We start from the raw sequence: 144,179 nt of genomic DNA, 5'->3' as shown, positions 1-144,179 counted from the left end.
ACAATGTCGGCGCTAGTACAGTGTATATCCACCTTTCGCAGCAATGCAGGCTGCTATTCTCCCATGGAGACGATCGTAGAGATGCTGGATGTATTCCTGTGGAACGGCTTGCCATGCCATTTCCACCTGGCGCCTCACTTGGACCAGCGTTCGTGCTGGACGTGCAGACCGCGTGAGACGACACTTCATCCAGTCCCAAACATGCTCAATGGGGGACAGATCCGGAGATCTTGCTGGCCAGGGTAGTTGACGTACACCTTCTAGAGCACGTTGGGTGGCACGGGATACATGCGGACGTGCATTGTCCTGTTGGAACAGCAAGTTCCCTTGCCGGTCTAGGAATGGTAGAACGATGGGTTCGATGACGGTTTGGATGTACCGTGCACTATTCAGTGTCCCCTCGACGATCACCAGTGGTGTACGGCCAGTGTAGGAGATCGCTCCCCACACCATGATGCCGGGTGTTGGCCCTGTGTGCCTCGGTCGTATGCAGTCCTGATTGTGGCGCTCACCTGCACGGCGCCAAACACGCATACGACCATCATTGGCACCAAGGCAGAAGCGACTCTCATCGCTGAAGACGACACGTCTCCATTCGTCCCTCCATTCACGCCTGTCGCGACACCACTGGAGGCGGGCTGCACGATGTTGGGGCGTGAGCGGAAGACGGCCTAACGGTGTGCGGGACCGTAGCCCAGCTTCATGGAGACGGTTGCGAATGGTCCTCGCCGATACCCCAGGAGCAACAGTGTCCCTAATTTGCTGGGAAGTGGCGGTCCGGTCCCCTACGGCACTGCGTAGGATCCTACGGTCTTGGCGTGCATCCGTGCGTCGCTGCGGTCCGGTCCCAGGTCGACGGGCACGTGCACCTTCCGCCGACCACTGGCGACAACATCGATGTACTGTGGAGACCTCACGCCCCACGTGTTGAGCAATTCGGCGGTACGTCCACCCGGCCTCCCGCATGCCCACTATATGCCCTCGCTCAAAGTCCGTCAACTGCACACACGGTTCACGTCCACGCTGTCGCGGCATGCTACCAGTGTTAAAGACTGCGATGGAGCTCCGTATGCCACGGCAAACTGGCTGACACTGACGGCGGCGGTGCACAAATGCTGCGCAGCTAGCGCCATTCGACGGCCAACACCGCGGTTTCTGGTGTGTCCGCTGTGCCGTGCGTGTGATCATTGCTTGTACAGCCCTCTCGCAGTGTCCGGAGCAAGTATGGTGGATCTGACACACCGGTGTCAATGTGTTCTTTTTTCCATTTCCAGGAGTGTAGAAATAATATGACGAAGAGTTCAATGCTGACTGTGAATCGAACCCCACACATATCGTTGTTGACTGCACACAAAGAGACGTCAGCCACCGAATTTTTCTCCACCAGCAGCTCGGAATAACATCCTTGGACATACAGTGATCTCGCAAATAGTTCTGTGTCTCACTGGGACTCAAAAACGTCAGATATCGTTAGCGTTGACAACGAATGAAAATACATTAAAAATCAAAATTATTATCCACCGGCAGATAGGTGTTCTCACGCTAGAGCTTGATGGCCAGGCAGTAGATGCATCTCGAAACTTTTGTATTACGTATGGGCAGAGCGCATCCTGCCAAAATATGTCAGAAAGATATTTTCTACACTAACTGTCGTGTGGTAGTGGCATTTTATTCTTCATCAAATCTTGCTTGACAGCTTTAAATCAGAACAAGTTTTCTACATGCATGTAATCAATAAAAGCAACGGTCTTGCCGCAGTGGATACACCGGTTCCCATGAATGAAGAAAGTCAGCGCGTTTTTGTTGTCAAGTAATGTTTTTATCAATTACTTTAGTTTTAATGTAATCTACGAGTAATTTCTGATGTGTGATATTAACATGAAAAGGATTCCGTAGACAGGGAAAGAACCTTGGGCAATCAATTCTATAATGACAAAAAGGCATTAAATGATCTTGAAACACATGTGTTCCAACAACGGTATGAAGAAAATGATAGTAATAATGACGGTAATAATCGAATTGTCCGGTAACTTCACACTTCAGAGTATATTTTCTCGAACTAAGAAATTTGCTGAATTAGTGAAAGTTTCAAAATGGCTTCACATCGAGGCTATGATGACTAGAAGAGTCTTTAGATCCTGCTGACATGAGAATACCATAATCTCCGCGTCAGATGATTGCTTCTACTTAATCATTTAATAGACTCGCATTTTTTGCACAGTGACTAATTTTGTAAGCTAAGCACATCATCCGTCGCAGCACACTCCTGGGGCTGGGAAATGTGGCCACAATTTTCTGGTGGAACGAACTATCACAGGTGTAACGCGTGGGTTCAGGCATTTACTTTTAAGAGGCACAAACAGATTTCCTTTACCTCTGATAACCTCAAGAGAAAGACATTATAATCCAGAATCCGCATTAAACATCACGTTCCTTCATTACCAACTGGGCAGAGCCGGTTTACGTTGGGAAATAACATAGGCGGAAGTCATGGTAAACAGAAATACTGTCGCCAGTAATCTTACTTACAGTAGAAAATTTTATTTTATTTGATGAACCGATAACCATTTAAAGGAACAGGGCTCTTATTTTACTTGTACTTGATTGAACTAGAGACGTTGAAAAATTTGGTGCTAGACAGTGATTCGAATTCGTATCTCCTCTTTCGTGGATCTGAATCTCTCGGAAAAGTTTAGTTCAATCATTTCGTTCCTTTTTCCAAGACTGCAATCTTCTCTAGATCTCCTCCAAAGGTAAGTACGTGGCGCCGAATCCTGTTCCAATACAAAAATATTCATAATTTAATTTCAAGCCCTATCACGTGCACACTGGCCTGCTAGTGAAAATTAACGTGCATTTTTAATGTCTGTTCATGTGTTGCCAACAATCGCAATAGGTGTCGTCATTTCTGGTCAAAAACGCACACGTCTTACTGTTGGTGCGTAAGCAATTGATACTTAAGCTGTATTCGTGGATGATAAAGAAGGACAGTATGTGTGCGGTTCGATTGTCGCTCAAGCACAAAAATTTGTGTAGTGTCACCGCCAGACACCACACTTGCTAGGTGGTAGCCTTTAAATCAGCCGCGGTCCGTTAGTATACGTCGGACCCACGTGTCGCCACTGTCAGTGATTGCAGACCGAGCGCCGCCACACGGCAGGTCTAGAGAGACTTCCTAGCACTTACCCCAGTTGTACAACCGACTTTGCTAGCGATGGTTCACAGACAAAATACGCTCTCATTTGCCGAGACGATAGTTAGCATAGCCTTCAGCTACGTCAATTGCTGCGACCTAGCAAGGTGCAATTACCAGCTACTATTGATACTGAATCATGTACAGTCAAGAGCGACGTTCACCATTAATGGATTAAAGTTAAGTATTCCACCAGCTACGTCCGTTTTTTCTAAATTCTAATTCCCTTGTCCTGTTCGGACCTCACGCCAGCCTGTGTGAGCTAAAACGCGTGCCTTTCGGCTTCCTCTAGTAACACAGTGTTGGCTCTTCTGCCAACCACAACATTGGCGACGAGGCAACACTGCGTTCTTAACTATACTGCTCTGATTTACTTGTGTAATGGCTTCGCCACCATCTCCAGATGTACTGTCCGAATTTTATCGCTTACAGAATCAGCAGACGCAGTCCTTAGTGGATGCCCTTGGACAGCTCGTCCAGGGTCAACGTGTGATGCAAAACGATGCGGCAGCCGCCGCTCCACCGCTAACGCAGCCACAACATGCAGTTGCACCAACTTTTCGTCCTTTTGATGCTGCACTGGAAAGATGGACAGAGTGGTCACGCCAATTTGGATTCCATCTCGCCACCTACAGAATTCAAGGTAACGAGCGGCAGCCATTTTTGTTGTCTTCGGTCGGTGTACAAACGTACCGTGTGATAGTCAAATTATTTCCCCGACGTGATGTAGCAACTCTGTCCTACGACGAAATTTTGTCTGCATTAGATGCATATTTCAAAGAATCAGTCAATGTAGTTGCCAAACGGTATACCTTCTTTCGTACATCCGTACGGCAGGTCAGACTAATTGGGAGTGGGTTGCCACCTTGCAAGGCCTTACTAGGGATTGTGCTTTTGAGTGTCAATGTGGATTCCCTTATTCAAATACTATGGTACATGATGCAACTGCACAGAACGTTTCTGATGTTCGTATAAGGGAACAGATTTTGAAACTAGTCAATCACTCCCTTCAACAAGTGATGGACATATTTGATCAGCAGGACACACTTGACTTTGCTCAGGAATCATTTGAAACTTCGCCACCCGTGTGTCAGGTTAACCGGCCCGCCGGGCGAGTTGCACGGAGCAGTAAACAGTCCTCGTGCCCAGCCGTGCAGCTGCCACCAGGCTCTCAGCCACGTGTACCGCGCCGGCAAGCAAATGCAGTGCTAAAATCATGCCCGCAGTGTGCTACTAGACATTCACGTGAGAATTGCCGTCACGCCCAGCTATTTGCTTTTACTGTAATAAAAAAGGACCTGTTCAAAGTGTTTGCCAGAAAAAGCTCAGATCAGAAACTCAAAATCATTCCAGGCTCTTTGCTTCGCGCCGGAATCGGAATCGAACCAAGGATACTCAGGCTCGCGAAACTTCGCCCATGGAAATTCATATAGTTCGTTCCACTCTGCCCAGTGCCACTCTCTCTAACAGTGACTGTGTTCGTCCCACAAATAATGTGCGTCGACATCGCCGGAACTCCCGTCAAGTCGCAAGTGATTTTGTACCAGTGTCAGTTCACGTTGCACAAGACAGTCGCTCTTGTCGGCAGCAGGGCAACAAATTTTTTGTGGACTTGGACATTAACGGCAAAGTGATACCATTCCAGCTCGATACCGGGGCTGCAGTTTCACTGATCAATCGAGACACTTACAAACTGCTGGGCACACCTCCGTTGCATGCCGCAACTGTTACGTTAACTAGCTATTCAGGTCAAGAGATCCGTGTGTTAGGACAGTGCAGCTTTCTTGCAACATACAAGGGACAAACAAAACTTGTGTCATTTTACATCCTTCGTTCTTCTTCTGCAGTGAACTTGTTTGGTTTTGATTTGTTTCAGTTGTTTAACTTGTCTATAGTAAATCTGGTCCTATCAGTGAACCAGACTGTGCCTTCCGACAGTGTTTCTCGTCTATGTGAAGAATTTGCAGACATTTTTGCACCGGGCCTCGGTTGCGCTAATAACTATAAAGCACATTTGGAACTGAAAGTAAACGCGCAACCGAAATTTTTCAGCGCGCGCAATGTTCCCCATGCATTGCGTGATGAGGTCGCAAAAACATTACATGATTTGGAATCACAAGGTGTAATTGAACGTGTGCAGGCTTCTCTCTGCGCATCACCCTTAGAAATTTTCCCAAAACCTTCTGGAAAATTGAGACTTTGTGTGGACTTCACGGCAACAGTGAATCCACAACTAGTGATTGCAACTTTTCCTTTACCCCGCCCGGAAGATCTTTTTGACAAACTGTGCCCGGGTAAATATTTTTCGAAGTTGGACCTAGCAGATGCGTACTTGCAAATACCGGTGGACGAAAAATCCCAGCGCGTTTTCGTGGTTAACACGCATCTTGGTTTGTATTGATTCAAACGACTGCCATTCAGCTGTGCATCCGCCCCTGCATTGTTTCAACAATATCTACAAACTGTTTGTGCGTTGGTCCCTACTGCAGCAAACTATCTGGACGATATTGTGATATCCGGAAAGACGGAAGAAGACCATTTAGCCAATCTCAGAACATTATTTCAGGTCTTGTGACAAAATGGTTTTCGCTTGCGGAAGGACAAATGTGTGTTTTTTACTCGTGACTTGCCCTGCCTGGGACATGTACTCAATGCCCAAGGCATACATCCCAGTCCCAAGCACCTCCGTGCCATACAAGACTTGCCTTCGCCGCAGAATTGGAAGCAGCTACAGAGTGTGCTGGGAAAAATTAACTATTATCACAGATATGTGCCGTATGCCTCTTCCATTTCAGCTCCGCTTCATCGCTTACGCCTTAAGGGTGTTCCGTTCGTCTGGACGACGGAATGCGAACGCGCCTTTCGCCAGTTGAAATCTGCGTTGCTTTCCAATACTTGCCTTACGCCATTCGATCCCCAGGAGCCCCTTTTGTTGATGGTGGATGCATCGGATTTCGGGATAGGTACTGTGCTTGCGCACAAAGATGGTTCGCACGATCGCCCTATTGCCTTTGCGTCCAAATTGCTCTCATCTGCGCAAAGAAATTATTCCCAGATCGAGAAAGAAGCACTGGCTCTCGTATTTGGTGTTACAAAGTTTCATGATTTCTTGTATGGTCGTCACTTTACCATCATCACAGACCACAAACCTTTGACATCGCTTTTTCATCCGACCAAGCCTGTACCTCCACGTACAGTACAGAAATTCATTCGCTGGTCTATTTTCCTCTCGCAGTACCGCTACGAAATCTTGTATCGGTCCACTGCTAAGTACGGAAACGCCGATGCGTTGTTCCGTTTGCCTGTTGCTGAGGATAGAGCATTCAATTCCTTGCTTGCATGTTCATTGATTTGGAAACCGATGACGTGGTCGAATCGTTTCCGATTGATTTTCGTCATGTAGCTACAGCCACAGCTGCCGACCCAGTCCTTGCTACCGTTCTGCATTTTGTTGCTACGCAATGGCCCTTGTCAAAGTCACGGATTAGGGATCCATTGGTTCGCCGATTTTTTGCTCACCAGGAGAGACTTTCTGTACGACGTGGTGTTTTGCTGTTGCGTTCTGATCAGTCCAGGGTCGTGGTCCGACGTTCGTTACGGTCCTCTGTCTTACAGCTTCTCCACCAAGGACATTGGGGTATAGTGAGAATGAAACAACTTGCTCGTCAGCACTGTACTTGGTTCGGAATCGGTGCCGCGATTACGAATATGTGCTATTCTTGCATGGTGTGTGCCTAACAACAATCAGCACCACCGCGGAAATTCTTTGCATGGCCAAAAGCCACTTCCCCTTGGCAACGCTTACACATCGATTTTGCTGGTCCATTCTGGAATGCTCGATGGTTGGTTGTGGTAGATTCAATCAGTAATTTTCCTTTTGTTGTCCGGATGTCTCCCACGACGTCATCTGCCACCATCCAAGCGTTGTCTGCTATCTTTTGCCTTGAAGGTCTTCCACAGACTGTTGTTTCCCACAATGGCCCACAATTCATGTCCGCAGAATTTCAGTCATTCTGCGAGGCCAAACACACATCTGACGTCCGCGCCGTTTTCGCCACAGTCAAACGGTGCCGCTGAACGATTGGTCCGGACTTTCAAGTCACAGATGTTGAAGTTAAAAGAGTCGCATTCTCGGGAGGACGCGTTATTGCTCTTTTTGTCATCGTATCGCTCTCAGCCCCGAGATGGGCGCTCGCTGGCTGAGTTGCTCCACGGTCGTCCTCATCGAACCTTGATGTCTTTGCTACATCCGCCGCATCAGGTTCCTGTGCAGCGGCAGACACCTGCTTTTGCCCCAGGCGACGTTGTCCACTACCGCAACTATCGAGGTTCACGGCGTTGGCTCGAAGGGCGCATTCATCGCTGCCTCGGCCGCGCTATATATCTGGTTTTGGGGGCCTCTGGTGAGGTGCGTTGGCATCTCAATCAGCTGCGCCTCTGTCATCGCACGGGATCTGCCGCTCCCCGTCTGCTTTCAGCGACGGTGCCGTCTGATCAGCGCCCTGGGGACCCATCTGTGGTGTCACCGCCAGACACCACACTTGCTAGGTGGTAGTTTTAAATCGCCGCGGTCCATTAGTACATGTCGGACCCGCGTGTCGCCACTGTGTGATCGCAGACCGAGCGCCACCACAAGGCAGGTCTCGAGACACGGACGAGCACTCGCCCCAGTTGTACGGACGACGTAGCTAGCGATGCACGCTGACGAAGCCTCGCTCATTTGCAGAGCAGATAGTTAGAATAACCGTCAGCTAAGTCAATGGCTACGACCTAGCAAGGCGCCATTAGTAACATTGCATGTATCTATGGAGTCTCACTTATATCGTCAATAGCCGTGTACCAAGGATGGATTAAAGTTAAGTATTCCAGAAGCTACATACTTTTCTTTATAGCAGTCATTACGTATCCTGTTTCAGACCTCACGCCATCCTGTTTTAACTTAGTGCGTGCCTTTCGGCTTCCTCTCATTGTGTCTAGGCTGTCTTGTTGAGACACAACAATTTTTGGCGACGAGTCCAAAAAGGGTCTTGTTCTTTCTACTTGCTTCCATTTACTTGTCATGGCTTCGCCAGATGTACTGTCTGAATTTTATCGCTTGCAGAATCAGCAGACGCAGGCGTTATTGGATGCCCTTGGACAGCTCGTCCAGGGTCAACGTGCACTGCAAAACGATGCGACCGCCGCCGCTTCATCGCTACCGCAGCCACAACATGCAGTTGCACCACCATTCCGTAATTTTCAAGCAGACGTGGAATCATGGACGGAGTGGTCACGCCAGTTTGGATTTCATCTCGCCGCCTACAGAATTCAAGGTAACGAGCGGCAGCCTCATTAATTGGCGTGTGTAGGGGTGCAAACGTACCGTGTGATAGTGAAATTATTTCCCCGATGCGACGTAGGAACTCTGTCCTACGAAGAAATTTTGTCGGCATTGGACGCCTATTTCAAGGAAACAATTAATGTACACTCCTGGAAATTAAAATAAGAACACCGTGAATTCATTGTCCCAGGAAGGGGAAATTTTATTGACACATTCCTGGGGTCAGATACATCACATGATCACACTGACAGAACCACAGGCACATAGACACAGGCAACAGAGCATGCACAATGTCGGCACTAGTACAGCGTATATCCACCTTTCGCAGCAATGCAGGCTGCTATTCTCCCATGGAGACGATCGTAGAGATGCTGGATGTAGTCCTGTGGAACGGCTTGCCATGCCACTTCCACCTGGCGCCTCAGTTGGACCAGCGTTCGTGCTGGACGTGCAGACCGCGTGAGACGACGCTTCATCCAGTCCCAAACATGCTCAATGGGGGACAGATCCGGAGATCTTGCTGGCCAGGGTAGTTGACGTACACCTTCTAGAGCACGTTGGGTGGCACAGGCACAGGATACATGCGGACGTGCATTGTCCTGTTGGAACAGCAAGTTCCCTTGCCGGTCTAGGAATGGTAGAACGATGGGTTCGATGACGGTTTGGATGTACCGTGCACTATTCAGTGTCCCCTCGACGATCACCAGTGGTGTACGGCCAGTGTAGGAGATCGCTCCCCACACCATGATGCCGGGTGGTGGCCCTGTGTGCCTCGGTTGTATGCAGTCCTGATTGTGGAGCTCACCTGCACGGCGCCAAACACGCATACGACCATCATTGGCACCAAGGCAGAAGCGACTCTCATCGCTGAAGACGACACGTCTCCATTCGTCCCTCCATTCACGTCTGTCGCGACACCACTGGAGGCGGGCTGCACGATGTTGGGGCGTGAGCGGAAGACGGCCTAACAGTGTGTGGGACCGTAGCCCAGCTTCATGGAGACGGTTGCGAATGGTCCTCGCCGATACCCCAGGAGCAACAGTGTCCCTAATTTGCTGGGAAGTGGCGGTGTGGCCCCTACGGCACTGCGTAGGATCCTACGGTATTGGCGTGCATCCGTGCGTTGCTGCGGTCCGGTCCCAGGTCGACGGGCACGTGCACCTTCCGCCAACCACTGGCGACAACATCGATGTAGTGTGGAGACCTCACGCCCCACGTGTTGAGCAATTCGGCGGTACGTCCACCCAGCCTCCCGCATGCCCACTATACGCCCTCGCTCAAAGTCCGTCAACTGCACATACGGTTCACGTCCATGCTGTCGCGGCATGCTACCAGTGTTAAAGACTGCGATGGAGCACCGTATGCCATGGCAAACTGGCTGACACTGACGGCGGCGGTGCACAAATGCTGCGCAGCTAGCGCCATTCGACGGCCAACACCGTGGTTCCTGGTGTGTCTGCTGTGCCGTGCGTGTGATCATTGCTTGTACAGCCCTCTCGCAGTGTCCGGAGCAAGTATGGTGGGTCTGACACACCGGTGTCAATGTGTTCTTTTTTCCATTTCCAGGAGTGTAGTTGCAAAAAGGTATACTTTCTTTCATACAAAACGTACAGCCGGTCAAACTCATAGGGAGTGGGTTGCAACATTGCAAGGCCTTACAAGGGATTGTGCTTTTGAGTGTGAATGTGGACTCCCTTAGGTACGTGATGCAATAGCACAGAACGTTTCTGATGTTCGCATACGGGAACGGATTTTCAAACTAGTTAATCGCTCCCTTCAGCAAGTGATCGACATATTAGATAGACAAGACACACTTGACTTTGCTCAGGAAGCATTTGCAACTTCGCCAGCTGTGTGTCACATTAACCGGCCGCCGGGCGCACTGCGCGGACCAATAAACTGCCCTCGCGCACGTCCACGCAGCTGCCGCCACGCTCTAAACCAGGTTTTCTACACCAGCATACAACTGCAGTGAAATCATGTCCGCGGTGTGCTACAAGACATTCGCGTGAAAACTGACCATCACGCCAAGCTCTTTGCTTTTTCTGTAATAAGAAAGGACATGTTCAAAGTGTTTGCCAGAAAAAGCTCAGATCAGACAATCACAACCATTCCAGGCCTTTTGCTTCGCGCCAGAATCGAACCAAGAATACTCAGGCTCGTGAACCTTCGCCCATGGACATTCATGTAGTTAATTCCACTTCGTCCAGTGCCACTTTCTCTAACAGTGACTGTGTTCATCCCACAAATACTGTGCGTTGACATCGCCGGAAATACCGTCAAGTCGCAAGTGCTTCTGTACCAGTGTCCGTTCAAATTGCACGCGAAAGTCGCTCTTGTCGTCGGCACGACAATAAACTTTTTGTAGACTTGGACTTTGAAGGCAGAGTGATCCCATTCCAGCTCGATACCGGAGCTGCAGTTTCATTGCTCAATCACGACATGTACAAACAACTGGGCAAACCTCCGTTGCGTGCCGCAAATGTTCAGTTAAATAGTTATTCAGGTCAGAATATCCCTGTGTTAGGACAGTGCACTCTTCTTGCAACATATAAGGGACAAACAAAACTTTTATCATTTTACGTTCTTCGTTCTTCTACTGCAGTGAACTTGTTTGGTTTAGATTTATTTCAGTTGTTTAACATGTCTATAGTAAATCAGGTCCTATCAGTGAATCAGACTGTGCCTTCGGACAGTGTTTCTCGTCTGTGTGAAGAATTTGCAGACATTTTTGCGCCGGGCTTAGGTTGCGCTCAGAACTATGAAGCACATTTGGAACTGAAAGTCAACGCGCAACCGAAATTTTTCAGAGCGCGCAATATTCCCCACGCATTGCGTGATGAGGTAGCACAAACATTAAACGATTTGGAATCACAAGGTGTGAGTGAATGTGCGCAATGCCTCTTCCATTTTAGCTCCGCTTCATCGCTTATGCCGTACAGGTGTTCCGTTCGTCTGGACGACGGAATGCGCACGCGCCTTTCGCCAGTTGAAATCGGCGTTGCTTTCAAATACTTGCCTTACGCCATTCGATCCCCAGAAACCCCTTTTGTTGATGGTAGATGCATCGGATTTCGGGATCGGTGCTGTGCTTGCGCACAGAGATGGGTTGCATGATCGCCCTATTGCCTTTGCGTCCAAATTGCTCTCGTCTGCGCAAAGAAATTATTCACAGATAGAGAAAGAAGCTTTGGCTCTCGTGTTTGGTGTTACAAAGTTCCATGATTTCTTGTATGGTCGTCACTTTACCATCATCACAGACCACAAACCTTTGACGTCGCTTTTTCATCCGAACAAGCCTGTACCTCCGCGTACAGCGCAGAAATTCATTCGCTGGTCTATTTTCCTCTGGCAGTACCGCTACGATATCTTGTGTCGGTCCACTGCTAAGCACGGAAACGCCGATGCGTTGTCCCGTTTGCCTGTTGCTGCGGATAAAGCTCTTTCGAACTTGCTTGCATGTTCATTGATTCGGAAACCGATGACGTGGTCGAATCGTTTCCGATTGATTTTCGTCGTGTAGCTACAGCCACAGCTGCTGACCCGGTCCTTGCTACCATTTTGCGTTTTGTTGCTACGCAATGGCCTTTGTCAAAGTCTCGGATCGAGGATCCGTTGGTTCGCTGATTTTTTGCTCATAAGGAGAGACTTTTTGTACGACGTGGTGTTTTGTTGTTATGTTCTGATAATGATCAGTCCAGAGTCGTGGTCCCACGTTCGTTACAGTCCTCTGATTTACGGCTTCTTCACCAAGGACATTGGGGTATAGTGCGAACAAAACAACTTGCTCGCCGGCACTGTACTTGGTTCGGAATCGATGCTGCGATTACGAATATGTGTTCTTCTTGCATGGCGTGTGCCGAACAACAATCCGCACCGCCGCCGAAAGTCTTTGCATGGCCAAAAGCCACTTCCCCTTGGCAACGCTTGCACATCGATTTTGCTGGTCCATTCTGGAATGCTCGATGGCTGGTTCTGGTAGATGCCTTCAATAATTTTCCTTTTGTTGTCCGGATGTCTTCCACGACGTCAACTGCCACCATCCAAGCGTTGTCTGCTATCTTTTGCATTGAAGGTCTTCCGCAGACTATTGTTTCCGACAATGGCCCACAATTCATGTCCGCAGAATTTCAGTCATTCTGCCAGGCCAATGGTATTCAACACCTTACATCCGCGCCGTTTTCGCCTCAGTCAAACGGTGCCGCTGAACGATTGGTCCGGACTTTCAAGTCACAGATGTTGAAGTTGAAAGAGTCGCATTCTCGGGAGGACGCGTTGTTGCTCTTTTTGTCATCGTATCGCTCTCAGCCCCGAGATGGTCGCTCGCTGGCTAAGTTGCTCCACGGTCGTCCTCATCGAACCTTGATGTCTTTGCTGCACCCGCCGCATCAGGTTCCTGTGCAGCGGCAGTCTTCTGCTTTTGCTCCAGGCGCCGTTGTATTCTACCGCAACTATAAAGGTTCACGGCGTTGGCTTACAGGGCGCATTCTTCGATGCCTCGGCCGCGCGATGTATTTGGTTTTGGGGGCCTCTGGTGAGGTGAGTCGGCATCTTAATCAGCTGCGCCTCTGTCGTCGCATGGGTTCTGCCGCTCCCCGTCTGCTTTCAGCGACGGTGCCGTCCGGTCAGCGCCCTGGGGACCCATCTACTGGCTCGCCTCATCCCCAGGTGTTACCGACGATGCCTTCCATTTTGCCCCATGGCGACGCGCCGCCGCCGCCTCCGCCGCCGCCGCCCGTCCTCCAGCCGGCGCCGCCCACAGTGGACGCTTCGCTGCAGCCGCCAAGCGCCTCCCTGGGTCACGCGCCGCCGATCGCTTCCCGTGACCAGCTGTCCTCCGCCATGGAACTCTTGCCCGCTCCGGACCATATGGCGTCTTCGCGCGTCGGGTACCCCGACGCAATGGAGGTCGAACCTTCGGCCCTCCTGTCTCTTTACGGGCGCATACACCGCATGTTGACGTGCACCCTGGACTAGGTTTTCAGGGGTTTCCTAGCTCCCCTCGGACCGAATGGCCGGGTGCGGGTGGCACAGCCTCGCCTGTTGTTCGGCTCCCCACCTCATCGCATACGTCAACATGGGGTCCTCCCCACGGCGGGCGGCAGCCTTATAACACGACCGTTCGCCGATTTGCGGGGGAGGAATGTGGTGTCACCGCCAGACACCACACTTGCTAGGTGGTAGTTTTAAATCGGCCGCAGTCCATTAGTACATGTCGGACCCGCGTGTCGCCACTGTGTGATCGCAGACCGAGCACCACCACAAGGCAGGTCTCGAGATACGGACGAGCACTCGCCCCAGTTGTACGGACGACGTAGCTAGCGATGCACACTGACGAAGCCTTGCTCATTTGCAGAGCAAATAGTTAGAATAGCCTTCAGCTAAGTCAATGGCTACGACCTAGCAAGGCGCCATTAGTAACATTGCATGTATCTATGGAGTCTCTCTTATATCGTCAATAGCGATGTACCAAGGATGGATTAAAGTTAAGTATTCCAGAAGCTACGTACTTTTCTTTATAGCAGTCATTACTTATTCTGTTTCAGACCTCACGCCATCCTGCTTTAACTTAGCGCGTGCCTTTCGGCTTCCTCTCATTGTGTCTAGGCTGTCTTGTCTAGACACAACACCATCAACTGGCTCGCCTCGGCCCCAGGTGTTACCGACGCTGCCTTCCATTTTGTCCCATGGCGACTCGCCGCCGCCGCCTGTTCTTCCGCCGGCGACGCCCGCAGTGGACGCGTCGCTGCAGCCGCCAAGCGCCTCCCTGGGTCACGCGCCGCCGATCGCTTCCCGTGACCAGCTGTCCTCCGCCATGGAACTCTTGCCCGCTCCGGACCATATGGCGTCTTCGCGCGTCGGGTACCCCGACGCAATGGAGGTCGACCCTTCGGCCCCTCCTGTCTCTTTACGGGCGCATACACCGCATGTTGACGTGCACCCTGGACTAGGTTTTCAGGGGTTTCCTAGCTCCCCTCGGACCGAATGGCCGGGTGCGGGTGGCACAGCCTCGCCTGTTGTTCGGCTCCCCACCTCATCGCATACGTCAACATGGGGTCCTCCCCACGGCGGGCGGCAGCCTTATAACACGACCGTTCGCCGATTTGCGGGGGAGGAATGTGGTGTCACCGCCAGACACCACACTTGCTAGGTGGTAGTTTTAAATCGGCCGCAGTCCATTGGTACATGTCGGACCCGCGTGTCGCCACTGTGTGATCGCAGACCGAGCACCACCACAAGGCAGGTCTCGAGATACGGACGAGCACTCGCCCCAGTTGTACGGACGACGTAGCTAGCGATGCACACTGACGAAGCCTCGCTCATTTGCAGAGCAAATAGTTAGAATAGCCTTCAGCTAAGTCAATGGCTACGACCTAGCAAGGCGCCATTAGTAACATTGCATGTATCTATGGAGTCTCTCTTATATCGTCAATAGCGATGTACCAAGGATGGATTAAAGTTAAGTATTCCAGAAGCTACGTACTTTTCTTTATAGCAGTCATTGCGTATTCTGTTTCAGACCTCACGCCATCCTGCTTTAACTTAGCGCGTGCCTTTCGGCTTCCTCTCATTGTGTCTAGGCTGTCTTGTCTAGACACAACACCATCTACTGGCTCGCCTCGGCCCCAGGTGTTACCGACGCTGCCTTCCATTTTGTCCCATGGCGACTCGCCGCCGCCGCCTGTTCTTCCGCCGGCGATGCCCGCAGTGGACGCGTCGCTGCAACCGCCGGGCGCCTCCCTGGGTCACGCGCCGCCGATCGCTTCCCGTGACCAGTTGTCCTCCGACATGGAACTCTTGCCCGCTCTGGACCGTATGTTGTCTTCGCACGTCGGGTGCCCCGGCCCGATGGAGGTCGACCCTGTCTCTTTGCGGGCGCATACACCGCATGTTGGCGTGCACCCTGGAGCAGGTTTTCAGGCGTTTCCTAGCTCCCCGCGGTCCGAATGGCAGGGTGCGGGTGGCACAGCCTCACCTGTTGTTAGGCTCCCCACCTCGTCGCATACGTCAACATGGGGTCCTCCCCACAGTGGGCGGAAGCCTTATGCCACAACCGTGCGCCGATTTGCGGGGGAGGAATGTGGTGTCACCGCCAGACACCACACTTGCTAGGTGGTAGCCTTTAAATCGGCCGCGGTCCGTTAGTATACGTCGGACCCGTGTGTCGCCACTATCAGTAATTGCAGACCGAGCGCCGCCACACAGCAGGTCTAGAGAGACTTCCTAGCAATCGCCCCAGCTGTACAACTGACTTTGCTAGCGATGGTTGACTGACAAAATACGCTCTCATTTGCCGAGACGATAGTTAGCATAGCCTTCAGCTACGTCATTTGCTACGACCTAGCAAGGCGCCATTACCAGTTACTATTGATACTGAATCATGTACAGTCAAGAGCGACGTTCACCATTAATGGATTAAAGTTAAGTATTCCACCAGCTACGTCCGTTTTTTCTAAATTCTAATTTCCTTGTCCTGTTCCAGACCTCACACCAGCCTGCGTGAGCTAAAACGTGTGCCTTTCGGCCTCCTCTAGTAACATGGTGTTGGCTCTCCTGCCAACCACAACAATTTGTATCCTTATTTTAGATTCAAACACCTAGCAGCTGGTAAGACAAACCAATACGTAAAATTTGATTTTACTTAGTTGACAATTCGATTATGTGTTGGGTTCGTCTCTCCATCACAGAACTTCACATCATGCGCTTCATCTTTAAATGCATGCACACTTTGTTACTTCTGAATGGAGGTATATCAGACATCTTTCGAGGTCAGTGAACAGGGACGAAAGAGTCTTGATAGAAGACCCGGTTTATTACAAAAACTGTCGTCTTTTATTTTCAAGGTTAGATTTCGTTACTGATATTGACGAAAATTTCGGTAGTTCATGCCACTTCATGGCTAGTCAGCAATCTGATATGATTAGATTTGATTAGATTAGTACTTGTTCCAGAGATTATGAATACGACATTTCGTAATGATGTGGAACGTGTCATTTTAATGAAATATTTCTTTACAACAATTTTTTACTCTCTCTCTCTCTCTCTCTCATTCTTTTTTATTTTTATCTCTCTCTCTCTCTCTCTCTCTCTCACACACACACACACACACACACACACACACACACACACACACACACACATTCATTTATTTGTTTGTTGTGCTCGACTATCGGCGAGGCACTAAAACGTCTGTCAATTTGTTTATTAATTTTGAGTACACTTATGTAAGAAATATAAAAACAACTATGAGAGTTACTGATATATGATGTTTAGTTTTCAGTCAATTCTATTATTGGTAACTGCGCTCCAGTAACTAAATCTAGTTACAGAAATGTGAATCAGACGGATTACGATTTCCAGGCCGCAGCAGCGGCGTCTTTGAGACGCCAGCTATGGCCACTTCCCAGTCCGCTGTAGGATCACATCGGTTCATCTTCTTCCTGCTGCTAATGTAACTGAGATTTGGCAACAAGGCAAGGTATGTTTGGCAACTCTGTGATCGACGAGTTACTTTCTGGTGTGCACGGAATTAAGCCTCAAAGTTCACTTGATTTTTCCTGTCATTTCCAGTGAATAAACTGAGTTATTATCGCTTGAGGTGCAACAAAAGATTGTAAATTTACGGTTTTCAGCCCAGGAAAGTCGTTGCACGTGAAACTCGCAATTAATCTCATCCTTTAAACGCGGTTTACGAGTTCTAGCCACTATTGGCTTCGTGAAAGGAAATGTAGACACATCCATCTTCCCTAGCTCTGTGGTAATCTGCTGACCTGTGAAAAAGCGTCTGTTATTGTTTGCAGTTCCAGTCTTCCTGACTGTAACGTTTTTATCTCTTCTGTGAAAGAGCTAGAAGCAGTCAGATCAAACATCGATAAGGAAATCGCAAGAAAATACTTTCGGCTCATAGTGCAATGGTGAAAAACTTTTAATGCTGCACAACAGGTAACGCATCTTTCCGCTGCTGACAATCAAATTTTGGGTTTCTAAGAATACATAACTTTATATATGAAATACCACATTTGCATACCACTTGAGTATGACACAGCATACCAATCAAAGACCCAATCGAAATCTTAGTGAATAGTATTTTACTAATTTGTGCCGATAGAGGCACGATTGTGTACAGATACTCAGTTTTATTGAAACCGTTTCGTCGCAAGGTTATCGTGGGTAGTTTTATTTCATTTCTTATAATACACTGCACAATTTTCGTAAGGTTTCTCTTATTGTCGTTAAAACAATAGTAAACATGAGAGAGAAATTAATCATCAACGATATATGCAAATTCTCCGATGTTATTTACAACAGTCTGACAATGCACATGCAGTTTATTGATTACATAAAAAAGCACTCCGTCTTCAGGCCACGAGTGGCCTACTGGGACCATCCGACCGCCGTGTCATCCTCAGTGGAGGATGTGGATAGGAGTGCCGTGGGGTGAGCGCACTGCTCTCCCGGTCATTATGATGGTTTTCTGTGACCGGAGCCGCTACTATTCGGTCGAGTAGCTCCTCAGTTGGCATCACGAGGTTGAGTGCGCCCCGAAAAATGGCAACAGCGCATGGCAGCTTGGACGGCCACCCATCAAAGTGCCGATCACGCCCGACAGGGCTTAACTTCGGTGATCTCACAGGAACCGGTGTATCCACTGCGGCAAGGCCGTTGCTTTTATTGATTACATACATAATACATACTGATTACATACATAATACAAAAGTTTCGAGATGCATCTACTGCCTGGCCATCTATTAAACATGAAAAGAACAAAATGTCGCAGAAGTTAGCCCTTTTTCCACATGCGACTATTCTGGGTTGAGAAGTTAAGGGAATGATGTTCCATTAGACTGATAACTTCTGTGAGACAGACAGTTTTCTTTTGCACTGCACGACGTTTTCACCAAACTGATAGTTCAAGTGGAAAGGAACACTTCCTATCTAAATTTCTGCATCCTACACTGTTGGCAGTTCTGTGTAATTGGCAGTTATGTGATTTTATTTCGGTGATTACAAAATAGAGTGGAATATATGCACTGGGTAGCCGAGGCAGCTAGTTCATGGCGATTCGGTCAACCAATTAAATGAATGTACTGAACATGCTGCAAACCATTACAAGGAGCCTGTGTGTCAGAATTCTCATCCAGCGTGGCTCAACGTTGTTATGATAGAAAAATGAGTCACATAGAAGAGGATTTGGTACCCTATTGGATTGATGATAGGTTCATATACTTACGGTTTGCGTTCGACTCCAACTTCTGCTGATGATTATTGATAAGGAGAGACAGATTTTATTTTCTTCTGGCTACACCAAGTGAAGGAGGTATAATGGCATTGTGGTCTGAAATTCTCGTTAAACATGATGTTCCTTCTCTACCAAGTAGACGTTAGGTTGAACCACAATAAAGCCAGGAGGCGTTCCACGTAGAAACTCTATCAGCAGTAATCTTTCTTATACTAGTTATTTATTTCTAGAGACGAAACAAACGCTATGTAAGGTCACAGGACACTTATTCCATCTTTTATTTCAGCTTCTGTATGTCAATAAAATTGGTTCTGAACTGGGAATACAACTCAGACCGCCCTTACCGCGGAATTTGATCTCTTCGTGACAATACAGCTCGACTACAATTTGTTGTTTGTTCAAAACTGCAGATTCCTCGAAGCCCCGCCCGGCACTAAAATTTACATTATGTATTATCAAGCTATAGCATGAGAACACCTATCTGCCGGTGGATAATAATTTAGATTTTTAATGTATTTTCATTCGTTGTCAACACTCACGATATCTGACATTTTTGACGCCCAATGAGACACAGAACTATTTGCGAGATCACTGTAAGTCCAAGGATGTTATTCCGAGCTGCTGGTGGAGAAAAATTCGGTAGCTGACGTCTCTTTGTGTGCAGTCAACAACGATATGTGTGGGGTTCGATTCACAGTCAGCATTGAACTCTTCGTCATATTATTTCTAGTTCAAACATGCTCACATGTCACTGCTGGTGTAACAAACCCATATTTAACGTTCGTTTTCTCTAGAATATAGCAGCGATAGGTGCCAGGTTGGAGTCCTGGGAAGGAAAAAATTAATGTTTCGTCTCGTCATTTCAGTTAAAACATCTAGCTACTGCCGAGAAAATCCAATATGTCACAGTTGATTGTGCTTCGATAACAATCCGATTAGGTTTTGCGTTCGAATCCCTGTCCAACACAAAGCTTTACCTCATGGCATTTCAAGTACGTTACTTGTGAAGAAGCAATATTTAACATCTCTCTCGTAGTTCGTTAACAAGGACAATAGATGCTGGGTAGGAAATCGCGTCCGTTAAAAATGTTTACGTTATGTAATTTAAAGTTGATATTTGCTAACTGATACTGTCTAAAATCGAGCTATATCACTCTCTGTATGCCTAGTCAGGAATGACCGTTAGTTTCCGTCAGTGACGAAGTCTTTGCTTAGTATGCATGACCTTGATTTGAATCCATATGCAGAACGAGACGGTTCGTAGTGTCATTTGAAGTTCATAGATATTCTCAACTAGCTGCTCGTGAATAACTTAAATTTTTAATGTCATTTTGTGTTAAACAATAAGTACGGTATGTTACTTTGAAGAAGAAATCATGAATACAACGAACTTACTACGTGCATTAGCTATCTGACGTAATAATGAGAGTGGTAACATTTCAGGTATGTTATTTATTGTAATAAATGTGAGCTTAGAAGCCTTAAGGACAGTCTTATCTGTGATAAGGGGTTCCCTGATATTTGTAGTACTTTGGCATTACTTTACATCTTGAGTTATTGCGATACAGAGCAGTGCTTTCTAGTGGTGACTTGTTGGAACCATTTTCAATACTCAAACGTCTGTATCGAGGAGCGTTTAGAGGACCTGCTAGACAGCCGCTTTATGTGAGTTGCATGCGAATCAGGCGAAATGCAATTCAGGTGGTTCGGATACTTCTGAGCACGACTGTACATGTGACCAAAGCATTGGCTCTTATAATCTAATCCAACAAAAAGGTTTACAGTCGCCTCAGCAGGTCCAAATGGGCTCGTTTCCAACTAAACTTGTTGTTTCATTTGGGGAAAGGCTGTACCGCCCCAGCAGACAACCGCAGCAGCGTGAGTTGTTGTAAATGACTGCACGTGTCACAAGATTCAGTTATGGTTTTCAATGCTGTGGCTGTCGCGGTGCGGTTTCTGCTGCGTCGGTACATGAGATGTCTTATCTGCATTCTCCACACTCACAGCAAAAGCAAGTGTGCATACATCCTTCAACAGAAAGATAAGTCACGTGTTTTCTTAAATATCAGTTTATAAACTTAAATTTATCCATGTTGTGTCTGGATGAAATCTGTGGCTGTCTTACGAATTTTATAAACAACAATCTTCTATATCTGTGAAAGTACTTCATGTACTGCTTTGAAAATTTCACACAACATTGTATTCGAATACTCAAATGTTTTTATATACCCACTGGAACGTCATCTGATATATATATATATATATGCAATAAAAAAGGAAATTTTATAAAAAATTAAATGTTGGTTTGCTCAAAAACATTAACATACAGATCGATTGTTTTGAAATTTTCATACAACGTTGAATACTAATAAGAGCGCCTTCTTACAAACCAAATATTTAATATATTTCTATCACATTAATATATAAATCTACATATGTTATATATAAAGGGAAAATATTGTTACCAAAAATCTCAAAATGTACCTTTCTGATTTACTTCAAATTTTTACACATTACTGAAATAAACATTTAGACACATATAGACTAGATACTTTCTTAATCCAGCAACGTTGTTAGCAAGTTGTATGTATGGCTTATTGGTTTATGACTGGAATACTGGTGGTACGTGACCCCTTTAACACGACCTTGCACAATCCATACCACAACGATTATAAGGGAGGAAACAGGATGGCGAATCATGGCTGGTGGTTATACTTCGATTTACACATACTTCATTTATTAACTTAAGTTTCCTTCAGATAATTCCCCACAATCTTCAGTACAATGCAGCAGTTACTTAGTATAAGTTCTTACTGAAACAAGACAGTTATCAGAACCCAACAAGTACAACCATAAAATGCATATGAAATCAGTTAAGAAGGAACTAGCAAACATAGTATTGCCATGGCTTCGCCACACTTAACAAAAGCTTGCAACTGACAGTACAGTTCCTATCAGAGTGGGCCAGCCATTTAATTGCATTTGAATACTACGCGGCCCAACACAGCCTAAACAACACTTAAAACTCATGTGGTTAACCACAATTCACTAGAACATGGATATGTAACAAAAGCTAGAAAGATTGACATGAAACAAACCCAGATTACACTTTACGTGACTACACACTGTAACTTAAAGAGAGACGTGACATCGACTCAACAAGCACTGTGGACTGTCTATTGCTACAGAGACACATCACTGCAATTAGCCCAAAATTACATGACAATTGATGGAGAGAATTTAATTACTTTACACCTGCTCTATTTGATAACGTTTACTTAGTTGCAGGTCTATCTTTATGTAACCCAAAAACTCATTTGCTTAAACATCAGAAAATCACAGTCAAATTACAAAACGCGTTTTACCCGCCTTGGCGGAAAGGAAAGATATACTAAACTTTTGGTACAGGGTCTTCGCCCAAAGAAATCCAGCCGTGGCAAGGTTACATAAACACAGCAGGACCTAGGCTGCGGGCTACACCCCACTCCCCACCAAGGCGTTGGCACTTACAGCAGATTTTGACAAACACAGGACAATTGCAACTGTCTGAAACACACACAAAAATACAGGGCAGAATCCTTGCACCAGACATACATGCATCAGTCTATAAAATGTTCTGTCCACAGCAATCACTGACCATTAAATTGAAACCATTTAAGGACAGTTCACCAATAATAGTAATATCACTTAGGTGCACTTTTCAATCACTTAATACACTTAATAATCAATTAGAGAAAAACCAGTTCAGTTATAAGACTTCACTGCGAAGCCAACATTTAACCAGCTCACACGGAGCTCATCAACATACTTTTCGATTAACGGCTGTGTAAGTTCCACAATCATCTAGCGAGTGAAACGCCTCTTAGTGCGTAGCTCAGCCACATACACTAACGGCCAACTTACTTGATGTTGGCACACAGCAAAACTCTGCGGCTCATGCAGCTTAAACACTTTACTTCAGGGACCTTTCCCTTGATAGAAATAACGAAACTTCGATATCAGAGCTGCCCAAAACACAGACTTGCCGACCAATACAACTCCACGGCATATCACGCTGATAGGGGCGCACTCGGTCGCAGTCGACACTCCTTTCTCCGGAGACGTCCCAAGTCTCTCAATGTTTTTCTTTCGAAAGCTGACGGCCGACTCTTGACGCCTGTCAACCCGGAAGAAAGCCACACGATATCCAAAGATCACATATAACCTCCAAAATCGATCGCAACGATATAACGAGCCTACTCGGTGCTGGCGCCAGTCCGCCACGGCTCAACTGCTATAGAATCTGAATTTGCAATAACAATAAACAAGGCTCAGGATTAGGGAGAGGATGGAAGAGGAGAGAGGGGGAGGAGGAGGAGACGAAGAAAGAAAGAGGGATGGGGAGATGGACAGAGATGGGAGAGAAGGAGACTAGGATGTGTATCCAATTCCCATACTTATTAGAAGGGTGTGCTTTCTCGTTTCTTTCTTTTCCATTTAAATAGACTGAAACACTGAAAAGCATGGTCGGATACAGCTAGTTTTGAATAATACACTTTTTGGGTATTAGCTCCCATCATTTTTAAACTAAAGACAATTACTAAAATTGAAGTTTCGACCGACTATATAGCGCTTCTCTTCGGGGCGACCCAGTTTAAATTGTAACGTGACAGCTTCTCTACTGTACATAGATAGAGCACAGTTTATGATCACTCGCACTGGCGGTAACGCAAGGATTAGCGGAGCAAACGGGAGAGTCCTTGGGTTGACGATGGCAGGGTTCACTAGATGGAGAGCTAGACAAAACCAATGTACACAAACCGTTCAAGGAGCAGTCCGAATCAAAGACATAATACAGATGGTGCATATCTAAGGCTTCAGTGAGCTAGTGAGACTGTCTGGGAAGAGTAGGGCCGCGGTTTTTACAGGTAGTCTCCTATCAGTGGACGGCACCGTGTCACATGCATGTGGCTACGGTGGCGCCTCTCGCGGCAGCAAGCTGCGGTCAGAGTACACAGCCCTAGTATCTCTGACCGCCACAGCCGGTCCCATGCCCGACTGAGAAAGGAAGAAGGGTGAAGAAGGGGAGGAGTAACACCATACTCTAATACAGCCGGCACGGTAGCTCAACGTGTTTGGTCAGAGAGCTGGTTGGCACCTGTGAGAAAAAACTGAGTGAAAGATAAACAAACGAACGGATGTCACGTGACGTCCGCAACGACCAAACGCAACGATCGCCAACGAACAAAAATACAGTCGCGAGCCTCTCTGGTGCAAAAACTGTTACTGTTTGAGAGCTGGAGCGACACTAGCGCTCTAAGCGGTGAGAAAGCTGACAGTCACATGCGTCGTAGGTATAATGTTTCTTCTTAATTATTTTCTACTTAATCAATCTTGTTATATTTTTGTGTTCCATGTGTTAGTAAATTATGAAAAGATGCGAATTATCGCAAAATACATTTAAAATAGCCGAATCACACTAATTCAATGACATAAGCTACATCATTCATGAAGAAATGCTTTCGAATATGTGTATATTTGTGGCTTATTCCGATTAGCACAATAGAATATAAACACATTTTTCTTGCAGGAGAAACATATATTTCAGTTGTTGCCTGTTGTTATTATCATAGGAAGTTTCCTTGACACTTAAAAACTTGTCATGGAGTCTAATGATTCGTCCATTCTTGCCCTTCACTCGACTTTCTAATGCACGAATATTTATATATACGTAATTACTTTTGCTTCAAAAGCGATTGTGTTGTAGATTCTTGCCCTTTGTGGCCCAGGTTTAGCGACAAATCTGGAATTAGTTTCTTCTGTGTTGGGAAACTGTTTTATTGCTTTTGACGACTTACTATCATGTCTGGGTGGTTTTCCCTTAAGCTAAAGTTTTGATGGTTTATTTGGCACGTTACATAATGTAGGCATTACATATCATATAGGTTTCGTACGTTCTGCATTCACTGATTCGACGGAAGGTGTAGCGAATAAAACTCCGCTTTGTTGCGTAGATATATGACGTCTTTCTGAAAAATGTCAGGTCTTCTAGTATTTACTAGCAGTTTTTTGTTATTCAAGGAAAATGACGTTATTCGGTAAATGTCTGTACGTTACAAGAGAATCTCAGAAAACTGTCTTACAATGTACCTTTCGTACCTCCCACGGTCCTTAGGAAATACAAATGATAAAAAAATGTTCTGTCATTTTTTAATTATGGTCGATTTTTATGGCTCTGCATACATTCCCTCTCGTAAAAACCATGTTGCAGCAAATCAGTATAAACGTTAGTATTCGCACTCATCCGATATACGAGGTGCATTCAAGTTCTGAGGCCTCCGATTTTTTTTCTAATTAACTACTCACCCGAAATCGATGAAACTGGCGTTACTTCTCGACGTAATCGCCCTGCAGACCTACACATTTTTCACAACGCTGACGCCATGATTCCATGGCAGCGGCGAAGGCTTCTTTAGGAGTCTGTTTTGACCACTGGAAAATCGCTGAGGCAATAGCAGCACGGCTGGTGAATGTGCGGTCACAGAGAGTGTCTTTCATTGTTGGATAAAGCCAAAAGTCACTAGGAGCCAGGTCAGGTGAGTAGGGAGCATGAGGAATCACTTCAAAGTTGTTATCACGAAGAAAATGTTGCGTAACGTTAGCTCGATGTGCGGGTGCGTTGTCTTGATGAAACAGCACACGTGCAGCCCTTCCCAGACGTTTTTGTTGCAATGCAGGAAGGAATTTGTTCTTCAAAACATTTTCGTAGGAAGCACCTGTTACCGTAGTGCCCTTTGGAACGCAATGGGTAAGGATTACGCCCTCACTGTCCCAGAACAAGGACACCATCATTTTTTCAGCACTGGCGCTTACCCGAATTTTTTTGGTGGCGGTGAATCTGTGTGTTTCCATTGAGCTGACTGGCGCTTTGTTTCTGGATTGAAAAATGGCATCCACCTCTTATCCATTGTCACAACCGACAAAAAGAAAGTCCCATTCATGCTGTCGCTGCGCGTCGACATTGCTCGGCAACATGCCACACGGGCAGCCATGTGGTCGTCCGTCAGCATTCGTGGCACCCACCTGGATGACACTTCTCGCATTTTCAGGTCGTCATGCAGGATTGTGTACACAGAACCCACAGAAATGCCAACTCTGGAGGCGATCTGTTCAACAGTCATTCGGCGATCCCCCAAAACAATTCTCTCCACTTTCTCGATCATGTGGTCAGACCGGCTTGTGCGAGCCTGAGGTTGTTTCGGTTTGTTGTCACACAATGTTCTGCCTTCATTAAACTGTCACACCCACGAACGCACTTTTGACACATCCATAACTCCATCACCACATGTCTCCTTCAACTGTCGATGAATTTCAATTGGTTTCACACCACGCAAATTCAGAAAACGAATGATTGCACGCTGTTCAAGTAAGGAAAACATAGCCATTTTAAGTATTTAAAACAGTTCTCATTCTCTCCACTGGCGGTAAAATTCCATCTGCCATACGGTGCTGCCATCCCTGGGACGTATTGACAATGAACGCGGCCTCATTTTAAAACAATGCGCATGTTTCTATCTCTTTCCAGTCTGGAGAAAGAAAATCGGAGGCCTTAGAACTTGAATGCACCTCGTACTATGCAGCGTCGCTTGCTGGCCGCTGTGTGTAACGAAAACGAGACGGAGTGTCACGACATGTTAGACTCTGGTAAAGCTCGTTAAACAATTTGATTCACTTGGCTCGAGTGATAGTACCTCACGAGAGCCCCTTCCCAGCGTAATGGTGAAGACATCAATGGCAGATGAAAACGGATATGCAACTCATCATGGTGAACTAGTGGCGGAAGAGGCGATCAAAAATGGTTCAAATGGCTCTGGGCACTATGGGACTCAACTGCTGAGGTCACTAGTCCCCTAGAACTTAGAACTAGTTAAACCTAACTAACCTAAGGACATCAGAAACATCCATGCCCGAGGCAGGATTCGAACCTGCGACCGAAGCGGTCTTGCGGTTCCAGACTGCAGCGCCTTTAACCACACGGCCACTTCGGCCGGCGAAGAGGCGATCCTGCAACCCAAAGTCCAAGTCGCAGGGGCTGCGTAGCTGGTGAACTGGGTAGGCGCCTACATAGATGCACAGAGCAAATAATGCTTTAGATGGATCAAGATCGAAAACCAATCCTAGTCTGGTTCTTCAGCCATGATACTGCGATGTGGAAAGGAAATGGAAAGACTACAACATTATTTCACTTCCTGAACATCGGAAGACTGAGAATAGTGATGGCAATTCTTAGAGTAAAAAATTCTGGAGGTAAATTACTCTCCCTTTCGGATTTCCAGGAGAGGAGTTCTTCAGGCGGTGCTATCAAAAGTGATGACCATTTTAATATCAGTATAGTTATATGGAACGTAAGAACATTTCGAATAGCAGAACAACTGGAAAATCTGAAGAAATAAATGGACAAATGTGAAGTGAACATAATGGTTTCAGTGAAGTGAGATGGGCAGATAGTGGTGAACAAGTGTCAGGTAATTACGCAATGTTTTTTTCCAGTGCAAAAAGATCTGAACGTGGTAAATCAAATAACGCTAAAGTGTGTCTAAAGTGGCGTGCCACAGCGATCGTTTAATGTTTGTAAAAGTAAGCGCAGAACCTGTCGATATTCTTATAGTTCAAGCATACATGCCAACATCAGACCATGACGACAAAGAAGTTGAGAAAATTTACGATGAAATAGAATACATCATCCACTCTGACGGCAGAGTACATATTTATAATCATAGGCGAATGAAACAGTGTGGTTAGACAAGGTAGTGGAGAAAACATCGTGGGACAATAAGGATTAGGAAGAAGAAACGACAGAGGAGGGATGCTAGTGGAATGAAATTACCGAAACAACTTTATTGTCATCCACACGTGGTTCAAGAAAAAGAAGAGTAAATTGTACACATGGAAGAGCGCAGGAGACATTAACAGTTATGAGAGAGACGACGTACTCGTCAAAGAGAGGATTACGGGCAGCGTGAAAGACGCCAAGACTATACCGGCTGCCGATATCACTCAGATTACAACCTTTTGGTTGCAGACATCAGTATTAGGTTAAAGAGAATCCGACAGCATGGGAGGAGAAAGCAAAGACAGGACCTGGAAAAGCTAGGAGAGAACAATGAGGCAGTAAGAATATCCTTGGAGCAACAATTTAATAAAGTGATAGGTGAAAATTCAAGTGCAGAAGTGTAGTGGTGAAACGTTAACTTTGTTTTGTTGTACACCTTAAAGAGTGTAGTTGGGTGGGATGCAAAGAGATCAAGGAAACACTGGATCGCCAGTGAGATGCTGGAGAAGATGGAAGAAAAGATAAAGTTTAAAAATGTTAATGAAGAAGAATGCAGCGGACTTAACAACGCTCTTAGGGACAGAAACAGACAAAGCGAAGGAAAATTATGTAGATGAAATGTGCGACGAAGTAGAGGAACTACAAACAAGAGGAAGGTAAGATCTCATGTGCCAAAAAACGAAGGCGCTGGGAGGGATAGAAAACAAAGGAGTAAGGACCTTCGTAATAGGAGATTCTAGAGGACAAATGGATACTGAACAAGAGGACATGCTGTAAATATGGCAAGAATACGTAAAGGAACTCTATAATAAGGAATATCGTTCGCAAGACATCGAAATAGAGACAGAGGAGGCTACCGACGAAGACGAAAAAGAGCGCAGCATATTGACAAATGAAGTAGGGAAGCAGATTAATAACATGAAGATAGGAAAGCTACAGGAGACGATGACTTAACGGTTGATTTACTGAAAGATATCGGAAACGGAGGTTTAAAAGCACTGACGCAACTCATCAACAAAATGTGCGAACTGGAGAATGGCCTAAGCACTTTTTGGACGTCACAATAGTTGCTCTTGAGAAGAAACAAGCTAAGAAATATAGTGATTACAGAACAATTAGTCTGATCTCATATATTACAAGAATGCTCAACAGACAGGTTGAATACAAAATTGGAGGAGTAATGAGAGAACCAGTTTGGATTTAGGAAAGGAAGAGGAACCGGAGAAGCCATCGGCATGGTGAGGATTTTGTAGAAGAGAGCTTTGGCCGTTAAAGAAGAAGTTTGCGCTTGTGTTATACACCGGCAGAAGGCCCTTGACAGAGTCAACTGGACAACATCTTTAAGAAAATAGGAAGGCAAGACTGAAGACTAATTCTTACCTTGCACGTGGAACAAAGAGTGAAGGTGCGACTGAACCGCGGAGAAACAGACAGTATGGAAACAGGAAGAAGAGTCAGACAAGGATGTTACCGATCGTCTAGTCTCTTCAATCTGTATGGAGAATGACTGGCGAGATAAGCTTTGTAGGGATAGGAGGGCGGCTCATCGACACCATCAAGTATCAAGATGATCTAGTAGTGCTCGTCAAAAATGCAAAACAACTGCAACACATGATGAAACGGTTGGTGGAAAATAGAAAGAAATTGGCACGGAACTCAACATCGAGAAATCAAAAGTGACGCGGATGTCAAACTGGGAGAAACTTTTGGGATAATTGTCGACAATCGAGAACTGTAGAATGTGGTGCTGTTCAGGTATTTGGGAAGCTTGCTGACAAGAACGCCCAATGCACAAAGGAAATTCGAGCAAGAATCGCTATGGCCAAAGTCTCAGTTAACAAGCAGAGAACTCTGCTGACCAGCAAGTTGAGCTTGGAGTTAAGGAAGAAACGGGTGAAATGCTACATCTACAGCACTGCACTGCAAGGAGCAGAGACGTGGACAACGAGAGAAACGCAGAAAAAAATACCTCACAAGTTTTGAAATGTGGTGCTGGAGAAGAATAGTGCAGATCAAGTGAACAGATCGGATAACAAACGACGATTTGCTGAAAAGAGTAGGAGAGACGAAACTATTTTGAATACAGTTCTTCAGAGGAAGACCAACTGGATCGTACACATACTTGTTAGAAACGAGGGGCTCATACACGACGTCATGGAAGAGAAGATCAAAGGAATTACAGAACGATGAAAAAGAAGAATTCAAAGTGGAAGAAGATACAGCAGACTGAAGGAAGAAACAGAAGACAAGGAGCACTGGCGTCATAAATTCTCCATGTGAAGACACTGACCTGCCACTAGGCAGAATGCTACATAATAATACCTCTCACCGGTGCTAAGCTGGACTTGGTCAGATACAGGAAGAACATACGTCAGTATACTGGAATACCGCTGGCAATTCAGTGCAGATCTGTCTGTACGAAAGGCTGTTGCCTGTGCTACTCTAACAGATGCTGTAATAGAGTTCATGTGTCAAAGAAGAAGAGATCTGCCCCCGGTAGCTGAGTGGTCAGCGCGACAGACTGTCAATCCTAAGTGCCCGAATTCGATTCCCGGCTGGGTCGGAGATTTTCTCCGCTCAGGGACTGGGTGTTGTGTTGTCCTAATCATCATCATTTCATCCCCATCGACGCGCAAGTCGCCGAAGTGGCGTCAAATCGAAAAAATTGCACCAGGCGAACGGTCTACCCGACGGGAGGCCCTGGTCACACGACATTTATTTCGAAGAAGAGTGCGTGACGTGTATGTCTATATGTTTACGAAACGAAACTAGTGATCGGCTGGTGCCGTGCCCACACTTTCTAAAAATGGTCAGGACCTGTTGCTGACCAAAATACCAAAAGAAAACGTTAAAAGTTTTATTCAAAATAACGTGTGCCCGTTTACCCAGAAAGCCATACAAGCCATAAAACTTACTTCAGTAAAACAGTGGCTCATTTGACAAAGTTGCATTAATGTGAATGGATATCCTAGTATTCCTAAATTTTTGTGACAAGTAGTTGCCTTTTTTTTACTGATATTTCAATATTTGCCATATAGTCGTCTACTTCACATTACAAGAGTAACACACACACCATTTTCAGCTAAAATTACAAGAAGTCAATTTGTTAAAGTACCAATCTCATAAATTAAATAACATGACATTCTATTCATCAGGTTATTACATTCGATAACTAACAGTTTCATGCTCATTTCATTTCAATCTCAAGCCAATGCCTTTGATAAATGCATCGAGGGCTCAACAAAGACCTCTTCAATTGGAGGCCAATGGAACTGCAGTCACTAAAGATAAGTATTGAATGCTAATAGTCCTGATCTAATATAACTGCTTTTTTGAATATATATACAGTTTTAATGATAAAATGACAACATTTTAATAACAGAAAACGTATGATACTTTGACTACTATTGGTACCTGAGAAATGAGTGTTAATCACCCCAAAACCATTACTACGAGTAACTTGTTAAAAATATCCGAAGTCTGACCACAGCATACCTGTCAGCGTATACGTATAGAACCAGAAGGAGACACCACTGACCGTTACTGCCAGCAACCATCGTCGTTTGCCAGAGATCAAGAGCACACAATTCATAAAAACTGTGTCAATGTTATGCTGAAACAGACTTGACTCTCAGACGGCTGCTATCTTAAAAGTATCAAAGCCAGTATACCATATTACGCAATATCAAAAACTGTCACTGCTAAATTTTGAACGAATGAATGAATATTAAAGTCGTTGTTATTGCTAGAGGCTTCACATTCCTGCAGACGTGCGTAGCAGAGTCGATGTCGCAGCACGGTGGACCATGAGGAAGATGGCTACACTGTATTGGCAGTCTTCCATACGGAACATATTCAAAAACACAAACTTTTTCATATTTTCAAACAATGAAGGCAGCAGAGGCTCCAATAAGCAAAAAGATGTTCAATAGAAATTCCAAATTGCAAAGTAGATACTGAATTCAAATGACTAAAGGAGGAACGATAAAAATGCAGCAAATGAAGTAGGCAAAATGGAACATATAGATTTAAAAAATGAGATTGACGTAAGTGTAAAATGCCTAAGCAGAAGTGTCTACAGAACGGATACAAGGATGTAGAAGCAAGAATGGCTAGGAGAAATTTAGATGGTGTCTACAGGAAAACTCCCCCCATGAACCATGGACCTTGCCGTTGGTGGGGAGGCTTGCGTGACTCGGAGATACAGATGGCCGTACCGTAGGTGCAACCACAACGGAGGGGTATCTGTTGAGAGCCCGGGCAAACGTGTGGTTCCTAAAAAGAGGCAGCAGCGTTTTCAGTAGTTGCAGGGGCAACAGTCTGCATGATTGACTGAACTGGCCTTGTAACAATAACCAAAACGGCCTTGCTGTGCTGGTACTGCGAACGGCTGAAAGCAAGGGGAAACTACAACCGTAATTTTTCCCGAGGGCATGCAGCTTTACTGTATGGTTAAATGATGATGGCGTCCTCTTGGGTAAAATATTCTGGAGGTAAAATAGTCCCCCATTCGGATCTCCGGGCGGGGACTACTCAAGAGGATGTCATTATCAGGAGAAAGAAAACTGGCGTTCTACAGATCGGAGCGTGGACTGTCAGATCCCTTAATCGCGCAGGTAGGTTAAAAAATTTAAAAATGGAAATGGATAGGTTAAACTTAGATATAGTGCGAATTAGTGAAGTTCGGTGGCAGGAGGAACAAGACTTACGGTCAGGTGACAACAGGATTATAAACACAAAATCAAATAGGGGTATTGCAGGAGTAGGTTTAATAACGAATAAAAAAATAGGAATGCGAGTAAGCTACTACAAACAGCATAGTGAACGCATTATTGTGGCCAAGATAGACACGAACCCCACGTCTACCACAGAAGTACAAGGTTATATGCCAACTAGCTCGGCATATGACGAAGAAATTGAAGAAATGTGTGATGAAGTAAAAGAAATTATTCAGATAGTGAAGGGAGACCAAAATTTAATAGTCATGGGTGACTGGAATTCGGTAGTAGGAAAAGGGAGAGAAGGAAACCTAGTAGGTGAATATGGATTGGGGGTAAGGAATGACAGAGGAAGCCGCCTGGTAGAATTTTGCACAGAGCATAACTTAATCATAATTAACACTTCGTTTAAGAATCATAAAAGAAGGTTGTATACATGGAAGAAGCCTGGAGATACTAACAGGTTTCAGATAGATTATATAATGGTAAGACGGAGATTTATGGATCAGGTTTTAAATTGTAAGACATTTCCAGGGGTAGATATGGACTCTGGCCACAATCTATTGGTTATGAACTGTAGATTAAAACTGAAGAAACTGCAAAAAGGTGGGAATTTAAGGAGATGGGACCTGGATAAACTGAAAGAACCAGAGGTTGTACAGAGTTTCAGGGAGAGCATAAGGGAACAATTGACAGGAATGGGGGAAAGAAATACAGTAGAAGAAGAATGGGTAGCTTTGAGGGGTGAAGTAGTGAAGGCAGCAGAGGATCAAGTAGGTAACAAGGTGAGGGCTAGTAGAAATCCTTGGGTAACAGAAGAAATATTGAATTTAATTGATGAAAGGAGAAAATATAAAAATGCAGTAAATGAAGCAGGTAAAAAGGAATACCAACGTCTCAAAAATGAGATCGACAGGAAGTGCAAAATGGCTAAGCAGGGATGGCTAGAGGACAAATGTAAGGGTGTAGAGGCTTATCTCACTGGGGATAAGATAGATACTGCCTACAGGAAAATTAAAGAGACCTTTGGAGAAAAGAGAACCACTTGTATGAATATCAAGAGCTCAGATGGAAACCCAGTTCTAACCAAAGAAGGGAAAGCGAAAGGTAGAAGGAGTCTATAGAGCGTCTATACAAAGGCGATGTACTTGAGGACAATATTATGGAAATGGAAGAGAATATAGATGAAGATGAAATGGGAGATATGATACTGCGTGAAGAGTTTGACAGAGCACTGAAAGACCTGAGTCGAAACAAGGCCCCAGGAGTAGACAACATTCCATTAGAACTACTGACAGCCTTGGGAGATGCAGTCCTGACAAAATTCTACCATGTGGTGAGCAAGATGTATGAGACAGGCGAAATACCCTCAGACTTCAAGAAGAATATAATAATTCCAATCCCAATGAAAGCAGGTGTTGACAAATATGAAAATTACCGAACTATCAGTTTAATAAGTCACGACTGCAAAATACTAACGCGAATTCTTTACAGACGAATGGAGAAACTAGTAGAAGCTGACCTCGAGGAAGTTCAGTTTGGACTCCGTAGAAATATCGGAACACGTGAGGCAATACTGACCCTACGGCGTATCTTAGAAGAAAGATTAAGGAAAGGCAAACCTACGTTTCTAACATTTGTAGACTTATAGAAAGCTTTTGACAATGTTGACTGGAATACTCTCTTTCAAATTCTGAACTTGGCAGGGGTAAAATACAGGGAGCGAAAGGCTATTTACAATTTGTACAGAAACCAGATGGCAGTTATAAGAGTCGAGGGACATGAAAGGGAAGCAGTGGCTCTGAAGGGAGTGAGACAGGGTTGTAGCCTCTCCCCGATGTTATTCAATCTGTATATTGAGCAAGCAGTAAAGGAAAGAAAAGAAAAATTCGGAGCAGGAATTAAAATCCATGGAGAAGAAATAAAAACTTTGAGGTTCGCCGAGACATTGTAATTCTGTCAGAGACAGCAAAGGACTTGGAACAGCAGTTGAACGGAATGGACAGTGTCTTGAAAGGAGGATATAAGATGAACATCAACAAAATCAAAACGAGGATAATGGAATGTAGTCGAATTAAGTCGGATGATGCGGAGGGAATTAGATTAGAAAATGAGACACTTAAAGTAGTAAAGGAGTTTTGCTATTTGGGTAGCAAAATAACTGATGATGGTCGAAGTAGAGAGGATATAAAATGTAGACTGGCAATGGCAAGGAAAGCGTTTGTGAAGAAGAGAAATTTATTAACATCGAGTATAGATTTAAGTGTCAGGAAGTCGTTTCTGAAAGTATTTGTATGGAGTGTAGCCATGTATGGAAGTGAAACATGGACGATAAATAGTTTGAACAAGAAGAGAATAGAAGCTTTCAAAATGTGGTGTTACAGAAGAATGCTGAAGATTATATGGATAGATCACATAATTAATGAGGAAGTATTGAATAGGATTGTGGAGAAGAGAAGTTTGTGGCATAAATGGACTAGAAGAAGGGATCGGTTGGTAGGACATGTTCTGAGGCATCAAGGGATCACGTATTTAGTATTGGAGGGCAGCGTGGAGGGTAAAAATCGTAGAGGGAGACCAAGAGATGAATACACTAAGCAGATTCAGAAGGATATAGCCTGCAGTAGGTACTGGGAGATGAAGAAGCTTGTACAGGATAGAGTAGTATGGAGAGCTGCATCAAACCAGTCTCAGGACTGAAGACCACAACAACAACAACAACAACAACAACAACAACACAGGAAAATTAAAGACACGCTTGCAATAAGAGAAAAGAAGATTGCATATGAAGGTATCAGATAGCAAGCCAATATCAAACAAAGAAGGGAAAACGGAACAGGAAGTAAGTGAAGATTAGATGGCAGATGTAATACTGCGAACAGAATTTGGCAAAGCATTGACAGTTCCAAGTCGAAACAAATCCCCTGGAGTGGACCGTATTCTCTCAGAATTATTGACACCCTTGGAAAATACCATGCATGGAAAAATTATTCCGCCAAGTACGAATTATGCATGAGACCCTCAAGACTTCTAAAAGGAGGTAACAATTCCAAAGGAGGTAGGTTGTGATGGATGTGAATACTGCTGAAACAAGAATTTAATAACTCGTGGTTGAAAAATACTGACACTGGTAGTTTACAGAAGAACGCAAAAATTGACAGAAGACCAAGGTTTTTGTACGTGTTGCGGAGAAATATAGGAACATTCGGAGCAGTACTGACACAACTTATCTTTGAAGAGTGTTTAAAGAAAGGGAAATGTACGTTTCTAACATTTGTAGATTTAACGAATGCTTTGACAGTGTTGCCTGAACTATACTGTTTGAATTCTGCAGGTAGCAAGGGTAAAATACAGGGAGCGAAAGGTTATTCACAACTTCTATAGAGACCAGACTGCAGTTACAAGAGACGAAGAACGTGAAAGGGAAGGAGTAGTTGAGAAGGGAGTGAGACGGGCCTGCAGCATACCGCTGGTGTTAGTCAATGTGTACAGTGAACAGGCATTAAAAAGAAATCATAGAGGAATTTGGAAAGGGATTTTTTCAGGGAGAGGAAATAAATGCTTTGAGGTTTGCCGATGACACTACAATCCTGTCAGAGACAGAGAAGGGTTTGCGAGAGCAGTTGAGTGGCATGGACAGTGTCTTAAATGAAGAATATAAGATGAAAATGACCAAAAGCAAGACAGGGTAACGCGATGTAGTCGAATTAAATCATTTCATGCTGATGGGATTAGATCAGGAAACGAGTCACTGAAAAGGGTCGATGAGCGTTGTTATTTATGCTGCAAAATAACTCAAAAATGGTTCAAATGGCTCTGAGCACTATGAGACTTAACTTCTGTGGTCATCAGTCCCCTAGAACTTAGAACTACTTAAACCTAACCAACCTAAGGACATCACACACATCCATGCCCGAGGCAGGACTCGAACCTGCGACCATAGCGGTAGCGCGGTTCCAGACTGGAGCGCCTAGAACCGCTCATCCACTCCGGCCGGCTGCAAAGTAACTGTTGATGGGCGAAGAGAAGATATGATAAAATGCTGGATAGCAGTAGCACGAACAGCATTTATGAAAATGTTGATGGGCGAAGAGAAGATATGATAAAATGCAGGATGGCAGTAGCACGAACAGCATTTATGAAAAAGAGAAATTTGTTAACATAGAATATAAATGTTACTTGATAATTAGTCTATTCTTCAGGTTTGTTTCTTGACTGTAGTGATACGTAGATGACATGTAGTTGAGACAACAACAAAAACAGAAGCTTCTGAAATGTGGTGTTATAGAAGAAATAAGTTATATGCGCAAATGGAATAACTAATGATAAGGTACTGAATCGAATTAAGCAACAAATAAATTTGTGATGCAATTACTAAAGGAAGGGCTCGGTTGAGAGTACACATTCTGGGGCATGAACGAATTTTCAGTTTCGTAACGGATGGCGGATGGAAGTGTGTGTGTGTGTGTGTATGTGTGTGTGTGTGTGTGTGTGTGTGTGTGGATGGGGGGGGGAGGGGGGGGGGAATATCGTAGAGGGAGACAAAGGCTGAAATACAGTAAGCAGGTTCAAATGGATGAAGGCTGCAACCGTTACGCAAAGATGAAGCAGCTTGCCTAAGCCGTCGGCACACGGACCGTGAAATCGAAGTCAACGTTGAGCGCGCCGAGTTTCTGACGCCATAGTGTGGAAAAAGAACGATGGGGGGTCTTTCTGAAATTGTAGAGCAAAATCAAGCATGACAGGTATTCTGAACGTGCATGTGGACGTAGGCCAATAGATCAATAGATGGAACAACACCGCCTACGTCAAATGCACGCCATCTCTTTTCAGATGCAGACGCCATATTGGATTTGAGATGAAGACCATATTTGGTGAGTTTTATAACTTACGTCCTACGAATATATTCCATTTCAGAGTACCAGCAAACTGGTCTTTCGAAAACCCGTCGTTTATTAGTATGACTTGTTGTGGTAAAATGATGGGAAACATCATACAGGTGATTAAAGACTTTTCGAATTGTAACTTACACGTTATGAAAGAATGTCGTTTCAAGGTGAAGGCACACTGAAGAATCATCAAAAATACTTTTATCTTGGCACGATTTGTTATAACTAAACGTCAGGTAGTAACATATCTGTGATTAAAGCCTTCAGAAGATCGTAACATACGTGACAAGGTCCCATGTTGCGCAAGTACAGTGTAGTGTAATGGCCAGAGATGCAGAGTTGTAAATTGATGCGTTTTGTGTTGCAGGTTCGCGTCTCATTATATCCAAATTGTTATGAGTATTATTATTATTATTATTTTACTCACATCACGCATTCTAATAGGTTCTGAGAGTTCCTTATTAATTCAACACATGTATATTTTATAATATTCGATGATATGTACGTATGATTGTACTCTCTCTCAGTAATATATATTTGTTCCATTAGCTTTATCTGAAAGAGAGCTTGCACTATTTGCTGGAATATATTTTGCACTTTCTCGTTTTGTCTTGTGTTTGACATGTCGCAAAGATTCTGTTGCTGAATAGATGTAGCGATCAAATAATAATGACTTTAGGGTTTTACTAAAATGTGACACTGTTGAAAAAATTTTTCTCTATGTGGAAGACTACTGTTAATTTGTACTGGACTAATTTATATTCAATGGCACTTTTGTAAGCTGATGTCCTTACTAATTGTACGTGAAACTTTCCTTTTTGTCTTACAACTTGCTGTTGGGTATTCAAGTTTTTATTCGTGTGTTCTACAGACAGAAAACCATGACTAGCCAATGGACAAGCGAGGAAATGTGCATTTTAATAGGCTGATGTAGGAATTTTACTCCGGCCGCTGTGACCGAGCGGTTCTAGGCGCTTCAGTCCAGAACCGAGATGCCACTATGGTCGCAGGTTCGAATCCTGTCTCGGACATGGATGTGTGTGAGGTCCTTAGGTTAATTAGGTTTAAGTAGTTCTATGTCTAGGGGACTGATGACCTCAGATGTTAAGTCCCACAGTGCTTAGAGCTATTTGAACCATTTTTAGGAATCTTACGCCCGTCCATTTCGTAAACAAACTGTGTGATTTGTGAGAAAGGCAGAGCTGAGAACTGCCGCTGGAGCACACTGTAATCGCGTATGTCACATTAAGACAGATCGCTGCACATCATATCAGCTTTCAGCAGCTCGGTGTATCCGGCATGCTCAAGGGTGGCGTCCAAATGTGCGGTTCGTGTGACAACGGCTTCAGGATAGATTAGCGTGGCAAGTTGTACCAGATCACTGTCTGAAGACAACAACAACAATAACATATATCTGATTTGGCAATTAAAAGACGTTGATGGTCGCGGAATATTTCCAACACTGTGGTCACACGAATAATTTTCTGCAAAGACAGTGCAATCAACGCTTCCAAATGTTAAAACGGCGTTAAGAAAGGCAACTAACCGTTGAGGACTAACTTATAGAGAGAAAGGATGAATGTAAACTGTAGAGTAGGCATGACTAAATTGATGACTGGATGACGACAACATAGTAAATGGTGAGAACAGTATAATGCTTAGATTATATGATTCAGATTCCATATAGCTTTTATTTTCCTTAAAACCCATGTTGGTATAGTTGCTGCGGAAGCATTCTTGCACTTGGAAATACGTTTTTGTCTCCATATGAATTGCTTTTTGCAGATGCCGCTTTAATTTAGGGCGTACATCAGTAGTTGCTGACTAATTACAGGTAAATTTCGAAACAGGCGCGAAACCGAGGGCCAGCAGGTGGTAGTGTGGCAGTCGGCCGCACGCGGCGCCACGGGTGTAGGGTGTGCACCCTGCGTCTGCCAGCATCCGGATCGATACTTGCGTCAGCTCATACCTAACTTATACTGACAAAGGATAAATCTAAACTGTAGAGTAGGCATGACTAAATTGATGACTGTATGACGATAACATAATAAATTGACTTATAGTGACGAAGGATGAATGTAAACTGTAGAATAGGCATGACTCAATTGATGACTGGATGACGATAACATAATAAATGGTGAGAACAGTATAATGCTTAGAATACATTATTCCGATTCCATATAGCTTTTATTTTCCTTAAAACCTATGTTGGTATAGTTGCTGTAGAAGCATTATTGCAGTTGCAAATACGTTTTTGACTTCATATGGTTTTTTGCAGATACCGCTTATATTTAGGGCGTACATCAGCGGTTGCTGAGGAATTAATGGTACATTTGAAACAGGCGTCAAACCAGGGGCCTGCAGGTAGTAGTGTTGCAGTCGGCTGCATGTGGTGCCACTTTCTAGGGTGCGCACTCTCGTCTGCCAGCATCCGGATCGATACTTGCGTCACCTCCTATCTAACTAATACTGACAAAGGATAAATCTAAAGTGTAGAGTAGGCATGGTTAAATTGATGACTGGATGACGATAACATAATAAAAGGACTTATAGCGACGAGGGATGAATGTAAACTGTACCGTAGGTATGACTAAACGGACAACTGGATGACGATAACACAATAAATGGTGAGAAGAGAATAATGCTTAGAATATATGATTCCGATTCCATATAGCTTTCCTTAAAGCCCGTGTTGGTATAGTTGCTTTGGAAGCACTCTTGGAGTTGCAAATACGTTTTTGCCTCCATATGAATTGCTTTTTGCAGATGTCGCTTTAATTTAGGGCGTACATCAGCAGTTGCTGATTAATTACAGGTAAATTTCGAAACAGGCGCGAAACCGAGGGCCAGCAGGTAGCAGTGTGGCAGTCGGCCGCACGCGGCACCACGGGTGTAGGGTGTGCACCCTCCATCTGCCAGCATCCGAATCAATACTTGCGTCAGCTCATATCTAACTTATAGTGACAAAGGATGGATGTAAACTGTAGAAATTGTTCAAATGGCTCTGAGCACTATGCAACTTAACTTCTGAGGTCATCAGTCGCCTAGAACTTAGAACTAATTAAACCTAACTAACCTAAGGACATCACACACATCCATACCCAAGGCAGGATTCAAACCTGCGACCGTAGCGGTCGCTCGGTTCCAGACTGTAGCGCCTAGAACTGCACGGCCACTCCGGCCGGCTGAACTGTAGAGTAGGCATGACTAAATAGATGACTGGATGACGATAACATAATAAATTGACTTATAATGACAAAGGATGAATGTAAACTGTAGAGTAGGCATGAATAAATTGATGACTGGATGATGATAACATAGTAAATGGTGAAAACAGTACAATGCTTAGAATATATGATTCCAGTCCCATATAGCTTTTATTTTCCTTAAAACCTATGTTGGCATAGTTTCTTTGGAAGCATTATTGCAGTTGCAAATACGTTTTTGACTCCATATGAATTGCTTTTTGCAGGTGCCGCTTTTATTTAGGGTGCACATTAGCGGTTGCTGAGGAATTACACGTAAATTTCGAAACGCGTCAAAGTGTGGGCCTCCAGGTAGTAGTGTGCCAACCGCCTGCACGCGGCGCCACGGGTCTAGCGGCCGCACCCTCCGTCTGCCAGCATCCAGATCGATACTTGCGTCAGCTCATATCTAACTTATAGTGACAAAGGATGAATGTAAACTGTAGAAATGGTTCAAATGGATCTGAGCACTATGCGACTTAACCTCTGAGGTCATCATTCACCTAGAACGTAGAACTAATTCAACCGGACTAACCTAAGGACATCACACACATCCATGCCCAAGGCTGGATTCGAACCTGCGACCGTAGCGGTCGCACGGTTCCAGACTGTAGCGCCTAGAACCGCACGGCCACTCCGGCCGGCTAAACTGTAGAGTAGGCATGACTAAATAGATGACTGGATGACCATAACATTATAAATGGACTTATAATGACAAAGGTTGAATGTAAACTGCAGAGTAGGCATGACTAAATTGATGACTGGATGACGATAACATAGTAAATGGTGAGAACAGTACAATGCTTAGAATATATGATTACGATTCCATATAGCTTTTATTTTCCTTAAAACCAATGTTGCTATAGTTGCTGTGGAAGCATTCTTGCAGTTGCAAATACGTTTATCACTCCATAAGAATTGCTTTTTGCAGATGCCGCTTTTATTTAGGGTGTACATCAGTGGTTGCTGAGGAATTACATGTAAATCTCGAAACAGGTGCCAAACCGGGGGCCAGCAGGTAGTAGTGTGGCAGTTGACCGCACGCGGCGCCACGGGTGTAGGGTGTGCACCCTCCGTCTGCCAGCATCCGGATCGATACTTGCGTCACCTCCTATCTAACTTATACTGACAAAGGATGAATGTAAATTGTAGAGTAGGCATGACTAAATTGATGACTGGATGGCGATGACATAATAAATGGTGAGAACAGTATAATACTTAGTATATATATTCCGATTCCATATAGCTTTTATATTTCCATAGAGCCTGCAGGTAGTAGTGTGTCAGTCGGCCGCGCGGGGCGCCACGGGTCTAGCGGCCGCACCCTGCGTCTGCCAGCATCCGGATCGATACTTGCGTCAGCTCCTATCTAACTTATACTGACAAAGAATGAATATAAACTGTAGAGTAGGCATGACTAAATTGATAACTGGTTGACGATAACATAATAAATGGTGAGAACAGTATAATGCTTAAAATATATGATTCCGTTTCCATACAGCTTTTATATTTACGTATAGCCTGCAGGTAGTAGTTTGTCAGCCGGCCGCGCGCGGCGCCACGGATCCTGCTTGCGCACTCTCCGAGTGCCAGCATCCGGATCGATACTTGCGCCAGCTCATATCTAGTCCCTGGCTGCCGCTGCGGCCGGGCTGACACTCGAGTACCGGCGACAGCGGCGAAGACAGGGACAGGCTGCCTCTGCTGCTGCCGCACGCCCCGGCAGACTGACACTGCACGGCAGTCCACGCTGAGCCGCCGGTGAGTGTGACGTTACTACGCTTTTCTTATTTACTGTAAAAAAAAATGTCTCATTCAGTTCTAGTATACGCAGCTAAAGATCCAGTTCAATTCATACTTCATACTTAGTGGTTGCGCTTACGGTTTCTGAAGATCTAACATAAAATTTCTATTTCCATTCGTTAAGTATTACTGAAATAGATGCCTTGGAGATCATTTCGCAACGTGTAGCTGAGGATTTCCTCAGCCACTGAATTAAAAAAAAAAAAAAAAGGTATGTGACTTGGTAGGTTCCGTACTAATTAACGTGCACCATAAAGAATCAAATGAGTCCCGATCTCGTTATTTCCACATGTAAGAATTGGAATTATTATTTATGTAAGGCTTAGTCGTTAAATACAATGGTGTTCAAAAGATAACAACGGAAGTCACTTTCGCGTGGTGTTTCATTGCCGAGTAATACTATTCGATGAAATATGGATGATACATGGTACGAACTGCTACATCTACATCCATACTCCGCAAGCCACCTGACGGTGTGTGGCGGAGGGTACTTTGAGTACCTCTATCGGTTCTCCCTTCTGTTCCAGTCTCGTATTGTTCATGGAAAGAAAGATTGTCAGTATGCCTCTATGTGGGCTCTGATCTCTCTGATTTTATCCTATTTGTCTCTTCGCGAGATATACATGGGAGGGAGAAATATACTGCTTGACGCCTCAGTGAAGGTATGTTCTCGAAACTTCAACAAAAGCCCGTACCCAGATACTGAGCGTCTCTCTTGCAGAGTCTTCCACTGGAATTTATCTATCAAGTCCCTAACGCATTCGCGATTATTAAACGATCCTGTAACGAAGTGCGCTGCTCTCCGTTGGATCTTCTCTATCTCTTCTATCATCCCTATCTGGCACGGGTCCCACACCGGTGAGCAGTATTCAAGTGGGCGAACAAGTGTACTGTAACCTACTTCATTTGTTTTCGGATTGCATTTCCTTAGGATTCTTCCAATGAATCTCAGTCTGGCAGCTGCTTTACCGACGATTAATTTTATATTGTCATTCCATTTTAAATCACTCCTAATGCCAACTCCCAGATAATTTATGGAATGCGTAGATGTAGCTCTATTAAAGAATATAAAAACGTATTACGACTTGCAACGCAACATATTCTTATGACAGGACGAAAGTATAAATTGAGTTTGACTGTGGACATCCTGACATATGAATATTGTTAGAAATGTAGTACGAACTGTTTTAAATTTGTAAAATAAATAAGTAACGCATACGTGCCTCCAAACCTCCTTTGAGAAAACAGAGTTTATAAATAATTTCTTATCAGCGCCCAGAGAGGTAGTTGTACATGAGGGAAAAAAAATGAGGCGGGCACGGATGTTCACTCAGGAGCCTGTAAATGTAGGATAAACAAGATGGAAGTGACGTAATGCCAGACTAAAGGTTTCCGCGACAAGCAGTTCGTGTAGTCTAGCCCAAAGCTAAGACACTGTTGTCCAGTCATAAGACCAGAGGCACTGTACACAACAGAACGCCTCCCAGTTGATAGGAATGGTTTCAAAGAGACGTCAGAGGACACAGAAAGAAAAATCTGAAGGAGAGAGGTAGTTTTCGTCCCCCCCTCCCCCTTAAACCACAGAAGTTGTCTGTATCCTACAGATCCTTAGCCGCTATCGGTGCGGTAGGGGAGGTGTATCAACTACATTTTTCGTCATAAAGTTGACACTACTTGGAGGCAATATTATCGGACAGTTCCATCAAAGGGGCTTCCGTTGACGACTGTCAGACAGTCCTTCCTATCACAGTATTCTTTTTCGATACCAGTTTGCTAAAACCCTGCCTAGCACATTGAGTAGGTAAATAGGATCACTCGGTTCACCATTTTAAATATAAGACTTTTTGCTACTGAAATGTCGTGTGACTAGGGCCTCCCGTCGGGTAGACCGTTCGTCGGGTGCAAGTTTTTCGATTTGACGCCACTTCGGCGAATTGCGTGTCGATGGGGATGAAATGATGATGACGAGGACAACACAACACCCAGTCCCTGAGCGGAGAAAATCTCTGACCCAGCCGGAATCGAACCAGGGCCCTTAGGATTGACATTCTGTCGCGCTGATCACTCAGCTACCAGGGGCGAACGTTTTTGCTACTGTCAGTAATAGTAAACGTCCCGCAGATAGGAGCCGACTAAACTGCTCAATACTTAGCGGACGATTTTTCAGTTGTCTTCTCGCTACTGGCACTCGCACCGTGATCTAGGTGTAGAGTTTCTTATTATATACCAGCTTTCGGTCTCAGCCACTGCTAACATTTTAAATAAAAATTACCAGCAATATCACTAGGATTCCTGCCATAAGGAGTCGTCTGGGTTCTGACAACGGCCTTGTTAAGGAGGTTGGAGGATCAGAAAGAGGTTCAGGGCACACTCCTGCCCTTGGGATGGGAACTGTCCCTAAAACGAGGAAGAATCAGTAGTGATCAATGACATGAGGATAGTGGAAACCATTGTATTAACTATATATGAAGTGTGTCCTCAGGACACGTGACCCGAGGGTGAAAAAGTGTCATGATGCTGTCTCCATTGGAAAAAGATTCCAGATTATTCCCCATCAGATTATTCCCCAACAGATCATTCCCCCATCAGGGTATTCTCCCATTTGAATCTTCAGGAGGGGACAGCCAAAGAGGGGGAAAGGGGGGATTGCCGGCCATTGTGGCCGAGCGGTTCTAGGCGCTTCAGTCTGGAACCGCGCGACTGCAACGGTCGCGGGTTCGAATCATGACTTGGGCATGGATGTGTGTGATGTCCTTCGGTTAGTTGCCGGCCGGAGTGGCCGAGAGGTTCTAGGCGCTACAGTCTGGAACCGCGCGACCGCTAAGTCTGGAACCGCGCGACCGCTACGGTCGCATGTTCGAATCCTGCCTCGGGCATGGATGTGTGTGATGTCCTTAGGTTAGTTAGGTTAAAGTAGTTCTAAGTTCTATAGGAACTGATGACCTCAGAAGTTAAGTCCCATAGTGCTCAGAGCCATTTGTACCATTTTTTTTTTCACTACATCCAACAATTACTTGAGGATGTAGGGCGCAGGCGCTAGTCTGAGACGAAGGGGATGGGGAAAAGTGACGATTTCATGGTGATTCGCAGGCCAACAACGATTATTCGTGTATACATATCGACTACACTAGCAGAAGGTGAAGAGAGAGAGAGGGGGACAAAATATATAAGGGCACCGAGCGATTAACTCATTACCGTATGCAAAGGAATGTGATCATCAAATAATCATGGGAGACTGGAACGCTGTGACAGGGGAAGTAATTGAAGACGATGTCAGCGGGGAATATGGGTTCGGTAATACGAATGAGAAAACAGGAAGATTAATAGAATTGTGACACAAATTTCAGCTAATGATAGCAAAGGTACTGTTGAATAATCACAAGAGAAGGAGGTATACGTGAAAATCACGTGGAGACAAGATGGTCAGATAGAGATTCAGAAGTAAGATATTGGACTGCAAGGCTTACACATGAGCAGATATATACTCTGCCCACAATTAATTAAAGATGAAGAGTAGATTATAAAAAAATGGCTCTGAGCACTATGGGTCTTAACTTCTGAGGTCATCAGTCCCCTAGAACTTAGAACTACTTACACCTAACTAACCTAAGGACATCACAGACATCCATTCCCGAGGCAGGATTCGAACCTGCGACAGTAGCGGTCGCTCGCTTCCAGACTTCCAGACTGTAGCGCCTAGAACCGCTCGGTCACCCGGACCGGCAGAGTAGATTATACTTTAAGAGAATAGTGAGCAAGAATCAACGTGGAAAAAACTGAGTTTTCGAAATATTGGGGAATGATGATATGTATTTGAAGTTACCTGTGTCTGGAGATACTGCGGTAAAGAATACACCAATAGGCAGTTCATTTAACAAGGAATGAATAGTTCTAAAAAGGGCAATCACAAAAGCTGGACAGACAATTACAGGCAGAAGAAAGCCAACTGCGAAGAAACCTGAGGGTAACAGAAGAGATACTTCAGTTGATACACGAAGGGAGGATGTACAAACACACACCTGAAAAAAAAAGATTAAAACAATACATCTCAGTCAGAAATTAAATAAACGGGAAGAGCAGGGAAGCTAAGGGAAATGGCTGAGGAAAATATGAACAAATCAAAATGTTCACCAGAAAGATAGATTAAGCATATACAAAAGTGAAAGCAATCTTCGGTGAAATTAAAAGCAAAGGTATCATCATTGACAGGCAGGAGGAATTGCGCTCTTAAAAGCAGAAGATTGAGCGTACAGCCGGAAAAAATACATTGGAGGCTCCTACGAAGCGGAGGAGCTGTGTGCTGAATCGATAGAAGATGGAATGGAATTTGATTTAGAAGGCAGAGGGGGTCCGCTATCGCAGCCAGAGCTTGACAGACGTTTGGAAGATTTGTTATCTTACAAGGTGGAGGGCACAATTTCTTCGGAATTTCTAAAATCATTGAGGGAAGTGGCAATTAAACGTCGATTCAAGTTGGCGTGTAAAATCTAAGATTCAGATGGTTCAAATGGACTTAACATCCTAGGTCATCAGCCCCCTAGACTTAGAATTACTTAAACCTAATTAACCTAAGAACACCACACACATCCATGCCCGAGGCAGGATTCGAACCTGCGACCGTAGCAGCAGCGCGGTTCCGGACTGAAGCGCCTAGAACCGCTCGGTCATAGCGGCCGGCTAGAATCTAAGAGACTGAAGAAATGTCATCCGCGGAACCCTAAGTTAACAACGGCAGATATGTACGAGAGCTATCGCACATTCAGCTTATATCCGACGCACCGAAGTTGCTGGCAAGCGCGATTTGTTAGATGACGATTAGTTTCACTTTCAGAAAGGTGTAGGCACCAGAGGAGCAGGTCTGACGTTACGATTGATAATGGAAGTAACTCAACTCAACTCCTCCCGAACGAGCCATGAAGGCCCAAAGGTACCGACCGGCCGCCGTATCATCCTCAGCCCACAGGCGTCACTGGATGCGGATATGGAGGGGCATGTGGTCAGCACACCGCTCTCCCGGCCGTATGTCAGTTTCCGAGACCGGAGCCGCTACTTCTCAGTCAAGTGGCTCCTCAGTTTGCCTCACAAGGACTGAGTGCACCACGCTTGCCAACAGCGCTCGGCAGACCGAATGGTCACCCATCCAAGTGCTAGCCCAACCCGACATAGCTTAACTTCGGTGATCTGACGGGAACCGATGTTACCACTGCAAGGCCGTTGACGATAATGGAAATAAGACTGAAGAAAAATCAAAACACGTTTATAAGATCTGTCCACCTAGATAAAGCATTCGACAACACTAAATGGTGCAAGACTGAAATTCTGGGAATAATAGAACTTCATCAGGTTACCCTCCATTCAGAGGCTGTTGCACGCAGCGACTGTTATATTGACTTGTAAATAATAGATTTCAGCTATCAGTCGTCCTTTTGAGTTTTAGATTTCAGCTAGAAACTAGCCATCCTCAGTGCATTATCATTTTTGACCAATGCATGTAATGCCTGTCTGTTGGGCTGCATCCACAGTTCATTGAATGAGTATTCAATGAACTGTGGATGAAGCCCGACCAACAGGCATGACATGCATTGGTCAAAAATGATAATGCACTGAGGATGGCTAGTTTATAGCTGAAATCTAGAACTGCCAATAAAATTTCAAAAGGACGACTGATAGCTGAAATCTATTATTCAATGAACTGTGGATGAAGCCCAACCAACAGGCATTACACGCATTGGTCAAAAATGATAATGCATTGAGGATGGCTAGTTTATAGCTGAAATCTAGAACTGCCAATAAAATTTCAAAAGGACGACTGATAGCTGAAATCTATTATTTACAAGATAATAGAACTTATTAATACGGAAGGACCAAAGATCTACCGGAACCAAGAGGGAGCAATAGGAAAGGAAACAAAGAAAGAAGAGCTCGAATTAAAAAGGGTATAAGACATGGATGTGCCAACGGCCTTGCCGCAACGTTAACACCCTTCCTATCAGATCACCGAAGATAAAAGCTCTTGGGCTTGGCTAACACTTGGAAGAGTGACCGTCCGAGCTGCTGAGTGCTGTTGACAAGCAGTGTGCACTCAGACCTTGTGAGGGCAATTGAGAAGTCACTTGGCTGAAAAGTAGGAGCTCCGATCACAAAAACTTACAACGGCTGGGAGGGTGGTGTTCTGACCACATGCTCCTCCATATCCACATCCAGTGACGCCTATCAGATGAGGATGCCGTGGCGATCAGTCGGTACCGTTGGGTCTTCGGAGGCCTGTTCGGACGGAGAGACAGAGATGTAGCGTTTCGCCCCTATTCTTCTATCTATGCGAGAAAACAATGATGGTAATAATATAAAGGTTCAAGAGGGGGGGGGGGAGCTAGAAATCTGGATGATAGGATGTCAACGATGATATTCGCTAATGATATCGCTGTCTTCACTGAAAATGTAATAGAATTACAGGACCTGTTGACTGAAATGAACAAAGTAATGCGTACAGAATATAGATTGAGAGTAAATCTAAGAAAGAGATTATCGAAGAAGAAATGAGATTATCGATAAACAAAACATCAAAATTGGTAACCACGAAATAAAGGAAGTTAAGTATTTCTGCTACCTTTGAAGATGACGGACGAAGGTAACAGGAACAGCAGACTAGCACAAGTGAAGGAGGGCGTTCCTGGAGTACTACCGAACATAGTGCTTAATTCTAGAACAAAATGTCGGAAAATGTACCTTTGGAGCACGGGACTGAATGCTTGTGAATCATTCATTAAGGATAAACTAAAAAAAGAAGAGAACTGAAGCATTTGACACATGTCGCTGTAGAAGAATGTTGACTGATGTGGACTAATAAGATAAAGAATGAGAAGTTTCTCCGCAGAGTCGGCGAAGATAGGAATATACGGAAAACACAGGCAAGAAGAAGTGACTGGATAACAGCAAATATGTTAACACGTTAGGAAATAACTTCTGCGGTCATGGGAGGAGCTCTAGAGGGTAAAACGTGTAGGAGAAGACAGAGATTGCACTACATCCGCCGGCCGGGGTGGCCGAGCGGTTCTAGGCACTACAGTCTGGAACCGCGCGACCGCTACGATCGCAGGTTCGAATCCTGCCTCGGGCATGGATGTGTGTGATGTCCTTAGGTTAGTTAGGTTTAAGTAGTTCTAAGTTCTAGGGGGCTGATGACCTCATAAGTTAAGTCCCATAGTGCTCAGAGCCATTTGAACCTTTTTTTTGCACTACATCCAACAATTACTTGAGGATGTAGGGTGCAGGCGCTCCTCTGAGACGAAGGGGATAGGGACAAGTGACGATTTCATGTGATTCGCATCAGACCAGTCAGAAGACTGATGACCCAAAAAAATAAATAAAACAGTAGAAAAAAGACGAAACAGTCACAACAGTAGAAGAAATCTCTGTTGGTCCATCACGGACAGGGACATCGACTGGTTAAGTAATTGTCAATGTCAACGAAATTCACCAACAGCCGTGTAACCTTTTTTTTTTTTTTTTTAAGGCTACCAGTTTCAGCATTTCATTATTCCGTCTTCAGGCCCCATATGCATCTCTCCAAACAAACAAAAACGCCATATAGAGCCATAAATCTCTGGGTGTCGTGAACTGAATCGTTACACTTGATAGCAAATTCTGGCCCTACTACATTTTCCTCTCTTCCCTGATCAATTCGCGAATGGCGCGTGAGACCTCCGTTTTAAGCCTAATTTCTGAAATAGTCTAGTTGTGGTCATTTCATAGGACGTACATGGGAGAAAATAATTTGTTGCCGGACTCTTGTTGTAATATATGTTCTCGAAAGTTCAACGGTGGTCCTCTCTGTGATGCAAACGCACCTCTTCTACATCTACATACATATCCCGCGACCCATCCTGGACTTACATTTGAGCAAGATAACACAGGTCTGCACACATGAAGAGTTTCTGCTGCTTGTCTTCGTATTTGCCCCACCACTAGTGACCACAATCTCATTACTTTCAGTGTGGGAGACAGGGAGAGCTGCTGGACCATGGGGTGGGAGGTGCAATATAATTACAAAAGAGCCGACTGGGAGAAGCTAGCTAGGGAGTGCGACATTCCTGCACTACCAGAAGGTGACGGACACCTGGACTATGACATAGACAACAGAGCTGAGGAACTGATGACGACAATAACTCGAGCTGTGAAGGCTGCTGTACCTACTAGGAGGAAGGCCATAGCGGCCTCTCCGTCACCATGGTCAGCTGAACTAGAGGAGATGCGCCGGTCTGTCAGAAGGCTCAGGAGGCACTACCAGCGCAGTGTCGTCTGGCTAGAAAGACAAAGACGGCTGCAACTATACCGGGAAGCGAAAGAAAACTTCCACAGACACCTACGTGAGGTAAGATCTGAAAGTTGGGAACACTTTGTTCTAAACCAACTTGTTTTAGACCCTTGAGGAGTTCCCTACAAGCTTGTCCGGGAAAAAATCCGCTCTCCGATGGAGCTCTCAACCGTCAGGCGTGGGGATGGGATGACGGAGTCTTGGCAGGAAACTGCTGAGGTCCTTCTCCAGTCCCTGCTGCCTGATGACACAGCGGATGGAGAAACAGACGAACAACAGCAGCTGCAGGAGAACTATAACAGCAATGAATATGGAAACAACACGGCAGTCTACCCTTTCTCTGAAGAGGAGGTAGCTGCCCATACAAAATCCCTGAAGATAGGGAAAGCTCCCGGGCCAGATGGCATTGTGGCGGAGGTGGTGCAATTTCTGGCTCCCCAGATAGTCGCCCCTCTAACTCATCTTTATAACGAATGTCTTAGGCAACAAAAGTTCCCTCGAATTTGGAAGAGGGCAAATGTAGTGATTATTAAGAAAGGAGCTGACAAGGACCCAGCAGAAACAAAATCCTACCGCCCAATCTGCCTGCTTGATCTGCTTGGGAAGGTTCTGGAGAGACTGCTGGCTGACAGACTGCCTGCACACCGAGTGCTGTGCGGGATGAGCAGCAGACAATTCGGCTTCAGGCCTGGGCGATCAGCATCTGATGCAATCGCCCTGGTGGCTGAGGTCTGTGGCTCTACCCCGTACAAGTACGTTGTTGGCATCATGGTGGACATAAGTGGCGCCTTCGACAACCTGTGGTGGCCTTCGCTCTTCTCCTGTTTACGGGAGAAGGAGTGTCCAGGGCCGCTATATGGGTGTCTGAGGAGCTATTGTGAGGATCGGGAGGTCTGGCTATCACCCCCTAGCACAAGGGTAACAAAAATAATCACTAAGGGATGTCCCCAGGGCTCCGTACTAGGTCCCCTGTTTTGGGACATCCACATGGAACCTCTATTAGACAAACTACAGCAAAGTGATGATGTGCTAAAGGTGATAGCCTACGCCGATGACCTCCTCCTACTGGTTGGCGGCCGAAGCTGAGAAGACATAGAGCCTAAAATAGAACGTGCAATAGGAACACTACAACTTTGGTGCCGGAAAACTAAGATGACAATTTCACCAACTAAGTCAACATATCTCCTTCTAAAGGGACCACCAGTTCTCAGGCGACGTGAGACTCGATACCTGGGCATCATCATTGAGGAGAGGTGGTCATTTGGCAGACACATTGAAACCGTAACACAAAGAGCCTTACAAGTACTCAACAACCTCATCTCCATTGGACACAAACGTTTCCACCTCCCACCACATCTTATCAAACTATATCATAACAGCATACTCACCTCCATAGTGGGTTACGGTTCTGGAGTCTGGGCACACAGGCTCACAAGTGCGGTGCCCGCCATGACAGTGAGAAGAGTACAGAGAAACATGATTATGAGATCAATGGGGGCTTACAGGACCACACCGGGAGGAGCCCTATTAGTCATAATGGGACTCTGCCCCTTAGATATTAAAATTCGAGAGCAGCCGCTTGGTACTGGGCAAAAAAGAGGAACTTGGATAAAATAGAAGAAATTCTAGGGAGTAGGATTGAAAATAAAGTTGAGATCAGGTTAAGAGGGGATCAGCTGTGGCAACATTCATGGGAAAGCGAAGAAACAGGGCGCAGAACCTTTAACTTCTTACCAGATGTCAGGGAAAGAACGGGAATGACGTATTTCGAACCAACTAGGGGACTGATTCACCTTCTCACTGGCCATGGACCCTATCCGACATACTTATGTCGATTTGGGAAAAAGGCGACACCCGCGTATGACTGTGGTGTTCCGGAGGGTACTCCTGACCATGTAGTCTACGAGTGCCTCCTTTTCAATGATGTGACCTCTGTGTTACGGGACCAACTACCCCACAATGACACATTCAGACTGTTGAGACAATGCGACACTTTTCAGATTATCAACGAACTGGCTAACGCGGTATCACAGAAAGTCTTAAGGGACTACCTGCGAGAACCGGACTAGCACCTTACAAAGACACTTTAAATACCGATGAAGTCTAGTACCCTATTCCCAAACCGCCTGAGCGCGGAAAGGCCGACTTCTTCAGTCTAGAATCCGCCGCGCTTCGGGATTAGGGGGAGTGGGGTGCATTTATACACCGAATTAGACAACGCACCCAATCTTGACCTTAGGATAAGTTTAGTTGTAGGAGCTAGTTTATAGATTCTATTTATAGGAACCTGCAGCGACTAACACCATGGCCTGCCCAGTGTCAGGGGCACGCTCATTGGGGTTAGCTCAATGAGCAAGGCCTTATAGTAGGTTTATACTTCCAGCTGACACATTTGTAACGCTGCAGGCTTTAGTGACTAGTCCATAGTTAGTTAGGTTACCACTTAGTACTTAATAACATATTACTATGCCCATTGTAGTTCCCATATAGTGCTCTTACTAACTAGTTACTAAATCATACGTAGAATAGCTGCAATAAAATGAATAAATGTAGATGTATTACGGCCCACTAATCACATAAGGTAGTGGGCTACATTGTATGATTAATATGCATTTGGAAGTAAAGATTTAAAAAAAAAAAAAACCATCTTGACCAGCAAGGTCTCCCAACTGAGAACGTTCGGAGCATTATGGGCAGGCAATCCAATCAGCTTGGGATTTTAACGATCTAATGCACCAATTGGACAGAACTGGGCATGATATCCTTCAGGAAGACATACAGTGCCTCCATTACTCAAAGACAAGCCAGATAACTGCTTGCATAAGGACCAGAGGTGAACCAACGCGTTATTAACTTGCGCAATTTGTGAAGGTCTTTGTTTTGAATAAATTACCAAATTTGTCGGAAATTATATCATCAGTTTATCTGTACATGTACTTCACATCTACTTATTTCCGTCCCATTCGGATAATTACTTGGTGGCGAGCCGTTTTTTTTTCCTTTTTTTGTGGGGTCTTAAGAGTGTAAACCAAAACTGTCGGAAACCAAATTCCTTTACAAAGCCAAAGCCAGAAAAAAGGCTTTTGGTAACAAATCAGAAAATGCGCGCGACACGTTCCTTGCAACTGGAAAAGAAACTTCAAAATTAATAAGGCAAACAAAAAGGCAATGTGGGGACAGTCAAAAAAGACACCATTTAAAACGAATCTAAGTGCCAGCCCCAAAAGCTCTGCTTTAAAAAGGAAAATAGACAACTGACATTTAACAACCGAGAAATCTGCAGAGAATTTTGAAAATATTTGAAAAACTCCTAAACCGCCCAGAGTCTATAGAAATATTTCCACTCGAAATTCTCAAAAATCCAATCCAGATTCACAATCATGAAATAAAGTGAAAATTGCTGTACAAATTAAAAGATTACAAGATAACAAAGAATGTGGTGAAGATGGAATTGTTGCAGACATGCTGAAATCAGTTGGCCCGAAGTTATATTGATCATCCAGAGCATTTAGCAAACTGAGAAAATACCGGTGGAGTGTGTTGATATATGCACTACGTAAGAAGGAAAACAAAACTGATGTCAACAACCAGCTCAGCGACCACTGCTTCGCTCACGCTTGCTTAGTAATTACAACAGAAATAATTTTATAAACATATATAAGATTACTGAATGTTAATGTATTAAAGAATCGTTTCTTGTTATATGTAATTCTGACGAAATCGATTTATCGAGATGACTGTTAAAGAGCTGTTTTAGATTTAGTTCATAAATTGCAAAACCTTCTAAACTTTTCACGATAATTAAGGTCACAGAAGCATGGCCTTTCCAGAAATTACTCCTAATGAAAAAAGCCAGTATAGCAGATGGAGTCGGAGGTTATTGTTAATACTACCTTTTGTGTTCTTGTGGTGATATCTCCACAGGAACTTTCATCCTTTGGCCGAGAAGTCAAATGTCAGTTTTCATAGATTTAGCGTTAAAAATGTTTTGATGTAACAGTCTGCCCCCGCTAGCTGAGTGGTCAGCGCGACAGAATGTCAATCCCAAGGGCCCAATTTCTATTCCCGGCTGGGTCGGAGATTTTCTCCGCTCAAGTACTGGGTGTTGTGTTGTCCTAATCATCATCACTTCATCCCCACCAACACGCAAGTCGCCGAAGTGGCGTCAAATCGAAAGACTTGCACCCGGCGAACGGTCTACCCGACGGGAGGCCCTAGTCACACGACATTTACATTTATTTATTTTTTCGTAATAATTTTCAACCTCTGTTTCATACCGTAGTATGACAGTGTTGAATTTAATGAATAGTCTAATGAGCGCACACTGTGGATTGAGAGTAAATCGAAAAAAGACGGAGGTAATGAGGAGCAGCAAAAGTGTGGCCAGCTATATAAACTTAACGGCAGAACTGGTGACCGCGGAGGAGATGAAATGAAGGATTCTGATATCATGATGCACGAAACAAAGAGGATGTAGAAAGCAGATTTACACAAGCAAAGAGGGCATTCCTAGCCGAAAGAAGTATGGTAGTATCAAACATTGGTCATGTTTTGAGGAAGAAATTACTGAGAATGTACGTTTGGAACACAGAAGTCTATGAAAATATCGTGGACTGCGGGAAAAATAGAAAAGAAAAGAATCGGAGCATTAGAGGTGTGGCAGAAGGATTTTCAAAATTAGGTGGACTGGTGTGAAAGAAATGAAGAGAGGCGACGGGAGGGCCAAGTAGAAAAGACTGACAAGAAGAAGGAGCAGGATGATAGGACAGGCGTTCAGACATTAAAGAATATTCACGGCACGTGACGACACAAAAGGGAACTTCAGGGGAGCAGCATATCCAACAAATAATCGAGGAAGATGGGTTCAAGTGCTACGCTGAGATGAAGAAATTGGCAGAGGGGAGGAAGTATTCGGACCAGACAGAAGAGTGATGACAATAAAGCGGACAGATAACCACCACATACAGAGGGGTCAAACAAATGTATCTGCTGTTTAAAAGTCCATAACTTACAAACTAATTGACGGAGTTGTCTCATTTTTGGTGAAAGTGTTGCTTAAAGTCCAACTTAAAGATATCACTGTAGGTGTTCAAAATGGTCACCATTAACACCCACACACAGACGATGCCGCCGAACTGCAGCACGATGATACGACTGCAATGTGTGATATTTGCACATGAATGTACGATGGATTCTCGAAGTTCATCCAATGTGCGTGGCTTTTGTCGATAAACGACGTCCTTTAGTGTTCACCACAGGTAAAATTCCAGAGAAGTTAGGTCTGGAGAACGTGGTGGATACTCCACAACACCTCTACGGCCTATCCACCTTCCTGGTAGGTTTTCGTCGAGATACGCCCTAACACGATTTTAGTAGTGGGCTGGGGCACCATCTTGTTGAAAGTAAACTCTTCCATCTCCATACAAGTCTCGGACGGCAGGTAAAATGGATGTCTGAAGCTTCTGAAGGTACACCTCACCGGTAACTGTGCCGTCAAAGAAGAATGGCCCAATCAAGTTTCGGTAAGACAAACCACACCACGCATTTACTCCTGGCAAATCCACGGCTTTGTCTACATGGACGTTCGGATTTTCGGCGGCCCAGTAGATGCTATTGTGGCGATTTACTGTGCCATTGAGTTTGAACTGTGCCTCATCAGACCACACAATCATCTCAGCAAACTCTTCATCGTTGGGTACCATGTTAGTAAACCACTCGCAGTACTCCATTCTACGATCTGGGTCGTCCTCGTTCATTGCGTGTATCAATCGTGGGATGTAGCACTTCCACTTTGCTGTCTTCAAATTTCGCCGAACACTTGAGCGACTCACTCCAGTTTTACGGGCACACTGCCTCACAGACTTCTGTGGCGAGCGAGTGAATTGTAACACACGGCGGGAGTTAGCTGGACTTGTTACTGTTACAGGTCGTCCAGATCGTTGTTTGTATACATCTTTAACAAAGCCTTCGTCTTCAAATTTGTCTCGAATGCGACGAATCGTTAAACGTGTCGGTGAATCTGTTTGATACTCATTTCACCATTGCCGTTGAAACTCATTAATGTTTTCGTGCTTAAAATACCGCTTCAAAACTGACTTCCTTTCATCGAATGTAAGCCTTGCGCCAGCCATGTTTACTCGAGTAACTAGGTGCAACTATGAACAAAACACTGACTATCTGGCGACTGTCATCTGACAAAACAAAACAACGCGATACAGCGCTTGTGTGGCGATTGCCAGAACTACAAACTATTACACTACCAAAGACGACACAACTCCGTCAATTAGTTTGCAAGTTATGGACTTTTAAATAGTGGATACATTTTTGGACTTCTCTGTGTAAATATACAAAGCTTACGAACGTCCAACCACGTATTCAGCGTGCGGCAAGCCAAGGCGCGAAGCGGTCGCGTGTCGCGTGTAGCGGGTTGCGGGTAGCCGCCTCCGCTGGCAATCAATGGGCGGCGGGAGAGGCGTGCGTCACGGTGTGCGCTGGAGACGTAGTTGGGGGAGGGGGAGGGGGAGGGGGGGTGAGTGGTGCAGCTCAGCCGTGCTGTCACCTCTGTGATAGCTTCTATATCCGGGGCCCTGAAACACGTCCCTTGACAGCTCGCTTGTAGTTGCATATATTGCGACTGAGAGGCTGCAGTAGCTGCCACAGTACACGGGCACAACTGACGGCTCCGAAGTATATTTGTAAATGTAGGCAACAGTCAACGTGCATATTAGCCGTCGCATTATAATGTATATGTAAGTATAACAAAGAAAGTTTTCCTTATAATGGAGAGAACAACTTCGAAGAAAACGCACTTGATAGTACATGAAACTCGGAAAAAAGCAACAGCTGACAAAATGTCTATGAGAAGTCGTTCCGAATTGTTACGGTAATAGTGGCATATAAAACGTCGTATAGCAACGTGAACCTAACAGTACCACAGAACACGCTGTCCACAATCGTAGAGCGAAATAAAGAAAAGGATCTACGTCTACATCTACATTTATACTCCGCAAGCCACCCAACGGTGGTGGCGGAGGGCACTTTACGTGCCGCTGTCATTACCTCCCTTTCCTGTTCCACTCGCGTGTGGTTCGCAGGAAGAACGACTGCCGGAAAGCCTCCGTGCGCGCTCGTATCTCTCCAATTATACAGTCGTGATCTCCTCGGCAGGTATAAGTAGGGGGAAGCAGTATATTCGATACCTCATCCAGAAACGCACCCTCTCGAAACCTGGACAGCAAGCTACACCGCGATGCAGAGCGCCTCTCTTGCAGAGTCTGCCGCTTGAGTTTGCTGAACATCTCCGTAACGCTATCGCGCTTACCAAATAACCCTGTTGCGAAACGCGCCGCTCTTCTTTGGATCTTCTCTATCTCCTCCGTCAACCCGACCTGGTACGGATCCCACACGGATGAGCAATACTCAAGTATAGGTCGAACGAGTGTTTTGTAAGCCACCTCCTTTGTTGATGGACTGCATTTTCTAAGGACTCTCCCAGTGAATCTCAACCTGGCACCCGCCTTACCAACAATTAATTTTATATGATCATTCCACTTCAAATCGTTCCGCACGCATACTTCCAGATATTTTACACAAGTAACTGCTACCAGTGTTTGTTCGCTATCATATAGTCATACAATAAAGAATCCTTCTTTCTATGTATTTGCAATACATTACATTTGTCTATGTTCAGGGTCAGTTGCCACTCCCTGCACCAACTGCCTATCCGCTGCAGATCTTCTTGCATTTCGCTGCAATTTTCTAATGCTGCAACTTCTCTGTATACTACAGCATCATCCGCGAAATGCCGCATGGAACTTCCGACGCTATCTACTAATTTGACGGCCCCCATCAACATCGGATATCTCCTAGGGCTTAGAATCGACTGACTCGTGTGCAACGGCTGTTCGCACGGAACCCTTCTCCGCGTCAGCCCTCCAGGGCCTCGCTGGAGTATTTGCTACTACCACCAAGATCTGCACCGACGGCGGCTCCAGGCAGGCTCACGCCCAGACCCTTCTGCGACCACCGCCGAGACCCTCATACTTGTCAGGGCTTCGCGGCAGTTGGGCATTTTGACCACAATAGCCATACATCAACACAAAGTCGACCTTTTCCGTAATTGGTAAACGGTCCATTTTAACGCGGGTAATGTATCACGAAGCAAATACCGACCGCACTGGCGGAATGTTACGTGATACACGTACTTATTCGTTTGTGACTATTGCAGCGCCATCTCTCGCAAAGCGAAAAAAGTGGTCCAACTAAAACATTCATATTTCTTTACGTACTACACGAATATGTAATAAAGATGGGGGTTCCTATTTTTAAAAAAGCAGTTGACCTATGGCAGCGCCATCTAGGGGGCCAACCATCGCGCCATAGCCCCCCTCAGGCTAGACGAATTTCGTTCTTTGAAGTTTTTTCGTTTGATGCTTATTTCGTGAGATATTTGGCTTGGTCACTATCAATGGACCACCCTGTATATTATCACGCGAAAGTTTTGTTGTGTTGACTGAAGAGCCAACACCGTGTTACTAGAGGAGGCCGAAATGCACACGTTTTAGCTCATGCAGGCTGCCGTGAAGAGGGAAGAACTATACTTATGTGAGGTCTGGAACATGACAAGGAATGAGAATTCAGAGAGCGGACGAAATTAGTTTGATGCTTAACTTTAATCCATTAAAGATGAACGTCGCTCTTGACGGTACATGATTCACAATATTATCTGTTCAGATTATAGTAACTGAATATGGCGCCTTGCTAGGTCGTAGCAAATGACGTAGCTGAAGGCTATGCTAAACTGTCGTCTGCAATTGAGAGCGTCTGTAGACAGTGAACCATCGCTAGCAAAGCCGGCTGTACAACTGGGGCGAGTGCTAGGGACTTTCTCTAGACTAGACCTGCCGTGTGGCGGCGCTCGGTCTGCAATCCCTGATAGCGGCAACAAGCGGGTACGACGTATACTAACAGACCGCGGCCGATTTAAAGGCTACCACCTAGCAAGTGTGGTGTCTGGCGGTGACACCACAAGTTTTATCTGTGATTAGACTAAAAAAATGAAACCAAACATGATGGTGACTTCACAGAAACATGTATCGGTGTTAATGAAGAAAACTATGTTTCTTCAAGGCAGAACCATATATCCATAATTTTATACTTGACAGCATACACGGGCAAAAAGTGAGCTCTAACGACAAAAAGTCATGTATTTAGCTGTTAGCAAGTATTGTAATAGAATTCCAGTTCCTTACAAACGAGCTCCATAGCCTCTGATCCTCTGTCTCCTAATTTGTTCGGTGTTACTGCATAGGTACCATCTCACATTTTGAAACACGGACAAAAAGTGAGCTCTAACAACAAGGACTCCTGTATTTAGCTGTGTAGCAAGTATTGTAATAGAATTCCAGTTCCTCATAAACGAACTCCATAACCTCTGACCCTCTAACTTGCTCGGTGTTACTGCATAGGTACCATTGTTACTGCATAGGTACCATCTCACATTTTGAAACACGGACAAAAAGTGAGCTCTAACAACAAGGACTCATGTATTTAGCTGTGTAGCAACTATTGTAATAGAATTCCAGTTCCTTATAAACGAGGTCCATACCCTCTAACTTGCTCGGTGTTACTGCACATTTTGAAACCTGTCTCTTTTCACGGCGCAGTGCGGTGAGGCCTCGTTGGAGCGGCAGCGGAGGCGGCGCCGGCGACCATGAAGAGGCAGAACGTCCGCACCCTGTCGCTGGTGGTGTGCACGTTCACCTACCTGCTCGTCGGCGCCGCCGTCTTCGACGCCCTCGAGTCCGACACGGAGAGCAAGCGCTGGGAGGTGCTGTCAGGTAGGATGCACTTCAGCTGTCTCTATACTATATCGTAGCCCCTCTTACGTCAATGGACATTGTCCACTGGTTTTTCACTGATTGGATACCATCCCTAAATTGAATTTCTCGAAATCCTACAAAAAACATTTTCAACATCCAGAATGAGATTTTCACTCTGCAGCGGAGTGTGCGCTGATATGAAACTTCCTGGCAGATTAAAACTGTGTGCCGGGCCGAGACTCGAACTCGGTACCTTTGCCTTTCGCGGGCAAGTGCTCTACCAACTGAGCTACCCAAGCAAGACTCACGCCCCGCCCTCACAGCTTTACTTCAGCCAATACCTCGCCTCCTACCTTCCAAACTTTACAGAAGCTCTCCTGCGAACCTTGCAGAACCAGCACTCCTGAAAGAAAGGATATTGCGGAGACATGGCATGTCCGCTGCTTGGGTAGCTCAGTTGGTAGAGCGCTTGCCCGCGAAAGGCGAAGGTCCGGAATTCGAGCCTCGGTCCGGCACACAGTTTTACTCTGCCAGGAAGTTTCATTTTCACCATCAGTTATCTCTTCATTAGACTCAAAATGTTCTCCAGCCATATTTTATACTGAACTACCAAACACAATCAGGGTCTGAAGAGGACGCAATGTCGACCGCTGTCGTGTCGTTATCTGCCGTGTGGCGTCACTCAGATACGATACGGAGAGGCATGGGGTCAGCACACTGTTCTCCCGTGATAATAAGGCAGATAAAATTAACATCTGGCATGGAATATCGAGGGTGTAAGAAAGATGTGAATACTGTAAGTAAAATGGTGTAACTCGTTTTGTTCGATTAAGTGTCGAACATGATTTATCAGTTTTGTGGAAAAGGTAGTAGTTTTGTATATTAACAGTTGATGCAGACAGACAATGTGAAAATAACAGTCTACAAACTTCCTACTACCGGGATTTTTTTTTTTTTTTTTTTTTTTTTTTGTTTCACTGTGAACCACTTAGGCCATAATGACTCCAAGAAATTTACATGGGATATATTGGCAGTATTTTAATGAAATAACATAAAAACATACATTACAGCTGTTCAAAGTAATAGTCTTCATTTTGTTTTCTCAAACGTTACTTCAAGAAATAAAACAAAAGTAAAAGATTTAGATTGGGGTCATATGACTCTAGTGATACTCGCTGCGCCGGCCGCTGTGGCCGAGCGGTTCTCGGCGCTTCAGTCCGGAACCACGCAGCTGCTACGATCGCAGGTTCGAATCCTGCTTCGGGCATGGATGTGTGTGATGTCCTTAGGTTAGTTAGTTTTACGTATGTAAGTAGGCTGTTTAGGTTTTCATGTTGGTAACGCCACGTAGCGCTCTGTATGAAAATCACTGACTGTGCTGTGTGCAGTCTGTGGCTGGTTGGCATTGTTGCAATATCCGCTATTGTAGTGCTGGGCAGCTGGATGTGAACAGCGCGTAGCGTTGTTCAGTTGGAGGTGAGCCGCCAGCACTGGTGAATGTGGGGAGCATAGGGGCTATGTAAGTAGGCTGTTTAGGTTTTTATGTTGCTAACGCCACGTAGCGCTCTGTGTTAAAATCAATGACTGTGCTGTGTGCAGTCTGTGGCTGGTTGGCATTGTTGAAATATTTGCTATTGTAGTTGGGCAGTTGGATGTGAACAGGGCGTAGCGTTGCGCAGTAGGTGAGTCGCCAGCAGTGGTGGATGTGGGGAGAGAGATGGCAGAGTTTTGAGAGCGTACGATCTGGACTGTGTCTGTCAGAAAAACGAAATTTGTAAGACCGGATGTCATGAACTGATATATATATTATGACTTTTGAACACTATTAAGGTAAATACATTGTTTGTTCCCTATCAAAATGTTTCATTTGCTAACCATGCCTATCAGTAGTTAGTGCCTTCAGTAGTTAGAATCTTTTATTTAGCTGGCAGTATTGGCGCTCGCTGTATTGCAGTAGTTCAAGTAACGAAGATTTTTGTGAGGTAAGTGATTCATGAAAGGTATTGGTTATTGTTAGTCACGGCCATTCTTTTTTAGGGATTATTGAAAGTCAGATTGCGTTGCTCTAAAAATATTGTGTGTCAGTTTAGTAGTGATCAGAATAAGTAAAGAGAGAAATGTCTGAGTACGTTCAGTTTTGCTGAGCTCTTTGAAAATCAAATAACGTAAGAGGTTCACCAGCACAGTAATTCCTAAATTTTTGTTAGGGGGTGTTTCACGTAGTTCTAAGTCTAGGGGACTGATGACCTCAGATGTTAAGTCCCGTAGTGCTTAGAGCCATTTGATACTCGTTGCAAAAACTGTAAATAAATCCTAATGTTTTCTAAATATACAGCTGAACAAAACATCATTGGGTATAATTGACTCAGGATGGTGGTGGTGGTTAGTGTTTAACGTCTCGTCGACAACGAGGTCATTAGAGACGGAGCGCAAGCTCGGGTTAGGGAAGGATTGGGAAGGAAGTCGGCCGTGCCCTTTCAAAGGAACCATCCCGGCATTTGCCTGAAACGATTTAGGGAAATCACGGAAAACCTAAATCAGGATGGCTGGAGACGGGATTGAACCGTCGTCCTCCCGAATGCGAGTCCAGTGTGCTAACCACCGCGCCACCTCGCTCGGTGACTCAGGAGGAGAAGGTCATACACAGGGTGGAGAAAAAACGCCGTACTTGGAGGTCGGCATAGCAAAACCTAGTCCCGCCAACAGGTTTAATAGGAACGCGAATAAAAAACGAGGCTCCAGCAATACTGTAACTGCTTGCAGCGTGGCCAAGAACAGGTAGCATGTGTAAGGTGTCAGGCAAATCCAACACCTTCCATGAAAACCCTGACATGATAAGCAAATCCAGTAATATGTCACATGGCTCCGAATAAATCGTGACATTGAATTAACCAAAGTAATACGAGTAACGAGTCAGCAAATGGAATACCACAGACTAACACAAGAATGCCTAAATGTATGTCATACCTTCCCACCGTGAGACAGACGCAGTTCCGAGGGGAGAAACGAGGACAGAAGCCGAGAGCAGAACCATGTTAAGCTAGAAGGCCCTACGATAAGGGACGGACACCCATGTTGCCAGCTAACCGCTAGGACCACCCCCCAGCCCATGTTAAAAGGTAGAACCCTCCAGAAGAACAGTATAGATCTTACGATAACACTAAAAGGGCCACCCCAGCCGCAAGTTTTAGCGTGAGACTTTTTCGCGTCTCTGTTACGTCAGAACCACCCCCCAGCCCATGTTAAAAGATAGAGCCCTCCAGAAGAACAGTATAGATCTTACGATAACACTAAAAGGACCACACCAGCTGCAAGTTTTAGCGTGAGACTTTTTCGCGTCTCTGTTACGTTGCAAACTTTAAAAATATTGCCCCACCACGTAAAGTATAACGTTTCTCGTTGGATAGACAGAATTTTTGTAGGCGTAGCTTAAGATTAACACTGAGACCCTGATTGGTCAGATGAAAACACAGCCAGATAGTTTTTTTTAAACCAACTTCGGTAAATTGTAGTAAGGAGAAGTTAGGAGAGAGTTGCTTCCGAGACGGCGAGGTGAGCGGAGCTGTGCTGCCCGCCGCCCCCTGACGAACACCGACAGGGTAATGAACACACACGATGCCGCATAACAGCGCATAAAGCTTCACTCAGAACTGCAGAAGTCTCATCTGTTACACCCCCTTTTTGCGTAATACTACTGTCGATCGTCAATTAAAGCTCATGGTGTTCACATTTGCCACTTGAAGTAAAAATCTGAAACGCGATGATTTTTCTGTTATATAGTTATTGAGAAGCCACATCAGCCACTGTAATTTACGACAAGTTAGATAAGTAATTAAAGATAATTGAGGCTCACTGTAGACCATTTTGATAATTTTCTCTTTTGTGAAACTTAATTTAAACCTAGATTATAGATGTGATATGACATAGGTCATCCTTTGATCCATTGTAGAACTTGGAAACCCATTCAGGGAATATTCGTTCACATTTTTGTTGAACGCAGTCGGTTTTTACCATCCTGTATTAAAACATTTCCTTTTATCAATAGTGCAATTTATAAACAATGTTTTGTGAGTAGAATAAAATTTCCGATGGTAAACTTGACTGCTTTTTCGACGTTATTTTACCAGCTAACTAAAAATAGGAAAGCCTTGAACCCCTTCCACTAAATTTAGTTAGTATTAAGATTCTTTTACAGGGAGTGCAGTGGAGCTGACGCTGAAATCATTAAGTATTTGGTTATATCATCGTTAGTCTCACTGAACTCTTCTGAACTCTACATATCATGTGTGGTCTGACGTCTCCTTACCAGCAACAGGTCCCAGGTTCAAACTAGTCAATTCCCTAAAAAACACGCTCAGAGCGTCGTTGCGCGAAAGTAGTAGGGAGACACGATATAGAACAACAGACACCACGCAGAATGTTAGACACGAACTCTACACAGAGCTGGGGCTGTCCCGCTAGCTCAATGAGATGAGGCAATGCCGTGTGGAAAAAATACACCGACTTGCCAATGTTCGAGTCGCGTTCGTAGCAAAAGTTTGTTTTTCAGTTAAAGTATCAATTTGTATCCAATTTACACATCTTAAATTTGGTATCTTTTCTTTAAGTGTCCTTGTAGTATCCTGCCCACTCATCTATTGTAGGGTGCCTAGGAAGCTGTTTTCTCAGATCGCTAGACAACAATTCAAGCAACTCGTATTAATGGCGTAAGATAAATTGACAATACTCAACTTCCGTTCTTCATCGTCGCGCCGGCGTTTGTCGTTACGCCGGAACAGTCCCCACAAAGAAAAATCTAATGGACTGACGTCCCTGAAACGTGGAGACAAGAACAGTGGCCCTCCACAACCGATCCATTTCCCTGAAAACGCTTCATTTAAATAGTTAGGCACATTCATTCCAAAATGTGGCGGTGCACCATCATGTTGAAACTATAACTGTCACTGAATACCAAGTGGAACGTGGCAGGGAACATATTATAAAGAAACGTACGACACAGGGGAGCATTCAACTTGTCCGGCAATAAATAAGGGCCCAAAGGCACTTCTTCCACGTTTCTAGACCACAAGTTTATGCCGAAGTGAACCTGAAAGCCACGTTCATGAGTGACATGTGGGTTGTGTTCCGACCAACAACGGCTGTGGTGGAGGTTAAAAATACCTTCAAAAATGAAGCTAGCTTCAGCAGTCCATATCACGTTATTTATTAAATGTTCAAAATCATCCACTTGGTGCAAAACGCAGTCGAAAACTGAACTCGTGGAATGCAGCCTTCTTGAGTTAATGTGTAATGCTATGGGTGTAGTTGTTCATCGTGCAATACGAGGTGCATTCGAGTTCTAAGGCCTCCGATTTTTTTTTTCTAATTAACTACTCACCCGAAATCGATGAAACTGGCGTTACTTCTCGACTTAATCGCCCTACAGACGTACACATTTTTCACAACGCTGACGCCATGATTCAATGGCAGCGGCGAAGGCTTCTTTAGGAGTCTGTTTTGATCACTGGAAAATCGCTGAGGCGATAGCAGCACGGCTGGTGAATGTGCGGCCACGGAGAGTGTCTTTCATTGTTGGAAAAAGCCAAAAGTCACTAGGAGCCAGGTCAGGTGAGTAGGGAGCATGAGGAATCACTTCAAAGTTGTTATCACGAAGAAACTGTTGCGTAACGTTAGCTCGATGTGCGGGTGCGTTGTCTTGGTGAAACAGCACACGCGCAGCCCTTCCCGGACGTTTTTGTTGCAATGCAGGAAGGAATTTGTTCTTCAAAACATTTTCGTAGCATGCACCTGTTACCGTAGTGCCCTTTGGAACGCAATGGGTAAGGAATACGCCCTCGCTGTCCCAGAACATGGACACCATCATTTTTTCAGCACTGGCGGTTACCCGAAATTTTTTTGGTGGCGGTGAATCAGTGTGCTTCCATTGAGCTGACTGGCGCTTTGTTTCTGGATTGAAAAATGGCATCCACGCCTCATCCATTGTCACAACCGACGAAAAGAAAGTCCCATTCATGCTGTCGTTGCGCGTCAACATTGCTCGGCAACATGCCACACGGGCAGCCGTGTGGTCGTCCGTCAGGATTCGTGGCACCCACCTGGATGACACTTTTCGCATTTTCAGGTCGTCATGCAGGATTGTGAGCACATAACCCACAGAAATGCCAACTCTGGAGGCGCTCTGTTCAACAGTCATTCGGCGATCCCCCCAAAACAATTCTCTCCACTTTCTCGATCATGTCGTCAGACCGGCTTGTGCTAGCCCGAGGTTGTTTCGGTTTGTTGTTACACGATGTATTATTGAATAAATGGTCTCTAACATGGAAACCATGCTTTTCCGGACATGAGTTCATTCTTCTTCCGTACCTCTCATCTCATTTGTACATGGTCAAAAAATCACCCAGTGTACTTCTGAGGTACTTATAGTGTCATATTGATCCCAGCGGTACAAAGCAGCTGAGGCAAAGAAGCCCTAACGATGGGTACAAAAATAAATGGGAAATAATACTTTCATTGTTGCAGCTTTTTGTATAAATGCTGTTCAACGCAACAGTCCTCATCCTATTCTGGACAAGCAAAAAAAGTGATTTGGGCTAAATTGGCCCCAGTGTTTGGACACACGAGACTCAAAGTGAGGAAGTCACATATTATGAAAACAATAGTACTGAAAACAGGGGAGACATACATTTTCATGTGGCTATAGGGTCATATTGACGCCAGTGGTACTAGGAGGGTTAAAATGAGTGATCGTTGGCCTCTTCTTCCGTTTAATGATTTGTCCAAAGATAATAAACAAGGAAGGAGCAATACACACAACCATTGTTTAACCTCGTTTCCAATTGTCTGCGACGTCGTCGATTCGTTCGCTGCTACCGTCCAAGCCACAATGAGTTGGCTTTGCTTTCCTTAGGTACCTCCACCTGCACTTCACGGCGTAATCACATGATCAGTCCGTAGGGACTGGCGGCAGAAAAGCAACAAAACATGCGCCTTTCTCGCGGCTGTCCGACAGTCGTAATGCGCTTCTGGACGATTTCTTTTCTTTCACTGCAGTTTTATAATCAGCTACATCAAAATAGGTACTGCGTCCAGAAGCGAATTTAAATATTCATATACGTATAAATAATTTAAGTTAGCTGCACGTTAATGAAAATGTGGGGTGACAGCTAATCTCTCAGAAGATATGGTGACTAATTTTTTTCTAGTTCTGACGAGTGCTATCGCCTGTAATAATCACGCACTTTTTATGGAAATCCTGGATACAAGCTGAATAAGTGTTAAATGAATCAGTGTTAATAGCGATAACTGACGCGGCTGAAAGTACACAACAACAGAAGTAAGAAGTTTCAGTACAAGTCGATCCGCAAACCAGGCGTTTGTGGGATAATTGCAAATGTTTGGTTATAAGGCGCTACTGACTTCAGTATGAAATGCTATCCTAATGAGCGCAAATGTATTTGAAACTTATAATTTTCGATGAAGTTCCCATCTAAATCGGCCCAAAATTCACCAGTGGCCCATGGTTAGGGGATGAAATAGATGCATGATAAAACACTGTCACATTTTACTGCTGACGTGAGACGAATTCTAACGCGCTGAGATGGACAGATCAAGCAGGGCTTGCATCTTATCCTCCAATATCACCTGACTCATTCCTCTTGACTTTTCTGTCTGGGTCATCTCAAAAGTGTACAACATTCCTGTCGACACAGTTGAAGTACTGTGGGAGCGACCCGTACAGCTTCGTCAAGATTCGCGACATGAGGCGGGGACGTTTGAAAGAATTCCTAACTCACAGCAGAAGGACTGCAGTATTGCATCCAAACGAAGAACGGTATGTGGTACAACTCTTTGAATACACTCCTGGAAATTGAAATAAGAACACCGTGAATTCATTGTCCCAGGAAGGGGAAACTTTATTGAAACATTCCTGGGGTCAGATACATCACATGATCACACTGACAGAACCACAGCCACATAGACACAGGCAACAGAGCATGCACAATGTCGGCACTAGTACAGTGTATATCCACCTTTCGCAGCAATGCAGGCTGCTATTCTCCCATGGAGACGATCGTAGAGATGCTGGATGTAGTCCTGTGGAACGGCTTGCCATGCCATTTCCACCTGGCGCCTCAGTTGGACCAGCGTTCGTGCTGGACGTGCAGACCGCGTGAGACGACGCTTCATCCAGTCCCAAACATGCTCAATGGGGGACAGATCCGGAGATCTTGCTGGCCAGGGTAGTTGACTTACACCTTCTAGAGCACGTTGGGTGGCACGGGATACATGCGGACGTGCATTGTCCTGTTGGAACAGCAAGTTCCCTTGCCGGTCTAGGAATGGTAGAACGATGGGTTCGATGACGGTTTGGATGTACCGTGCACTATTCAGTGTCCCCTCGACGATCACCAGTGGTGTACGGCCAGTGTAGGAGATCGCTCCCCACACCATGATGCCGGGTGTTGGCCCTGTGTGCGGCCTAACGGTGTGCGGGACCGTAGCCCAGCTTCATGGAGACGGTTGCGAATGGTCCTCGCCGATACCCCAGGAGCAACAGTGTCCCTAATTTGCTGGGAAGTGGCGGTGCGGTGCCCTACGGCACTGCGTAGGATCCTACGGTCTTGGCGTGCATCCGTGCGTCGCTGCGGTCCGGTCCCAGGTCGACGGGCACGTGCACCTTCCGCCGACCACTGGCGACAACATCGATGTACTGTGGAGACCTCACGCCCCACGTGTTGAGCAATTCGGCGGTACGTCCACCCGGCCTCCCGCATGCCCACTATACGCCCTCGCTCAAAGTCCGTCAACTGCACATACGGTTCACGTCCACGCTGTCGCGGCATGCTACCAGTGTTGAAGACTGCGATGGAGCTCCGTATGCCACGGCAAACTGGATGACACTGACGGCGGCGGTGCACAAATTCTGCGCAGCTAGCGCCATTCGACGGCCACCACCGCGGTTCCTGGTGTGTCCGCTGTGCCGTGCGTGTGATCATTGCTTGTACAGCCCTCTCGCAGTGTCCGGAGCAAGTATGGTGGGTCTGACACACCGGTGTGAATGTGTTCTTTTTTCCATTTCCAGGAGTGTAGATGCGAGTGAACAGTTAACTGAAACATGTAACGTGCTGAAATACAACAACAAAAGCTATGCATCATCCCGAGATGTCATGCAAGTGTGTTGCAATTGTGACTGCTCGTGTACCGATGGGGAGGTCATCTCTGACCTTTTTTTTTTTCAGGTGACCCCATCTTGGATTGTTCAACAGCCTAGTGCAAGTCTTTTTATTTGACGCTAATTCTACGACAGTCACGTCGAAGATGGTGCAATTATAACAACACAACACCCAGTCCCCTATTGGATAAAATCTCCGATATGGCTGGGAGTTGAACCCTGGACCCCGCATGACAGTCAGTCATGGTAGAATGCCGCAAGCAAATGGATTGCAGCAACTCCACTGAAAGTAAAGCAGCAGTAGGGACTCACTAGAACGTCTGTGGAACAGTAGAGTGGACATCCATCATGCCACAAAGGACAATCGCTAACGATTATTGGGTCCACAACATCGAGTTACGTGCAGAAGGCTTTTCAACCAGAGAAGTTGCTCAATTTGTGCACTGGAGTCAAAATGATGTGGTTCGGGCATGGAATCGGTTCCAGTTGACAGGTAGTGTTGAGGACTTACATCGAACGGGTCGTCCACGTCCGGTAGGTGCAGGGGATGATAGAGTCAATGGAACCGTGGGCTGAGTGCTACATAAGGCATTCGCAGAGGCTACAGGACGCCATGTATCGCATCAAACTGTTAGGGCACTACTGTACCTCCACCCCTGATGACCATGGTGAGCACCACGTCGCACACCAGAACATCATGGACTCCATTACGGATGGGAAAGATATAATGTAGAATGGACGCTCCAGGATCGGCGTCGGGTATTGTTTATGGACGTAACTCTATATCCCTTTTTTCTGTGCTTGAGATGGTTCAAAATGGCTCTGAGCACTATGGGACTTAACATCTGTGGTCATCAGTCCCCTAGAACTTAGAACTAGTTAAACCTAACTAACCTAAGGACATCACACACATCCATGCCGAGGCAGGATTCGAACCTGCGACCGTAGCAGTCCCGCGGTTCCGGACTGAGCGCCTAGAACCGCTAGACCACCGCGGCCGGCTGTGCTTGAGATGACTGCTAAGGCGTCAAGATGGATAAGTCGAGTAGGGCTTCTACTTTAGCCTCCAAGATACGTGATATCGAACTGTCTCTCACATGAGCAGTAAGGTCGTGGTGAAGTCATGTTCTGGAGTGGTGTTACATGAGATCATCGTGTATCTCTCGTGGTAGTGGAAGGCAATCCCTCTGCTCTACCGTTGTTTTCCTCTTCTTTGTTTGAGTCATCAGGCCACTGACAGGTTTGATGCGACCCACCATGAATTCCTCTCCTGTGCCAACCTCTTCATCCCAGAGCAGCACTTGCAACGTACGTCCTCAGTTACTTGCTGTATGTATTCCAGTCCCTGCCTTTCTCTACAGTTTTTGCCTTCTACAACTCCCTCTAACGCGATGGAAGTCATTCCCTCACGTCTTAAGAGATGCCCTATCATCCTGTCCCTTCTCCTTGTTAGTGTTTTCCACGTATTCCCTTTCTCTCCGATTCTGCGCAGAACCTCCTCATTCCTCACCTTATCAGTCCACCTAATGTTCAACATTCGCGTATAGCATCGTATCTCAAATGCTTCAATTCTCTTCTGTTTCGGTTTTCCCACAGTCCCTCTTTCACTACCATACAGTGCTGTGCTCCAAACGTACATTCTCAGAAATTTCTTCTTCAAATTAAGGCCTATGTTTGATACTAGTAGACTTCTCATGGCCAGGAATGCCCTTTTTGCCAGTGCTAGTCTGCTTCTGATATCCTTCTTACTCCGTCCGTCACTGGTTGTTTTGCTGCCTAGGAAATAGTATTCCTTAACTTCATCTACTTCGTGACCATCAATCCTGATGTTAAATTTCTCGCTGTTCCCATTTCTGCTACTTCTCATTACCTACGTCTTTCTTCGATTTACTCTCAATCCATATTCTGTATCCCATTATTTATTACATTCAGCAGATTATGTAATTCTTCTTCACTTTCAGGACAGCAATGTCATCAGCGAATCGTATCAATGATATCCTTTCTGGTTGAATTTTAATTCCACTCCTGAACCTTTCTTTTATTTCCATCATTACTTCTTCGATGTACAGATTGAACAATAGGGACAAAAGACTACACCCTGTCTTACACCCTTTTTAATCCGGGCACATCGTTCTTGATCGTCCACTCTCATTATTCCCTCTTTACTCCTGTATATAGTGTATATTATCCGGCTCTCCCTGTACCTCAGCCCTATTTTTCTCAGAATTTCGAACATCTTGCACCATTTTACATTTTCGAAGGCTTATTCCAGGTCGACAAAACATATGAACGTATCTTGATTTTTCTTTGGTGTTGCTTCCATTATCGACCGCAACGTGAGAATTGCCTCTTTGGTGCCTTTACCTTTTCTAAAACCAAACTGATAGTCATGTAACGCACCCTCAATTTTCTTTCCCATTTTTCTATGTATTATTCTTGCAAGCAACTTGGATTCATGAGCTGTTAATCTGATTGTGCGATAATTCTCTCACTTGTCGGCTCTTACAGTCTGCGGAGTTGTGTGGATATTTTTCCGAAAGACTGATGGTATGCCACCAGACTCATACATTCTACACACCAACGTGGATAGTCGTTTTGTTGCCACTTCCTCCGATGATTTTAGAAATTCGGATGGAATGTTATCTATTTCTTCTGCCTTATTTGATCTTAAGCCACCCAAAGCTTTCTTAAATTTTGATTCTAATTCTTGGTCCCCTACCTCTTCTATATCGACTCCTGTTTCTTCTTCTATCACACCAGACAAATCTTTCCCCTCATAGAGGCCGTCAATGTACTCTTTCCACCTACCCTTTGTATTTAATAGTGGAATTCCCGTTGCACTCTGAATGTTATCACCCATGCTTTTAATTTCACCAAAGGTTGTTTTGATTTTCCTATATGCTGAGTCAGTCCTTCCAACAGTCATTTCTCCTTCGAGTTCTTCACATTTTTCATGCAGCCGTTTCGTACTAGCTTCGCTGCACTTCCTATTTATTTCATTCCTCAGCGACTTGTATTTCTGTTTTCCTACATTTCGTTGAACATTTTTGTACTTTCTTCTTTCATCGATCAACTGAAGTATTTCTTCTGTTAGCCATGGCGTCTTCTCAGTTATGTTCTTTATACGTATGTTTTTCTTTCCAACTTCTGTGATGGCCCTTTTTAGTGATATCCATTCCTCTTCAATTGCACTAACTACTGGACTATTCTTTATTGCTGTATCTACAGCCTTAGAGAACTTCAAGTGTTTCTCGTCATTCCCTAGTACTTCCGTATCTCATTTCTTTGCGTATTGATTCTTCCTGACTAATCTCTTAAATTTCAGCCTGCCCTTCATCACTACTACATTGTGATCTGAGTCTATATCTGTTCCTGAGTAAGCCTTACAATCGAGTATCTGATTTCAGAATCTCTGCCTGAGTATGACGTAATCTAACTGAAATCTTCCCGTATCGCCTGGCCTTTTCCAAGTATACCTCGTCCTCTTGTCATTCTTGAACAAAGTATTCGCTATTATTAGCTGAAATTAATTACAAAACTTAATTAGTCGTTCTCCTCTCTCATCCTTGTCCCAAGCCCATACTCTCCTGTAACCTTTTCTTCTACTCGTTCCCCTACAACTGCATTCCAATTTCCCTTTACGTATTGTATTACCCTTCCAGTATCCTCATACACTTTCTCTATCTCTTCATCTTCAGCTTGCGACGTCGGCATGTATACCTGAACAATCGTTATCGGTGTTGGTTTGCTGCCGATTCTGATAAGAACAACTGTGTCACTGAACTCTTCACAGTAACACACACTCTGCCCTATCCTATTCCCTTTATACCATTTTACGCTGCTGTTGATGTTACGCTATACTGATCTGACCAGAAATCCTTGTCCTCTTTCCATTTCACTTCACTGATCCCTACTATATCTAGACTGAGCCTCTGCATTTGCCCTTTTCAGATTTTCTAGCTTCAAATGGTTCAAATGGCTCTGAGCATTATGGGACTTAACTTCTGAGGTCATCAGTCCCCTAGAACTTAGAACTACTTAAACCTAACTAACCTAAGGACATCACACACATCCATGCCCGAGGCAGGATTCGAATCTGCGACCGTAGCGGTCGCACGGTTCCAGACTGTAGCGCCTAAAACCGCTCGGCCACCCCGGCTGGCTTTCTGGCTTCCCCACCACGATCAAGATTCTGACATTCCACGCTCTACGGTACAGGGGCGATATTCTGCAACCAATAGTGCAACCATATAGCCACCATTGTGGTGACAATTTCGTCACACAATCCTTCAGCATTCTAGGATCGCCAGAATGGAGTGTCCTGCCTGTTCCTCGGACATGAAACCAATCGAAAATGCGAGCGATCGATTGATTTTGGATGTCGACAAAGACAGCATACTGTGCGTACTCGTCCTTGAACAGTGGGACAATTTAGAAGAGGGTTGGTTTGATGATCTCATAGATCGTATGCGACGACGGATTCAAGCCTACATCCTAGCAAAGGAACGTTCCACCATGTACTGACGTCGCTCAGGAGTGCTATGAGAAATACTCGGGGAAAACGGTTGATTTTGTCGTTGCACAGATGTTTGCAGCCGCGGGGGATTAGCCGAGCGGTCTCAGGCGCTGCAGTCATGGACTGTGCGGCTGATCCCGGCGGAGGTTCGTCCTCCCACGGTCATGGGTGTATGTGTTTGTCCTTAGGATAATTTAGGTTGAGTAGTGTGTAAGCTTAGGGACTGATGACCTTAGCAGTTAAGTCCCATAAGATTTCACACACACACACACACACACACACACACACACACACAGATGTTTGCTTTCTTGATCTGGTCATCTGAATACATCGCAAATGAATATATACGCTTGCGTCAGTTTCAATTTTTGTTTTCTGTTCCACGATTTTAAAAATACAGGGATGATGCAAAAAATTTTGATTTGTGCCTTGGGAGAAATTTGAACCTAATTAGATGGGGACATAACCGAAAAGTTTATGTTTGAAATACATTTGTACTACTAGGAAAGTATTTATACACGAAAGGTATTCGCAGTCGCGAATACGGACAACGATCAGATGTACGAGGGCTATTCGGAAAGTAAGGAACGAAAGGTGGCGAAGTGGAAACCACAGTGAAAATCAAAACTGTTTTATTTGCAACAGTTAGCTACAACTTCCAGCTACTTATCTCCTTAGTTGCTGATCCGATTTAGACGTTTGTCGTAGCGGTGTACCAACTTTCCAATACCTTCAATATAGAAGGCTGCCACCAGTGCTTTCCACCAATTCTCTGCGCTGGCCTACAGCTCGTTGTTTGTGCCAAAATGTTGTCTTCATAGCCAGCGGTTCATGTGAGCAGAGATGAAACCCAGAGGGAGACAATTACGGGCTGTATTGTGGGTAATCAAACATTTCCAATTGAAAAGGATGCAGGAGCATCTTCATTGCCCCTGCAGAATTCGGATGAGAATTGTCTTGAAGAAGAAAACGCACGACAGTTATGTAATGTTGGCTGCATAGCTTCAGGCGAAATTTCTCACCCTGCCCTCGTACTTGGCGGGAGACGCTATTGTTCTAGGTATCTTTATGTGCCCCCTGTGTGCTTGGAACTACAAAGAACGACGTAATGCGATTGACTGGCATACTAGAGACACTGCCCAACACACCTGTGCAAAACTTCATCGGAGTTTCACTGTGGTTTCCATTTCGCGACCGATCGTTCATTACTTTTCGAATAACCCTCATAAAATAGAATGACGAAAATCTAGATTTGTGCCTCCGTGGCCGTTTTGGCTACCTGTGCATGACCCACCCGCAGATCCAAACTTCTGTATGTCGTTGTTCCTACGTCAAAACCTGTACTCGTACACACATTATGGAATTCCCATACAGGAGAGGACATTTTAACTGAAAGTCGCTGCCTGGTATCGAAGGTTTTTTGCTGTATTGCAGTACCTGTGTTGTTAAGAAGAAAAATGCAGTGCATGCATGTCTGAAGGAACATTGCACCGTTCTCCTTAGCAACACAGGCATTGGAATATCGTATATGATAGTATTTGATACTGAAGTAAGTGGCTGCTTATAACCACAAATTCGCAACTATCTCGCAAATTGCTCATTTACGGGCCCATGTTTATAGGAACGTTTTTGCTCCCAGCGTCGTATACTTTCTCACCAGTGTTAGTTTTCACTGTGAATCATGTTACACCACGTACAGAGCACGCGCTCTTGCCACGACATTGCCTCGCTGCGCTGTTAGAGCACAGGTCTCTAGGTACGTCGATTTCTCTCCGTCGAAACACGTAACTTGTCATCTTATACAGCGTGGTCCATTGATCGTGAGCGGGCCAAATATCTCACAATATAAGCTTCAAACGAAAAAACTACAAAGAACGAAACTTGTCTAGCTTGAAGAGGGAAACCAGATGGTGCTATGGTTGGCCCGCATGACAGCGCTGCCATAGGTCAAACGGATATCAACTGCGTTTTTTTTAAATAGGAACCCTCATTTTTTATTACATACTCGTGTAGTACGTAAAAAAATATGAATGTTTTAGTTGGACCACTTTTTTCGCTTTATGATAGATGGCGCTGTAATAGTTACAGACATATGGCTCACAATTTTAGACGAATAGTTGGTAACAGGTAGGTTCTTTAAATTAAAATACACAACGTAGGTACGTTTGAACATTTTATTTCGGTTGTTTCAATGTGATACATGTACCTTTGTGAACTTATCATTTCGAAGAACGCATGCTGTTACAGCGTGATTACCTTTAAATACCACATTAATGCAATAAATGCTCAAAATGATGTCCGTCAAACTCAGTGCATTTGGCAATACGTGTAACGACATTCCTCTCAACTGCGAGTAGTTCGCCTTCCGTAATGTTCACACATGCATTGAAAATGCGCTGACGCATGTTGTCAGGCGTTGTCGGTGGATCACGATAGCAAATATCCCTCAACTTTCCCCACAGAAAGAAATCCGGGGACGTCAGATCCGGTGAATGTGCGGGCCATGCTACGGTGCTTCGACGACCAATCCACCTGTCATGAAATATGCTATTCAATACCGCTTCAACCGCACGCGAGCTATGTGCCGGACGTCCATCATGTTGGAAATACATCGCCATTCTGTCCTGCAGTGAAACATCTTGTAGTAACATCGGTAGAGCATTACGTAGGAAATCAGCATATATTGCGCCATTCAGATTGCCATCGATAAAATGGGAGCCAATTATCTTTCCTCCCATAATGCCACACCACACATTAACCCGCCAAGGTCGCTGATGTTCCACTTGTAGCAGCCATCGTGGATTTTCCGTTGCCCAATAGTGCATATTATGCCGGTTTACGTTACCGCTGTTGGTGAATGACGCTTCGTCGCTAAATAGAACGCGTGCAAAAAATCTGTCTTCGTCCCGTAATTTTTCTTGTTCCCAGTGGCAGAAGTGTACACGACGTTCAAAGTCGTCGCCATGCAATTCCTGGTGCGTAGAAATATGGTACGGGTGCAAACGATGTTGATATAGCATTCTCAACACCGACGTTTTTGAGATTCCCGATTCTCGCGCAATTTGTCTGCTACTGATGTGCGGATTAGCCGCGACAGCAGCTAAAACACTTACTTGGGCATTGTCATTTGTTGCAGGTTGTGGTTGACGTTTCACATGTGGCTGAACACTGCCTGTTTCCTTTAATAACGTAACTATCCGGCGAACGGTCCGGACACTTGGATGATGTCGTCCAGGATACCATGCAGCATACATAGCATACGCCCGTTGGGCATTTTGATCACAATAGCTATACATCAACACGATATCGACCTTTTCCGCAGTTGGAAAACGGTCCATTTTAACACGGGTAATGTATCACGAAGCAAATACAGTCCGCACTGGCGAAATGTTACGTGACACCACGTACTTATACATTTGTGACTATTATAGCACCATCTGTCACAAAGTGAAAAAAGTGGTCCAACTAAAACATTTATATTTCTTTCCGTACTACACAAATATGTAATAAATAATAGGGGTTCCTATATAAAAAAAACGCAGTTGATATCCATTTGACCTATGGCAGCGCCATCTAGCGGGGCAACCATAGCGCCATCTGGTTTCCCCCTTCAAGCTAGACAAGTTTCGTTCTTTGTAGTTTTATCGTTTGAAGCTTATATCGTGAGATATTTGGCCTGGTCACTGTCAACGGACCACCCTGTATAAGTATTCTTCAAGGTGGAAACAGATCATCAACTCTCGAACGTGTTAGTTTAATGTGAAATAAGTTATGCTCCCATCGTGCACAACATGCGGAGTTCCTTTATGCCTGAAACGTGGTGAGAGTAAGAATAGCACTCCGCCTCGCCTTCCGTATTCGCCTCCCGTCCCCCATGCGGATCCTCTATGACCTCATTCCTTTCCCCCATCTGCTCTTATTCCTCGAACATATCCGCATCCTCTACACATCCCGCCGTCTTGAACCCCCTCACCCCCTGGTTGCTCCTCTCCTCTCCCATCCCCGCCCCCTGCCATGTCTTCACTGTTGTGTCCCCCCTACCCTCCATCTCTACACCCTTCATCTCCTTTCCCAAGGTGGCTTCCATCAACTCCCCCTCCCGGATGATGCCCTCTCTCCCTCCATTTATCCCTCCTATCAACTCTGATCCTCACTCCCCCTCCTTTCCTCTGTCCTTTTCCCGGGCTCCCTCTCCCCCCCCTTCCATCCTCTTTCTTCCACACCTCCCCTCTCTTTTCCCCCTTCTCTCCCCCGAGTCCTTTTACATTTCCCTCCTCTGCCTCCTCTCATTCCGTCTCGCGTCTGCCCTTCTCCCCCTTTATTAGTGTCTCCCTCCTTGGTTCCCCCCCCCTTTTCGATTTTTCCTCTCCTCCCTCCTTGTTTTTCCCCCTACCTCAGGTCCCCCCCCCCCATCTGCCTTGGATCGGGAGTGCCATCTTTGTGCCGCCTTTTTCGTGCAGTGATTTACAGTGAGTTTTTCCAGTGCGTGCTCCGTGTTGTGTCTCTTGGGAAGTGTAGCGAACAGCCATCATACTGTGTCGCTGGGTGTGCTTTTTATCACTTGCGAACAGAAACCAGACTGTCACCATGTTTTTTAATTGTGTGTCTACTATGTTACTTGTCTGATTCCTGTGTATTTTATCAACATTGCCGTCCCCTTTTGCTTTCTGTTTTAACTTTCCGCATTTTTACGCCATTTTCCACTTTAAATCACCATTTTATCGCCTGTTTTTTCTTGTTTCTTTCTTCTACCTTTTTTTAAAAAAAAAGTCTGTAGGCTGTAGCGCAGCGTAGTAAGCTGCTGCCAGCCCGCCCACTTTAGGGGGAATTGAAAATCAATAAAGAAAAAAAAATGAGAGTAAGAATAAAATAGAAAATACTCTTACCTTCGTAGCAAGAGCCCTCTCTATCTCACCCTATCTGCGTCAGCCGGTGCCACCATCAGTGGTAATGCATAAAGAAAAGTTAATGATTACCTGCCATGACAGTCAATAGCTATCACCACAAGGATAGTGTTGCTAAAAAGCGGCTGGAACTAAAACACTAAAGAAGTTCTTCATTTTCCATTCATCAAAGGACAGCAGGACACGTATTTAAAGAAAATCATACGTTCGCTAAGCAAAGACTTACGTGCGGCCAGAGAGTCAGGTACCTGGTTTTGCCTCAAAGCGGCAGGTCACTTGAAGAGCGCTGGCGTGTAAGGACTTTGTGGCCTTCTGAAAATAGACCGCCTGCTCGACCGGCCGGCGGTGTTCCTTCACGGCGGACGGCAGCCGTGCCCGTTCACAGCGCAAGTGTCCCAGCGGTTTATGAATTACACTGGAACTGCAGTTTGGCAACTTTGCTCTCAAGATACACAAGCGTAATGGCATGTTTAGCAAACAACATTGCAAAGTCCAGTGAATTTGAGCCGAGCCCTCCCACCTGCTAGTGTTAACGTGATTATAAATAAGAATACTTTGAATGACGGTTCTGAATTTGTCCCAGTTACATACACTACTGGCCATTAAAATTGCTGCACCAAGAAGAAATGCAGATGATAAACGGGTATTGATTGGACAAATATACTATACTAGAACTGACATCCGATTACATTTTCACGCAATTTGGGTGCATAGATCCTGAGAAATCAGTACCCAGAACAACCACCTCTGGCCGTAATAACGGCCTTGATACGCCTGGGTATTGAGTCAAACACATCTTGGATGGCGTGTACAGGAACAGCTGCCCATGCAGCTTCAACACGATATCGCAGTTCATCAAGAGTAGTGACTGGCGTATTGTGACGAGCCAGTTGCTCGGCCACCATTGACCAGACGTTTTCAATTGGTGACAGATCTGGAGAATGTGCTGGCCAGGGCAGCAGTCGAACATTTTCTTTATCCAGAAAGGCCTGTACAGGACCTGCAGCATACGGTCGTGCATTATCCTGTTGAAATGTAGGGTTTCGCAGGGATCGAATGAAGGGTAGAGCCACGGGTCGTAACACATCTGAAATGTAACGTCCACTGTTCAAAGTGCCGTCAGTGCGAAGAAGAGGTGACCGAGACGTGTAATCCATACCATCACGCCAGGTGATACGCCAGTATGGCGATGACGAATACACGCTTCCAATGTGCGTTCACCGCGATGTCGCCAAACACGGATGCGACCACCATGATGCTGTAAACAGAACCTGGAATCATTCGAAAAAATGACGCTTTGCCATTCGCGCACCCAGGTTCGTCGTTGAGTACACCATCGCAGGCGCTCCTGTCTGTGATGTAGCGTCAAGGGTAACCGCAGCCAGGGTCTCCGAGCTGATAGTCCATGCTGCTGCAAACGTTGTAATGTTGTTGCATTAATTTGTTCTGAGAGCGGTGCTGATATTCAAGACCATAAAAGTGGGTTAAAAGCTGTGAGCTATCTGAGGAAGTTAACCTTGCATTACTGCGCAACTGTTTCACCAGGTATCCAGTCTAGCTTACCAAATTCCCAACCAGACTAACATTAATTATAATCTTTTAGTACGCATCTTACGATAACCGGTGATATATATATACGATTTAAATGAAAAGAAATAAATCAGTTTATATTTGGACATTTATTTTAACATTGATCATTGTTCCGTTAAAATTTCAGCATATCAAACTTGATTCATAACTAAACTGGTGCCTTATTTAGGATTGTGTAAATGTGAGTTTGTAATCTTACAGAACACATCAAATAGGGAGCCAAGATTGGGAGACTACATACAACACTGCATTCATAAAATAACACACGAAGAACGTTGCAACATATCCAAGAGGAAATCAACCACAACCAATCGATTCAATTTTCACCCAAAGAAGTTACGTTCGTAGCGCAATCCTGTCCGTCATGAAATTACCACACACTGGTATACTAAATTCATACTAACTCTCTGTGAAATCTTCCCGAAAAGAATAGCTGAGGGCTACTTTGATGCTTACACCACATGCTTCACGTGGTCAACTTGGTTTACACATAGAGTGTAACTCCGCAATAATTTTGATAATTAAAATAAATTACATCGAAACGCAATTTACAAAAGAAAAACCTCGAACTGGTCACTATCGTCTTACTATTAACCTGACGGGTCAAACAATTGTATAAGCACGTGGTACTGGTCTCACAAAGTACACCCCACGTGGGTTGAACATAAAGAAAAGTTGCTATATTGAAAAATATTGTCAAGATGAGACGTTATAATCTCACGCACATTCGCATTTAAGATTGATGATCTTAGAGTTACTGATCAACACATGGTTCCACTTTACTCACAAAGTGGTGAGAAAGCAACTACCGGAAGATATTCTGAACTTCACACTCGAATTACACTGCGTTGCAATTTTAAATAACATTAGATATTTTAGAGCTAAACCTGAAATAAAGGTGATTAAATTTTCAGTTAGGCTGAACTTAAGAAATCCATTGTCCTACAGACTTAGCAGACACGCGCTTAGCCGGAGATCTTACCACTTCAGACACTCGCCGCGGACAGACTGACCTGGGCCCCTACGAGCGTGCTTAACAGATACAAACGGAAGTGACCAGAGAGGCAGTTTCCTATACCAACATGACAAGGGATGGACAGGACCATACTAACAATAGAAACCTCTCTGCTTTTAGAAAGCGTAGCTACCTGTTCCGACGTTGGTCCTACTGTTCTCTAGCAGACAGGCTTGTCTGCTACCATCAAGCATGCAACTAGAAATACATTTGCTCATTCATCCTCTCACATAGAAGGGAAGGGGGATGACAGTATCTTATCATATACAGTATATAAAAGAAAGCGGATGTAGGGTCTGTATGAGACTGTGTGACATGAATTACATACAAACTGTGTTTTACAGTGTAGTAGTGTGACAGATCGTTCTTGTTTATGTGTAAAACTAACACGTTCCACTGCTCAGTCTCCTCCCAGATAGTCAGAAACACCACAGTAAATTTAGAAGAGGAATTTATGCCGTAAATGACAACATATTTAAGAAATTAGCATGAAAGGAATCCAACAGAGACCTTTCAACGTCGTCGATTTGTTCGTGCAGATGGTTGTCTTGCAAACGTCCCCATCTGTTGACTCAGGGATCGAGACGTGGCTGCACGATCCGTTACAGCCATGCGGATAAGATGACTGTCATCTCGACTTCTAGTGATACGAGGCCGTTGGGATCCAGAACAGCGTTCGGTATTATCCTCCTGAATCCACCGATTCCATATTCTGCTAACAGTCGTTGGATCTCGACCAACGCGAGCAGCAATGTCACGATACGATAAAACGCAATCGTGATAGGCTACAATCGGACCTTTATCAAAGTCGTAAACGTGATGGTACGCATTTCTCCTCCTTACACGAGGCATCACAACAATGTTTCACCAGGCAACGCTGGTCAACTGCTGTTTGTGTATGAGAAATCGATTGGAAACTTTCCTCATGTCAGCACGTTGTAGGTGTCGCCACCGGCGCCAACCTTGTGTGAATGCTCTGAAAAGCTAATCATTTGCATATCACAACATCTTCTTCCTGTCGGTTAAATTTCGAGTCTGTAGTACGTCATCTTCGTGGTGTAGCAATTTTAATGGCCATTAGTGTATTTCCCATCTTTCAGCTGAGGGTGATACCACGTAGAATAATACGATACTCGCCACAAGAAGAAAATTACTCAAGCTTCCGACTATTCGGGTTAATGCGGACCTCAGACTACACTATAAACGCAGAACTCTGGAAATTCGAAAAACACATTTTATTACTCAAAACTGCAGATTACTGTATTTACAGGCTATGTTACATGTCACATTTGAGAGACCACTGCGTTACTTACACGTTAATCGCCTGAGACTGGCAAATTATTTAGAAAATAACACTTACACCACACTGTATTTCGTATCACCTGCTTTCAGTTCACTTTCTGGAAATAATTGTCCAATTTTTTTCTGCTTTCTTTTTTATTTACTTTTTCTTCACCACGGTTCTCATTCTTCAGAGAATAAAAACATCGATACAACCAAACGAATTTTGTGCTGCATTTCTGAGAGCGTATTTCAGTGCCTCGGTGTGTGTGAAAACGGCTCCGTCTTCGTTCTCTTCAACTACCTAACGCACTTCTTTCACTATATCCGCCCCACTTAGCTGCTCTAATCCAAGTTCATAGACATCTTATTTAACCACACGCATTTATTTTTGTCATCTATTCCCGTACAACAATAAATCTGTATTCTAAATGAAAGTATTCGTTCCAGTTACAACGACACTTCAGATTTCGTTTTTTATATTTTTCGGAAATCGACGAAGTAAGCACGGATAATCTGCGAGCCCCATAATCCGTACCTGGAAGATCAAAAGCTTGCGATATCCATGTCTGCTTATAAACGGTGTAAGTGCATAAACTGTGATCACTGGTGCATTAATATGCACCCACATCCGTGTGTTACTTGCTTTTTCTCTCCGTCTAACAGTCTTCCCGCAAAGATGTCACATAATTTACTACCTGGTGTTTTCTGCATGGTCTCAACTGCACCATTAAGTGGACTACGCTTCGAAGCAGATATTAACCTTTTGTGTCCACGAGTCCACACTTCAACGCCTGGCCTGCCACCCAGGAGAAAATAAACATGAATAGCTTGCTCTTGCCTCATGTACTTGGAGAAACTAACTAATCTAAAAACATACCACACCTAACAGCTACAATAATTAATCTGCAAACGAAGTAAATTCTAATGTATTGTTGTCCAGTACACTCTCCTCAGGCACCAATAAAAATATCTGCACTTATACCTCTCTATATTTTTACTGTACCGCATCGTCATCGGCATCGACCATTACCATCCACTGATAGATGAAGGCTCACAATAGAATTTTCCACGCAGTATGGTCGTCAGCTGCGTACATACATGCCACTGCTTTTCTAATGTTAGGTACCTTCCTCCCCCCCCCCCTCCCCCCATGAACCATGGACCTTGCCATTGGCGGGGAGGCTTGCGTGCTTCAGCGATACAGATAGCCGTACTGTAGGTGCAACCACAACGGAGGGGCATCTGTTGAGAGGCCAGACAAACGTGTGGCTCCTGAAGAGGGGCAGCAGCCTTTTCAGTAGTTGCAGGGGCAACAGTCTGGATGATTGACTGATCTGGCCTTGTAACACTAGCCAAAACGGCCTTGCTGTGCTGGTACTGCGAACAGCTGAAAGCGAGGGGAAACTACAGCCTTAATTTTTCCCGAGAACATGCAGCTTTATTGTATAGTTACATGATGATGGCGTCCTCTTGGGTCAAATATTCCGGGGGTAAAATAGTCTCCTATTCGGATCTCCGGTCGGGGAATACTCAAGAAGACGTCTTTATCAGGAGAAAGAAAACTGGTGTTCTACGGATCGGAGAGTGGAATGTCAGATCCCTTAATCGGACAGGTAGGTTAGAAAATTTAAAAAGGGAAATGAATAGGTTTAAGTTACATATAGTGGGAATTAGTGAAGTTCGGTGGCAGGAGGAATAAGACTTCTGGTCAGGTGAATACAAAATTATTAACACAAAATCAAATAGGGGTAATGCAGGAGTAGGTTTAATAATGAATAGGAAAATAGGAATGCGGGTAAGCTACTACAAACAGCATAGTGAACGCATTATTGTGGCCAAGATAGATACGAAACCCTAGCCTACCACAGTAGTACAAGTTTACATGTCAACAAGTTCTGCAGATGACGAAGAAATTGAAGAAATGTATGATGAAATAAAAGAAATTATTCAGGTAGTGAAGGGAAACGAACATTTAATAGTCATGGGTGACTGGAATTCGTCAGTAGGAAAAGGGAGGGACGGAAACGTAGTAGGTGAATATGGATTGGGGGGAAGAAATGAAAGAGGAAGCCGCCTGGTAGAATTTTGCACAGAGCGCAACTTAATCATAGCTAACACTTGGTTCAAGAATCATAAAAGAAGGCTGTATACATGGAAGAAGCCTGGAGATACTGACAGGCTTCAAATAGATTATATATATGGTAAGACAGAGATTTCGGAACCAGGTTTAAAATTGTAAGACATTTCCAGGGGCAGATGTGGACACTGACCACAATCTATTGGTTATGAACTGTAGATTAAAACTGAAGAAACTGCAAAAAGTTGGGAATTTAAGGAGATGGGACCTGGATAAACTCCGGCCGAAGTGGCCGTGCGGTTAAAGGCGCTGCAGTCTGGAACCGCAAGACCGCTACGGTCGCAGGTTCGAATCCGCCTCTGGCATGGATGTTTGTGATGTCCTTAGGTTAGTTAGGTTTAACTAGTTCTAAGTTCTAGGGGACTAATGACCTCAGCAGTTGAGTCCCATAGTGCTCAGAGCCATTTGAACCATTTGAACCTGGATAAACTGACTAAACCAGAGGTTGTATAGAGTTTGAGGGAGAGCATAAGGGAACAATTGACAGGAATGGGGGAAAGAAATACAACAGAAGAAGAATGGGTAGCTTTGAGGGATGAAGTAGTGAAGGCAGCAGAGGATCAAGTAGGTAAAAAGACGAGGGCTAGTAGAAATCCTTGGGTAACAGAAGAAATATTAAATTTAATTGATGAAAGGAGAAAATATAAAAATGCAGTAAATGAAGCAGGCAAAAAGGAATACAAACGTCTCAAAAATGAGATCGACAGCAAGTGCAAAATGGCTAAGCAGGGGTGGCTAGAGGACAAATGTAAGGATATAGAGGCTTATCCCACTAGGGGTAAGATAGATACTGCCTACAGGAAAATTAGAGAGACCTTTGGAGAAAAGAGAACCACTTGTATGAATGTCAAGAGCTCAGATGGAAACCCAGATCTAAGCAAAGAAGGGAAAGCAGAAAGGTGGAAAGAGTATATAGAGGGTCTATACAAGGGCGATATACTTGAGGACAGTATTATGGAAATGGAAGAGGATGTAGATGAAGACGAAATGGGAGATGTGATACTGCGAGAAGAGTTTAACAGAGCACTGAAAGACCTAAGTCGAAACAAGGCCCCGGGAGTAGACAACATTCCATTAAAACTACTGACAGCCTTGGGAGAGCCAGCTCTGACAAAGCTCTACCATCTGGTGAGCAAGATGTATGAGACAGGCGAAATGCCCTCAGACTTCAAGAAGAATATAATAATTCCAATCTCAAAGAAGCAGGTGCTGACGGATGTGAAAATTACCAAACTATCAGTGTAATAAATCACGGCTGCAATATACTAACGCGAATTCTTTATAGATGAATGGAAAAAATGGTAGAAGCGGACCTCAGGGAAGATCAGTTTGGATTCCGCAGAAATGTTGGAACACGTGAGGCAATACTGACCCTACGACTTATCTTAGAAGAAAGATTAAGGGAAGGCAAACCTCAGTTTCTAGCATTTTTAGATTTAGAGAAAGCTTTTGACAATGTTGACTGGAATACTCTCTTTCAAATTCTGAAGGTGGCAGGGGTAAAATACAGGGAGCGAAAGGCTATTTACAATTTGTACATAAACCAGATGGCAGTTATAAAAGTCGAGGGACATGAAAGGGTAGCAGTGGTTCGGAAGGGAGTGAGACAGGGTTGTAGCCTCTCCCCGATGTTATTCAGTCTGTATATTGAGCAAGCAGTAAAGGAAACAAAAGAAAAGTTCGGTGTAGGTATTAAAATCCATGGAGAAGAAATAAAAACTTTGAGGTTCGCCGATGACATTGTACTTCTGTCAGAGACAGCAAAATACTTGGAAGAGCAGTTGAACGGAATGGACAGTGTCTTGAAAGGAAGATATAAGATGAACATCAACAAAAGCAAAACGAGGATAATGGAATGTAGTCGGATTAAGTCGAGAGGTGGTGAGGGAATTAGATTAGGAAATGAGACACTTAAAGTCGTAAAGGAGTTTTGCTATTTGGGGAGCAAAATAACTGATGATGGTCGAAGTAGAGAGGATATAAAATGTAGGCTGGCAATGGCAAGGATAGCGTTTCTGAAGAAGAGAAATTTGTTAATATCGAGTATCGATTTAAGTGTCAGGAAGTCGATTCTGAAAGTATTTGTACGGAGTGTAGCCATGTATGGAAGTGAAACATGGACGATAAATAGTTTAGACAAGAAGAGAATAGAAGCTTTCGAAATGTGGTGCTACAGAAGAATTCTGAAGGTTAGATGGGTAGATCACATAACTAATGAGGAGGTATTGAATAGAATTTGAGAGAAGAAAACTTTGTGGCACAACTTGACCAGATTGGTTAGTAGGCCATGTTCTGAGGCACTAAGGGATCACCAATTTAGTATTGGAGGGCGGCGTGGAGGGAAAAAATCGTAGAGGGAGACCAAGAAATAAATACACTATGCAGATTCAGAAGGATGTAGGTTGCAGTAGGTACTGGGAGATGAAGAAGCTTGCACAAGGTAGAGTAGCATGGAGAGCTGCATCAAACCAGTCTCAGGACTGAAGACCACAACAACAGATACCATCCTCTTGGTGTTTTCTCATCTCTTGCAATCAACTAAAGAACTACCTTGGTCCTTTTACAATTCATTCAATTTCATTTTTGTTCTTCTGTTTATTTCTTTTGCTGTCCACTGTGGTGTTACATCCGGCTCCCCAAGATTTGGTACGACCGTGCTCGGAAGAATAACTGCCACCAGTGCGTAGACCACTTTAATTCTCAGGCGTTGGAATGTAGTGCATAAATTTGTTCTTGCTCCAGATTCATTTATCGCAGTAAGAGTAAAGTAGATTCACTTTTTTCGTTGTATGTTTTGTGCACATGACAGTTTATTGTTATAGAATGTATTTCGGTATATGTGCGGAGATAATACTTATGCTTCCTGAGCGCATCATTAAAAATTATTTCCTTTTCTGTTTATATTTAAGTATTTAATTTATGTGAATTTGCTTAGTGGGATATTAATATTCAACATATACAGGGTGGCCAGAAACAGTCTGAAAAACTTCTAAGGGTGTTGCAGTGCAGGTTGTGATGAAAACTAGTTGTTAAGAAAAAAATCGATACGTTGCGCCTTTTCCGAGCTAATAATCAGTGAAGTGATCCAATCAGCCCATTGCGCGCGCAAATTCAAGCGGCCCACCAGATAAAATTGTATCAGTTGCTCTCACGGTATAGCCTTCGGCTCGGGTTCGATCCTTACTGCAGTCCCATGTCTAATTTTTGTTTCGCTCCTGTGGTATCACCCAAAGATCGCGGCGCCGTAACAAAGTCGGCATCTCGCAATGATACCACGTGAGCTACCGATATCTCACTGCATTCCGCAATGACGAATGTGAGACGCTGGCGAAGCCACGCCCTCTCTCTCAGCGCTGCAGCCCCACCGCAAGGAGGTCGATATACAGCCGAGCACACGAAGGCTCACACCCAAACCTCCAGATGTCAGACACTCAGACCGGTACCAAACGTTCTATGTCGACAGAATACCGACCAGAACTCCGATTTAGTTGCTACTTTGTGCTGTCGTCCAGCAGGACGGACGTAAACGTTAATTGAAAGTAACACCAGAATTACAGATCAAAAAAAATAGCTGTGAGCACTATGGGACTCAACTTCTGGGGTCATTAGTCCCCTAGAACTTAGAACTAGTGAAACCTAAGGACATCACAAACATCCATGCCCGAGGCAGGATTCGAACCTGCGACCGTAGCGGTCCTGCGGTTCCAGACTGCAGCGCCTTTAACCGCACGGCCACTTCGGCCGGCGCGAACTACAGATCACATCAAAAGCATAACTATGAGTAACTTAAACATGTTACTTCTGTGGGGCTGTTGGTAGAGCTTTTAATCGTGAGCAATTCGTTTTCTTTACTGTATTATGCATGAAAGTGTTATATGGAACTAGAATTCATGATATGCAAAACGGCTGTTTGGATTTTACAGAAATTTTCTCCTGACAGTCTGCTTCCGCTTCATTTCTTTGAAAAAAGTAAACCTATAGAGTGCATTTGTAGTTTCACATTTTATGCAATCAGAATATAAAAATAAACGATTGTATCACACGTGCGGAAGTAACAGTAATAATAATAATAATAATTAATACTAAACAAAATAATATCAATAAGTACATAATGTTCAACTAACGAAGCGAAAGCAGACTGCCAATAGAACATTGCGACAGACTCCTAAAAGTCCTTTTGATGTCAGGAAAATTTTCTCTCATATAACAGTTTCACGCGTAAACACTTAAAAAAAATTGTCATCAGTGGGGTTTGAACGCTCTATCTTCTCATCCAACCGAGATCTCCAATTCAACCGCTCTGATACTTTTCCTTTGCTCCGTAGCTCTGGTGATACTTGTAATTACCGTTTACGCGTGTTCTGCAGCACACAGCACGAACTAAATCTGTGTTTTGGCTCTGAGCACTGTGAGACTTAACATCGGAGGTCATCAGTACCCTAGAACTTAGAACTACTTCAGCCTAACTAACCTAAGAACATCACACACATCCATGCCCGAGGCAGGATTCGAACCTGCGACCGTAGCGGTCGCGCGGTTCCAGACTGAAGCGCCTAGAACCGCTCGGCCACACCGGCCGGCTCTGTGTTTTGGTTGATAATCAATCGATATACAACGTTCGGTACCGAATGAATGTCTGACATCTGGAAGTTTGGGTGTCAGACCAGGTCGTGAGCTCCGATCAAGCAAACTGCATCGTCTAGACCTGACACATTGAACCGTCATTCTGGACTGTGTGAACTTCAAGAGATGAGATTAGTAAATCTGAGCGTCAAGTAACGCTTTAATATTCAAAGACAGTTGCAAATATTCAGCACATTCCTATGACAATTGATTGAACAAAGTTAATTAAATCTCTTTATCATTATTGTAAAAAAGTGAACTAATATTTCATACGTTGTTGCTCCACTCGCCATCGCACAGAGCAGTCAAAGAACCCATAGTTATATTAGACGATTGTAGTTTCGTTATGTCAAAACAACTCTCCTGTTCGTTTTAGGAAACCAAACGAAGAGCGCGTTCGGCAACACTATCTCTGGCGGACCGCCGGCCGGTGTGGCCGTGCGGTTCTAGGCGCTTCAGTCTGGAACCGCGTGACCACTACGGTCGCAGGTTCGAATCCTGCCTCGGGCACTGATGTGTGTGATGTCCTTAGGTTAGTTAGGTTTAAGTAGTTCTAAGTTCTAGGGGACTGATGGCCTCAGATGTTGAGTCCCATAGTGCTCAGAGCCATTTGAACCATCTCTGGGGGACCGCTTGAATTTGTGCGCACAGTGACCTTATGTGCTAACTTCAATGCTAATTACTTTATTGTAATTCCAGTATAGGGTCAAAATTTTTATTGTTTATTAATTTCGGTCTATAAAGATCATCTTCAGACCTGATTACAAACACCATTAGCTGTGATGCTGCAGTGAAAATCATTAGCAATTTCGGCTTCGTCAGACAAATTATATTATGATATGTAAAGAGCGTCACAGAAACCTAGGTACTGCGCATGAAGAGAACATACTGTCCACGCTAATTAATTCGTAAACGGAGCAACTTATCGAATTTTTTTTCTCGAGAATTATTTCTCTGCACAGTCTACCCTGCAACACCCTTACAAACTTCTGACCAGTCTGCATAAAGCACGTCGTTTTCATAGAGTAAATCATCATTGCATACAAAAAAACTCTCCCAGTGCAATATAATTTACTGTCGTCACAGATTCAGACGCATATACATGGTACCTTCACATTAATGTGACCATCTGTCGAAAGCTAGAATAACCACTTTTGTAGCGCAGACGTGCAGGAACAGAGTCACTCAGGTTCTGATACGTACCGAATGTGATGTGGAGCCATTCCAGTTCCAGTGTGTGGCCAGCTGCGCCAGGTATCTCCGTTGAGGATCCACGGCACGAACAGTCCAACCGAGGTAGTCGCACAGATTCTCGATTGGGTTTAAATCCGGGGACTTTGATGGCCAGGGGAGTACAGTAAACTTATCCTGGTGCTCTTCGAGCCACTCACGTACGGTGCGAGCTCTGTGGCATGTTGCATTGTCCAGCTGGTATATGCCATCTAGCAAAGGAGAAAACAAACTGCATGTGGGGGTGGACGTTGTCCACAAGGATAGGTGCGTACTTCTGTTGATCTACTGTGCCTTCCATAATGATGAGATCGTCCAGGGAATGCCATGAAAATATTCCTCAGACCATAATACTCCCTCCTCCAGCCTGGAGAGCATAAAATGAGATTCACCTGAAAATGACACCAATCACCGCTCAGTGACAGTCCATTTGCGGTACTGGCGTGCTAATTTCCGCCTTTGTCACCGATAAATAGCAGTCAGCATGGAAGCACGAACCAGGCGCCTGCTGCGTAGGTCCATGGACATCAATTTTCGCTGATTGATCGTTGAGAAGACCCAGTTGGTAGCCCCTTGGGTCATCTGGGCCATCAGTTGCTCAAGAGCTCCACGTCTATTTGCCCGCACATATCTCCTCATTTATCCTTCACCCTCTCATCTGTGGCCCGTGGTGCACCACAGTTGCACCATTGTCGGCTTCGGATAGCGCCATTCTGCCGAACATGGTATACTTCAACCTCGGCGACACCAAAGAGATTACAAACTTAGTCGTACCGGAATTGCTCAGCCTTGGCCAGAAAGCCAATGATCATGCCCTTCTGGAAGTCAAATAAATCTATAAGTTTCCGCATTACCATAACAACTGGGCCGTGTATATTCTGCAGTACGTAGTAACAGTGTGAACTAGATCAGAACTCAGTTAGAACTGAAGCATTACAACAATTGCATTGCGTAAGCATGATAGTCTCTCATTTTAGTTTTGCAATGGATTTTTCTAAGTAACAGTGGAGTCAGATGTCTGCAAGTTCTTTCGATCACTGACTATTGGGTAAGCTGTGGCGGCGTCTATCGTCGCTGGAATTAAGATTTTGCTGTCGGAATGTTGCGTCGCTCGCGCTCTCTGTATAAAACATTAAAACAAAGACGTTTGTGAAATATATGTATCCCACACTATTATACACCGTAGCGCTATAGAAACTGGTATAGGCATGCGTATTCAAATACAGAGATATGTAAACAGGCAGAATAGGGCAATACGGTAGGCAACTCCTGTATAAGACAAGTGTCTGGCGTAGTTGTTAGATCGGTTACTGGTGCTACAATGGCAGGTTATCAAGATTTAAGTGAGTTTGAAAGTCGTGTTATAGTCGGCGCACCAGCGACGGGATACAGCATCTCTTCTGAACAGCACGACCATTTCCCGACGACCATTTCACGAGTGTACCGTGAATATGAGGAATCCGGTAAAACATAAAATCTCCGAAATCGCTGCGGCTGGAAAAAGATCCTCAAAGAACGGGACCAATGACGATGAAGAGAATCGTTCAACATGACAGAAGTGCAACCCTTCCGCAAATCGCTGCAGATTTCAATGCTGAGCCATCAACAAGTGTCAGTGTGTGAACGACTCAACGAAACATCATCGATATGGGATCTCGGAGACGAAGGCCCACTCGTGTGCCCCTGATGACTGCACGACACGAAGCTTTACGCTTCACCTGGGCACGTCAACACCGATATTGAACAGTTGGTGACTGGAAACATGTTGCCTCGTCGGACGAGTCTCGTTTTACATTGTATCGAACGGATGAACGTGTACGGGTGTGGAGACAACATCATGACTCCATGGACCCTGCATGTCAGCAGCGGATTGTTAAAGATGGTGGAGGCTCTGTAATGGTGTCGGGCGTGTGGAGTTGGAGTGATATCGGACCCATGATATGTCTAGATACGACTCTAACAGGTGACACGTACGTAAGCATCGTGTCTGATCACCTACATCCATTCTTGTCCATTGTGCATTCTGACGGGCAGTTCCAGCAGGACAAAGCGAGACCCTACACGTCCAGAATTGCTACAAAGTGACTCCAGGAACACTCTTCTAAGTTTAAACACTTCCGCTGGCCACCAAGCTTCCCAGACGTGAACATTATTGAGCATATCTTAGATGCCTCTCAACATGCTGTTCAGAAGAGATCTCCACCCTCTCGTACTCTTACGGATTTATGCACAGCCCTACAGGATTCATGGTGTCAATTCCCTCGAGCACTACTTCAGAGCCGTGCGGAGTGGCCGCGTGGTTTGAGGCGCCATGTCACGGACTGCACGGCCCCTACCACCGGAGGTTCGAGTCCTCGCTTGGGCATGGGTGTGTGTGTTGTTCTTAGCATAAGTTAGTTTAAATAGCGTGTAAGCCTAGGGACTTATGACCTCAGCAGTTTGGTCCCTTAGGAATTCACACACATTTGAACACACACGCACTACTTCAGACATTAGTTTAGTCCAAACCATGTTGTGCTGCGGGACTTCTGCATGCTCGCGGGGCCCCTACACGATATTAGGCAGGTGTACCAGTTTCTTTGGCTCTTCAGTGTAATAAACACGTAAAATCATTTAACATGTTAACCACGCCGTCAGTTCCGCGGGTGACCTCATTGCATAGGAGCGGCAGTAAAAAGTTTAACAAACAAATGAATTTTAACGAAGTTTGTTAAAACATTCAGTACAAAAACGAGGTTTAGATTTGCACGCATTACAAAAGGTAACTACCTGTTTAGTTAATTTTCTAGCTGCATTGCGCCAGAGTGTTTTCGTGTTTGTCTTCTAACATTTAGAATAATACCTACACACTTCATGCACCTTTCCTACCTTTGTTTGCGTCTTCTTGTATTAACACTGACTGGAGTTCCTTCGTGTGAAGGCCGTAAAGAGCGCATCTACCAACTGTTTTCGAAATTTTGTGATTGATGTTTTCCGTCCCGTCACATCTTGGAATACATATGAAGCGTTCACAGCTGCGGTGTTCAAGAAAAGATAGAAACGCTGACATTCGATACCATTTACTGCTTTATGTATGCATTTGATCGGAAAGGCCAATAGCAGTTTTTCACTTATTACCTTTAGTAACAATTTTCGGTTTTCAGTAAATCCATCTTTTGGTTGTCATGTTTTCCGTTTCACTCGAATGTTTAGTGGAAAAAACCAAAACGTATTTCTTGTCTTTCAATTGCAAAACAGTAATTCCTTTTCTCGTTTGCCCCTATTTCCCCGCGTTTTAGTTTGGTCGTTATAATTTCTTTGGGAATTCCTTTGCGATTTAATCGAAGGGTACAAATCAAATGCGTATTCTACGTGATGAGTCTGCTTGCCAAATTTGCCAAATCTACATCGTTTCGGTAGTTAATGTATGGCTTTTATTGAATAAATCTTAACAAAAATTTATCATATGATTTGTTGGCGTGGTATTTTCCTTATCAAGTACTTCGGTAGCGTAAATTCGAGAATTCTAGCGGTATTCATTATCGCAGTGCAGTTGAATCATTTTGATGTCATACCTGTGTCTCTTATGTTTTAAATATTACCTGTATGTAATTGGTTATCTGAATGGTATTAGAGACCCGTCGATACATAGTATTTCGACAGGATCAAAATATTCTTCATCGATGGCGTAGCATTTAGTGCGTCTGCCTTATAAGCAAGATACCTGGGTACGAATCCTGTCCTTCTAGCAAATTTTCATTTCTCGCTACCATCTGCGTGTATACATCATAGATGTTTGAGACTTGAAAATGTCTATGGAACCTTACAATTACATTTGGCGCTCATTTACACGCCAACTCAACAACGCCAAATGGTCCACTTAACATTTTGTTTACGTACGCTGCTCGGCGGCAGTTGCCAAGCCAATTTTTTCCACGGTAACGCCTTTGTTGTATGTGGCATTGTATGTGGCACGTACGGCGCGGTTGACGAATGGGTTGCGTGCCTGCAGGCGCAGCATTAGGCGGCCGTCAAATACTTGCCGGCACGCGGGACTGCAGCCTCAACGGAAAAACCAGTGAAATTGGTTCCGCGCTCAACGCGTTAAATTCGCATAAAATCTCTTTAACATATACTGCACATAATTGTCACCTGCAATCGCTTAGGCAGGGAGCCCCGCAGTGTGTAAGTTCCAACATCTTGCCGCACTACAGTATACACCATCCGCTAGTTATCACCAACGGTACTAAACACACAAATTGACTGGTTCTATGTCTTCACTGCTAATTGCTCATATTTTCTTTTCGATTCGTTCATACTACATTAATTACGACGTATTATGATTGAGCCAGCCGTGTTGACGAGCGGTTCTAGGCGCTTCAGTCTGGAACCGCGCAACCGCTACAGTCGCAGGTTCGAATCCTGCCTCGGGCATGGATGTGTGTGATGTCCTAGGTTAGTTAGGTTTAAGTAGTTCTAAGTTCTAGGGGACTGATGACCTCAGATGTTAAGTCCCATACTGCTCAGAGCCATTTGAACCATTTATTATGATTGATATTCAGCCTGAGTTTCAAAATTACTGTGTTATATTCTTCCATTAATCGCTCCGGTTTATCCTCACTAGGGACAAACAGTTCAATACGGTCATCAAAACGTTCGTGATCCAATAAAAGGTATAGGGATATGCAAATTAGCCTCTAGGGCTGGAGAAAAGAGTTGTAGTGCTAAGATAGCTCATGGCCTAACTCCTCTTCCAGTTAGTATTTCTAGTATCTTCATTAAATTTCGTGGATACTGTGGCACGGGTGTATTCTTTCTATGCTATACTTACATAGATGGAATCAAAGCTTTTTTCCCCCACAACTGTTAGTACATGCTTTGTTGGAAAATGAATGAAGTTTCATCAAAATGTATGAGTCCTGTTATAATGCGAGTCGGCAACCGCTTTGTTCTAAGGAGCCAAACGTTGTGCCCTGGTTGCTAGTGATAAACTAGTGGAAGGTGACCAAAGGGATCTGTCGCCGTAGTTATCTGTAGCGGCAACCGGAAGATTGGTTGACGCAAGTAAACTTTAAATAAACAGGTCGCACTCAACCTGTGTGTGAAGAAATACTACATTGTTGACAACTTGTGGCAGACGCGGCTAGCAGATTGAATGTTTGTCGGTGGAGCTAACTATCGAAAACTCTGTGTAATGTTCAGCACGAACTAGAGACATACGAGCAATCTTGTACTAGAAGACTGGTCCCCAGGTGCCCGTCCTTGTGACACCGTCCAGGCGATCTCGATTTGTCGGCGGCCTGGTGGTTCTTCATTGGTGACGATGGTCAAAGCACCATTCGCGACGCCCACAGGCATCTTCGAGGCTCCAGCTCCGGCAGTATCGATAGGCTACGATACTACAAATCCCAAGATCGTTGATAATTTTGCTCTCGTCTGTAAGTTCTTTCACAAACTGCAAGTTGCCCATTGTGGTATATTTACATCTACAGCTGCACTGTTCCTTTGACTTAATAAAATCCAAAGCGTGGAAAACTCTAGAGGAGACCTTTTCGAGCAATAAAAATCTGATGGCTGATGGCGATTTTATATATGCAGGGTAAACCACTTAATTTTGACAGCACTTCGTAAACTATTCTAGGTGCAGGACTGCAGTTTCCGGTAAGCGATGGTACACAGAGGGTGAAGACACCAAAATCATAATTAATATCGCGAGGAAAGTCGGATTCGAATGCCACTATCATACAAATTTTCGTTTATCACTACATATTTATTAAACTGTAGGTTGAGCATATCTGAACGGTTTACACTGATATCATTTCATGTTTTGCATCTCCATTGATTTCACTCTCGTCAATCCATTCATTTCATTTCAGTGCATCTAATTCTTTTGAAATCATATTCCTTGTGGTAGTGTGTCACAGTCCTCCACCTTCACCCTGTGTTGTGCAAACTTTAATGAGAGTGAAAGTGCGAGTGAGCCCTGGAGCCGTGCTCGGATTTCGAGTGTTAATGGATTCGTGTCCCAGTCTGGCACAAATTTTCAGTGGTCACTACGTATTCGATGATCTCAAAGATTTCGAAATATTGCCACCTCGGGAGTGCAATCCCAACAGATAAACATAATGAGGATCAGCGCAGTATTTTCAAAGTGTAGAAATAATGGACATAACTGAAAAGGACGAAGATTGCTACAGTTACAAAATCTTTACCAACCCAGACTTGAAACGAGGAAGTACCAGCGATCAAGTGTGAAAAGTTTTTCTGGATTCTTCTACGGATACGATTGGCTTCTTGGAATTGTTAGCATGTTTCACGTAGCACAATTAGTCAATTTTCATTTCCATCAACTTTTTTCTTATAACTTTTATACAGATCAAGTAAACGATTTCATTAACTTCAAATTTTTACATAGCACAAGTGGTCTATTTACGCCATTATCTATGCTTTCCGCTGCAGCGATAGCAACACTGCAGTGAAGTCGTAGGGTATCCCCATCCCCAACCATCTGGGAATGTGTATGATAAGTTTTTGTTTGGGAGAACGTTGAAAGTTATTTTGGAAGGAGAGTCATCGACAAATGTAGCTGTTACGTCTAGCGTGCTCCAGGGAAGTGTTTCGGGACCCTAACTGTTCATGTTGCATATTAAAGACCTGCTAGACATAATTATTAGTAACCTGTCTATCTGGAAAAAGCTGCAAAGCTTCTCACACAATGTTTTCCTCCTCCTTTCTCATCTTTTGATTTTCTTCTCTCCTCATAATTATTCTCTTACCTCCATCCTAGTTACTTCTGTCCCAAATTTCCTGTTTGTGGCAAGCCAATCTCCCACACAATACATCTCCACATACCATTCCACTAACTAAATTTCCATACAACTTCTTACAGCTCCACGTGCAACTTATATCCTCCCAATACAGATGCTACAGTTTGTGCAATGCTAAGAAGTGCTGCATTGTCGTAATAAGCATTTGATTTTATAGATGCAAATATTTTTTTTTTTCATTTTGATACTTTAGACCTATCTGTGAATTTTTCCATAAATGCTGTCTATTGGGTATACCAAATATACCTCTTCCTGTCCACAGTCATAATGAAGCAGAAAGAAAAAGATGAAAAAACTCCATTTTATAAAGTTTAAATGGTGGATTGCAAGGGAACGTGAGGGCAGACACAAATTGTCAAGGTTCTGGTGGACCACGTCTGACCACCACAAAGGAGGGTCGCCATATGGTGCACCGAGCACACTGTAACCCCTTCACATCTACACGTTTATCATCCGAGAGCAAGTAATGGGCTCCCTGCAATATTCTGTACCATCACGCAGCATTGGTCGGGGACTAACAGCAGCTGGAATAGCGAATTATCGTCCCGTGCTTAGGCTGCCGTTAACACCACAAGACAAAGGACTGCGTTTGGACTGATGCCGTGACTAGGAAGCACGGACTGCTGATGAATGGCGTCGAATTGTGTTCAGCGATGAATCGTGATACTGCAAATTACGGGAAGGCCGACACTGAATATGGCAGCAACCTGCGGAGAAGTCCCATTTTTCCATTGTTTTGGAGAGGCACAATCGTGTTGTGTTACTCGTGGCGTCATGGTGTGGGGAGGCATCGGGTATGACTTCAGGTCACGGTGCTAATAATTGAGAGAACGCTGATGGCGAAACTGTACGTCTAGGATATTCTATGTATTCACACGTTCTCTCTCATGCGACATTATCGAACTGCCATTTGTTAATAAGACAATGCCCGCCCACGCTAGGCACGCGTTTCTATGAACTGTCCGTTTGGTGTGCAGTTACTGCGGTTGGCAGCGCCGGCTGGGGTGGCCGATCGGTTCTAGGCTCTTAAGTCTCGAACCGCGCGACCGCTGCGGTCGCAGGTTCGAATCCTGCCTCGGGCATGGATGTGTGTGACGTCCTCAGGTTAGTTAGGTTTAAGTAGTTCTAAGTTCTAGGGGACTGGTGACCTCAGATGTTAAGTCTCATAGTGCTCAGAACCATTTGAATCATTTCGTTTGCAGCGAGACCCCGAGGTTTGTCCTCTATAGACGAGGATTGTGTGGAACCTCTCGCATGGCCGAGCGGGATAGTTTAAGTTAGATTAAGTAGCGCATAAGCTTAGGGACCGATGACCTCAGCAGTCTGGGCCCATAAGACCTCACCATAGATTTCCAATTTTCCACTCGCATATCAACTCTATCCCAGTGCCAGGATCCGAGGTATTACACCGAGGCGACTAAAGTCATACGATACCACCTAGTAACAGGTCGGACTTCCTTTTGCCCGCCGTAGTGCAGCAACTCGACGTGACATGCACTCAACCGGTTGATGGAAGTCCCCTGTAGAAATATTGAGCCATGCTGTCTCTATAGCCGTTAATAATTGTAAAAGTATTGGCGATTCATGATTTTGTGCACGAACTGAGCTCCCGATTATCTACCATAAATGTTCGACGTTATTCATGTCGGGCGATCTGGGTGCCCAAATCATTCGCCCGAACGGATGTTTGGTAACACGAAGTACATGAATGGCTGAAAACGGTCTCCAAGTAGCCGAACATAAGCATTTGTAATCAGTGACCCGGTCCATTCCATGTAAACACAATCCACACTACTATGGAGCCACCAACACTTTACACAGTGTGTTGATTCAAATGGTTCAAATGGCTCTGAGCACTCTGAGACTTAACATCCGAGGTCATCAGTCCCCTAGAACTTAGAGTTACTTAAGCCTAACTAACCTAAGTACATCACACACATCCATGCCAGAGGCAGGATTCGAACCTGCGACCGTAGCGGTTGCGCGGTTCCTGATTGAAGCTCCTAGAACCGCTCGGCCACAGCGGGCGACCACAGTCTGTTGTTGGCAACTTGGGTCCGTGACTTCGTAGGATCTGCGCCACACTCGGACCCTACCATCAGCTCTTACCAACTGAAGTCGGGACTCATCTGTCCAGGCTGCGGTTTTCCAGTCGCTATGCTCATGAGCCCAAGAAAAGCGCTGCAGCCGATGTCGTGCTATTAGCAAAGACACTCCCTTCCGTTGTCTGCTGCTCTAGTCCACTGACGCAAAATTTCGCCGTACTCTCTTAAAGGATAAGTTCGTCGTCCGATCTACATTGTTTCTGCTGTTATTTCACGCAGTGTTGTTTCTCTGTTAGAACTGACGACTCTATAGAAACGCTGTTATACTCGGTCGTTAAGGGAAGGCCATCGGCCACTGGATGGTGAGAGGTAATGCCAGAAATTTGGTATTCTGGCAAACTGTTGACACTGTCGATCTCTAACAATTTTCAAAATGGAATGTCCAATGCGTCTAGCGCTAATTACAATTCCGCGTTCTGTTTATTCCCGTCGTGCGGCCATAATGCCATCGTAAATTTTTTTCACATTACGTACCTGAGTACAACTGACAGCTCTACGAATGCACTGCCCTTTTACTCCCTGTGTACGTGATAATACCGCCACCTGTATACGTGCATATCGCTGTTCCACGACTTCTGTCACTTCTGTGTAAGGACCAATTACAGTAATTGTGGGTCAGCTTGACTCGGGAGAGGATACAATGGCTTTATGACACCGTTCCAAACCGAACCAGTGCATGCATGCATGCAGGTCAGAGGAGGTGAAATGTCATATAAGTTGGTGCATTTGTCAAGTTCTCGTTAGATTTGACTCGATATTGCAAGCACAGAAAGAGCATCACATACCGTCTCAGTCCGTGGAGTTTCACTTCGTTTGCTCTTCTCGTCCTGTGTGCTTTCCTTTTTTTTTTACGAGGCGGTCTGTACGGATGTACGGATGGTGCTACATAAGAGGTCACGTTGCTTACACGTGTATGTGTGTACGTTGTGCAGATCTGAAGGAGCAGCTGGTGAAGAAGTACAACATCACGGCGGAGGACTACCGCGTCATCGAGGTGGTCATCATCGAGAACAAGCCGCACAAGGCGGGACCGCAGTGGAAGTTTGCGGGCGCCTTCTACTTCGCGACCGTCGTGCTCGCCATGATAGGTGAGTGCGCCACGCTGACGCCGCCTGCTCCTGCACTCTGTCCACCATCACTTGCTGTCAGCTGCACAGCTCTGCGTCATTTGCCATGTACTGTACTGACTGTTACATGCTTCTAGTACTTGTAGAAAGAAGTGAGTACATAGTATTATGAATAGGAGCCCATGTCCGGAAAGGCTACAGAGCGTCAAATTTATAGCCGCCGGCGAATGTAAATGTATGTACACTGACGCGCCAAAGAAACTGGTATACGACCCGCAATCAAATACAGAGATATGTAAACAGGCAGAATACGGCACTGCGGTCGGCAACGCCTGCATAAAATAAGTGTCTGACGTAGTTGTTAGATCGTTTATTGCTGTTACAATGACAGGTTATCAAGATTTAAGCGAGTATGAAAGTGGTGTTACAGTCGACGCACGAGCGATACGACACAGCATCTCCGAGGTAGCGATGAAGTGGAAATTGTTGGAAACTTGTGGTAAGGTCTTATGGGACCAAACTGCTGAGGTCATCGGTCCCTAACCTTACACACTACTTAATCTAACTTCAACTAACTTACGCTAAAGTCAACACATGCGCCCATGCCCGAGGGAGGACTCGAACGTATGACTGAGGGAGCTGCCCGGACCGCGACCAGGATGCCTCATACCGCGTACTACCCCGCGCGGCACTGAAGTGGAGATTTTCCCGTTCGATTATTTCACGAGTGTACTGTGAATTTCAGGAGTTCGGTAAAACATCAGATCTCCGACGTCGCTGCGGCCGGAAAAAGATCATCAAAGAACGAGACCAACTGAAGAGAATCGTTCAACGTGATAGAAGTGCAACCCTTCCGCAAATTGAAACTTCCTGGCAGATTAAAACTGTGTGCCGGACCGAGACTCGAACTCGGGACCTTTGCCTTTCGCGGGCAAGTGTTCTACCTACTGAGCTACCCAAGCACGACTCACGCCCCGTCCTCACAGTTTTGCTTCTCCCAGAATCGAGTCTCGGTTCGGCGCACAGTTTTAATCTGCCAGGAAGTTTCATATCATCTCACACTCCGCTGCACAGTGAAAATCTCGATCTGGAAACTTCCGCAAATTGCTGCAGATTTCAGTGCTGGGCCATCAACAAGTGTCAGCGTGAAAACCATTCAACAAAAGAGCATCGATATGCGCTTTCGGAGCCGAAGGCCCACTCGTGTACCCCTGATGACTGCACGACACAAAGCTTTGCCCTTCGCCTGGGCCCGTCAACACCGATATTGGACTATTGATGACTGGAAATATGTTGCCCCGTCGGACGAGTCTCATTTTAAATTTTATCGAACGGATGGACGTGTACGGGTATGAAGATAACCTCATGAATCCATGGACCCTGCATGTCAGCAGCGGACTGCTCAAGCTGGTAGAGGCTCTGTTATGGTGTGGGGCGTGTGCAGTTGCAATGATATCGGACCCCTGACATGTCTAGATACGACTCTGACAGGTGACACGTACATAAGCATCCTGTCTGGTCACCTGCATCCATTCTTGTCCGTTGAGCAATTTGGGCAATTCCAGCAAGTCAATTCGACACCCCCAAACGCCCAAATTGCTACAGAGTGGCTACAGGAAAACTCTTCTGAGTTTAAACATTTCGGCGGCCACCAAACTCCAAAGACATGAACATTATTGAGCATATCTGAGATGTCTTGCAACGTGCTGTTCAGAAGATATCTTCACCCCCTCGTACTCTTACAGATTTATGTACAGCCCTGTGGGATTCATGGTGTCAGATCCCTCCAGCACTACTTCAGACGTTAGTCGAGTCCATGCCACGTCGTGTTGTGGCACTTCAACGTGCTCGTAAGGTCCCTACAGTGTCCCTACTATGTGATCAAAAGTATCCGGACACTTGGCTGAAAATGGCTTACGAGTTCGTAGCGTCCTCCATCGGTAATGCTAGAATTCACTATGGTGTTGGCCCACCCTTAGCCTTGATGACAGCTTCCACTCTCGCAGGCATACGTTCAATCAGGTGCTGGAAGGTTTCTTCACAGAGTGCTGCACTGAGGAGAGGTATCGATGTCGGTCGGTGAGGCCCGGCACTAAGTCGGCGTTCCAAAACATCCCAGAGGTGTTCTACAGGATTCGGGTCAGGACTCTGTACAGGCCGGTCCATTACAGAGATGTTATTGTCGTGTAACCACTCCGCCACAGGCCGTTCATTGCGAACAGGTGCTCGATCGTGTTGAAAGATGCAGTCGCCATCCCAGAATTGCTCTTTAACAGTGGGAAGCAAGAAGGTGCTTAAAACATCAATGTAGGCCTGTGCTGTGATAGTCCCTTGCAAAACAACAAGGGATGCAAGCCCCCTCCGTGAAATACGCGACCACACCACAGCACCACCGCCTCCGAATTTTACTGTTGGCCCTACACACGCTGGCAGATGACGTTCACCGGGCATTTGCAAACCCACACCATGCCATCGGATCGCCACATTGTGTACCGTGATTCGTCACTAGACACAACGTTTTTCTACTGTTCAATCGTCCAATGTTTTCACTCCTTACATCAAGCGAGGCGTCGTTTGGCACTTACCGGCGTGATGTGTGGCTTATGAGCAGCCGCTCAACCATAAAATCCAAGTTTTCTCACCTCCCGCCTAACTTGCGTAGTACTTTCAGTGGATCCTGATGCAGTTTCGAATTCCTGTGTGAAGCCTCTTACACATTACGAAGCTCTTCAACTGTCGGCTGTCTCTCTCAGTCAACAGACGAGGTCGGCCTGAACGCTTTTATGCTGTGCGTGTCCCTTCACGTTTCCACTTCACTACCACATCGGGAACAGCGTACCTAGGGATATTAAGGAGTGTGGAAATCTCGCGTACAGACGTATAACGCAAGTGACATCCAATCACCTGACCACGTTCGAAGTCCGTAAGTTCCGCGGAGCTCGCCATTCCGCTGTCTCACGATATAACTACTGAGGTCGCTGATATGGAGTACCTGACAGTAGGTGGCAGCACAATATAACTAATATGAAAAACGTATGTTTTTGGGGGTATCCCGATACTTTTGATCACATACTGTATTAGGCAGGTATTCCAGTTTCTTTGGTTCTTTAGTGTCGATCCGTGATGATGTTACAAACTTTCAAGGATGATGGACAAGGATAAATGTGTCAACCTGAGGTAAGGGTCCCTAGTTTGCAAACGAATGAGTCGAGAGTTGCAAGCGAAAATGATTCTGATGCGTCTGAAAGCGGAATACATGTACCTGTACTGCTGTTGCTAATAATGTAGGGTATGCAACTTTCAGACATGGTTGTATGGACCAAATAAGAAAAACAAATGATTATAGCTTTTAAGGTATGCATTTTAAAACCCATGTCTATCAGACTTTTTTTTGTCAGAGGTATCAGAATGATTTTCGCTTATAACTTTCGACTCGTTCGTTTCCCGGACAGGGAACCTAAGCTCGAATTGATAAATTTATCGTTCTGCATCATCCTTGAAAGTTTGTAACATCATCACGAAATCACCCTCTATGTACATTCATTTACAGGCGTTGGCGCCTATAACTTTAACGGTCTGTAGCTTCGCTGGATGACGTTTACTGGCATGCTTTCCTATTGAAAATATTATGTACTCGCTCCCTCTACAAGCCCTAGAAGGTTGTAGTGGGAATTTCTTAACACCCTGTATACTATTCAAAAACTACTCGGGAGCTCATTTCCCCTTGTGGCGGCATAGCTGTTGTGACTACATGCATCTGCAGTACTTCAGCGGATGGTTTCACTTACCTATATGAACTGCATTCATTCCGCTCCCTCGCCATGGATAACACACACTCAGCCAATTAAATCAGTGAAAGCTATGACAGCATTGCTTGTATACGCAGACTGTAACATTTTTTTAAGTAGCTGAAACTTCGTTATACTTTTCGGAATTAGATTATCGAATATTTGGCAAGTGCTTTAAGAATCGATTAAGTATTTCTCAGAACAGTCAACTCATAAAACCGCTTCCAAGTCTGTACCCTAATGGCAAGTCTCTGGTGCGTTGTTCAAGAAATTCTATTTACAGCTCACCTGTAATTTCACGTATAACATTCCTACTGTTACATCGAATTCATTACATTCTGTCTGATTCCCGATAGGGTCAGCTTATAAACAATCTTCATTTCAGTAGAGGTTAAATTTGTTGTTATGCTCGCCAAAATTACCACACAGTCCGTTACTTCCTCAACGACTATTGCATAATATGCCACGAGGAGCTACGAAATTTAGTAAAAAGGGCCAGTTTCACTTTTTCAAAACACCTTTTATAACTGCCATCAAAATCGGGTATCATAAACATCGTAAACATGTTCGCAGTCTCTTCATTCTCGTCAAAATGTTTCTAATAACCTCGTTGTCGATGGGACGTTAAATCGACATCAAAATGCAGTTTAATAACATTTTAACAACACCTTAGGAGCTCACTCGCTGGTGATTCGATATTCGAATACGACCCCTGACTGCAGGTCGCGCATTACGTTTCCTTACCCCAGAGCGTGGGAGAAGAGGTGGAAGAAAAAGTACGTGATAGTGCTCAAAAACTTCTATGAAGCTCATCAACCAAGGACAGATTCAGGAAGACGCCAGATGGGAATGTCGTAATTTTGCACGAGGATATTCGCTCACGTCACATGTAGAAGAAGGTGCGGATGGAAGATCTTCATGACGGAAGAGATGGAAAGATACGAACTGTATCCTTTAGAAGTTTACCTTGGTAGGGAGAATGTTGCGGGCTGATATTTGTAATTATAGACACTGACAATATTCATTTTCCATGGCTTGATCTGTTGCTTATTTCATGGTGTACGTTCCTTTGTGAGAAATAATTCAATGATGTAATGGAATCATGTTGCTGTGTGTAATACGCTGGCAGCAGCCATATAGCTGCTCTTCAGCCTACAGTTTGTGAACCATAACAGCTTTGTGCAGCAGTGTAAGTGATGTGATCTGCTAATCAATTTCATACAGCTTATTCTCGTACCTGTCATCGAATGTTAACAGTCACTGTTTATTTCCACAACGCGTTTCAGAGATGTAAACCTCCATCATCAGGTTGATGATGTACACATTTTCACTCGTCGCTAATGATTTCACAAATTTCCCAATGTGGCTGACATCTGTAATCCCTCCCCTTTCCTTTCCTTTCCTTTCTACACCCCACCCCCTCCACCCTCAACGTATCACAGCTGCGGATTCCACGTGGTGTCTGTTCTTTCAGGTATGTCCAAAAAAGAGACGCCATGCATTCATATCATAAATGGGAACTTAACATACATCGACTAAACCAGAATAACTCCAGTGGTCACAGGCTCCTTTCACTTTCGTAATACATCACATTTAAACTGTCATACTTTGCAAACAAAGTTGGCGTCTGGAAACTTATTGCTGCAAAAAGCATATAGCAAAATAGAGGCACTTTTGAAAGCACAAAGAACAGACAGCAAAATAAAACTAAATTTCAGAGCAATTTTTAAAGCATTTTGGAGATCTTTGGTGGAGGAAAATGGCTCTGAGCACTATGGGACTTAACATCTGTGGTCATCAGTCCCCTAGAACTTAGAACTACTTAAACCTAACTAACCTAAGGACATCACACACATCCATGCCCGAGGCAGGATTCGAACCTGCGACCGTAGTAGTCGCGCGGTTCCGGACTGAGCGCCTGAACCGCTAGCTTTGGTGGAGGAGATTAATAAGAGTGTGAGAGTAAATATTCCAAGTGGTACACAAATCTTTTCCTGTCAAAGTTATCAGGTGAGCTGTTGAAAATATTAAGTGTAATAATTGTGTTGCCAACAGTGACAACAATATACATAAATAATTTAGGCTGGAATTCGGATATAGGAGTCACAGAAGCATAGCAAAGATTTGGTTATGCCAGAGCTGTGGGTCTGATGGGCTTTCATCTGTTACATATTATAAATAAATAAATGTCGAATTAATACATTGATCATGCTTCGATAATTTGCAGGTAGACATATGCTTTAAAATAATATACAGATATATGTTCTATTTATAGTATAAATTGATATACACTCCTGGAAATTGAAATAAGAACACCGTGAATTCATTGTCCCAGGAAGGGGAAACTTTATTGACACATTCCTGGGGTCAGATACATCACATGATCACACTGACAGAACCACAGGCACATAGACACAGGCAACAGAGCATGCACAATGTCGGCACTAGTACAGTGTATATCCACCTTTCGCAGCAATGCAGGCTGCTATTCTCCCATGGAGACGATCGTAGAGATGCTGGATGTAGTCCTGTGCAACGGCTTGCCATGCCATTTCCACCTGGCGCCTCAGTTGGACCAGCGTTCGTGCTGGACGTGCAGACCGCGTGAGACGACGCTTCATCCAGTCCCAAACATGCTCAATGGGGGACAGATCCGGAGATCTTGCTGGCCAGGGTAGTTGACTTACACCTTCTAGAGCACGTTGGGTGGCACGGGATACATGCGGACGTGCATTGTCCTGTTGGAACAGCAAGTTCCCTTGCCGGTCTAGGAATGGTAGAACGATGGGTTCGATGACGGTTTGGATATACCGTGCACTATTCAGTGTCCCCTCGACGATCACCAGTGGTGTACGGCCAGTGTAGGAGATCGCTCCCCACACCATGATGCCGGGTGTTGGCCCTGTGTGCCTCGGTCGTATGCAGTCCTGATTGTGGCGCTCACCTGCACGGCGCCAAACACGCATACGACCATCATTGGCACCAAGGCAGAAGCGACTCTCATCGCTGAAGACGACACGTCTCCATTCGTCCCTCCATTCACGCCTGTCGCGACACCACTGGAGGCGGGCTGCACGATGTTGGGGCGTGAGCGGAAGACGGCCTAACGGTGTGCGGGACCGTAGCCCAGCTTCATGGAGACGGTTGCGAATGGTCCTCGCCGATACCCCAGGAGCAACAGTGTCCCTAATTTGCTGGGAAGTGGCGGTGCGGTCCCCTACGGCACTGCGTAGGGTCCTACGGTCTTGGCGTGCATCCGTGCGTCGCTGCGGTCCGGTTCCAGGTCGACGGGCACGTGCACCTTCCGCCGACCACTGGCGACAACATCGATGTACTATGGAGACCTCACGCCCCACGTGTTGAGCAATTCGGCGGTACGTCCACCCGGCCTCCCGCATGCCCACTACACGCCCTCGCTCAAAGTCCGTCAACTGCACATACGGTTCACGTCCACGCTGTCGCGGCATGCTACCAGTGTTAAAGACTGCGATGGAGCTCCGTATGCCACGGCAAACTGGCTGACACTGACGGCGGCGGTGCACAAATGCTGCGCAGCTACCGCCATTCGACGGCCAACACCGCGGTTCCTGGTGTGTCCGCTGTGCCGTGCGTGTGATCATTGCTTGTACAGCCCTCTCGCAGTGTCCGGAGCAAGTATGGTTGGTCTGACACACCGGTGTCAATGTGTTCTTTTTTCCATTTCCAGGAGTGTATATACTCTCAATCTGTCAGGGGTAAAAACTAACTAATTATTTATGGTAAACATGAAGGGAAGGATTGTGTGTGTGTGTGTGTGTGTGTGTGTGTGTGTGTGTGTGTGTGTGTGTGTGTGTGTGTGCACGCATTTCAAATTTAATCATGTAGGCTGCTGTTAAAAACAAAGATAATGCTGATGTAACTGCTGTCATTTTCGTCATTTAGGATAGACTGAAGTTGTTTGCTTTATTGTTTGTATATTCGGAGTGTTTCAAGAATGTCTAGTTCTTTAGCTTTAGACTGGATACGCAGGATTCTGATATGTACTTCTATCGTCAACTTGGTGTTTGCTTGCATGCTGGATGGAGGCTATTGCTCATGTGTGGTATGTTTTGGTTCTTAGTGCTGCTGTGCGTTCCTTGAATCTAATCTCAAATGGTGTACTGGTATGTCCAATGTGAAACCGACCACAGTCCAGATATTCAAGATTGTATAGACCTGTGTGCTCGTACCTGTTGTTGGCGAAAGAAAGTACATGTGCTGATTTCTACATAATCGTGACCGCTTTCCTCTTTCGCGTCTTCTCGAAGACCCATCTACCACAGGCCTCGATAAGTATGGATCCTACTGATTTCATCGAAAACGCAAAGTAGAACCTTGCAAACACGAGGCCAAAGATTACCATTCCCACTACTGCCTCATCTTCGAAGAGCATTTAACTCCTGACTGCAAAACCCTACCCCCTCATACCATCACTACATGGCCAACTACCTGTACCAACACAGTCTTAACCTCCAGTCCCAATCGCTCTGAAACATGTACAACCCTTCCCATTCCACCTACTCCTACAAGTGTAAAGCTAAACCCCTCCAAACCAAATCTGAACTGAATGTCCCAATCTGCCCTGACGAAATGCCGCTTCACTCCAACAATTCCATATATTCTCCTCCCACTGGTGAAAACATAATACTCTTCTTTATCAATGTACTTCAAAATATCTACCCATTTGAGGGTACACATATCCTCCATCAACTCACTCTGAACCGAGCAAGGTGGTGCAGTGGCTAGTACACTTGACTCGTATTTGGGAGGACGACAGTTCAATCCCGCGTCCGGCCATCCTGATTTAGGTTCTCCGTGATTTCCCTAAATCGCTCTAGGCAAATGCCAGGATGGTTCCTTTGAAAGGGCACGGCCGGCTTCCTTCCCCGTCCTTCCCTAATCCGACGAGACCGAAGACCTCGCTGTCTGGTCTCCTCCCCCAGACAACCTAGCCCCAGCTCACTCTGGGTGGTTCCTCCATATTCCATTCAAAACACCTCTGAACGGCTCGTGATGCAACGTCACATTCGTCGCATCATCACCACCTTGTTTTTAATAATATTTCAGGTGACGACTATTGGGAGGCGTGGCAGATGGGTGGTGTGTCAGGAGACACTCTCCCAGTTCGCCACTTGCCGGTTCCTCAGGGAAGAGGAGGTGGCTGTAACCTGTGTACGCCGGTGGGTGCAGTAAAAGAAGAGTGACTTTTAACCTTTTATTTCTGCAAGTACATCTCTCCTTTAGCTATGCTACAGCGGTCCTCTGCCGCTGCTTATCCGGGTGTGCTGCGAGCTCCCGGCAGCTACTCACAAGGGAACCTCCCCATCGCACCCCCCTCAGATTTAGTTATAAGTTGGCACAGTGGATAGGCCTTGAAAAACTGAACACAGATCAATCGAGAAAACAGGAAGAAGTTGTGTGGAAATATAAAAAAAAAAAGCAAAATAGACAAACTGAGTAGCCCACGCGCAAGATAGGTCACATCAAGGACAGTGTGAGCTCACGAGCGCCGTGGTCCAGTGGTTAGCGTGAGCAGCTGCGGAACGAGAGGTCCTTGGTTCAAGTCTTCCCTCGAGTGAAAAGTTTACTTTCTTTATTTTCGCAAAGTTATGATCTGTCCGTTCATTCATTGACGTCTCTGTTCACTGTAATAAGTTTAGTGTCTGTGTTTTGCGACCGCACCGCAAAACCGTGCGATTAGTAAACTAAAGGACGTGCCTCTCCAATGGGAACCGAAAACATTTGATCGCAAGGTCATAGGTTAACCGATTCCTCCACAGGAAAACACGTCTGATATATTCTATATGACACTGGTGACGGCATGTGCGTCACATGACAGGAATATGTTGTCGACCCACCTAACTTTTACACTTGGCGAATGGGTATAAAGATTCTTCCGCCTTACCCGATTTAGGTTTTCTTGTGGATGTGATAATCACTCCCAAAAAAGTGATGAAAACATAAAAGTTTGTCACATAAACTGCAACAAATGAATGCAACAGTTTCACAGTTTTCCCTGTGCTCTGTCGCTGTAGTCGACTGACGTCGTGTGTTTCGATGTTTGTTTAGGTGTAGCGTCCCCATACTGCGGCGTAGTTACCTCGCATCGGACGGACGGACGTACAGATAATAACTGTCTGAAAATAAAAAATTTAATTTCTCACTCGAGGGAAGACTCGAACCAAAGACCTGTCGTTCCGCAGCTGCTCACGCTAACCACGGGACCACGGTGCGCCTAAGCTCACACACTGCTTGATGTTGCCTGTCCTGCGCATGGGCTACTCAGTTTGTATATTTTGCTTATTTTTTTCATAGTTCCACACAACTTCTTCCTGTTTTCTCGACTGATCTGTGTTCAGTTTTTCATGGCCTATCCACTGTGCCAACTTATTACTAAATCTGAGGGGGGTGCGATGGGGAGGTTCCCTTGTCAGGAAGTGGATGCTGCGTCTCCACCCTCCGCACGCGAAGAAGGTGGCGCGTGCGTATGTGGCTTATACACGTCGGCCTAGGAGGTCCTCCCGTAACTCTGGCTCATCTCTGCTCTCCGAACCGTGTTGATGGTTGCCGTGTGGTCGAGAAGTGCGCCAACCCTGGCCTGCCGTGCAGTGTCAGGAACGCTGGTGCCCTGGCCCGAATCGACTCAGAAGACCCCCAGGCTTTCCCATCTGCATTGGAAGCTGTCAGCAGCGCCGAACTGGAGGCTGGTGCTTACAGAGAGGAAGACATCTCTCCGGCCGCTGTTGGCGGTGTTGAGTACGAGCAGGAAATCTACAACAGACTTGTAACCAGCGTTAATACTGTGTCAGAGAATCGAGTACGAGCCTTCTGTTCGCCATCGATCCTTCTGACAAACTCTCTTCTGAACTCAAATGCTGGCCTATTTATAGCGTGACACATCAGCTGGTGTTGACCCAACATACCTTGTAATGACTGCATAGGGTTTCCTAATACGAATGTATCGGCGATTCATTCGCGTCCTATTTGCTTAACACACTTGTTATGCCAACAGATTGGTGCGTAATAATATTCAATATGCCTTCTCCCGTTAGCGATGTGGCTTCTTACTTCACGTTACATGGTGACATGATACTTCTCAGTAGTATTGCTTTACTAGGCTTCTGCTGACGCTAACTACCCAGTTCGTGCAAAGCGCTGATGTCCTGCTTTCCACCTTACCTGCTAACGTGATGAATCGCTGCCGTTTCGTTTCGCGCTTGTTGACATTCCCGCAAGGAACACAAAATGAAGGAGGTGTCGCAATTATGAAATACTGCGGCCAGCTGCCTGATACAGAGTGGTACATAACCATATCATCATATTCTGGCGTTTCAATATTTTAAGCGGGGTAGGACGTCAAGCTGGACGACTTGGAGCAGGAGAGACACCACAGGAATTTTTAACTTCCACTGTCTATACTTTTAAAAATAAATTCATAAAACTTTGTCAGAATGACCAGAAAGGATTCAGGATTTACACTTATAGTGGTGGAAGTCCAAAAATATAAGAAAATAATTTATTTTTTTACATTTGTATTTCACCTTTTTTTCACTTACCATTGGCTGCATTTGTTGCTATAGGTACACTTTTCTTCATAAGTAAGGGAGATTCTTTGATTAATTTTGCACAGCATACAAACCATACTTACAGGTGTATCAAACCCTCGAATTTTCCAAATATATTAAAAACTGTGGTAAAAATTGAGATAATTAACTTCAATATTTGAGTTTTTTCTAAGCATAAAGTTTATAATGTAACAGAACATTCATTTTTTTTCATAAATTAAATAATTTCTAGAGTTTCATACACCTGTAAGTATGATTTGTATGCTGTGCAAAATTCATGGAAGAATCTCTCTTACTTCTGAAGAAACGTGTACCTATAGCAACAAACGCAGGCAATAGAAGTGAAAAAATGATGAACTTTCACATGTAAAAAAAATTATTTTGTTATTTTTTTAGTAACTTCCACTGCTATGATTTTTAATCCTGAATCCTTCCTGGTCATGTTGACAAAGTTTTATAAATTTATTCGTAAAAGTATAGACAGTGGAAATTAAAATGTACTGTGGTGTCTGTCCTGCTCCAAGACGGCCCGTTTGACGTCTTACCCCCCTTAATACCACTGTATGAAATTGATTAGCAAATCATGCCACTTGCATTACTGCACAAAGCTCTTATGGTTCTGTGCAAACTGTTAGCATTACTCGTTTAGAAGATGCGCCAGAGTCGCACAAGGATTTTCCTTGCATTCGGTGACATCGCTGTACCGAGATATCCCCTTTGCTTCTGCTCGGCAGGGTACGGCCACTCGACGCCGGTGACGATCGGTGGGAAGGCGTTCTGCATGGCGTACGCCATGGTGGGCATCCCGCTGGGGCTGGTGATGTTCCAGAGCATCGGCGAGCGCCTCAACAAGTTCGCCTCGGTGGTGATCCGACGCGCCAAGACGTACATGCGGTGCTCGCGCGTCGAGGCGACCGAGATGAACCTGATGCTCGCCACGGGACTGCTCAGTTCGGCCATCATCACCACCGGCGCCGCCGTCTTCTCGCGCTACGAGGGCTGGAGCTACTTCGACTCCTTCTACTACTGCTTCGTCACGCTCACCACCATCGGCTTCGGCGACTACGTCGCCCTGCAGGTGCGTCCTCTTCATCTTCGGCTGCCTCGCGAGGTTGTGTGACAATGTCGATTTCCGCAACCAACTTTGCCACAATTACTTAATTGTAAAAAAAGAAAAAATCCTTGCGGCAAGTGTGAGCAATTGCTGTCGGTTATCTGGATGCTCATCTACTCGTTGTTCTCCAGTTCTGCCAACAGCAGCAACTTCTCTAGATTCAAATCTACCCAAAAACAATTTCAGATGTCAAGTAAATCACGTAACTAGAAGACACCAATATTGCACATCTAAGAATCTGTAATTTGGCACTTCTTCGAAATAGTTACTCTGATTCTGGAAACAGTCAATGGGTTTTAATCTACTGGGTGATCAAAAAGTCAGTATAAATTTGAAAACTGAATAAATCACGGAATAATGTACATAGAGAGGTACAAATTGACACACATGCTTGGTTTTTTTTTTAGTTCTAATAAAACATGGGGTTTTATTAGAACCACAAAAAGGCCAAAGTTCATAACATGTCCGACAGATGGCGCTTCATCTGATCAGAATACCAATTATTAGCATAACAAAGTAAGACAAAGCAAAGATGATGTTCTTTACAGGAAATGCTCAATATGTCCACCACCATCCCTCAATAACAGCTGTAGTCGAGGAACAATGTTGTGAACAGCACTGTAAAGCATGTCTGGAGTTATGGTGAGGCATTGGCGTCGGATGTTGTCTTTCAGCATCCCTAGAGATGTCGGTCGATCACGATACACTTGCGACTTCAGGTAACCCCAAAGCCAATAATCGCACGGACTGAGGTCTGGTGACTTGGGAGGCCAAGCATGACGAAAGTGGCGGCTGAGCACACGATAATCACCAAACGACGCGCGCAAGAGATCTTTCACGCGTCTAGCAATATGGGGTGGAGCGCCATCCCGCATAAACATCGTACGTTCCAGCAGGTGTTCATCAGCCAGGCTGGGGATGATGCGATTCTGTAACATATCAGCGCACCTCTCACCCGTCACGATAGTAGTTACAAAACCAGAATCACGCATTTCCTCGAAGAAAAAAGGCCCGATAACGGTAGATGTGGTAATTCCAACCCATACCGTGACTTTCTCGTCGAGCAGTGGAGTTTCCACGACAGTTCTAGGGTTTTCGGTAGCCCAAATTCTGCAGTTGTGGGCGTTGACAGACCCCTCGGAGCGTGAAATGAGCTTCGTCGGTCCACAACACGTTACTCAACCAATCGTCATCTTCCGCCACCTTTTGAAACGCCCACATCGCAAATGCCCTCCGCTTCACTAAATCGCCAGGTAACAGTTCATGATGCCGATGGATTTTGTACGGATAGCATCGGAGGGTACGCCTAAGTGCCAACCAAACAGTAGTGTATGGAATGCCCGTGCGACGTGCGACCGCACGAGCGCTGACGTCCCCGTGCATAGACGAACCCGCTACAGTCTCCATTTCTTCCTGAACTTTCTCAGCAGCATTACGCCTTGCGCTCGGTCGACCACTACGGGGTCTATCGTCCAAACAACCTGTGGCTTCGAACTTCGAAACCATTCTCGCCACATCTGCATTAGTCAACGAACCTTTACCCGTTCGAATCCCCTTCCTATGGCGATAGGATCGTAACGCTGGACTAGCACAGTCCCCATTCTGATAATACAGCTTCACTAAAAGCGCCTTTTCAGGTAACATTAACATGCTGCGACTGCTGGCGCATCTGATTCTCTCTCTCATTATAGCTCATTTTATACAAGATTGTCATGCGCAGTCACTGACGTTTTGCTGCCCAGCGCCATCTGTCGGACATTTTCTGAACTTTGTGTTTTTTTTTGTTCCAATAAAACCCCATATCATTCCAAGCATGTGTGTCAATTTTTACCTCTCTATCTACATTCTTCCGTGGTTTATTAAGTTTTCAAATTTATACTGACTTTTTGATCACCCGGTATTTTTAGCCTCTACAGCTGTCTCAACAGATGTCATATCATCCTGTCCCTTCTTCGTGTTTGTGTTTTCTACATATTCCTTTCCTCGCCGATTCCTTCTCATTCCTTACCTTATCAGTCCACCTAACTTTTAACATTCTTCCGTAGCACGACATCTCAAATCGATTCTCTTCTGTTCCAGTTTTCCCACAGTTCGTCTTTCACTACCATAGAATGCTGTGCTTCAAAAGCACATTCTCAGAAATTTCTTCCTCAGAGTAAGGCCTATGTTTGATACTAGCGGACCTGTCTTAGCCCGGAATACCCCCTTTGCCAGTGTTAGTTTTTTATCTGCTCCTTGTTCCGTCCACCATAGGTTATTTTTCTGCCTATATAGCATAATTCCTTCGTCTGCCTCATGATCCCAAAGTCTGGTGTTGAGTTTATCGCTATTCCCGTTTCTGCTACTTCTCATTACTTTCGTCTTTCTTCAATTCACTCTCAGTCCATATTCTGTACTCACTAGACAATTCCATTCAACATAGCATGTCATTCTTCTTCATGTCACTTAGGATAGCAATGTCATCAGCGTATCTTATCACTGATATCCTTTCATCCTGAATTTTAATCACACTCTTGAACTTTCCTTTTATTTACATTATTGCTTCTTTCATTTATAGATTGAACAGTAGGGGTGAAAGACTGCACCCCTGTTTTACACTCTTTCTTATCCGAGTCTTTCCATCTAGACCTTCCAGTCTTAGTGTTCCCTCCTGCTTCTTGTACTTATTTTATATTATCCGTCGTTCCCCGTAGCTTACCCCTATTTTTTTCAGAATTTCGAACATCTTGGCCTCAATTGGACCATCGGGACCATCCGACCGCCGTGTCATCCTCAGAGGAGGATGCAGATAGGAGGGGCGTGTGGTCAGCACACCGCTCTCCCGGTCGTTATGATGGTTTTCTTTGACCGGAGCCGCTACTATTCGGGCGAGTAGCTCCGCAGTTGGCATCACGAGGCTGAGTGCACACCGAAAAATGGCAACAGCGCATGGCGGCCAGGAGGGTTACCCATCCAAGTGTCGGCCACGCCCGACAGCACTTAACTTCTGTGATCTGACGGGAACCGGTGTATCCACTGCGGCAAGGCCGTTGCTCCAAAAGTCCTGGGGTACCTTCTAATATTGTGTCAGATCTCCTTTAGTCCTGGTTAGTGCAACAACTCGACGAGGCATGGACTCAACAAATCGCTGGACGTCCCCTGCAGAAATTTTGAAACCGTGCTGCCTCAGCAGCCGTCCATAATTGCGAAAGTGTTGCCGGTGCAAGATTTTGTGCACGAACTGGCCTCTCGGTTGTGTCTCATACACGGTCGATGAGATTCATGTCGGGCAATCTGGGCGACCAAACCGTTTGCTCTAATTGTCCAGAATGTTCTTCAAATCTGTCGCGAACAACTGTGACGCGATAACATGGCGCATTGTCATCCATAAAAATCCCGTCATTGTTTGGGAACACGACGTCCCTGAACGGCTGCAAATTGTCTGCAAATAGCCGAACATCTAGAGGACCCAGTCCATACCATGTAAACACAGCCTACTTCATTATGGAGCCACCACCAGCTTGCACAGTGCCTTGTTGACAACTTGGGTTCATTTACGAACTTGCAGCATGCTGGAGTAGCTTGGGTCAGCAACTTCTGTTAATCAGTACAACGAAACACCAGTCTCAGCTGCAATTTTTTTTTATTCGTTCAGTGACATTTCGGACCGAGACCGATTTTCAAGTCATCATAACAGTCGAAAATGGCATCTTCGGAAATGCCATTTTCGACTATTTTATGATGATCTAAAAATGGGTCTTCTCGGTCCGAAACTATCCATCGACTGAATAAAAAGTTAAAATTTGCAACTTGAACTGGTTTTTCGTTCTACTGAACTTGTTTCCATGGCTTCGTGGGATCTGCGCCACACTCGAACCCCACCACCAGCTCTTACCGACTGAAATCGTAACTCATCTGGCCAGACCACGGTTTTCCAGTCGTCTGGGGTGCAACCGATATGGTCACGAGCCCAGGACAGATGCTGCAGCCGACGTCGAGCCGTTGGGAAAGACAATCGCTTCGGTCGTCTGCTGCCATAGCCGTTAACGCCAGATACTGCAGCACCGCCCTAACGGATATCTTACATTCGTACGTTCCACATTGATTTCTGCAGTTATTTCACGCAGTATTGCTTGTCCGCTACCAGTGACAACTCTACACAAACTTCGATGTTCACGGTCGTTAAGTGAAGACCATCGGCCACTGCGTTGTCAGTAGTGAGGGGTAATGCCTGAAATGTAGCTTTCTCGGCACACTCTTGACACTGTGGATTCGGAGTTTTGAATTCCCAATGATTTCCGAAATGGAATTTCACGTGCGTCTAGCTCAAACGTCTGTTAATTTTCATCGTGCAGCCACAATCACGTCGGAATCCTTTTCACACGGATCACCTGAATACTAATGATGGCTCCACCAATGAACTGCCCTTTTATACCTTCTGAATTTGATACTACCACTATCCGTATATGTGCATATCGCAATCCCATGATATCCGTGAGCTCAGTGTAGAACGCAATAAATAGTGCCTTTTTCCTTTACCCTTTGCACCTTGATTTCTTGCAAAGTGCCAAATAACATCGGAAATTATTTAGTTCACCAAATAATTCTGACTCTTTCAGTGCTGAAACAATTTTCATGAAAGATATTTATCTATACTGCTGGCCACTAAAATTGCTACACCACGAAGATGACGCGCCACAGACGCGAGATTTAACCGACAGGAAGAAGATGTTGTGATATGCAAATGATTAGCTTTTCAGAGCATTCACACAAGGTTGGCGCCGGTGGCGACACCTACAACGTGCTGACATGAGGAAAGTTTCCAACCGATTTCTCATACACAAACAGCATTTGACCGGCGTTGCCTGGTGTAAGGAGGAGAAATGCGTACCATCACGTTACCGATTTTGATAAAGGTCGGATTGTAGCCTATCGCGATTGCGGTTTGCCGTATCGTGACATTGCTGCTCGCGTTGGTCGAGATTCAATGACTGTTAGCAGGATATGGAATCGGTGGGTTCAGGAGGGTAATATGGAACGCCGTGCTGGATCCTAACGGCCTCGTATCACTAGCAGTCGATATGACAGGCATCTTATCCTCATGGCTGTAATAACGGATCGTGCAGCCACGTCTCGATCCCTGAGTAAACAGATGGGGACGTTTGCAAGACAACAACCATCTGCACGAACAGTTCGACGACGTTTGCAGCAGCACTATCAGCTCGGAGACCACGGCTGCGGTTACCCTTGACGCTGCATCACAGACAGGAGGGTCTACGATGGTGTACTCAACGTCGAACCTGGGTGCACGAATGGCAAACGTCATTTTTGCGGATGAATCCAAGTTCTGTTTACAGCATCAAGATGGTCGCATCCGTGTTTGGCGACTTAGCGGTGAACGCACATTGGAAGCGTGTATTCGTCATCGCCATACTGGCGTATCACCCGGCGTGATGGTATGGGGTGCCATTGGTTACACGTCTCGGTCACCTCTTGTTCGCAATGACGGCACTTTGAACAGTGGACGTTACATTTCAGATGTGTTACGACCCGTGGCTCTGCCCTTCATTCTATCCCTGCGAAACCCTACATTTTAGCAGGATAATGCACGACCGCATGTTGCAGGTCCTGTACGGGCCTTTCTGGATACAGAAAATGTTCGACTGCTGCCCTGGCCAGCACATTCTCCAGATCTCTCACCAATTGAAAACGTCTGGTCAATGGTGGCCGAGCAACTGGCTCGTCACAATACGCCATTCACTACTATTTATGAACTGTGCCATTGTGTTGAAGCTGCATGGGTGGCTGTACCTGTACACGCCATCCAAGCTCTGTTTGACTCAATGCCCAGGCGTACCAAGGCCGTTATTACGGCCAGAGGTGGTTGTTCTGGGTACTGATTTCTCAGGATCTATGCACCCAAGTTGCGTGTAAATTTAATCACATGTCAGTTCTAGTATAATATATTTGTCCAATCAATACCCGTTTATCATCTGCATTTCTTCTTGGTGTAGCAATTTTAACGGCCAGTAGTGTATTTACATTCTTATATATGCACAGTGTAAGTTTTCTCTGCGTGAAACGTAAATATCTTTCTGCTTTCAGATATTTCGTCTCTACTGTAGCAGGCCGCTAATAGGAAAAATACCAAGACCTCGTGCAATCTTGTCAGTGTGACACGAAAAGAAAGCAAACAACACAATGGAGACTGATAAGGCACGAAAGCACTAAATCAATTTCTATAACTCCAGTGAACTCGCCCATAGTAGGTTAAGTTCCAATTGTGCAGCCGCCACCACAGTCCGTTGTTTCTGCGCGTGCACAGTGTGTGGCGCACTCGAAAATTTAGAACTCCACACTCGGCTCAATCTGTACGTCGTCGACGTCATAGATGCTCTCGCGACGTTGTTGGCTGCTGCGTCACAGGCAGGCACGGGAGCCGCACGCACTTGGAGCAGTCAATTTCGACCTTAAGCAACACCGAGTCAAAGAAAGGCATCAGCGCTTGATCGTGACGTCACGTCAGCTAGGCACGGCGAACGCCAGGTCTGTTACAGGCATACTCATAATGCTGGTGTCTCCCTCTCTGACACAGGAAAATGTGAACTATTGGCGGTAGTTGACCAACACACATTGTTCTGAGAGATTTCTGCAATCAATTAATTGTGCAATTCATTACACTTCTTAACAAATAGTGTGCTCCTGAACTTAAATTTCCACCTGTTTTAAGGATTGACATACAAAAACAACTTCATGGTCCAGCAGCAACAGAATTCGTGCTTCTTTACCTTATTTGTAAATCTGAGGAAGTTACGTTTGTACTGGGTTGCTTTTACAAGAAATTGTGAACATATTGGTGCTCTTCTTTATGTATCTTGGTTGACTATGGGGTGAGGAGCACTGAATGTTAATGAAATATCTTGCGATTGTACACGTTGGGGGAGGGGGTGGGGGACAGAAGAAGAGGCAAAAGAGATACTTGTTTTATCACATAATTTTTTTTTTATCTTATAAAGTTTCTCCTTTCAGTTGCAAGAGGGGAATATTTATCTTTTCTAATGGGCATGTCTAAAAAAGTTTAAGCTCAGCAGTATGTTCGATGTATGAAACTATTTTGTTTCCTGTTTAGAATTCCTTTCGTTGAAAACGACTGTGATCTAATGACTGGCAACAGTTGGACATTTACACATGTAAATTAGTTCACATTTCCAGTGACGATGTCAAACGAAAATAAATAAATAAATAAAAGAAACGAGTTAATTGTAAGGGGGCTGGGGTAAGTATCGATAACAAAATGGATCAAGTAAATATAGTTACTTGAATGTAAAATTTCCGAAGCTTACAATGGGGCAAAGCATCTTCTCATGTTGATCTACGTTTGTTTCGACAGGATTCAGTAATACAGAACTATGATCTTCATTTGTAGCTTTACGATAGTAAGAAAATCTTTCATCTAAATAAAACTGCAGAGTCCAAAACAATACCTAACATTTTGTCCAAAAATAAGAGATTTATAGCGATAAGCACGCCCATGCGTTGCTGCCTGCAACAGACCTGGCGTTCGCAGTGCCTAGCTGACGTGACGTCACGAACAAGCGCCGAGGCCTTCCTTTGAGTCGGTGTTGCCCTAAGCCGCTCTTGTGACACGGGCCTTACGTCAGCTGTGCCTGCGTTCGTGTGTCTCGTGTTGCAGAACGACCAGGCGCTGAGCGAGAAGCCGGGCTACGTGGCGCTGAGCCTGGTCTTCATCCTGTTCGGGCTGGCAGTCGTCGCGGCCAGCATCAACCTGCTGGTGCTGCGCTTCATGACCATGTGAGTCGCCCACCTGTGTGTGACCGCCGTTACCTCCTCAGGAGATGACTGCTCGTTCGGTAACGGAATACAACTGTACCAGCCGGCCGCTGTGGCCGTGCGGTTCTAGGCGCTTCTGTCCGGAACCGCGCTGCTGCAACGGTCGCGGGTTCGAATCCTGCCTCAGGCGTGGATGTGTGTGATGTCCTTAGGTCAGTTAGGTTTAAGTAGTTCTAAGTCTAGGGAACAAATGACCTCTGATGTTAAGTCCCATAGTGCTTAGAGCCATTTGAACCATTTTTGAACAACTGTAGCCGAGAGAGGCTTATGAGGCCATAACTGTTTACAATATAAAACGTCAAATCAATAACGACCGAGGTGTAGGAAGAATCCATGTGCAATCGAAATAGGGGCCAGCATCAGTAATTGCTATTCGAAGACTACTTTTTTAACAACGCAACCCTTCGTTAATCAATGATGAGGGTAATCCCAAAAGTAAGGTCTCCTATTTTTTTATTTTTTTTTTTAAGTACAGAACTCTGTGTGGCACGCGCTGTGTGTAAACATGCGCACGCCGCGCTGAGGCGCTCAGTCTTGGCTTGGCAGCCGTTGAGAACGGAGCTCCCGTTGTATGTTACCGCCAAGTGCGAACTGCGAACAGTTATTCGGTTTTTGAATGCAAAGGGCACTGCGCCGATTGAAATCCATCGCCAATTGACGGAAGTGTGTGGTGAGTCGTGCTTGGATGTCAAAAATGTTCGTAAGTAGTGTAGAGAGTTTGCAGCGGGTCGGACCGAAATTCACGACGAACAAAGGAGCGGGAGACGGTCAGTTTCTTAGGAGACAGTGTTGAAAGTTGAGCAAAGCATGCGTAAAGATCGGCAGATCACCCTGGATGATCTCTGCACGTTGGTTCCTCAGGTTTCCCGAAGCACCGCTCACACAATTTTAACGGAAACATTGAACTACCGGAAGGTGTGCGCAAGATGGGTGCCACGCATGCTTACTGAGGACCACATGCGGCAGCGAATTGATGCTTCCAGCGCATTTCTTCACCGCTTTGCAGCCGAACAGGACAACTTTCTGGACTCAATTGTCATGGGTGACGAAACCTGGCCATACCACTTTACACCTGAGACCAAGCAACAATCACGCCAGTGGCGGCATCCTTCTTCGCCAAAGCCGCGGAAATTCAGACGGACACAGTCTGCCGGTAAAGTCAAGACAACCGTTTTTTGAGATCGGAAAGGTGTATTGCTGGTCGACTTTATACCCACTGTGATCACAATTAACGCTGACAGGTACTGTAAGACTCTGAAAAAACTCAAACGGGCAATTCAGAACCGGAGAAGAGGAATGATGAGCAAGGGCGTACACATTCTCCATGACAACGCTCGCCCACACATCGCTCGGCAAACCGTTGCTCTCCTGCAACAGTTTCACTAGAACATAATCACCCACCCACCCTATAGTCCTGACTTGGCGCCCAGTGACTATCACCTGTTCCCTAGGTTAAAAGAACATTTGGCCGGAAAGCGATTCAGCTCCGACGACGAAGTGAAAGAAGAGGTTCATAACTTTCTGAACAGCATGGCGGCGAGCTGGTATGACATGGGCATACAAAAACTGCCACAGCGTCTACAAAAATGCATCGACAGAAAAGGTGATTATGTCGAAACACAGCTAAATGTTCTAGCTGTAAACTGATGCAAACGATTGCAGAAATAAACAGGTCTATGTACTTATAAAAAAATAGGAGACATTACTTTTCTGATTACCCTCGTACAATTGGTCTGCGACTGGTGAACGAAGGGATCGCGTTGTTAAAAATGTAGTCCACGGATATCAGTTACTGAATGCTGGCCCCTACTTCTATTGCATACGAGGCTGGATTCTGCCCACTTGTCGGTAAGGGGGGCCTAAAGATGGCGTGGAGAAACGCCGAAACTGTTCGCATAAGTAAAATAAAATTTGAAATGTAGACAGCTGCAGGTATTTTTTCATTTGACGTTTTATACTGAAAATCCGACGTCCCTCAACCGTCCTGTATAACGATGGCTTTACAGAGACTTGTTTACAATATATCGCACCCGACAATAACAATGACACAAATCAAAAACGCAGGACTCGAGAAAATCGTCCAAAAGAATTCTATAAAACTCTTACTGAAATTATATAAGCGTCCTTTAAATTTCAAATAGTTAATTTTACTGCCGGCCGGAGTGGCCGAGCGGTTCTAGGCGCTTCAGTCTGGAACCGCGCGACCGCTACGGTCGCAGGTTCGAATCCTGCCTCGGGCATGGATGTGCGTGATGTCCTTAGGTTAGTTAGGTTGAAGTAGTTCTAAGTTCTAGGGGACTGATGACCTCAGATGTTAAGTCCCATAGTGCTCAGACCCATTTGAGCCATTTTGAGTTAATTTTACCAGTAAATTACGTAATAGTGTATATGATAGTAAAATGAACATGTAGTTTTGTTCTCATCGAATGTGAGGTGCTAACTAACTTACGTTACGACCCCTCAAAGAATATACGTTCCTTCTTGATTCTCCCTGTATATGAGTGGCTAGTCGCTTAATAACAAACAGTGGCCGAAACATTCATTCAGGGCTCATTAACTTCCTCTTCCCAGCACTTTAGGTAGGAAGCCCGACACATCCGAAGTTCTGAAATGCCTGTTACACTGATTAAATTATCAGCTGGGATGGTAGACAGATCTGTAGTCAAGCTGAGGATTGCCCTTACGTCAGCATATGAAATACACGTAGTTAGAATATGTTATACCGAAAATGACATTCCACAAGTTTCACATATTGATGAATCATCCTGCTGGATCAGGAAACTGTGTGTCAATGGATAGTGTCCTATTCGCAACCTGGTGAGCACCACATCCTTCCATCGATGGGGCCTTGCATGGGTGATCGATTTCATTGACCCACATGCACATCTATAATCCGCAATCCGTCTTATGATGTGTGTTGGGAGGGGGCGATTTGTTTGTATACCATTGTTACTTCCCCCCTTACAGACGCGAATGGTGTACAGGAAGACAGGTTGTTGGTAGGCATCTGTGTGGGATTAGATACCTGTAATTTTACCTTCGGGTCTTTTCGTGAAACGTATGTAGGAGAAAACAATATTTGTTGACTCTTCCAGGTTTTAACAGTAAGCCACACCACGATGCACAGTGCCTCTCTCGTACCATCTGCCACAGCATATGGGTGAGCATCTCCGTGACGGATCGCACTGCTCTTCTTTGAATCTTCATTGTTTCCTCTTTCAGCCCTGTCTCATAACGTCGCAGTCTGACGAACACAATCCAAGTATCGGTCAAAAAGGTACCGCCTGCGCGGTTGGACTACAGTTCCTGAGAATTCTTCCAATGAATCTGTTTGGTATCTGCATTTCCTACGGTTAGTCTTATGTAGTCGTTCCACTTTAAACCACATCGTACGCACACTCCCGAACATGTTGTGGATGTGAGTGCTTCCAGTGATTGTTCGGCAATCGTGTAATCACTCAGTAATGGAAATTACCGTTTATCTATGCGCAATATGTTACACTCGTTCACGTTGACAGCTTATTGCCACTTCCTGCACCAGGCGTCGATCTTATCAGATTTTCCGGGATTGCACAACAACTTTCTAGCATTGCAACTTCTCTATATACAACAGCATCATCCGCAAACACTCTGCGGAAGCTTTTTACGTTATCATGCTGTTACATTGGGCGGCAAAGATGTAGCGCGAGGCCGATCAAGCGCGCCTATCACGAGAGGCCGAAGACAAGACTCGCAAGCTCGACAGCAAGTATTTAGATCGCCACCGCTCACCGGAGGGCCTCAGTCACTAGCTCAGTCACTAACCCAGTCATTCTCACTGACTCATTCTAGTTCCGCTTCTGTCATTCATTCGCAGAGCGCGCATAGGCTACGACAGTATACAGCGTCAGGTTATAGCGAGACCACCGATATCGTCTGCAAGAGGACTATTACGGAAAAGCTTGTACCACAACACATGGACTCTATTACAAGTTAAGTAGCCGTTATCTGTTCGTGTAATTGAAGAACCATGTTAATCTACGTGTGCAATTATGTTTTGGAAAGAGGTTACTGGCCACCCACAACCACATCCTCTCCCTTGCTTCCATGGTACAAGACTCTACAGTGGCAACGAGGATACTACAGAAGGTGTACTGAACTTTGAAAAAAGAAACAAAACAGAAAGAGTGAACGTTCTGAGCTTAAGATATGGAACATGTACCAAAGCACAAGAACCACGTCATCGTGGTTGTGTGGTCACGGCGTTGCACCACAAAGCAGGAGATCCATGATCAAATCTCCCTCATAAACATTCTTTTTTTTTCGCAAAATTATGAAGTTTTCGTCTGGTCATTGCTGTGTCTCTTGTCCTTCTGTAGTTTTGTCAATTGTCATACTATACATTCAGACATGTGGTGCAAATATGTTACTGACGCAAGTAAATATAATGAATAGTGAAAGCAGGCGAGATCCCGCATAGACATCCCACAGAAACGAAAACAAGTAAACGGATGTGAACTATGTTACAACAAAGAAATTCAAGAGTCAAAACTTCCAAAACGGAACACAATAGCCATAACATGTGGCACTTGTGTGCAACAAATAGGAGGTACGTACGTTTGGAGGCCCCTTCCGTACACCTCGCTGTTGCATACGGACTTTGCACCGCGACGCAGATACAAATTTGAATACGGCGAACAGACCGGATGGACAGTTCATAAGTTTGGAGAAAAAAAATACAGCACCACACAACCATGACGCCGCGGCTACTGAAATTCTCTGGATGTTACACATCTTGAGTTTGGACAGTTCACTTCTTTTTCCACAGTTCAGTACACCTTACAAGTTGAAAAAGAGTGCGAGTACGTGTGTGTGCGTGTGTGTGTGTGTGTGTGTGTGTGTGTGTGTGTGAGAGAGAGAGAGAGAGAGAGAGAGAGAGAGAGAGAGAGAGAGGGAGGGAGGGAGCTGGCTATATGCGCGTGTGTTAAACCCCATACCTCAAAAATATTTCTCTCCTTCATACCTCCTCTGTGTTACCACAGATGATGTGTCACTGATCTCATTTGTACTAAGGCTGTGGTACTTGCGAGGTGCCTATTTGCTTCCACCGCCCAGATTGGAATGCAGAATTTCTAATAAATGTTCACCAACCTGCAGTCTTCTATAGTTGTTGTCCCCTGCCCAGAAAACGGCACGTAGGTCGCGAATCCGTTACCTTGAGGCTGTAAGAAACTCTTAACGGGGAACTGTTCTTTTAGAAATAATTAAATTCCCAATCAGTTTGTTTACACGGGCTGCAACTTAGTTTTTATTAGCAGGACAACCAGAAACTGGACATTACATTCTACTTTAGAGTCACAACGAATTTCCATTCTTCAACAAAACAATGAACTGCATATTTTTGTAATTGCTGTCACATTGATCTCAAGTATATGTCCAAATAACCATACATTGCTAATAATGTCCTGCCACTGACAACGATAGACAACATGTCTGTCCTCTGAGACTACCGAACCTTTACAAACTAGATCTTGAAAATAAAGTCTTAAGTGACACCGACCGCGGCAGACAAAATGTCTATCCTCCGAAACTGCCGAACTATATCTGATAATTAAAAAACATAAATTACTAATAAAGTCTTAACTGACACCGACCGTGGCAGCCAGCGTGTCTGTCGTTCAATGCTGCCGAACCAGCTATGATGTTACAGCCGAACCACTTCGACTGCCATCCAAGTTAGGTGCGATCCAAAGATCTCCGAAGTGGTTCTGCCTTCTTGTTTAGCAGTCGTTTACCATTCTGTAGGTTACTAATTCCTGTGAAATAATGTAATGATAGCACGCTATTCAGAGAGGCTATAATTTGAAATGCAAGTAAATACGCTGTTTAGTTTGTCTAATGTTAATAATAGAAGATTATCATTTTGCCACGGAACTTCCGAACGCAGCAGCCAATCGCAGAGTAGGCCCACAATTTAGGCGGTCTTTCTCACGATACCCGTACCGAACAAACCGTCTGTCATTGTTATACCACGCCACATTACGTTATCTTGCCACTTCTGCCTTCTCGACTGCTCTAACAAGGGACCCTCCCCATCACACCCCCCTCAGATTTAGTTATAAGTTGGCACAGTGGATAGGCCTGGAAAAACTAAACACAGATCAATCGAGAAAACACGTAGAAGTTGTGTGGAACTGTGAGAAAAATAAGCAAAATGTACAAACTGAGTAGTCCATGTGCAAGATATGCAACATCAAGGGTTAAATGAAATCAGGAGCACCGTGGTCCCGTGGTTAGCGTGAGCAGCTGCGGAACGAGAGATCCTTGGTTCATTCCTCCCCTCGAGTGAAAAGTTTAGTTTTTTTTTTATTTTCAGACAATTGTCACATCTACAAGAAAACCTAAATCGGGCAAGGTAGAAGAATCTTTTTACCCATTCGCCAAGAGTACAAGTTAGGTGGGTCGACAACATATTCCTGTCATGTGACGCACATGCCGTCACCAGTGTCGTATAGAATATATCAGACGTGTTTTCCTGTCGAGGAATCGCTTGACCTATGAACTTGTGATCAAATGTTTTCGGTGCCCATTGGAGAGACGCCGGCACGGTTTCTCAGCGTGTTCTGTCAGAGGGTTAGTTGCCCTCTGTAATAAAAAAAACTGAGATAATGGATCAACTACGAACTGAAACGGGTGTCTTGCGACGTCCGCACCGAGCAGATACAAGGAACGAAAACGAACAAAAAGCAAAAAAAAAGGCACGTCATTTCGTCTACTAATCGCACGGTTTTGCGGTGCGGTCGCAAAACACAGACACTAAACTTATTACAGTGAACAGAGGCGTCAATGAACGAACGGACAGATCATAGCTTTGCGAAAATTAACTTTTCACCTGAGGGATAGTTCCACACAACTTCTTCCTGTTTTCTCGATTGATCTGTGTTCAGTTTTTCAAGGCCTATCCACTATTTCAACTTATAACTAAATCTGAGGGGGGTGCGATGGGGAGGTTCCCTTGTAAGAAGATCTTGTAGCCGAATATGATGGCTGCAAAGCTCGTGCTCGATCTGTGTTCAGCTTTTGGCGGGCTATCCACTGTGCCGTCTTATCACTAAATCTGAAGGGGTGCGGTGGGGAGTTTCCCTTGTCAGAAATAATCATTCTAGTTTCGCTCAGCGCCGCTGTGTGCCGCCTGCTTCACTCCGCCCTGTTAGCAGCGCCACTGTAAACACGCGCACTCCGCGGCACTCGTTTGTTTCGCCGTCGCTGTTTCGCTCGCCGCACCGCCCTGCTCCAATCGTGCCACGACGCTCCACTATCACTGCATCCTTAAAACAGTTTAAACGTCCCTGATTGACATTTACTCTGGTGACATCCCACGTTCGAAGCCAATGAGCCCTTCGCGTGGGCCCATTCTTCTGTTGCAGCTTCTCTGCCGGCAACACGACACTCCCTGCCTCCTTTTATATTGGCAAGTCCGTCTCTCGTGACAACTTCCGATCAATGCCACATTGCACAGGGGTGTACAGAAACCTCTGCTCAGATAGTGTATTTGCTGGGAACTACTCCAATCCTTCCTCTTTCTTCTGAAGTGTGATCTTTCTTTGAAATGACATGATACCGAACCATGGAGGTAGAATAAGGGGAGATGGCGCCACAGACTTACGCTGTAAGTTGTTTTGATGCCAGTGGGCGGGGCCTGACGCCATCTTGGATCCCCCAAAACATTAGCAGACGAGTGTTTACAATTGCTTCTTGTTCGTTATTTCTGTCTTGTGCACGTGATATTTATTTTATATAGTAAATGTTACACTGTTTTAGTGAACAACACAGCATAAGGAACGCAACTTCAAACGTTTTTCTGGTCTTAAATGCGTACTCGATACAGTAATACGACACGAAAATATGACGCTTCTGCCCTCAGTACTGAAATTCCTTTTTGCTTATACACAACGAATAACCGGGATGATAAGTATGTGCTATGAAAAGCGTGCTTTCGTAATCCATTTCTATTCACTTTCATTGTGTTTGTGTCGATAATTGATAAAGCAGAACTCCAAAAGCAATGATTAGTAGTTTAGAGGCACCGATTTGTATTCGTTACATTTTCAAGTCAAATGCAAAATTTAAATGTTCAAGTTTGTAAGAAACTTACCTTATTTCCATTGGGGTCCCATAGATGTATGCATGGATGATACAAAGAAACCAGTTCTCATGTCAACAAAGTGAACGATTCGTTAAATTACGAAGGCATAGAATTGAATTTAAGATTGTCAGGCCCATTGTAGTTTACAAATCTGCTTTGTTTTTAAATTGTACCTCCCAAGTGACATTCAGTGCGGCAAATAACAGCAATTTGCAGGGTAACGCAACACAGCGATTAATGTAATGACCTAAATAGCCTGGACTTAGCTAGGGACCTTCGCTTTAACAAATATGTAACCCTTTAAGTACTTATAATTTAACCACTGTAACAGGTGTTCCACACATTTTACTGAAGATTTAATTAACTGCATGTAGTTACATTAGTCTTGTATTAAGTCATTGCATTTTAAAACATTAGTCCCCATTTGCAGGATATTTCTTGCCAGAACTTTTCAGTTACTTGGGAATAACCAAACACTGAAAACCAAGTGTATTGCTCCCCTCCAGAGGGCTCTTCGTGTTGGATTGACAGGGAATCTGAAGTCAAATCACAGAGATAAAACCATACTGTAAAACTTTACAGTGTATCAGAATTTCAAGTATATATAAGGAAATAGCGCTTAAATAACTCCACTTACGAATGAAATGTGATTTGTTTAAACTTTAGACTACAATCAGAACGATTAGTACACCCGTAAGCAACGCAAGCCGGCATTTTTTTTATCAAAACACTTCACAACTACACGGAATCAAACCACCAGATGGGAAGGTTTTGGGGTAGCTAACATGGCGGATCTTCACTTGGGTTGGCTTCAAGCTTGTGACGTCATGACAACTCCTCTTATTTTTACCTCCATGTACCGAACAGGAGGGTACAGCATGGAGTAAATGTCTCTGGAGTGAGCATTGCGTTCTGCGCATGTTGTCTACATTAAACCAGGATTGTCAGGTGTTTTCGGGAGTTCGCTGTGCGTGTGTGCTTACTGCAGAGTTTGAAGTTTATAATATCAAGAGTTTTTGTTGTGTTTTCACCGTTTGTTGATAGTGTAATAGCGATGGTGAATTACTGTTGTTGCTACGGATGCAAAGCAAAATATGTGAAAGGAGGGATAGTAACTTTTCATGGGTACTATGTTTAAAAATTTCGAGACGCATTATAATTACGGCTTGATTCTGTAGACCTATTTTTCTACGATTTTATGACTATATAAGGTACGGCTCGTACAAAAGCTTACAAACAATCGTTTCCTCTCGTAAATTTGCTAGTGGAACAGGAAAGGGAATGGTTAGCTGTTTCAGCAAATACTATCCTCCATGCATTTATGAGTGACTTGTGGATTATGTATATAGATTTGAAAGACGGGAGACAGATAAATTCAATAGAGTTGGAGTCTGTAATTGTCTTCGTATAATGTGTGTCTCCAAACCTTTTTGTTTACTATAAAGTTACAGTAGGAGACCATGTTAAGTGTGTCTACATCTACATCTACATCTATACTCCGCGAGCCACCTTACGGTGTGTGGCGGAGGGTACTTATTGTACCACTATCTGATCCCCCCTTCCCTGTTCCATTCACGAATTGTGCGTGGGAAGAACGACTGCTTGTAAGTCTCCGTATTTGCTCTAATTTCTCGGATCTTTTCGTTGTGATCATTACGCGAGATATATGTGGGCGGTAGTAATATGTTGCCCATCTCTTCCCGGAATGTGCTCTCTCGTAATTTCGATAATAAACCTCTCCGTATTGCGTAACGCTTTTCTTGAAGTGTCCGCCACTGGAGCTTGTTCAGCATCTCCGTAACGCTCTCGCGCTGACTAAATGTCCCCATGACGAATCGCGCTGCTTTTCGCTGGATCATGTCTATCTCTTCTATTAATCCAACCTGGTAAGGGTCCCATACTGATGAGCAATACTCAAGAATCGGACGAACAAGCGTTTTGTAAGCTACTTCTTTCGTCGATGAGTCACATTTTCTTAGAATTCTTCCTATGAATCTCAACCTGGCGCCTGCTTTTCCCACTATTTGTTTTATGTGATCATTCCACTTCAGATCGCTCCGGATAGTAACTCCTAAGTATTTTACGGTCGTTACCGCTTCCAATGATTTACATGGAGAATGATTATGTGTGATTTATATTTTAGTTTCACGAAGGATGAACAACGAGTAAAGATGTGGCTGCAGAAAATAAGGAGGAGTGATTTTGTACCCACAAAATATTGCAAAGTAAGTTCAAAACACTTTGAAGAGGAACGTTTAGACAGAGAAAAATTTGGACGTGTGTGGAGGGAGGTAGATGCTATACCAACTATTTTTAATTTTCCACAGCACCTACTACCAATTTCTGCATTCAGCTTAAATACATTTTCTGCAGTGTAGCTAATCAAAGTACACATTCATCTTCTTTGGTGGGTTTTGCCTTCAATTTATTTTCTTCGCCATTTGATATTAATAAACATGTCCCCAAACTCTTTCATTAGTGTCACTTTCCACTTCCCTTAATGGTGTTATATGGGTTGACTGTTACATGACCAACTGCATTTGCTTTACAGTACATTTATTCTCCGATCGCCTTTCCCCCCCCCCCCCCCCTTCTTACTCAGTCTACTATTTATTTAATAAACTGGGAGCAAGTACGTAAAATGCGTTAAATAAACTCTTCAAAGTGTCACCAGTAAGAAAAATTGTGCTTTAGGTCGCAAAAACGAGAAGATAAATACGCGAAAATAGCAGAAAAAAAGGACGAATTAGCAGGGATATAATCGCTAATATGTGGCAAATTCGGTGTTTTTCGGACAATTGCAAAAGTACTAACGTAATGTCAAGTCGTTTTGCAAGACTATCACTGCAAAAATGTACGTCAGGCTCTGTAATACTATAAAATGCAGTATCATACCGGAAACTATCAAAAATCGTGTGCATCTGAATTGTGACACCTATCGTAAAGAAGCAGAATGCAATATCACTTGCCCTTAAAAGTTACATAGCTGGTTTATTCCCTGTCTCAAACGGATACTGTTAAAATGTCTGCATAACATATATAAATAATCCACGACAAGTACGAAAAGAATCCGTCACAATATATATAAATGACCTAGTAGATAGTGTCGGAAGTTCCATGCGGCTTTTCGCGGATGACGCTGTAGTATACAGAGAAGTTGCAGCATTAGAGAATTGTAGCGACATGCAGGAAGATCTGCAGCGGACAGGCACTTGGTGCAGGGAGTGGCAACTGACTCTTAACATAGACAAATGTAACGTATTGCGAATACATAGAAAGAAGGATCCTTTATTGTATGATTATATGATAGCGGAACAAACACTGGTAGCAGTTACTTCCGTAAAATATCTGGGAGTATGCGTGCGGAACAATTTGAAGTAGAATAATCATATAAAATTAATTATTGGTAAGGCGGGTGCCGGGTTGAGATTCATTGGGAGAGTCCTTAGAAAATGTAGTCCATCAACAAAGGAGGTGGCTTACAAAACACTCGTTCGACCTATACTTGAGTATTGCAAATCAGTGTGGGATCCGTACCAGATAGGGTTGACAGAGGAGATACAGAAGATCCAAAGAAGAGCGGCGCGTTTCGTCACAGGGTTATTTGGTAACCGTGATAGTGTTACGGAGATGTTTAGCAAACTCAAGTGGCAGACTCTGCGAGAGAGGCGCTCTGCATCGCGGTGTACCTTGCTGTCCAGGTTTCGAGAGGGTGCGTTTCTGGATGAGGTATCGAATATATTGCTTCCCCCTACTTATACCTCCCTAGGAGACCACCAATGTAAAATTAGAGAGATCTGAGCGCGCACGGAGGCTTTCCGGCAGTCGTTCTTCCCGCGAACCATACGCGACTGGAACAGGAAAGGGAGGTAATGACAGTGGCACGTAAAGTGACATCCGCCACACACCGTTGGGTGGCTTGTGGAGTATAAATGTAGATGTACTAGGGATGTAGTGACATTCGAAATATACAGGGCGCTATACAGACAAACACACGACGTTCCGAGAACACGTGACCAGGTCTGCAGTGTATGTTGACAACACAAAATCTGTTCTGCGCATGTGAATGCTCACTCCAGAGATGAGAGACTCTCGAACGATTGTGGGAAGTGTGCACGCTGTCGGCTGAGGAGTGTGGTCGCGTTTTCGCAGGAACGCGGAGGACGTGCGCCGCGAGGACACGGAGCTGCAGCCGGCGTCGCAGCACGTGCTGACGCTGGACGGCGAGGTGCTGGCCATGAACGGCAAGCTGCTGGCGGGCCACGCGCACGCCGGCGCCGGCGACGCGCCCGACGCCGACCAGGTGTCTGTGTGCTCGTGCACCTGCCTCGGGCCCTCGTCCTGCGCAGCCGCCTCCGCCTCCGGCGCCGCCCCCGCGGGCTGCTACCAGCCCTGCCGGCCCGACCAGCCGCTGCAGCCGCCCCCGCACGCCTCCGCCACCAAGCGCGCCTCCGTCTAGCCACGGCTTGCCGGCGCACCGCCTCCCTGCTCCTCCGCTTACTACGTCGTGTGCAGATGTGGGGACTTCGCACAGTTCCGCTTGCAGACTCAAAAGAGACGTCTTTAATTTCAGCAACTAACTTCTCACCGACTGAAAACTGCTTTCCATTCAAACGGAGTGCGTCGCACGACACTTTAGACTGCGAAACCGCAAGGTGTAGGTTCTGACGCTTAATAGCGCAGTGTCTGCTTCCTTGGCGCACGACAGTCCTTCTCCCCGCGAACTGTGAGAGTTTTGTCTTCAGTGTACGTGTAGTGGCTGTATTTACAGTGTGGCATCACGTATTTGCTCTCTATTCATAAAAGAATTGACACCTTCAACACAGTATCAATACATAACCCATTCCTTTCGAAGAGCACCGATGGGAACGTGATGCTTAATGTCACATTTCCTTATTTCCCGAGACAGTACATAGAGGTGGCACTAAGAATGGCGTTCAGGAAATTTACTTGCCGGATATATACTGGATTCGAAAATCCTTCCCACATCAGGATTCAAACAAGCTATCTCCTCCGACTCGAGCGTTCCCACAAAGACGTGTACTAGCGAACTCTGTGATAGACGTGGGTACCGTCCAAAAGATTTCCCGTGAGTGGAACGACCGTGTGAGATCTGGAGATTAAAGGACTGAGGGGAATATGTACAAGCAATTTGAATAACTGGAGTACAAAATGCATTCGTAGCGGTGTATATTAACCACCATTGGGTGTAAATTGGAGTGACGATAACGAAAATTTCTGCCATACTGGGACTCGATCCCTTATTTTCCATTTTACAGGAGTGGTCACCTTGACTGCTTCAGGATTCAAACAAGCTATCTCCTCCGACTCGAGCGTTCCCACAAAGACGTGTACTAGCGAACTCTGTGATAGACGTGGGTACCGTCCAAAAGATTTCCCGTGAGTGGAACGACCGTGTGGGATCTGGAGATTAAAGGACTGAGGGGAATATGTACAAGCAATTTGAATAACTGGAGTACAAAATGCATTCGTAGTGGTGTATATTAACCACCATTGGGTGTAGATTGGAGTGACGATAACGAAAATTTCTGCCATACTGGGACTCGATCCCTTATTTTCCATTTTACAGGAGTGGTCACCTTGACTGCTTCAGGATTCAAACAAGCTATCTCCTCCTACTCGAGCGTTACCACAAAGACGTGTACTAGCGAACTCTGTGATAGACGTGGGTACCGTCCAAAAGATTTCCCGTGAGTGGAACGACCGTGTGGGATCTGGAGATTAAAGGACTGAGGGGAATATGTACAAGCAATTTGAATAACTGGAGTACAAAATGCATTCGTAGCGGTGTATATTAACCACCATTGGGTGTAAATTGGAGTGACGACAACGAAAATTTCTGCCATACTGGGACTCGATCCCTTATTTTCCATTTTACTGGAGTGGTCACCTTGACTGCTTCAGGATTCAAACAAGCTATCTCCTCCTACTCGAGCGTTACCACAAAGACGTGTACTAGCGAACTCTGTGATAGACGTGGGTACCGTCCAAAAGATTTCCCATGAGTGGAACGACCGTGTGGGATCTGGAGATTAAAGGACTGAGGGGAATATGTACAAGCAATTTGAATAACTGGAGTACAAAATGCATTCGTAGCGGTGTATATTAACCACCATTGGGTGTAGATTGGAGTGACGATAACGAAAATTTCTGCCATACTGGGACTCGATCCCTTATTTTCCATTTTACAGGAGTGGTCACCTTGACTGCTTCAGGATTCAAACAAGCTATCTCCTCCGACTCGAGCGTTACCACAAAGACGTGTACTAGCGAACTCTGTGATAGACGTGGGTACCGTCCAAAAGATTTCCCGTGAGTGGAACGACCGTGTGGGATCTGGAGATTAAAGGACTGAGGGGAATATGTACAAGCAATTTGAATAACTGTAACAAGAAATGTATTCATAGTTGTCAATATGAACCACCATTGGCTGTAAATCGGAATGACGCTAACGAAAATTTGTGCCATACTGGGACTCGATCCTTGATTTCCCATTTTATAGGAGTGGTCACCTTAACTGCTTCAGCTACCTGAGCACAAATCACAGCCAGACCCAAAGTTCGACATGTCGTGTTACATGTGTCACAACCTGCACTCGTACGTTACGTGCATCCCTGTTTGGGATGACATATTTAGTGAGAGTCGAGGGCCTGATATTGGTGAAATAGCAGTGGCTGTGTAATATCCCTTCGTTCGTGTCCAGAGGAACATTACATCGTTCTTCTTAATAACAAAAGCACTGCTATTTCCTAATTTAACAGCTTTTGCTAAGTCTACCATCGCCACATTATAACAATTGTAAAAGGCTCCAACCATGATGTTGACCATTTAGCCTTGGCTTCGGGCCTGTTATAACAGGGACAGGACCGATGGCCATACTTCCTTCTACTTTGTCTTCGTTTGCTTACCATTCTGTAGGGTCCCCCACTTTATCCTGCATAGCCAACGTCTAAGGAGTTCCGATGAGTGTATGCGACGAACGCTGCCGAGTGAGTAACACATTATCGCTTTTGCAAAGTTGTGAACAGTTTCTGTAAAAAGCCATCAGTGGTTGAAATCATGTATTTTTTTTTTTTTTTTTGACGTTTCAGGTTAGTCGGCGACCTCAGAGATGTCAATCCGAAATGCGTATTATGACCTTACGATTTATAGTCTGCAGTGCCACAGGGACATCTTTCATACCATGGCAAAAAATACTGCATTTGTGTTTGTGGTGCTGGAGATCCATCGTTCGCTCTGGATTGCACACCTTACTTCTTACTACGGCACGACAACTAAAAGAAGAAACTGTTAGAAATTCACGCCTCCATTTTATGGTGTTTTTATGGGAATATGTACACTGAGGGCTCATGAAAACACAATGGCTCCGCAATATTCTGCACAGCAGGCAACTGCTGATACACCAACTGTCTTGACTAGCAATATGTAAAGGGTGACAATTATTGAAGTATATGAAAAAAAATTATGGCGTCCACACACTTTATTCAATACATTAACGTCACTACACATATTCTAATTTAGGCTATGACATGTACGATATGCCTGCCATCACTGGTTATGATGCGGAACAGACGAATAGCAAAATTCTGCGAGACCCACGGAGTGTCGGAACATCGATGCTGTTGATGACCTCCTGAATGGCTGTTTTCATCTCAGCAATGGTTTTGGGATACTTCTGCACACCTTGTCTTTAATGTAGCGCCACAAAAAGGAGTTGTATGTGTTCAGATCTGGAGAATATGGGGGCCAATCGAGGCCCATGCCAGTGGCCTCTGGGTACCCCAGAACCAGAATGCAGTCCCAAAAGTACTCCTCTAGGACATCTAACACTGTCCTGTTTAGACGAGGTCGACCTCCATCCTGCATGAACCACATCTTTTCGACATCAGGGTCATTTTGGATAATGGGGATGAAATCATCTTCCAAAACCTTCACTTATCATTCGGTGATCACCAAATTATCAAGGAATATTGCATCGATTGTTCCATGACTGGATGCTGCACACCACACAGCCGCCCGTTGAGGGTGAAGAGACTTCTCGATCGTGAAATACGGTTTCTCAATCTCCCAAATGAGCCATCTTTGCTTATTGACAAACCCATCCAAATGAGAGTAGGCTTTGTCACTAAACCAAATGCGCATGCACAAACTAATACCCATTGTGCCCAGTGGCCAACTGTGCAATTTGAACGTCCTAATGCAAACCATTCAGAAGTTATAACGATTCATATAGTTCAATGATTGTCACCCTGTATATGTGAGGCATACTGTGCAACTCCACATTTTGTTCCATTTAATCTCATCAATGTTCAGCTTCTATAGTCGGTGGCAGCGTTAATGGCCGCTGGCCACACAGCTCCCGAGAAATGCTCTGTTGTCAACTCAGCTGAAAATTCACCAGTATCGCCACAAGCCACTGCAGTGTGTTCCTGCAGTTTGGCAACCTCACAGACCGACTCGACTGAACCTGCCTCACGTTTGAAGAACGAGTACACTTCAAATATAAGGTCCCTTGCCTGTCTGTGTAACTCTTAGCACCTTCTAAGTGTTTCAGCTATTACAAAAAAAAAAACTCACAGAGTACACAGAAATCAATCAATCATAGTTTTGCACATGTAGAACATGATAGAATGCTCAAATGCGATGGACGTTCGCACAGCACAGAACGCAGAAACTGAATGAGCACTGATTGGCTAGGTGCACTGATTGGCTAGCTGCACAGCTATCTACTTTGCATCCTAGCCCAGAGGTCAAAACCATTGTATGGACTATAAGTGTAACGAATATCAGCAGTATTTTCTTTGTTGGCAATGGTTAGGTACACTGTAATCATGAAAATGGGTTACCTCTGTTTCTAAAAAAGACTGAGGCACCTGTGTGATTTGTGAACAACATGCCAATGAACTGTTGTACCATATTTCTGACAAGTGTGCATAGACCTATTCTCGATATGGAAAATAATCCTCATTATTCTGACATACATTTCTACAGTCATTTGCATCAAAACTGGACTGCACTAGGCAAGTGACTTCCACTTATTAAGATCCAATAAGCACCTGTCTAACGAGCATAGCTACCAATGAATGAATGATACTATTATACTGTGTTCTGGGTTTTCGTGGTATGTTAACGCAGACACAGTCTCACTTCCACTGTAATATTTCCTCTGCAATCTACAGTCAAGTCAGTGGATCGTTCCATAAGCCTGTACTTCATTTAGATTTGCTGGGATACAACCATCACCAAGCTCTCTAAATGGTATGGCAACAATATTACACCTTGATGGGAAAACAATAAACAATATACAAATGTACTGAGCTGTGTATAAGTGTCAGTGCATGTGCTTCTCAGTGTGCATATTTCTTTCTGTTGTTTGAAGTTTCATGGTAAGATACAATTGCAGATGATGAATGCATATGAAGTAGAATGATTTTTCCACTTATAATTAAAATGAAAATGTAATTGATACACAAAGTGAAAGAGGGAACACTTACATAATATTACTCACTGAAATGTGAGAGAGGAAACTCGAAACTAAATAATCAGTACTTAATCCACAATTCTTACACACTTGTTCATACTGTATACAGTCTGCTTTCCTTCTGGTTTGATATGGGTAGTATAATGCTTTCCATCTCAGAGACCAGAAAAGGGAATCAGAGTTTTACAGACCTCTCCCACAGAGTCCTGCATTAGCAAATATGGCATCACAGCAGCATAACACTATGAGGTAACTTGTTGAGAACAGGTACACAGAATGACTGTACAAGGATTGTGAATAAACAATGAAAACAAAATAAAATGGAAGTTACTTGGAAAAATATCAAGCAAGCAGAATAAGTTGGGAACTGCCCAGTCTAACATCAGTTAGTGAGTTTAACACTGAAATGTATTTAAAAGATAGATCATTGTCAATCAGTAAAAATCAGGTCTTATAAATTGTATTTGTGCCTAGGGTATGACCAGAGTGTTCTACACAATCTGCTGTCAAAATCGTACATCAGACTGCCACTAAACAATATTCTCCATACTGTAAATGAAACACACAGTGAAACTAAAGGCATTGAAGATACAATTCATTGATGGTCTCAACCACAATCACTTGTCACAAGAAACCCTCATTCATGTGTTCCACAGAGAATACGTATTTTCTATTTGAATATTGTTTAGTATATTTTTGGTGTATTACACACAACAGATACACTGTAATATATGTTACAAAATGATAATTACTGTGGATGAAATGCTTTTTTTCCAGTTTCACACTTCCTATTTTTATATTGTTGTTAAATGGTGTACTAAACAAATAATAAAGATTTTACATTTTGTCTTCCATACAAAGTTATAAGAAATTTATAAGCTAATCTCTATACCTTAAATATTCTATTTTCTGTGTCACTAACCATAATTCCCATTTATGTCTGTAACATAGTCTGTGAAAATAAATCCACTTAACAACATCGTGTTAACTGATTTTAATACGCAGATGTTTTCTAAGGTAAATTGAAATGATTAAAATTGGACAGTATCAATTAATAAGTCTAGAATTAATTGTTAAAGATATATTACATGAACGTATTTCAGTTATAGCTCCTCTTTTGTTATTTTATTAATATTTATTACGCTTTCATGAGAATCATAACTTTTAAAAAATTTCAGATTATTTTGCTATTTTAGTAACGTTATTTTCATTTTTAATACTGACCTTAAATCTGATGAATTCTGTTCAGAATCTCTAAGCAATGACCAGTTACTCTTTGTTTTGTTCATGTTTGAGGTATCTAGAAGCTACTATATCAAATTGTTTGAAAACTTTGCTTTCATGTATATTAGCAGTTTTCTTCTTACAGGTAAGAAAGGTTGGATAGCAAGAGAAACACATGAATTGTTTGGATAACTTCAATCTGCATTTGGGTGCTGAAAATTATTGTCAAACTGTCTTACAATGCACCACTACTGACACAGCATTTAAAAATAAAACAGTAACTAAATGGTAGGATTGATATTGACTGACCTTTAGCTGCAGTGGAAATCAATTAGGTCCTGTGACTCTGCCATGCCATTAGTAAAACAGCTACACTGTGCGCCAAAATGCTCGCTAGATGTGCTGTTGACACAGCAGAGTCACATGACCTAATTTTTTTTTTTTTTTTTTTGTCATCAGTCTACTGACTGGTTTGATGCAGCCCGCCACGAATTCCTTTCCTGTGCTAACCTCTTCATCTCAGAGTAGCACTTGCAACCTACATCCTCAGTTATTTGCTTGACATATTCCAATCTCTGTCTTCCTCTACAGTTTTTGCCCTCTACAGCTCCCTCTAGTACCATGGAAGTCATTCCCTCATGTCTTAGCAGATGTCCTATCATCCTGTCCCTTCTCCTTATCAGTGTTTTCCACATGTTCCTTTCCTCTCCGATTCTGTGTAGAACCTCCTCATTCCTTACCTTATCAGTCCACCTAATTTTCAACATTCGTCTATAGCACCACATCTCAAATGCTTCGATTCTCTTCTGTTCCGGTTTTCCCACAGTCCATGTTTCACTACCATACAATGCTGTACTCCAGACGTACATCCTCAGAAATTTCTTCCTCAAATTAAGGCCGGTATTTGATATTAGTAGACTTCTCTTGGCCAGAAATGCCTTTTTTGCCATAGCGAGTGTGCTTTTGATGTCCTCCTTGCTCAGTCCGTCATTGGTTATTTTACTGCCTAGGTAGCAGAATTCCTTAACTTCATTGACTTCATGACCATCAATCCTGATGTTAAGTTTCTCGCTGTTCTCATTTCTACTACTTCTCATTACCTTCGTCTTTCTCCGATTTACTCTCAAACCATACTGTGTACTCATTAGACTGTTCATTCCGTTCAGCAGATCATTTAATTCTTCTTCACTTTCACTCAGGATAGCAATGTCATCAGCAAATCGTACCATTGATATCCTTTCACCTTGTATTTTAATTCTACTCCTGAACCTTTCTTTTATTTCCATCATTGCTTCCTCGATGTACAGATTGAAGAGTAGGGGCGAAAGGCTACAGCCTTGTCTTACACCCTTCTTAATACGAGCACTTCGTTCTTGATCGTCTACTCTTATTATTCCCTCTTGGTTGTTGTACATATTGTATATGACCTGTCTCTCCCTATAGCTTACCCCTACTTTTTTCAGAATCTCGAACAGCTTGCATCGTTTTATATTGTCGAACGCTTTTTCCAGGTCGACAAATCCTATGAAAGTGTCTTGATTTTTCTTTAGCCTTGCTTCCATTATTAGCCGTAACGTCAGAATTGCCTCTCTTGTCCCTTTACTTTTCCTAAAGCCAAACTGATCGTCACCTAGCGCATTCTCAATTTTCTTTTCCATTCTTCTGTATATTATTCTTGTAAGCAGTTTCGATGCATGAGCTGTTAAGCTGATTGTGCGATAATTCTCGCACTTGTCAGCTCTTGCCGTCTTCAGAATTGTGTGGATGATGCTTTTCCGAAAGTCAGATGGTATATCGCCAGACTCATATATTCTACACACCAACGTGAATAGTCGTTTTGTTGCCACTTCCCCCAATGATTTTAGAAATTCTGATGGAATGTTATCTATCCCTTCTGCCTTATTTGACCGTAAGTCCTCCAAAGTTCTTTTAAATTCCGATTCTAATACTGGATCCCCTATCTCTTCTAAATCGACTCCTGTTTCTTCTTCTATCACATCAGACAAATCTTCACCCTCATAGAGGCTTTCAATGTATTCTTTCCACCTATCTGCTCTCTCCTCTGCATTTAACAGTGGAATTCCCGTTGCACTCTTAATGTTACCACCGTTGCTTTGAATGTCACCAAAGGTTGTTTTGACTTTCCTGTATGCTGAGTCTGTCCTTCCGACAATCATATCTTTCTCGATGTCTTCACATTTTTCCTGCAGCCATTTCGTCTTAGCCTCCCTGCACTTCCCATTTATATCATTCCTCAGCGACTTGTATTTCTGTATTCCTGATTTTCCCGGAACATGTTTGTACTTCCTCCTTTCTTCAATCAACTGAAGTATTTCTTCTGTTACCCATGGTTTCTTCGCAGCTACCTTCTTTGTACCTATGTTTTCCTTCCCAACTTCTGTAATGGTCCTTTTTAGAGATGTCCATTCCTCTTCAACTGTACTGCCTACTGCGCTATTCCTTATTGCTGTATCTATAGCGTTAGAGAACTTCAAACGTATCTCGACATTCCTTAGTACTTCCGTATCCCACTTCTTTGCGTATTGATTCTTCCTGACTAATGTCTTGAACTTCAGCCTACTCTTAATCACTACTATATTGTGATCTGAGTCTATATCTGCTCCTGGGTATGCCTTACAATCCAGTATCTGATTTCGGAATCTCTGTCTGACCATGATGTAATCTAATTGAAATCTTCCCGTATCTCCCGGCCTTTTCCAAATATACCTCCTCCTCTTGTGATTCTTGAACAGGGTATTCGCTATTACTAGCTGAAACTTGTTACAGAACTCAATTAGTCTTTCTCCTCTTTCATTCCTTGTCACAAGCCCATATTCTCCTGTAACCTTTTCTTCTACTCCTTCCCCTACAACTGCATTCCAGTCGCCCATGACTATTAGATTTTCGTCCCCCTTTACATACTGCATTACCCTTTCAGTATCCTCATACACTTTCTGTATCTGTTCATCTTCAGATTGCGACGTCGGCATGTATACCTGAACTATCGTTGTCGGTGTTGGTCTGCTGTCGATTCTGATTAGAACAACCCAGTCACTGAACTGTTCACAGTAACACACCCTCTGACCTACCTTCCTATTCATAATGAATCCTACACCTGTTATACCATTTTCTGCTGATGTTGATATTACCCGATACTCATCTGACCAGAAATCCTTGTCTTCCTTCCACTTCACTTCACTGACCCCTACTATATCTAGACTGAGCCTTTGCATTTCCCTTTTCAGATTTTCTAGTTTCCCTACCACGTTCAAGCTTCTGACATTCCACGCCCCGACTCGTAGAATGTTATCCTTTTGTTGATTATTCAATCTTTTTCTCATGGTAACCTCCCCCTTGGCAGTCCCCTCCTGGAAATCCGAATGGGGGACTACTCCGGAATCTTTTGCCAATGGAGAGATCATCATGACACTTCTTCAATTACAGGCCACATGTCCTGTGGATACACGTTACGTGTCTTTAATGCAATGGTTAAAGACCTGCACATCATTTGATGGTACTCTTGAGACAAAACTGCAGTTCTGGCAGTATATTTTAACGCATACAATCATAAACTTATTGCCTATGATAACATTTATTACTTAGAATACCATAGTTCTCTAAACTAAATTGGTAGATTGCTATAATCACACATCTGTAAACATAATAATGGTTGTTGTTGTTGTTGTGGTCTTCAGTCCTGAGACTGGCTTGATGCAGCTCTCCATGCTACTCCATCCTGTGCAAGCTTCTTCATCTCCCAGTACCTACTGCAACCTACATCCTTCTGAATCCGCTTAGTGTATTCATCTCTTGGTCTCCCTCTATGATTTTTACCCTCCACGCTGCCCTCCAATACTAAGTTGGTGATCCCTTGATGCCTCAGAACATGTCCTACCAACCGATCCCTTCTTCTAGTCAAGTTGTGCCACAAATTTCTCTTCTCCACAATCCTATTCAATACCTCCTCATTAGTTATGTGACTACCCATCTAATCTTCAGCATTCTTCTGTAGCACCAAATTTCAAAAGCTTCTATTCTCTTCTTGTCCAAGCTATTTATCGCCCATGTTTCACTTCCATACATGGCTACATTTCATACAAATACTTTCAGAAACAACTTCCTGACACTTAAATCTATACTCGATTTTAACAAATTTTTCTTCTTCAGAAACGCTTTCCTTGCCATTGCCAGTCTACATTTTATATCCTC

The 144,179-nt window shown here is 44.6% G+C and overlaps 1 protein-coding gene across 1 annotated transcript; it reads left to right on the top strand.

Moving 5' to 3' along the window:
- The first annotated feature begins 60,216 nt into the window (after positions 1-60,216).
- On the top strand, positions 60,217-133,703 carry LOC124796134 (two pore potassium channel protein sup-9). The gene is made up of 5 exons (XM_047260226.1): positions 60,217-60,373; positions 100,670-100,825; positions 112,910-113,253; positions 120,962-121,080; positions 133,397-133,703. Exons 1-5 carry the CDS (start codon positions 60,247-60,249, stop codon positions 133,701-133,703), a joined length of 1,053 nt encoding a protein of 350 aa, XP_047116182.1. The 5' UTR covers positions 60,217-60,246.
- Positions 133,704-144,179: the final 10,476 nt, after the last annotated feature.

Source organism: Schistocerca piceifrons, chromosome 4 (genome assembly GCF_021461385.2).
Source record: "Schistocerca piceifrons isolate TAMUIC-IGC-003096 chromosome 4, iqSchPice1.1, whole genome shotgun sequence".
Lineage (NCBI taxonomy): Eukaryota > Metazoa > Arthropoda > Insecta > Orthoptera > Acrididae > Schistocerca > Schistocerca piceifrons.
Note: the sequence above shows the minus strand (reverse complement) of the source record. Positions and strands in the feature narration are given on the sequence as shown.

What these genes read in the sequence shown, in the direction of transcription:
- LOC124796134 (XM_047260226.1), top strand. Translation starts at nt 60,247, where the DNA reads ATGAAGAGGCAGAACGTCCGCACCCTGTCGCTGGTGGTGTGCACGTTC. An exon ending in GCGCTGGGAGGTGCTGTCAG is followed by an intron (nt 60,374 to 100,669) that starts GTAGGATGCACT and finishes TACGTTGTGCAG; the next exon opens with ATCTGAAGGAGCAGCTGGTG. An exon ending in GCGACTACGTCGCCCTGCAG is followed by an intron (nt 113,254 to 120,961) that starts GTGCGTCCTCTT and finishes CTCGTGTTGCAG; the next exon opens with AACGACCAGGCGCTGAGCGA.